Here is a 144,179-nt window from a genome sequence, read left to right on the forward strand (position 1 = left end):
CTGCACAGAGACGCCAGCTTTTGGTGCCTCCGCTCTCGCTCACACGCGTTCACACCCCCGAGGGCCGGGGGAGAGGCGTCCGCGCGCTATCGGTATTGAGATTAATAAGAAGGTGCAGAGAGTGCGAGAAGGAGGAGGGTTGATTGACGTGGAGGGGCTGGCGAGAGTCAGTCACTCCCAGGCGCGGAGGGGTGGGGTGAGGGGGAGAAGGCGGAGCTCCAGCGCCGCGCCTTGGCCCCACCTCCGGGGCGCCGCGTTGTGTCGTGGTGCGCGTGCGCGCGCGGCTGCCAGCTCTCTTACCCATTTTCTCCTTTACCCTTGCTGTTTCCTTACTCGCTTTTCTTGGCTTGACTGACGAGTAGAGCCGGAGAGGCTGGTAGGTTATCAAAAAGCCACAGCCGCAAAGCTATGGGGGTGGCGGGAAGACACTGGTGATCCCGCCTCCCCCGGTGTTCGTGCCCGGACTTGGCGCTGTTTACTGCCCGCTCGCCGGAGGCGGCCTGACCGCGAAGCCCAGCGCTGGTCTGAGTGGCGAATGGGACGCCAGGTGAGGTGACCGAAGTGACCTGAAGGAAGAAAATGTTTCCTGACACCTTCAGTGGTTTAATTTTTTTTTTTTTAGCGTATAACGCCTGTAAGTTACATAGCGAGGGGTACATAAAAGAACCTGTGACGCTCTACGATAATCCCGTCCTGTTTATTTTCTGAGACTCCCCTCTCACGGTAGAAGTACATTTGTTTGGCCGTGCCAGTTACAGAATGAAAACGGCAAAATGTAAACTAGGAATAGTAATGTTTACTTGGCGAATGTGGCCTTGACATCTGAAGTTTATGGGGTTTAATTTTGTTTTCGTGGGTCAGCTTCGGCTTTTACCACGAGCAGTCCAAAAACAAATTATACCAGCTCTAGAGGCAGAATACTGCTGTTGCAGTTTTGCATAATCTCTTTCCCAACGCATGCCCCGGGCTTGCGTACTTACCAGTGTTGGTCAAGGGTATATTAGCAGTGTTCAGGATTTCCCCCCCCTCCCCACAGGGGTGTTGTTTAGCACACCAAGCACGTGGTGTTGGTTGCAGTTAATCTTAGGCCCTATTATTGAACGTGAAAGGCCTTCATCTCTTGGGGGGGAAAGTTGCGGTAAAAATGCAAATCATCATTTAGCTAGAACGGATAAGTTATTGAAAGAGTCCACCAGAAGAACAGTTGCATCATTTTCATCTTTGTCACCCGGAAGTGTGAGTGAGTAATTGGAGAAGCCCCTCAAGACATGGAAGACCACAGGCTACTTTGTTTCCCCGCCCCCCCCTCCGTTAAGTTTCCATTTCCCTCCCTAGCAATATCACCCCCTTACCAGCTTCTGCAATGGATCTGAAAATGGCCATAATCCTAGAAGAAGTCCCACTTATTCCTAACTATCTTGATTCTAGGCTCACGTATAATGAATAATCACCTTTGGCTTTGTAAGCAACAAAGCCAAACAAGTCACTGCAGGAGCCCAGAATAGGAAACCTGCCCCAGTGGCATCTTGCCACGGCATTTCTCCTTGGCGCAGAAACACTTGCCCCACGGAGAAATACTACCAAATGTTGAAGAAAAGAGGAAAATAAACACCTGAAATATATAAATCAGATGATGGGATATCCTCACACATTTAAGCTTCTTCAAATACCTGTAAGTATATAGATTCCTAGCTATTCATCCATATACCATAAACAAACATCTCTGGAGGGTGTATTATATTCCAGACATTGTATTTAGCATCAGAGACACAAAAATAAGCATATGTAGTCCCTATTCTTAAGTAGCTCACAGCCGTTGTAGGGGAAACAGACCCATAAACAGGATATTCTCAGAGAACAAACCAGAAACGAAAGTATGAAAGGTAACAAAATTAATAGTCACAATGATGCCCAGGAGGATAAAGCTGATGGCACTAGCAATTTCACTTGAGCCACGTGATACCTGCCAATCTCACAGGCCGAGTAGCTGTAGTGACTGGGGTGAGGAAGGAGGAGAGAGCCTCTGTGGATGTTAAAGAAGCACAAATGAACGGTGCGGTTTGCTGGTCCTGAAGCTCATGTTTATATAGGCCATGTTCATTGTTGGCCTTTAAATTTTAAGTACTAAATGCGTCACAATCCATTGAATAATTATAATTGTGACATTCAGAGTTAAGAATAGTGGATTTTATTATAAAAAGTCAGTTGAATGCAGGTTAAGTTTAAATAATCTCTACTCTCTGGGTTGTTCTCTTTACACCATAGAAAATAGATTGACTCACTAAAAACAGGAAAGGAATATTTTCATATATTAATGAGTATAACCGTATCATCAAAAAATAGCTTGTTATTTTTCTCATTTGCAAGGAGATTGACGTTAAAGAAATAATAATTTTTAAATAGTTGGCCCTGTACAAATGCTGAGAAATTAAGTCTTTGCTGATATTTTTTAAACTCCCTCATAAGACTCCAATTCAAAGACATTCCAACAACAAAAGAGTAGCACTTAAGTAGTTTTTAAAAAGTAGTTTTATAGTAGATCAAAGTTTGCAACAGAATAGTAACTTGATTTTGATAGCTTATTTCATGGGACTTTTTCATGTTTGACAGATATTGCAATGTTTAAATTAAGAGTAAAAAAGAAAACAATTCTATGAAAGAGAAAGTATAGAAAAAAAGTAAAGAGCTGATTTTGAACATTGCATTTTTAGGGAACTGAAAGAGAAAGAGGCATATACTGAAAAAAATTTTTTAAATAAAATAACTCAATAAGAAAATATCTCTTTAAAGAAGCGATTTATCCAAGTAAAAACTTCTGGGTTACGTAAGGTCTTTTTGAACAAAATGGTTTAATAGCAGCACTGTGTAGGTACAACTTGTTCTGAAAACACTTATGTTTATTTGCATCATTACAGAATTGTTTCATTACTTCTCAAAAAAAAAAAAGTACTTGATGTTCTAGTGACCACCTGCGTCTTTTTCAAATTAGCAATTAATATTTTATCTGAGTAAATCTGATCTCTCCATGTTTTTTCTGTTGGTAGCACAGGTAGCTAGACTTATAAGATCCCTTGTAACTATGTTCCTTTGTCTGTTTTCTGAAATTCTGTTGAGCAGCTTGCTCAAAAGGCAAAGATTTAAATTTTGTAATTTAAGAACTTTATTACTATTTTATAGAGAAACAAATTTGATTTTACTGATTTTAGTACACACTTTTATACTAATAGCTACAAAGCTTTTCAAAAAAAGTGTTACATTTAAATTATTTAGTAATGTATAATTAATAAAATAATTAAGGGCTTCTCTGGTGGCGCAGTGGTTGAGAGTCCACCTGCCAATGCAGGGGACACGAGTTCGTGCCCCGGTCCGGGAGGATCCCACATACCGCAGAGCGGCTGGGCCCGTGAGCCATGGCCGCTGAGCCTGCGCGTCCGGAGCCTGTGCTCCACAACGGGAGAGGCCGCAACAGTGAGAGGCCCACGTACCGCAAAAAGTAATAATAATAATAATTAAGTGTAATTTACCTGATATTCATTAGTACAACTTTTAAATAGGTATTAATCAATATGATCTTGAATTTTTACTTCCCAGACCTCCTGACAGGGTCTCCAAACTATATTCCAATGACATATTCTACCTTTTACTGAAGTACATTCCTCTCCAACTTCCCATCTTTACTCATCTTATTCCTCTTCCTCTCTGCCCCTCTATCCCCATTTCTAATATTTTTTGAGGTACCAATATACCATGGGTATATTCATCCTAGAAAGGTGCCTTTACTCATTGCCTCCACCCCTCTTCCGGTCCATCAACTCTCTGTTTCCATCAACGTCCCATTTGTTCCTTTCTCTAGAATGACTGTGGATGACACCAAGGACAATTCCACTCTCTTGGCCAAAGATAAACATTTTCCACCATTTTTAATAGTGTGCCATATGATATGCTTATCCTAGATAAAATGACAAAGTAGGCAAAGTTCATTTTGGTGTCCTCCTCTCTGTTCTTTCTACACTCCCAGTCTCCAGTCCCTTGAGAACATTCAGAATCTCCACTCCAACCCCATCTACATCAGCACCATTCTTTCTAGTACTTCCCTACATTCCAAAAATGTTCTAGAAGGTAAGTACCACCACCACAAATAAATATCTAGCGCTACAATTTTTCAAGGATTTGGAGGCACCTGGCATACTAGCCAATAATAAAATCAATTATTTTAATGTTGTACTCCAGTGATCTTCATGGGGCCTTCAGAGTTATGCTTCAGAAGCCATCTAGGGTACACAGAGAGGACCAGATAGGTGGATCTCAACTAGAAAGCCTCTGTTTTACATATTGACCATCTAAATTGACTGCATTAGAATTTTCCTTTTTTCATTTTCGTGGTTCCATGAACCATACTCCTTTTCTTTGGGGAAACTATTCCTTTCTGTACTATAAACAGGTGAGTCTAGTGGCAGTTGCAGCTCAAGAGAGTCCCCCAACTTCTTGACTACAGGGTGGACATATGACTCAAGCAAAAGCAAGCAGACTTCTTCCCCAGAATGTTTTCAGATAGAACTAAGGGAAGAAGGGCTAGTTCACCATAGTGGTAGTCTGAGGCAAGAAAGAAGGAAAGAAAAAGGAAGCCTTGAGAGTAGCCAGCAGCTACATTCTGCCTTGTGTAGAGTGAATCCATCACACAGAGATGAGAAGTGTAGAGAGTGAGTCCTGGTGGTGCACCAGTGTCCGGTTCCAGTCGTCCTTGGGGTCCAACTGCACATAGTGTAGTTAAATTAACTAGTAAATTCTCTTCAGATAAGTAACTTGAGTTAGACCTCTGCAACCAAACATCCTGACTAATACGTTGTGTTTCTGCATGAAAGGTCTTTCAAAGAAGGCTAACTGCTGCTAAATAAGTCTGAAAATTACTGAACTACAACAGGACAGTATTATTGTTTGAATTGTAGTCTTCAAGCGTTGAAGGTCACCTGGTCTTACTTCCTCATCTTCCACATGAGGAACCTAAAGCAAAGTGACTTGCTGAATATCACCCAGGCAGTCAATGGCAAGTCATTGGGTGATATTTCTAGATATCTAGTTCAGTTCTCTTCATTATACTACCCTGTCATCTTAGTCTAATTCTCCCCAGTGGTATTTTTAAGAGGCAGTTACTCAGAGATACAACTGTAACTTAAAAGTATAAATCACAACAATGGCAATTTCAGACACTGCTTAGTGAGAAGATAGTTGGTGGCATAAGATGAGGCCATAATAGACCCGTTTTCCTCTTTGAGACTTCCATATATTTTTCTTATTGGAGCCAAGCACACTCTTGAAGTCTTAGATAGTCATATTTCCAGGTTTTAACTACCATCTTTATGCTTGTAACTCCCAGATCTACATCTCCAACTTAGGGTTCTTGCCACACATTCATATCTATATTGTCAATTTCCTCCTAGGTATTTCCATTTGGGCAGTCTTCATATGTCAAGATTAGTATGTCTAAAACTGAGCTCATTGTCTTTCCTCCAAAATCTTTTCCTGGCCTTGTGTGACCCTCTCTCATTAAAAATGGTACCACCATGCTAATGGCCCTGTAATCATGTACATAGTCACCCAATGCAGAATCCTAGAAAGCATCCTTAACTTTTCTTCCCATCCTCCCCATGATCTACCAATGGACCTACTAAATATTTTCATTACTCTAGTCCCTCCATCCCAATGCACTGCTAATGTCTTAAGTTAGCCTGTCATCTCTTACCTGAGCTTTTGCATTTTGTCTATTAATGTACCCCTACTAAGTATAATCCCAGCATCCTCCAAGAATATATGCTATTCATGTGACTCTGCTCTTTAAAATCTTTCAGTGACTTCCTGTAATTGATAAACTAAAACCTAATTTCACAAGCATATCGGTCCCTTAATGATGTGCCTCTCACTTACCATCACCATCTGCAGCCACTTGACCATCTCTCTCACCCCTGGCCTTTAGTGAACTATTGCCATTTCTGAAACAGGACATGCTCTCTTATGTATCTTTTTTTTAATTAATTAATTTTATTTATTTATTTTTGGCTGCATTGCATCTTTGTTGCTGCACGCAGGCTTTCTCTAGTTGCAGCGAGCAGGGGCTACTCTTCGTTGCGGTCCGTGGGCTCCTCATTGCAGTGGCTTCTCTTGTTGCAGAGCACGGGCTCTAGGCACGCAGGCTTCAGTAGTTGCAGCACGCACGCTCAGTAGTTGTGGCTTACGGGGCTCTAGAGCGCAGGCTCAGTAGTTGTGGTGCACAGGCCTAGCTGCTCTGGGCATGTGGGATCTTCCCAGACCAGGGCTCAAACCTGTGTCCCCTGCATTGGCAGGTGGACTCCCAACCACTGTGCCACCAGGGAAGCCCTCTCTTAGGTATCTTTGCACATGATATTTCCTCAGTGTGGTGTGCTCTTTCCTATTTTGTCCTCCTCTTGAAATCACCCTTCATGATTTAGCTCAAGCATCCCTTCCTTTGTCAAGCCTTCTCTAAAAGCCCCAGTGTGTACTTCCTTAGCACACTATGCTCACCTCTATTACAATAAATGTGATTAAATTAAGTAGTAAATTCTCTTCTACATCTAAACTAATTTGAGTTAGACCTCTACAACCAAAACATCTGAACGAATACATGGCGTTTCTGCATGAAAGTTCTTTCAAAGAAGGCTAACTACTGTTAAAATAAAATTGGAAATCACTGAACTAAACGACAATAAGGCATTATTATTGGTTGAATTGTAATCTTTTAAAAAAAGCATCCCATTTGTGGAGGTCAACTAGAAAACCTCCCCCCTCTGGGTGAATGCAGTCTGTCAGAGCACAGCCCCCACTCGACTCTTGGCCAGATGTTTTATGCAATATGCAAACTGAACAACACTATCACAGTGTACTGCAATTATCCATGTAAGTACACGTCTGTCGTTCACGTCCTAGACTGCAAGCTCTGTCTTTACCCCTAGTACATCACAGCATCACAGAGTGTCTGACATATAATGCTCAAGGAACATTTGTTTAATTCATTAATTAATAGTAGCACTTCTCAAATCATACCATGTGTCTTAATTTACTAGCAATTAGCTGCTAGTAAAAGAAATCAGAAATAATAGTCACAAACAAAATAAATTTCATTTTTCTCTCACATAAAAGAAGTCTGGAAATAGTCAATTCAGGGCTGATATGGCACATCCATTGTCAGCAGGAACCCATCTCCTTCTCTCTTTGGCTTTGCTGTCTTTAGAACATGCCTTTCTTTCCTGCCTAATCGTCCAATATGGCTGCCAGGGCCACCTGATATGGTTGTGCAGTTTGTTTACTGCAAAGGCACCCAACCAAGAAGTGAGTGGTGCATCTATGCAGAGGAGGAACTTTTTCTAATTCATCTGCTAGGATGGGTGCTTCTTTCTATCAGAGAGATTATGGCCGTTGGGATCCCAACTATCCTATCCATTTTCCTGGCAGGGCAAAAATTATCCCCACTCCTAAGCATTGTCCTGGAAGGCCCACCCAAAAAATATTTGGTTCGACTTCATTGGCCAAAACTTAATGAGAGGACACAAATAGCTGAAAGGGAAGCTGGGAAATAGTGTTTTAGTTAAACACACTGACACCAGAAATAAACTACTGGGCAGCCTCAGTATAGGTACAGCATATATACAATCCATCACCTCAACATTGACTGGATTGTGGATGAGTGCAAAGAAATAGAGTTAAAGCATTGTATTGAGTTTCATAACTAGTTTTAACTCTAGCAAACTTCTAATTATGTTTACCTAAATTAAAGCAAGATACTTTCACCAAAACTTTCATGCTCTGTTTTTAGAAACCAATAATTAATCTCTCTCTCTCTCTCTCTCTCAAAGGTCAGTAAACACGATCTATATTTAAATTCTCAGTCGTCAAGTAGAAGGACGCCATTACTCTTTGCAAACCAAACAAACAAAAAACTCCTCTTAAGAGGGTCATTCTCCTAACCCAGATACCATTGAAATTTTAGGACTCTGTTTTATATTCATACCCATATTTGTAAGCCACTGGTAGTAAAGACTCTCTACTGCCTTTTTTTCAAGGATCTTTATAACCTCAAACACCGTTCCAAATTTAGCACATTTACACTTCACTCACTTTAGGTTCCATCCAAACTTGTTCTCTACATACGCTCTGACTTTCCCACTATATCTTTGTTCACATTGTTCTTGGCCTACACTTCTCAACCTTTCATTTGCACACGATCAAAAGAATCACTTCTTTCAAGCACCATCTCCAATGCTCCTTCATTCATAAAGCCTTCTGGATCCCTCTCCACCTCTACCCTCGCCCAACCAGATATACCTTCCTCCCCATCTGAACACCCACAGCACTTTGAGAGAGGAGACTCTGGCATGTTAACTTGGTGTAGTAGAAGTCTTGCAGCTTTTGGAGTAATACCATTCTGGGTACAAATTCTGGCTCTGCCATTTACTATATGATTCCAGGCAAATTGCTCAACTTCATCTGAAACATAAGTATAATATGTACTTGCAGGGTTGGCATGAAAACAAGTAAAATAGTAAATGTTAATCTTGACAAGAGTAGACAATATTTCTTGACGAAATTAATAAATATAGTATACAGGTTTGTGCTGACTTGTGTTAACACTGAATTTTTCAAAGGTATTTTCAAGGAGCAACTACTGTGCTTTCTTTCATAAGATTTTATCTAAAGTAAAAAAAGAAAAAAAAACATAAAAACAAAACACTGACATAATTAAAAGACATAACCACAAGTTGAAAATACTTAAAGCATGTGTTTAATTCATAAATCTCTTCACAAATAATCTCTAGGTAACCATAGCCTGAAAACTTGTAGAAATACACATGTCTGTTTGCACTGGGTTGGGAGGCAGGCATGATGTGTTCTGCTTCCAATTCTGTCATTACATAGTTTTACTACCTTTGGCAATTTGCCAGGATTTTCATTTCACAGCTTCTTTGTCTATCAAAAACAGGGGAACAAAAACAGGATATTACATACCCTAAACAACTTGAAGATGAAGATAGCCAAGTGAAAATATTATGAGAAATAAAAATAACAAAAAATGCTATATATTAAGTCTTGTAATTATGTTATTATAATAAGACAAATACATGGTTTTTAAAAGTATGTCTCTTTTGGCTCTCTTCCTGCGATGAATTTCTTTATTATCAGCTAAAATGACTTGCTTGCTGACAGCACACCCTAAGCAGTTCCCCAGAACCAACCTACCCACCTACCTTACTTTTTTCTTCCTCCTTCCTTCCTTCCTTTAATAGCACAGGATTTACAATTGCCTGATAAATTAATGTTTTTACCTGACCAACCCTTCTGGTGGATGGAAGAAGATTACATGCTAATGCCTGGGTTGACCCACATAACTGCTTTACCAAAAATACCAAATGTCACCGTGTTCTCTGGCTAAAAGCACTGAGGAAGGACATGCTTTTCTGTTTTCCTTGTTCTTGTTTTTCAGGGCAACCTGCAGTTCTGTGTGGCAAGCATGAGTTAGGGATTGAAATCCGAGAATGATTATATGACATCAACTCAGGCTTTACACTGTTACGTGAATCTGTTGATAAAGTTATGGTCAGTTGCTATAGGGATGATTTTTCAGATGAGAAATTTCCATGAAATTTCAAATTTCCAAAAGAATAAAGATGTTCAACCTTTGGATTTATTTTCGTTGGTATTTTTATTGTGTACTTTTAAATTAAAATATCAGCCCATTCAATAGAGAAGTAGAAGTGCCTAAAGAAACCAAGAAGTGGGAAGACAGTGTACGTTTATCAAGATTTCACTGTCTGCCACATTACTCTGAAAGCATGCATGGTACCATAATTTCCCTGAAGGATTGTTAAGAATTGATATTTCGTGTTCTCTAAACATTCCATTTGAAGCTTTTTTTTTTTTGACTGCACTCCAAGGCTTGTGGGATCTTGGGATCGAACAGGGTGCCCTCTGCAATGAAAGCAGGGAGTCTTAACCACTGGGCAGCCGGGGAATTCTGTGAAGCATTTTTGTATTTCTTTCAGAAACCAAGGACATTTTGGGGGGATTTTTCCCTGTCAACGAAGGACATTTATCATATAGCCTCTAAATATATGTCCCATACTGTGCTACAGAGACTGTTGAACTAGCTACACTATTTGGGCTGAGGCCCAAGTCAGGGATTCTTTCCCACAGAAATGAAAATGGCCAGTTGGCTGACTTACCCTGCGGCACGTGAGAAGCTGGATCAGCAAGATAGAGAACGGTGGACAGGCAGGGACAGGTGGGACAGAGAGAGGATGGCAGTCCACGTCCTCACGATGAGAGGCACTGAGGAAGCTCTGCCCAGATGTCCAGCTAACATCTCGGAGCTAGAAATACAGTCTTCTCCATCTGATGTGAGAAAGAACGTGCGGAGCTGCTCTTTAGATCCCAGCAGCCCTTCGCATCTTGTTAATATGGCTAAGTTCTCTCCTTATTTAACACTGTCAATTTTTTATGACCCTGACTTGTTGAAGGAGCCAGGACAATTGTTCTGGTTTGTCTAAAGCTTCCTTGTGTTCTCATTGAGTTTGTTCCACTATCCCCTGTGTTTTTTGTAAACCGAATGTTACATCCAAAAGTTTATTGGATTGAAATTAAACATTTTTGGCTCGACTACAGCACAGGTACATTCAGTGTGTCTTGTTACCTCCCATCGGGAGACACATACTACCTGGTTGACTCACAAGAAATGACAATGAATCTGGACCCTGGACTAGAGTGATTACAGTTGTCTCCCCCAGAAATCTAGCTCAATGACATTTTGCCTGTAGAGACCTAATAACTATTTGGTAAAATATAGACTTCTGTATTGTTTTTGCCCTTAAGGACTTTCTACGTTAGTTAAGCCTTAAGTTGGTTTTAGAACCCATTATCTGAGTGTTTTGTTTTGTTTTTATTTTGATGGTAGACTTACCTTCACGATTAAGTTTTACTTGGTATGTTATTAAGATTGGTTTTCATAAACCATCTTGTGCAGTAAACTGTGGCCCAGAAGCACACTGTATGGCAGGGCCAATAAACTAGATGTTAAAATTTTTCAACAGATATTCCACTCATTAAATAATTTGCAGTTTGAAATTTAAAACATGTAATCTAAAATAACTCTTGAAATGTCAAACACTGGGTTTTTTTTAACTGCTGATATACCTACACAAAACAAATTCAATGAACTTCCACCAGCTGACCTTTAAAATAATCATCAGTTAAAGGAATAATGCTCTTTTCTGCGTCAGGGATAATCTTGTTATTTGTGTTTTTTCTAGAATTATTCTCCACTTTTGAATTTAGGTTGTCTATATTGGTGGCCTAATCCCCCAAAATAACCAAGAAAGCACAATATTTCTAATATTTCAAATAATCTAATTTCTTCCTATCGACTTTCCATATATAATATTACATTCCTTCTGTATCTACACTGTGCAGTTTTTCTATAAACAACTTTCAGATTTAACTATTTTGACTGAATGGACACACCAAATCTGGTTTGTTTTGTTTTTTTCTTGGACAGATTTTTGTTTTTGAAATAGATCAATCTTTTTTTTTTTTTTTTTTTGCGGTACGCGGGCCTCTCACTGCTGTGGCCTCTCCCGTTGCAGAGCACAGGCTCTGGACGCGCAGGCTCAGCGGCCATGGCTCACGGGCCCAGCCGCTCCGCGGCATGTGGGATCTTCCCGGACCGGGCACGAACCCGCGTCCCCTGCATCGGCAGGCGGACTCTCAACCACTGTGCCACCAGGTAAGCCCTAGATCAATCGTTTGATGTGTAGAGAGCCTCTATGTCACCTTTCAGCTCTAAAATGACTCATGCTCATCTCACATTACAATTTGTGTTCTTTTGTTAACCTTTTCGGTTCCTTCCTTCTATTAACCTGAACTTAAAAGTTCTAATTTCGACATCTTTAAGACAATCACTACACAAAACTTTTTCCTATTGCTTGTTATAATTTCTGAAAATTAACCATGGGGAGTCAGTCTTTTGAAAATAAAAACTTCTGTAAAATATATTAAAATATATATCATCCTAAATTAGTGTGTCCCAACACCTGCTATGCAGAACACTATTTCCTTGAGATTCTCAGGGTATAGGGACCAAGGAGATTCTGTGGTCAAATATATACAGGAAATGCTACACACTGTACTTCTCTTGAAAACTCACAATATTCTTAAGTTTAACAAAAAAATTGAAAAGTCCTACCTACAGAAACATGTTTTACTTCATTTACCCCAGTGTTTTCTCTGATATATTGACCACAGAACTCTATTTACTTAACATCCATAAATGTCTCCAAGTAGAGCATAGCTGGGGAAACACTACCTGAACCTATAATCAGCAAACATTTGCTTAAGAATCATTGAACTAGAAAGCTGGAAATCTTGTGTTATTGATCATGTATCTTAAAGTTTTTCAGATTAAAAAATAGACCTTTAAGAGTTAAATGACTTGGCTTAAAAAATAAAGCCAAGATCAGAATCCATATTTCGTTCCCATCTGATTCCTGGGAACTCAAAACAATACAATTCTATAATTCCCTAATTGAAATTAAAAAATTATTTGGTCAAAGTTCTGTAGAACTATAGAGCACATAGAAGAGACCTCTTCAGTTGGGTTGCTGTGATCCCATAAGATGTTACGGGAAAGGGAGTGTGAGTTTTTGTAAATTTTGTTTGTTTTTTGTTTATAAAAATGGGGTCAATCCATAAGTAATGCTTTGAATCTACTTTTTTCACTTGATTCTATATTGTTAATATATTTTCATGACATTAAATATAATCCTAGAGTACAGTTCTCAACCCCATCAAACCCAACACTCCCCTTTCATAGCAAATATTTTGTAATACTTTATTATCCTTAGATGACATGCATAGATAATATATTGTATATACATAAACAATTTATAAGAAAGATAATGCCTTAGCTGTGATGTATAGGATAATTAAAAGCAAAGCAATTTATAATGAAATAATATATGAGATGCTCAGGCATGACTTCATTGGAAGGCAGAGTGAAAAAGTTAGATGTTTGTACCTATAAGTAGCTTTGTTTTTTTTAATTTATTTTTTATTTCGGTAACACTAGTTTATAATACTGTATAAGTTTCATGTATACAAAGTTATATTTCTGCTTGTGTATACACTACAGTGTACTCACCACCAAAAATATAGTTTCTGTCTGTCACCATACGGTTGATCCCTTTTACCCATTTCGCCTTCCCTTCCCCCCCCTTCCCCTCTCGTATCCATTACTCTGTTCTCTGTATCTGCATGTTTGTTGTTGTTTGGTTTTGACTTGTTTCATTTTTGGTTTTGTTTATTTGTTTGTTTTCTATTCCACATAGGAGTGAAATCATATGATATTTGTCTTTCTCCTGTAGTTTGAATGCAAATGTCGTGACTACAAAAGCAGACTGATAGACAGACGTGGTGATTTGTCATAGGAGTGACACTGGCAGGAGTCACATGATTTTACCAAGATGATGAACTGCTCTGGGTAAAATTCCAAGCAAAACAAAATACGTTCTTTCTGTTATTTACATAATAACTGCAGTCCTAGAAAAGTTATATTAAAAACCATGAAAAAAACAATTTATGCTTTAGGTAAAATGGAGTTGAGGTCTCGGTTCAGATCATATACATGGATTTTTTACCTACATGAATGTCTAGAGGGACATACGAAAATCACATAGGATGCAAGGGCATGCATCCTTTTAAGTGCAGAACTTTCCTGAGGATTTCAGAACATCTAGCATCTCCAGCCCCTGTCCACTAATCCAAAGTATCACTTCCCACTGCTACTCATGTGATTATGATGTCCAAAATCCTTCCCTACAAATTCTCAAAATGCCCTCACCCATGAGGGGGTACATACTAATTAAGGATTGCTATTGTAGAATGTGTTTTAAAGATTGCTTAACATTCTATTGAGTGGATTACCAACTCTTCACTAAATTCAAGGACACAGTCTGCTTAAATTACCAAATAATCACAATTATTATTCTACCAACTGAGAGCACACGATGTCCCAGACATTTTATTTGCATTTGGTTATTTAACCTTTACAATTGCCATATTAAGAGGTATTATTTTCCCCATTTTACAGATGAGAAACCTGAGGCTCAAAGATATCAAGTAACTTTCTTCAAGGGAGCCAGGATCCAAATCCAGGTCTTTTTGATGTATAAGTGCATATACTTAGCCACAACAATATACTGTCAGATGTAGTTTGTATTACTTCTTAGAGTAGCCATTCTCTTTCTGTTCAATTCTTTTCTTACCTTCTGATTCAGCTTCTCTTCATAATTGCCTTTCCTTTCTGATCTTTCTGGAACAATTCTTTTCTGGAAACAAGAGGCTGTTCTGCAGTCCCTCCTTCCCCTGCCTTTTAAAGTGGAGATCTGTGTTAGATTTGGATCCACTACAATTGGTTCTAATTAATGTCCCTACCTTCAGGCTGTCTCTGAATAAATGACTCAATGTAACTGAGCAAATTCAATTTTTAAAGGAACTTGAGGATTTTTAACCTGAACTAACACATCCAGGGAGTATTCTATTACATGTTCATTGCTTATTTTTCCTCACCAGCCATTCATTTTTTAAATGACTAGATGGTTGCTTTCACTCCCCGACTATTGTCATATGAAATACTATTTCAGTGGCTATGAATGACCTCCTCATTAGTGGAGTGTTTTTTTCCTCCATTACTAGAGTGGAAGTAATTTGAGGACAGAGAACGTATGCAACTATGTTTCTACTATGTTATATTGTAATGCTTGTACCTAATAAATTCACAGTAAATATCTATTGAGTGATGACATGAAGCTCAATTCAGTCTAATTTAGCACAATAATTATAAGCTGAGCATGAATAGACTTCCTCACTTAGATCCTTGGTATTTTGTTTTCCACACCTATAAAATGAGCTGAATTCCTAGAACTGTTACTAAGACACATGAGGTATTTGTGTGTTGCTGGAACTATACTAGCACTAGGGGGAATTTGAGAAGAGTAGCTTCCTTTCCCCCTCTATCTTTTCCCTACAGTCCCCTTCCCTTCACAGAGTACTTTGAGCCAAAGTGTTCAGGATTCAAATTTTGGACTTGTGTACATACAGAGTATTTTTTCTTTGTGTGTGACATGCGTATGGAATTTGGTGGGATATATGGACACAATTAACAAACTTTTAGCTTTCTATTGTTATTATTTTAAAAGATATAGAGCACATTTCCCTAATTAGGAATGAAAGAAGACTCTAGAGCATATAGTACCCTCACTGTATGGACTAACTTTCTCATTATACTGCACTGTATGTATCTCTTGAGAGAATATTCAGCTTATTATGTTGTGGTACAGTCTGAAGGGCCAGGCTTTTCTTGTTGATAATTGTCAAGGCAAGAAGCTAGGTCTCAGACAGGAAAGTTTGATTGAGTGGGTGCGCCCAAAACAGATATGAAATGAAATTTGATCTCCAAAGATCAGGGAGTCAGAATGTTTGGAAATGTACTCTTCATAATTAATATTAAAGATGGCACCCTGGGCTTCCCTGGTGGCGCAGTGGTTGAGAGTCCGCCTGCCGATGCAGGGGACACGGGTTCGTGCTCCGGTCCGGGAAGATCCCACATGCCACGGAGCGGCTGGGCCCGTGAGCCATGGCCGCTGAGCCTGCGCGTCCGGAGCCTGTGCTCCACAACGGGAGAGGCCGCAATAGTGAGAGGCCCGCGTACCGCAAAAAAAAAAAAAAAATGGCTCCCTGATCCCCCATATGGGAAACAAGAAGGACGGACACAGATAAGACCTGTTTGTGTTTTTTGTCTTTTTTCCACTCCAGGTTAACACATGAGCTTTGGAGGCAAGGTATAACTTCAACCCAGATTTTCCAAATTCATGCTGTTATTTAGCTTTATTTACCTTTTGTTATCCTCCAATCTTTAATAAACTATTTTAGCTGGATTACAGAAAATGAAGGGGTCATTTGTCCTTGCTTGGACCAGACTGCCAAAAGGAGACTCTTCACCCCATCCTCCACCCTCAGCATGGCTGTCTCAATGGCAATCAGTTTAAAGACTCCAATGGCCATGGAAAGGCAGGGGAAACAGGCAGGGCCATGCGGTCTAACCGTCTCCTGATCATCTGGAAATTCTTCTAATGCTGAACTTGGAAGATCGAGGTTATATTTTTGTAAAGCAAAACAGAATCCAAGTACATATGACTCATTGCTCTATCCTCAGAGCCTTCCTAGTACATGGTGCTCACTAAGAATTTGTATAATAAATAATGAGCCAGCATATACTTACTGAGCTTTGTCTTTCTATGTGCCTATCACTGTGTTTCATAGCCAGCATCTAAACGGCAGTGCAGGCAACTTTTACTCCGGTTCAACTCAGTACCCTTTGAGTACCTTCTATGAGCAAGGAACTGAGTCAGCTGCTCTGGGAGACACAAGTATGAATAAAGTATGTCATCTTGCTTTAAGGAGCTAAGAATCTAGTGGTGGAGATAGACACAGACCTAAATAACTCTTTCTTTAACGTGTAACCTCAGGGAGGTCTCAAGTTCCCTAACTCATTACCTTTCTCTCTTTTTGTAAGCATTTTTCAACTTCTTTTTCCCTTAAGAACACTCGTGCTTTTGTGCTTCATCTTCCTTGCCTTTTTCACTCCCTTGGCACCATTCTTATGTTCTTTCCTATCAACAATTCTTATTGTTCTAATAGCTCCCTCCTCCCTTTACTTAAGCAAGCTTTGAGCATATCCTTCTTGACTGGAGAAAAGACTTCCCTGGAGGCTTTCTTTGATTATCTTTCAAGTTTCGTTTCTTTTCATTTTTATTTTTTAAAGTTTTTCTGTACTGCAAGTTGGCAATTCTTAACTTCTGGTAGAATAGCCTTCTGTATATTTTCTTTTTTTTTTTTTTTTTGCGGTACGCGGGCCTCTCACTGTTGTGGCCTCTCCCGTGGTGGAGCACAGGCTCTGGACGCACAGGCTTAGCGGCCATGGCTCATGGGCCCAGCCACTCCACAGCATGTGGGATCTTCCCGGGCCGGGGCACGAACCAGTGTCCCCTGCATCGGCAGGCGGACTCTCAACCACTACAAATATACAGAAGGTATATATACACCTTCTGTATATTTTCTCCAGAAGATCTTTAGGAAATGTTTTATTAGTAAAGTGAAAAATCTGTACCTAGTGTGTTTCTCTCCCCCATCCTCCCTTAACACATAATATATTACAGAAGCTGGTTAAAATTCTTCATGGTGAATGTATGCATGCTGTCTATTATAAACAATGTTGCCTCATTAAAATCGGATGAGACAATAAAAATCATTATCTGAATTGTGTAGCAAAGATCCAACAAGATGAATTAAGGCAAAAAATATAATGCCATTCTAAACCTCACCAGTTTTTTCTAATTTTAGTGAAAGAAGAAAAATGAAATACTACTTTGCATTTTTAAACAAATATTTTATTACTATAGTTCTGATTTTGTAGAGCAGTTTACAATTTACAAAACTGTTTGATGTACTAGCAGCTCATTTGATCTTTAAAACCACATTGTTTTGAAAAAATCAGAGTTATGTCACAACTGTCATTTTTAGTAGATAAGAAAACCCAGAGATGCCAAATGACATCTTTAAACTCACAAGATCTGCTTATATGCGGCAGATCTAGATCTCAAATACAAGCATTCTAACCTTTAGAACATGATTCTTCTACATCTTAATGCTATACATTATTTCATAAGGCTATTTATATTTACGTTTAAATGAGATTTTAATTATGTCGAAATTTCTGAATCACAACCTCTATTGTAGAAATATTTTTCACTAAACACTTGTGTAGCAAATTAATATAGATTGTGTGGTTATCTAGTAGGACAAAACATTTCATCCTTTAGAATCCAGACTTTTTAGCAACTACTAACGCAGAGAGTGCTTCCTGAAGCACAGGAGCTGGAGGAACCCAGGAGACAGACTCTATAGGTCTAAATAATTGCCCTGAATCCAAAGAGAGCTCTCTAATGAACTATATTTTGAAGACTGCATGAGAGTGAGAACACTTACCCAATTGTCTATGTCAATGAATTAGCACCAATTATCAAAATTTTGGAGAGTTAGGGGGCTATTATAGTATTAAATGAATAGAACAATGATCTGACTTTTCATTCAAATGAAGTTTTGTGGAATACGATTTATATCAGTGAAACAAATGGGGCAGGTACAATTACTTGAAATCAAGATAAATGAATAGAAATCATCAGAGAGTTTTTAATTGAGATATAATTGACATAAAACATTAGTTTCAGGTGTACAACATAATGATTTTATATACACACACACACATATATATATAGCTAGATAATCACCACAATAAGTCTAGTTAGCATCCATCATCACACATAGTTACAAATTTTTCTTTTTTCTTGTGATGAGAACTTTTAAGATCTCCTCTTTTAGCACTTTCAAATATACAATACAGTATTATTAACTATAGTCACCATATTACACATTACAAACCCAGGACTTATTTATGTTATAACTGGAAATTTGTACATTTTGACCACCTTCACCCATTTTGCCTCACCCCTTACTCCCCACCTCTGGAAACCAATCTGTTCTTTGTGTCTCTGAATTTGGGGGTTTTATTTTTTCTTCTTAGATTCCACATATAAGTGAGATCTTATGGTGTTTGTCTTTCTCTGTCTAACTTATTTCACTTAACATAATGTTGTCCTAAATGGCTGGATTTCCTTTTTCTTTATGGGTAATAATATTCCATTTTGTGTATATGTATATTCTCACATCTTCCTTAACCATTCATCCATCTATGGACACTTACATTCTTTCCATGTCCTGACTACTCTAAATAATGCTGCAATGAACATGGGTGCAGATATCTTTTTGAGTTTGTATTTTTATTTCCTTCAAATAAATACCCAGAGGTGGAATTGCTGGATCGTATAGTAGTCCTATTTTCAGTTTTTTGGAGGAACTTCCATACTGTTTCCCGCAGTGGCTGCACCAACTTACATTCCTATCAATCGTGCACAAGGGTTCCTTTTTCTCCATATCCTCGCCAACACTTGTCATTTCTTGTCTTTTTGATAGTAGACATTCTAACAAGTATGAAAATGGTTTTGATTTGCATTTTCCTGATGATTAGTGATGTTGAGCACCTTTTCATATACCTGTTGTTCATCTATATGTCTTCTTTGGAAAAATGTCTATTCAGATCCCCTGCCCATTTTTTAATCAGAGGGAGGTTGTTTCTCTATTGAGTTGTACGAGTTCTTTAGATATTTTGGACATTAACCCCTTATATGAGAGAGTTTTTTAATAGAAGGATTAGATGGGAATGACAAACTAAAAGTGAAGTAAATATGAAAGATCTTAAAATGTATTACCTTCAAAAGTCTTCAGTAGTCTTGTATATGTCTAAGTCACATAAGACTAAGTCTTATAAGTCTCACAAGTACATAAGTCTCATGCACTTAGCTGCTTGTCATTCTGAAAGGCAAACTGCAAATCAGCCAATGATAAACACATTTTTAAAATCTCTTTCTTTTCCGTATGTCTCACCTAAGACCAGCTCCCAACTAACAAAAAAATTTCTTTCCAAAAATTTATTTTTAAGATAGTTGTCTGGGACTTCCCTGGTGGCGCAGTGGTTAAAAATCCACCTGCCAATGTAGGGGACACGGGTTCAAGCCCTCGTCTGGGAAGATCCCACATGCCGTGGAGCAACTAAGCCCGTGCGCCACAACTACTGAGTCTGCGAGCCAAAAGTACTGAAACCTGCACACCTAGAGCCTGTGCCGTGCAAGAAAGGGAAACCACCGCAATGAGAAGCCCGCTGGCCGCAACTAGACAAAGCCTGCGTGCATCAATGAAGACCCAACGCAGCCAATAAATAAATAAATAAATAAACTAAAAAGAAAAGAAAAGGAGTGGCAAGAAAGGCACCATATTAAAAAAAAAAAAGATGGTTGTCTAACAGCCTATGTTTACATCCTGAGTGTTTGTGAACTGGATGTGTGTCACTCGGAGTACAACAATATCAAAATCAGGTAAGTAAATTCAGTAAGGTCATTCAAGATGTGTATTAAAATCTCTATCAGCTCTTATTTCTATTATACTTTTATTTCTATGATTATACATTTGCAGACTAAGCTGTGGCATAAAGCAAAGAAAGCATTAGAACAGAAATATATCGGCATCAGTTTTTCATATAATTGAGAAAAGAGCCTGATCCATGACGCTTAAAAAATGCAACAGGCTCTGCATATACTCCTAGAATTTAATACTGGGTTTTGTTCTGGCTGCTGGAAAGTCTTTTGATTGAAAACATCTTATGAGCAGTTCACATGGGGCATATAGAATGTCTTACTCAGAAAGAAGACTAATTTGTTAATCTTGCCTTTGATGTCTATTGTACATTGCTTTGTTTTTCCTGCTCTCAGTAGTAATTTCTTGGAAGTCATAAAGGATTGTTAAGCAACTAATCATGTTGTATTTTGTATATTTATCTTAAAATTTTATCTGTTTTTTCAAATTTCATTTTGCTTTCTTTGGGAGTTAATGTCTCCTGGAAGCTTCTTTCCCTGCTATAGTACCCTAACCTGGGTACAGACCCAGGTCCTGAGTTGACTGCTTAACCAGCCAGATGTGTAATTTTGGAAGAATCTTTTCACCTCTTGGACCTCAATTTTTTACCTATAAAATAAGAAGTTTGGCCTTGATATCCTCTCAGGGTATTCCTTCTTAAATATTCACTGACCTAAAGCAGGTGTTCAAAAAAACGCATTGAAGGAATAAACATTAGCCTGTTTTTCACATGCATGTTTGGCCAGAATTATGAGGGTCTCTCAGATCCAAATGAGAGTATAAACTGGGAAAGGGGATATACTAAAGGCCTCCTTGCTGGAAATATCCAATATGTGGTATCATGAAGTTCAAGTCTAGCAATCACTAACAGGACAAGCTAAAGCCCTGTGAAGAGTGAAGACAAAATTTTGATACTGTGATTGTTTTGAAGTTTTCAACTCTTACTTTTATGGACATCAGTAGGACTGTGGAGGGGTTGGAGAGAGAGATATGTTCCTGTACCCTGCTACTTAAACACTAGAGTGAGAAGGAAATTCAACAGACCACTGATCAACTGGGAGAGGCACACAGTGTTGGCAGTCTTTGGGTAACAAGATTCTCTTGGGCTTTCACCAATTATAGAGGAGGTTTAACTCTCCAATTTCCCAGTACTTTGGAAATTTCTACTCTCTTGGGTCACCTACTATAATTTAGTGCATAGGAAAAAAAGTGCTGGATGAATAAACATGCTAACAGTGGTTATTCCTAGGGAGTGGGATTACTGGAGAGAGCCTTCCATTTTTACTTTACACACCTTAGAATTATTATATTACTTTTGTTATAAAAGTAATCCAGACATCCAGATACTTCAGGCAATGGGTATGATTCTCAGGCTGAAAAAAAACATACTTTCTTTTTTTAATTTTATTTATTTATTTATTTTTGTGGTACGCGGGCCTCTCACTGTTGTGACCTCTCCCATTGCGGAGCACAGGTTCCGGACGCGCAGGCTCAGCGGCCATGGCTCACGGGCACAGCCGCTCCGCGGCAAGTGGGATCTTCGCGGACCAGGGTACGAACCCGTGTCCCCTGCATTGGGAGGCGGACTCTCAACCACTGCGCCACCAGAGAATCCCATTTACTTTCTTTTTTTAAAATAAATTTATTTATTTTTGGCTGCGTTGGTTCTTCGTTGTTGCGCAAGGGCTTTCTCTAGTTGTGGCGAGCCGGGGCTACTCTTCATCGTGGTGGCTTCTCTTGTTGCGGAGCACAGGCTCTAGGCGCCTGGGCTTCAGTAGTTGTGGCTTGCGGGCTCTAGAGCACAGGCTCAGTGGTTGTGGCGCACAGGCTTTGTTACTCCACGGCACGTGGAATCTTCCAGGACCAGGGCTCGAACCTGTGTCCTGTGCATTGACAGGTGGATTCTTAACCACTGCGCCACCAGGGAAGTCCCTCCATTATGGTTTATCACAGGATATTGGATATATTTCCCTGTGCTATACAGTAGGACCTTGTTGTTTATCCATTCTATATATAATGGTTTGCTTCTAGTATTTCAATTTCTAAAAGAATTATTAAATAAGCATTTTATGTTGACAAAACTCTTTGATATTATTTAATTAGGTTTTCCTCATGACTACTCTTCTGGTGCTATTACCTGAGTTTTAAAAAAGTTATTAAATGAATGAATGGATGGCTGAGTAAATACTTTGCTTAAGATCCCGAAGGTAAGAAATGGCAAAGACAGGTTAAAGTTCATTGACTCTGTGTCCCCAGACTACTGTTTGGCCCCCTGAGCCCTGTTGTCTCCCCAGAACAAAGAAGTAGTACTGCAATGCTTCTTTTCCCATGGCAGTAAATAAGTGGGTCTTTTGCTGTAGTAAATGCTTGACAGGAAAAGATGAAAGAGTAAGCCAAATAAGAAATATCTACTTACTGCAGGTACAGCTTAGCATCTTGGTTATAACTTATCTATAAGAAATGTTATGGTCATCATTAGTAAGTCTTTACAGTCTTTAAATATACAAACTCACGTCTTCTCCAGTGCCAAAAAATAATTTCTCTGTGTTCTATGCCTGGGAAGAGAGAGAGAGAGGGATAGAATGAATAAAGTTAAAATGGATCTGAAATACTGAGATTTCTTTGCTATATTTTATTGAATTTCACATTTTAAAATTGAGTTGGAATTGTTCTTACTAAAAAAAATGGTATTGATGGATACACTTTGAAAAAAGAAAGGGAAAATTAAGGTTTTGGCAGTAGGTCAGTTTTTACTAAATCTATTTTCCTTTCTTTTTTTCCCTTATTACATTTTTATTGAGTCTTTTCCTGTAGTTTTTTGGGACTAAGCTAGTAGCTATAGAGGGAAACTTGTTTGTATGCACAAATGAGTTTTTTCCCCTACTTCCTTTGATGTTCATATGAATTTTTATTAAATTTCTTTGGCTTTGGATATTTACCTCTCTAGATCTTTTGTGTTCTGAACAGCATTTTCCTTTCCATCTATTGTTCATGTGAATTAGGCATTCACAGTTGCATTTACAAACCGTTGTGGAAATAAAAATTTTTCTTTGTGGCATGCAACTCTTAGAGCACAGTCCACTCTTGGTGGGTGCCAGTTATGCCTGGTACCTATCCCAGTCTAAGCACTAACACAGGTGGTTGGCTGACACCAATGTTGAATTACAGCCTTCGACTGATACAAAATCCCTATTGTTTCATAGTTCTATTTGGAAAAACAAATGTTCTTAAATGATTTGTTTTTGTTTTTTTTCTATTCCAAACTCTTTTTCTTAGCTTTATCTGCCTCTGAAATATTTGCCAGTGTTATGTCTAAGTATAATCACTGATAAATGTATATTATTATTGTGCTGACTTTACTTCCTTACTAAAATTTAAATATATTTGAGATATTATTAATACCCACTTACAATATTCTTTTGATTCTTAATATGGAACAAATCCTGCTGGATAACATTATACAAAACAGTGATTTGATTTACTAAAAGTAAACCTTAGTAATGAAAATTCCTACCCTTTGGGCTTATGAATTATTTTAAATGTCAAAATCTGCCGAGAAAAACCAACTGTATTCCCCTCCTAGGCAATTAGTTACGACCACAAACGAAGAAAAAATTGAAGTGCTTTTTAAAAAATATTGTTACAGCATTAAAAATTTATCTTGAGTTTCTAATACAGAATGCCTAATAGAAATCCCCCTGTACCAAAGATGCAACCCACTTGTAGACTTTTGTTTGGGAAAAGATCATTTAGAAATAATTGCTCTTTAGTACTGCTACATTAAGTTCTATTCTCATTTTTAATGGAATGTGGCAGATATCACTCACTTTCATGAGTGTCAAAGGAGTTTTGTGATGAAATTATTACAGTTTCTCCTGTCTTTATTAAAATCCTCAATCCCCAAGGATTACAGTGATAAACCAACTCAGTTTAGCAGGCCAGAGCTGCTCTTTCTGGTGGGTCTCCCACAAGTCTTCCCTGGTTTCCAAACTTCCTAAGCCACTTCCTTTCCCAGAATTCTCTCTGACAGTCTCGGCTCCTGGCAATGCCAAACCCCACGCAGAATCCCCTGTTGACCTTCCATTACAAACTCAGCGGTGAAATCCTCCCAAATACCAACCTTCTTTCCAGTTAGTTTGAGATTCCTCTAGGGCGGTGGCTTTCTAGTGTTTTCCCCTACAGGCAGCAGCAGTATCTCATCACCTAGGAACTTGTGAACAATGGAAATTCTCCTGTCACATGCTAGACCTACTGAATTTGAAAGGGGTGGGGCCTATTGTGTATTTTAACCAGCACTTCTGGAGATGCTGACCCACAGCCCTAGGGCAGAGATCCACTAATATCCATCTCACCCTCAGACTCTCACTTGTTTTCAGGGTAAGTGCTCAAGGAGGCTTTCATATGAAACCAATCCATCTAAACAAACAAAAACAAAAACAGTTGCCTAAACTTGGTTAACTGAAATACATTAATCTGAAGCTAATTTTCCCAAAGCTTATTACTTAATGATGACAGCTGTTAATGACCAATTTACCTAAAATTCAGCCTCCTTTGAGTATTTTTTACCACCTTATCAGTTTCCACACCTACACATTCTTCAAGTTAATAATGAAAGTTCTACTTTCATTCCAAACCTGGGATTCTCCCCACCTGGGCTTAGTCTTTTTCTCTTATTTGTTCCCATAGTGAGTTAGCAGTAGGTTTCTCCCTTGTATAATGTTATACGTATTTCTTGTGAGCAAAACGCTCTTAGTTTTCTGGTTATGTCTCATACAATGCATTATGCATATTAGACATTTGACACATGCTTGCAATGGCAGTACAGTATAATAGCTGAGAGTATAGCCTGGAGCCAAACCTTGTGTTCAGTCGCCACCCCCTTTACTTACTAGCTTTGTGACTTTGGGTATGTTTTTAAATACCACTCTATGCCTCAATCTCCTTACCTACAAAATGGGCATAATATACTAGTACTCAACTCATAGGCTGTCATAGAATAAAATGCTTTTATATGTAAAGCACCTAGAACAGGGCCAGCCATGAAGTATTATATAAGGGTTAGTTATTATTTCCTTAGTTTCCAAATTCTATTTCTGTTTTTATTCAACCATCTGTTTATGTCTTCATTTCCTTTTCAATGCCCCTTCTTAATTTACACCCTCTGCCTCATTTGGATTTAATAGAATAATTTTGTCACAAAAAATAAAATGTTACCACTTTTAAAAAGTTAAGATGTATGCTTTAAATAGTTCCTATTCTCTGGTATAGTAATTGTTTTTCTAGAACTCTATTTTTTTTAATAATAAAAATACTTAGCAAAATCTATGGATGAAAATATTCATTTTAGCATTATTAATAATAATAGAGGGCTTCCCTGGTGGCGCAGTGGTTGAGAGTCTGCCTGCCGATGCACGGGACACGGCTTCGTGCCCCGGTCCGGGAAGATCCCACATGCCACGGAGCGGCTGGGCCCGTGAGCCATGGCCGCTGAGCCTGCGCGTCCGGAGCCTGTGCTCCGCAACGGGAGAGGCCGCAACAGTGAGAGACCCGCGGAACACAAAAACAAAAAAACCAAAAAATAAAAAAATTAAAGAGTCGGTCACCAAAGATACACTTAGCAGGGTGGACAGAATAAAGAAAGGATATAGTTGGTAGCAAATAGAGTATAACCAGTACAGTATTCTTTTAAAATAAGAAATTATCAATAATTAGCAGATTATAGCAAGGAGAAACAATGTCAGGAAAAATGAGTATAAGATAATGAAGCATTTTTGTAGCAGGTGGATTTTTGGCAACATGATAAGGGCAGAACGGTTTTGTAAAAATAAAGCTTCCTTCTAATCTACTAAATTATTTGAAAGAGGCAACATAAATGACAAAGGAGGATTAGCCAGTGAGCATAATTTATTCAGATTTTGCCATGAATTGTGATAATGCTTTCTTACTGTAGACTATGAAGGATACTTAATTCTCATAGAATAAGAGATATGATAAATAGTCATAGGTAACTTGATAAGATTTAGGAAATTAGACCAGGATTTCGTATTAATTCAGTTAATAGTAAGTTAAGATACATGGTCCAGTGTGTCATATTTTATTTTGTAAATTTTATTATATACTTTATAGAAAGGTACAAGGGAAAAAACCCTGCTAATCTTTGGCCAAAGAAAATTTAGGAGAATTAAACATTAAATGAAACCTAGTAAATAATTGCGCAAACTTATTGCAAAAAAATATAATCATACTTGCTTGTCTTACTCTCAGAGCATTTTCTGCACGCAGCTGGTGTTTTCCAGACTGAGGGTGAACTAGAATTTCAGTATTTCTCTGCCTTTAGGACATGGCCAATAATTATTGGTTCTATATTTCACCCTAAAATGCTCGCAAGCTCTCCCAAGTTCTGGATGGATGTAAGGATCGTAACAAGGGAGCTTCTCGCTGGGTGTTCCCAAACACATTTGCTACTGCCTGGCATCGGCACTTTTTGTCCTCTTCTGCTGCTTTTGGTTACTGTCTGTAAGAAAGGCGCCAAAGCCACCAAAGCTGTCCTGAGTGTGTCAATGCACATGGCATTGAAGAGTTTCTCTGATGTCCCCCCTGTTACCTGGTTCCCATAGACAAGAAGTTCTGTGCTCACAGGTCCCCCAGAGGTCTCAGTGCAATGTCTTTTATATATTTTTCTTTTGCCTCCCTGCCCAGATTCTAACGCTCGTCCTTGGAAGGCAGCATGTAGAAACAGGGCCCTGAAGAACACATCCAGAATTGCCTTCCCTTCACACTGGTCCTGTGCCCTTCAGATGCTCTCACCTCCCTTAGGATGAACTGCTCCTCAGAGCCATGCAAAACACACTGCAGGTCCTTTGTCCATCCAACACGTGTCTGGATCTTAGGGTGAACACCACTTGGGTTAAGTGGAACCCTCCCGTAACATAGCCACTACTTCCTGAATCCGTTATGTGTGCTGTGTAAATGGTGAATTGTGGTAACCCTGCAGAAATCCCAACCCTCACGGTCAGCCATGGAAGGGGTTGGGCCTTTTCCTATAGTGGAGCCTTGAGCACTAGGGTGTCTTACTCTCCCTAATCTTCTGTAGCCCTGCCCCGGAGAGGGTTCAGGAGAGCGATGCATTCTTGTATCTTCTTGAAGAATCACATGTTTTCTGCCAGTTATAATGGTTCAAACTAATGAAAGATAAGCAATTACCAGTACATATCTTAGAACCTAAATTATGACAGTTGAGAAGAAATTTTATTCAGTATAAAATTTCCATTCTTATCTCTATGCCCAGCCATTATTATTTTCCTTTGATTTTTGGAGAAATCTATTTATTTTTCTAAATACAATCTATTTTCCCTGATGGGTCAGAAATGCTAATTACTCCCACCCCTTGGGTCCCCGCATATCCCTTTGACCTGTTGTGTTTTTGTTTTTGTTTTTTGCTTGGGTTAGAGCTCTGTCATCTGTCCCAGAGGAGCCAGAAAAGCATCTATTATTTATCCATTAAAAATTAACCCTTATCAATTATCCATAGTTATTTAGCATACATTCACAAGGTGTCACTGAAGCTGAGGAACTGCAGTGGAGAATCAAGTGCCACAAAAATGTTGTCATTCCTATTTTCAGATGGAAAAACTGAGGCACTGGGTGGGAACACAGCTTGCTGGGGTTGGCCATGCCACGAAAACCTGAACTGAACCTCTGGCTTCTTGATTGTTAAAGCCCGCTCCACTCTGAGCCTCTTTTCTTCCCATGCCATCCCCTATTCCCTCCAACAACACCACTGTTCTACCTCTTCCACCTGATAACCATGGGAAGAAGAAAAAGGCTAACCCAGTAGCAACAACAGCAAAACTGTTAGACGGAATAAAATAATTTAGACCAAGATGAGATGCTGCTGTACATGGGTGAATACTGGAGTATTTGATTCAATATTTTTCAGATAAAAATAACTAAGAAATAATTACTTAATCTTAATACGAAGATTATTAACTCCTTATTAGTCCCTAATCAGACCTCGGAAAGGAACTCAGCCTCTGTCTGACCTAATTTCAAAGAAAGGACCTGAAAGGAGTGCAACAACAAAATGTCAAGTTCACTTCTAAGTCAACAAAACAATAAAGCCACACAGCACAGAAGGGAGGACGAGAGTCACATCCTTTTAATCCTTACTGCTTCCTCTCATGAGTTTGCACACTCTTCTATAAAAATAAAACCTCTTCCTGAGAATTGCTTTGTTGCTATTGTTACTTTTCTCAGATTTATAACATTAAAAATATGCATTGCCATGTTTTAGATAAATATTTCAAACAAGTTTTACCTCTGCGTGCATTAGAGATAAAGAAAAACTAACTCCAATTAGTGTTTTGTTGGTGCTTGTGATTTCCACCCTTGGCTTTGAAGAAAAAAATAATGTATAGGTGCTTACATGTTATTTACTTTCTTCCACACACTCTGATATTACCTGGCCATTTTCTAATGTAAAACATTGGCATGAAAAATATTGAGTCAGGGCTTCCCTGGTGGCGCAGTGGTTGGGAATCCGCCTGCCAATGCAGGGGACGCGGGTTCGTGCCCCGGTCCGGGAGGATCCCACATGCCGCGGAGCGGCTGGGCCCGTGAGCCATGGCCACTGAGCCTGCGCGTCCAGAGCCTGTGTTCCACAACGGGAGAGGCCGCAACAGTGAGAGGCCCGCGTACCGAAAGAAAAAGAAAACTGAGTCATAGGTGTATGTATGTATAAACACCAGAGTTTCAGGGTGGCAGTGAAGCAGGAGGCAGGCGGTGGTGGTGGGGGGTGATGGTCAAATGCACTGACTGGGTTGTTAGGCTCGAACACTACTTGTGTGGCCTTGGGCAACTCACTAAGTTTTCGGAGCCTCAGTTTCTTTATCTTTAATTAAGCAAGCTACTACATGCTTAGCACAATGTCCGGCAAGAAATATGTGTGTGATACATGTATACTGCTGGTTACAAACATAGACTCTGGAGTCAGGCATCCTGGATTCAAATCCCAACTCAACTATGCACTAATTGGGCAAGTTACTGAACTTCTCAGTACCTCTGTTCCTTCATCTGTAACCAGAAATTTGAGTATCACAGAGAGGGTTTATACATCTAACTTTTCAAACTCTGAGATTCCATGATTAAGGCTTTGCTACTAATTCTGGTAGAGAGCTGCCAATTCATGCATCTTCACTAGAATAACTAGAGTCCCATGATTTTAATTAGGTCTTTGTTGGTTTAGAAAATAAAGACATTCACTGGTGATAGCTCAAGAAAACAGGAGTTGTTGTAGGGATATATATGGTAGATACGGATCTCACAAGAAGGTAGGGAGAGGAACAGTGATACCGCAGGCTTGACAGAAATAGGAACTGAGGCAGCATTTGCTATCTTCCTCTCAGAGGCGGGTAGCTCTCTTTCTTCTTCATGATATTTCTGCTTTCCAAGGCATCCTCACTCCATTCTATTCTTGAAACTGACTGGCTTCATGTGACTCTACTCAGGCATCATTTCTGCTTGCTAATAACCCCAGCTTGCCTTTCAAGGCTTCTCTAGCCTTGAATCTATGCCATGACCTTACAGCTTGAGTTCTCCCACCTAAATGTTTCAGCCCTTCATTTTCCCAATTCCAGTTCTGTGAGAAGGATGACTGGCCCAGCTTCTCTTTTCAAGCCGGATCACTGGCTACAGTATGAACAGATTTTCCTTGAGTCAGATGGTTTCCACTGATCCAAATAGCTGGGGCTTGTGGAATTTTATTTATGTGGGAGAGGAAAGTTTCCAACAGCAGCAGATGTAGGCAGGGCAGGAAGTTAGTGATATTTCTAGTATCTCCACTGAGTGATGGAGGTCATGGAGTTTGTACCTAGAAATTTGGGAATCCACTTAAGTTTATACTCTGTATTAGGAAGAGACCTATTCAGAAGGTTCTGGTTTGGGACTAACGATGGAAATATGAATTTTGCTCCAGGATGTGTTCTAGGGCCTTGCTACTCAAAGTGTGGTCCACGGACTAGCAGCCTCAGTATCACTTAGGAGCCAACAGATTTCTAACAAGAAATCAGAATCTCAGGCTCTACCTCAGACCTACTAAATTAGAATCTACATATTAATAAGATTCTCAGATGATTTGTATTCACATTAAAGTTTGAGAAGTGTGGCTCTAGGATGAATTGGTTTAGTGTAGGCCTTCTAAAAGTAACCAAAGGCTTTTACTAAGAAACTTCCAGTAGTGCTGTAGTCATGTGAGAACCAAGTGCTATGTTGTCAGAATTTTGTGAGTTGGTTGATTTGATGTATGACAGCTTGAAATCACCTATTCTGGGAATGTTTACACCATGGAGATTGGCAAATACTATAAATTTGTGTCTTTTGTACTGGAAGGCTGGTTGTCAAACATTTACCAGCATTCCACTGGACAGTTCTAAACCTCCTAATTCAATCTGGAATTAAAACAATCTCCTAGGGTTTGTTGGACAGAGAAACACCCATATATGGAAAGGACAAGACAAAATGAGTTTCAATTCTTCACCAAACTTTCAATCTTCTAAGAAATTATTATTCTAGATGGTGATTTCTTTATTAAAACAATAATCTGAGTATAAAGTAAGCACAAGGAGGGAAGGGAACCTAGGAGCTGGTAATACTTAAAATCCAGATAGGTAGACAGGCAGACATTGAAAATTCTCCAGCTGACAGCTGGACAGTTTTGGAGCTGAAATCCAGATGTGGAATAGCAGTTTCTGTATAAAGGAGAAAATAAGAGTGGGTAGAGTCTGGTCCTAGAGACATATCCCATGGGGAAATTCATGCTTTTATTGCTTATATTATATCAAGTATAAAATTGTTAAATAAAACGACTCCTCCCCAAGTTAATGATAGGTATGGATGTAAATGTTTCGTGATATTACATAGGAAGTGGATTTTAAAGTGTGGTCTCTAGACTAGTATATAAGCATCACCCAGGAACCTATTATAAATGCAAATTAATGAGCCCTGCCCCAGGCCAACTGGATCAGAAACTCTGGGGGGTAGAGCACAGCAATCTGAGTTTTAACAAGTCTTCTGGGCGATTCTGTTGCACACTAATGAAGTAGGAAATGTCACAGAGTTCCGTTTTTTGTCCAGAGTACTCATTTTCAACTTGAACTACAAATGGGAAGAGACTCTTCTTGCAAAGGAGTTTCCAGCTCAATTGGAAGACAGTTGAGAAAGGCAGAGAACACAGATCAAGAGAACTATAAGGTTGGGCAAATATTGAGAAACTTTTCCCAAGGAAATCAGCCAAGCAGGCAGCTGGCATGATGCCAAGACTCCTGGAGAGTAAAAACCTTCCTAGAAATCAATTGGGAAAAGTTGCTTTAAAGTGAACTTTGAGGAAGTACATAAGCACAGCCTAAAGACTTTCTGAAAATACTAATGAGTTCTCATATAAAGAAGGTGACATCCTAGCACATATAGGAACAAGAATAGCATGTATCATATTAAGAATTAAGCAGATATTGGAAGAAAGGTTACTAGAACAGCGTATTCATTTTACCTCTCTGGTTAAGAGCTCTCCCTGGTTCCTTAGTAATGACAACATTTAACATTTAATGAGTGTTTACTCTGTGCCAGGTATGGTAGTAAGTACCTCAGTAAATTATCTCACAGGTGAGGAAACTAAGGCCCAGAAAGGTATAGTAACTTGCCCCTAGTCACACAACTAGTAAGTGATGATACTGGGATTCAAACCTGGGAAGTTTTGCTCCAGAGCACCACTGTTTAACTAAAACGCTCTACTGCTTCTCTTTAATGAGAACCTCATTGTGTGTTAAATATTTAGAGGCTTGGAGTTCCCATCTCAGAGTGTGCGTTTTTGTGGTTTTTACAAGTTTCAAGCTAAATAACCTCTTTATATATTATTATATATAGATAACTGGACTCTGGACCCCACCTGACTAATGCTATCAAGTTCTGGTGCCCAAAGTGGACAATCAGGTAAGCTGCACCTCTACAGGACATTGCTTCAATAAAGCTACTACTACAAGCACATTAAATGTTACTCTAAATCCTAATATCGGATGTTTAAATTCTCTTACTATAACAGGAGACATAAAGAAGCACACACATGGGGGCCAACTGATCCCAACTACGAAAAGGAAGGGATGTAGAGTCTAAGGACCAGAATCTCTAATCCGAATGTTTGGTTTTTGTCTGAGATAAATTAAGTGAAGTTGCTCTAATTCTGGCATTTACCCTTACATGAAATTCATTTTTAAGTATCATGAGAGCAACGGCTCTTTTATTCACCATATCTGTGCATAGCCAAGCACACTGCTTGACACATGGCAGGCACTCATGTATTTGTGAAAGGAAGGGAGGAAGGGTAAGGAGGGAGACAGGAAAGAAAGTTATAAAGGTAGATTCCGTTTTTTCTAATTTTTTTTTGTATAACAGCCATAAATGGGTGTGGAACTTTTGAAGTAACTGCTTAGGTGTTGGCAAGGCAGGCAAATAAATTAGAAATCTTATACTTCATGTAGATGAGTACAGTATACAAATACAAAATAAAGCATTTATGAAAATCCTACTTTGATCCAGTCCTATGGGCAGCTTCATAGAAGCAAATTTGCAAGCTTGCCATTCTAATCGAGTCAATAATTCATGTGTGCATATAATATTCACTTATTCAACAAATATTTGTTGAGAGCCTCCTATGTGCCAGGCAGGTAGTATGTGCTGAGTTTACAAAAATGAGTAAGACATGATTTCTGTTCCCAAGAGCTCAGATGATTCGTTGAGAAAAACAGATAACGTGGTGATGGTCACACAACTCTATAAATATACTAAAACTCATTGAACTGTACAATTTAGACTGGTGAATTCTATGGTATGTGAATTATAACTCAATAAAATTGTATAAAACAAACAGATAAACAAAAACAGGTGTAAGCCTTGTACAAAACCGGGAAGAGGTGGCCATAAATCAGCCTGGGAAAGGAAGAGGGAGGCTTCATTAGTGAATAAACCCTGAGTTGAAGTCTTAAATTAAAAAAAAAAAAAGTTACCGAGGTGATACGGTACAGGATGTTCCAGAGGGGACAGAGTGAACAAAGGCCTGGAGGTGAGAAACCGTGTGTGTGAATGGGGTTGAATGGGGGTGGGCTGCGGGCAGAGGGTTGAGGCCAGGGAGGTAGGCGGAGGCCAGAAGCGAGCTCGAGGTAGACACGCGAGGGTTTTATATTAAACTGGGAAGTCATATAATTCGTGATCAGATTTGTTTTAGATAAACTACACCGACAGTTGTGACGTAATGGAAAGGATACTGATTTTTTTTCTCTCCCCCCCGCCCCCGCCCCCGCCCCGGTCAGAATAACCTGTGCGTAGGTCTTAGATCTGCCATTTTAAAACTAGAAGTGTTATATAAATTTGTCAAGTTTTATTATTCAGTTGATCCTAATGGCACAGTTTGTCAGCAGCGGGAAAATGTAGAACTGCTTAATGTTCAGATTAACTGAAAACCACGCTGATCTTCCGATGAGTTCAAAAGAGTTTGTTAGTGAGTGGGACACGTCCCTTGGGTGGTAGTGGACAGCCTGGTTAATTTTTAAAAGTCTTTACGAGGCTGGAAACGTGGCGGTGGAAGCTGGTGAGATTATTCAGATTTTCTGTTTTTCATGCTCTCCTGGGTACTCTCACAATTTAAAATGATCGTTCTGAGTACACTTGCAGAATCAAAAAGAAAGAAATAAAAAGGAATAAAATAGTTGGAGCATCGCCAACAGGACCGTACTTTCCAGGAAGGGCACGTTTCCCTGAAGATGGTTGAACTGTCGAACCGGAACCAGGAAACACTGGGCTCTGCACAGCACGCAGGACTAACGGGAACACAGCCACGGGGCACCCGCGCGGCGCGCCCTCCCGCGCCAGCTCGAAGGCTTACTTTGGTCCCACCTCCTTTCCTCTTGCTCCTTCGAATCCCTTCCCCCTCCGCCGTTTCCGGATAGGAACACTTTGTAAATTCTTTCCAAGTTGAAGCGTGGGACCAATTTCGTCAACACAATCCGGAATGGTCAACATGGCGGCGGCTGTAAGATGCCTCGGTAGAGGTAAAGCGAGGGGTCGTCTGGGCTTGCTGGGAAAATAGCTCTGGCGCCGGGTCTTCTGTGGCTGCACAGTGCAAGCCGGACTCTCCTAGGTGCGGGTCTGCACTGGGGGCTCGATAAGCCTCTACTCTTTCTGGACTCTTAAGTTCTCTAGAGGGTCGTTGCTACTTAAAAACGACCTTATCAGAGGTTTCACTCCTTTCTGGAGCTGTCCACCCTAGGACGGGAGTGGGAGGGGGTATACATTGACACCCTTCCAGCCACCCGTAGGGACCGAGGCAGAGACTTGGCTCTGTCTCCGATGCTGGGGATGTGGGCTGCGGGGGGAAAGGAGTTTGATACGTGAAGAGAGATCTGGAATGGAAAAGGTGGTATATTTTAGTGGCTTACAACCATAAACTTAGACTACTTGGTGCTTTCGGAGAACATCGTTGCAGGCAGTTCCAATTCTTAAACTTCCAGATGTTGTCCAGTTTGGATTAACGTTTATCATTTGGAGGCTAGTTCTGTGATATTTCTTGCTAGCAACCCTTCTCAGCAGTTAATAAGGTCTAATTTGTTGGCTAGGATGACAACCCTTTTTGGGTACAATACTTAAAATTTTTTTATTTTGTGTTTTTGAAGTACAGTGATACGTATTGTTATTTAACTATGGTGGATTTTTGGGTGGAGGCAGCAGCCAGGAACACCCCCATTTTACAGAGGAAGAAACTGATTCTCTTAAGTATGTCGCCAAGTTCATATAACCAAGTGGCAGAGGAAGACTGAAGCTTAACTCCTAGACCAGTGATTAATTGATTTTTTTTTTTTTTAACAGCATCATAGTCTTCTCTTTGAGCTTCGTAACAGGAAAGCTCAGTGTAGAGACCAGCATTCCCTATTTGGGATAGTTGTTGCTTAAAAGATAGGGGTGACAAGAGATCACAACAGACCTTGATAACTGCTAAGTGAGCAAACTAAAAAGTATATCTTTACTGAAAAGAGATTAATGGCACTATCTTCATGTATGACAGAAATAACATTATGTTAGACAAACTAAAGGAACCAAAAGGAGAATCAAAGGTTATCATTCTCTCCTTGCCACATTTTCTTCTCATGGCTCTCAGGATGTCTCACTCTCTTAATTTTCTTTTTATCTCACTTGTCACTTCTCACATTACTTTGCTGGTTCCTCCTCTTCTTCTCAATTTCTTACCTTGGAATGTCTCAGAATCAAGGATTCCATCCTTCATCCTCATGTCTGTTATATCTAAATTCACTCTTTTAGTGATCTCATCCAAGTTTTGTGGCTTTGACTGTTGTCTGTATCTTAATGGTTCTCAAAATTATCTACAATCAGGACCTCTCTCCTGAACTTTAGATTCTTAAACTCATCTCTCTATTCTAGATCTCCACTTGTATATCTAATCAGCAACCTAACACTTGTGTAAAATCAAACTGATGGTCATCGCCTGGAGTCTTCCCCATCTCATTTGACGGTTACTGCATCCTTTCAATTGCTCAGACCAGAACCTCAGAATATCTTTGACTCCCTCTCTTTTTCTCACACATCACATTAAATGGTTGACAAATCCTTTCTGCTTTACCCTCAAAATAAATCCAGAATCTGACTTCTTCTCACTACTTCACTGCAACTACCTTCCAAGCCACTACCATCCCTCACCTAGATTTCTCTGCAGTGTACTCTCAACAAGTAGTCTGGTCCTTTAAGAACTTAAATCATGTTACTCCTATGCTCAAAACTCTGCAAAACCTCCCCATTTTTCTAAATCTAAAGTCCTTAGAATGGCCTACAGCTGTGCTGTCTATTTTGTTTTCCACAATTGAACACTTCAAATGTGGCTAATCCAACCTGAGTGTATTAAATACACATTAGATTTTGAGGACTTAGTACCAGAAAAAGTAAAATATCTCAATTTTTTTACATTGATAACACGTTGGAATGATATATTTGGGGGTATTAGCTGTAATAAAATGTTAACTTTTATTATTAATTAATTTCCCTGATTTCTGTTTCACCTTTTTTCTAATGTGGCTATTAGAAAATTTAAAGTTATGCATGTGGCTTATATTATACTTCCATTGGACAGCACTGGCCTAGGGTCTTCCATATCATTTTGTGCCTACCTTCTTCCACCTCCATTCACCCAGCTTACCACTCTGAGTTCTTCTCCAGCTGCCCTCCTTCTCACTCACTGTGCTGTAGCACATTGGCTGCTTTGTTCCTGAAACACACCAAGAACATTCCTTTGTTGGGAGAACTTTTTCTCCCAAGTGGAGTGGGCCTGGAACACTTTCTCTACATATTTGCATGACCGACTTTCTCATTTCTTTCAAGCCTTTGCTCAAATGTCACTTTTTTTTTTTTTCTTTTGCGGTATGCGGGCCTCTCACTGTTGTGGCCTCGCACAGGCTCCGGATGCGCAGGCTCAGCGGCCATGGCTCACGGGCCCAGCTGCTCCGCAGCATGTGGGATCTTCCCAGACCGGGGCACGAACCCGTGTCCCCTGCATCGGCAGGCGGACTCTCAACCACTGCGCCACCAGGGAAGCCCCAAATGTCACCTTTTTAAAAGGGCCTACCTTAACCTTCCTATTTAAAACTGCAACCCACTTTCCCCTTGATTCTCAATTCCTTTTACCCAGTGGGTTTCCTCTTACCAGTACCATTTTATGTTTGTTAGTATTGTCCATCCCTAGTAGGATGTAAGCTCCGTGAGGACAGGGATTTTATTTGTTTTGTTCACTAAATACTTAAAGCAGTGCTAGCACATGTTTCGTTGGCATAATCGTTGTTTAATAAATAAATGAGTGAATGAATACATGGATCTTCAACAAAATGCCACCCCTCTTCCATGTGTTGTAATGAATATTAAAGTAATTTGAATCCAGTTTTTGCTCTCATTAGTTGACATTTCCTTCTTTCATTCAACAGATGTTTATCATGTCTTCATTTGCCAAACACTGTGTTTTGTGTTAGGAACAGAATAGTGAACAAGTTATATACACTCCTTGGCCATGCATGGTACTTATCATCTATTGAAGAGCGGTCATTCATTGTATAATTACTTTTTTAATTACAGTTGTCCTGAGTGCTGTGAAGGAAAAGTACAGGTTGTTATAAGAGTGTATATGAGAGACCTTAATCTATTCTGAGTCTTCAGGGAAGTCTTTTCTGAAGGAGTAGCTTAAGCAGAGTCCCTGAAAGATCATTGGATAGTTACAAATTAACTATTGGACGGGGGAGTGGGAAGTAGTAGGGGAGAATGTCACAGATGGAGGGAAGATTATATTTGAAAATCTGAAGGTTGTAAAAACCACGGTGTGTTCAAGAAACTGAAAGGATGCCAGTGTATTTGAAGTGTGGCAAGCATGAGAGAGAATGGTGTTAGATGAAGCCCGCTAAATAGGTTAGAAGCAGCTCATGGAGGACCTTTTTAAGAATTTACTTTATTCAGAGAGCAAGGTGAAGCCATCCAAGTGTTGTAAGGGTATGACGAGATTTCGTTTTTAAATCATCCCTCTTATTAGTAGGTGGAAAAGAAATGGAAAGGGCCGAGAGTAGAAGAATAGTTTGGAGTCTGTTGCAGCATTCCATGTAGTAGATGATGGTGGCCTGGACTACAGTGCTTATGGTGGGAAGGCAAAGGCTACATAGATAAGATCTCCTGGGGAAAGTGAGGATTATAGAGTTAGGTTGAGAAACCCTGGGGAACTCTAACCTTTCAGTATCATGTTTAAGAGAATCAGCTAGCAAAGGAGATGGAGTTATTTCCATCTCATTGCCACAGGGTGGGGGTGAGGATAACTTTTGAGAATGAGTGCAGATTCAGTTACGTTCCTAAGTAGTGGAGGAAGTTCTGAGGGCTTCTGTTTTCTCTGAAGTAGCAAGTGAGGTTATTTGCTAAGAGTGAGAGGAGAAGAAATATATTAAAGGAATATAATAAAATACTACAGATAGATAAATTGACTACAGAAGGATTGAAAATACAGATATCATGGCCTAGCAGTGCTATTTAAGTAGTGGTATTTTTGTAGTTTATTTTTTCTTAGTCTATAGCAGTTTGATTTCTGTTGAAAATTTTAATTTCTGGTTGTCATGACTGGGGATTCTAAAAGTAGTGGTTGAGTATTTTATAGCAGGTTGCAATTGATGTATTCAAGAGAATTATTATTTTAAGTATCCTGCCAGGGTTGTGGGGTTCTTGTTTAGTACAATTAGAATTATCTTTTGGAAGTGTTTTCCAAATCTTGAGTGGATAATTGCTCTTCCATCATTTACCATATGTGATTTTTCAAGGTAGCTGGCTTCTTTAAAAATGTGGAAATCTCCTCTTAGACTGTTGCATACCAGCATAGCCACTAAATTTGAGACTCTGGAGGTCAGGAACTGGATCTCATTAGTCTATTTCTCTTCTTTTTCCTAGCCCTTAAAGCCCCGGTTGTGGCTTTTGTGCCGCAGTAATAAACAGGTTTCCTATACTGTCCCAAATGTCGGACCCATATGTTCACAGAATTCACAGTCTTGGTGGTTGTCTTGTACTTCAACTTTGTTTTGGAAGATTAGAATTAGAGATGAAATTGAGTTGTTAGGCATGTGGCTTTGATGACGTTTGAGCTGATGATAAGGAGTAGACCAGGGGAAGATAACGGAGCTGGTGCATCCCTGTCAGATGTAACATTAACTGTAAAGGCCCTGAGTGAGGAATTAACTTGAGGGACTCTAGGGATTCAAGGATCTGAAAGAAGGTTCATAGTGAGCAAGTAAGAGAGTGATATGGAGTGACAGGCAGGGGCCGGCTCACATAGGGCCTGTAAACCACAGTGAGGACTCGGTAGCTCTTCTGCGTGCGCAGTGCCCTGCACTTGGAAGCTTAACTCATGAAATGAATTCATTTGATGTGTAGACAAGTCTTACAGCTTACATGCTATTGGTCTATATAATGAGTGGATTTTAAGATATTAGATTTTAATAGTAATTTTACATGAAAACCTAGTTGTAGAGCGCTAATTTAAAAAGTTGAGTTTAGAGAGTTCCCTGGTTGCCTAGTGGTTAGGATTCTGGGCTTTCACTGCCATGGCCCGGGTTCAGTCCCTGGTCGGGGAACTGACGTCCTGCAAACCACATGGCACAGCCAAAAAAAAACAAAATTGAGTTTAAGCCCAATTAAACAGAAAAGAAAATATAGATGACCAAACATGAAAACATATTCAGCCTAATTCATAAGGAAATTTAAATTAAAACAACTCTGCATACCATCTTTCATCTACTAGGTTGACGAATATCAACGTGTTTGGTAACATACTATGTTGGCATGAGTGTATGGAAACAGGCAACCTTTTCATTGCTGGTTGAAATGTATATGGCACTGTTATTGCAGAGAGCAGTATTTATCAAAATTACAAACGTTCATATCCTTTGACCCAGCAAATTCCCTTCTTGAATTTATCCTATGAATATACTTGTATGTGTGCAAAATGATGTTTGTACAAGGTCATTCACTGCAGCACTGTTTATAATAGCAAAATATTATAAATGAACTAATGGCTGGTCACTGATTATGATACAACCACACAGTGTAGTACTTTTGCAGCTCTGAAGAGATGAAGTCTTTATGAACTGATATGAAATTATTGCTGTAATACATATGTATAAACGTACCTTTGTGAAAGGCATACATGAGATTATATATACACATCTCTTATAAACAATGTGTGTACATCTATATCTAATATATGTGTGAAAATGGGCTCTAATACCTTTACATGAAAAATAAAGGTATAGAACAGTGAGTAGAGTGTGCTACCATTTAATAAAAGAGTAGGGAAATAATATTTCTAGAGAGATGCATAAGAAATTACTAACGTGGGAGGGAAGCTGGGTTTTAGGGGTTGGAGGAAGACTTTACTTTTGTATATTCTTTTGTAAACCTTAAATAAAAACATTTTCCTAGTATTTCTACATACAAAAGATATTTATAACATATAAAGAATAATAACTTAAAATTCTGGATACTTACTAGTAAGCTTAAAAAAACAAAGAACATTATCAATACCTTCAAAGGCCTAAGTGCTTTTGTCTTATTTGATCTGTTTCTTCCCCAGAGGTAAGGCACTTTTCCTGAATTTCTATTTTATCACTCCATTGTTTTTCTGTATAGTTTTTTTTTTTTTTTTTGGCGGCATTGGGTCTTCGTTGCTGTGAGCAGGCTTTCTCTAGTTGTGGTGAGCAGGGGCTACTCTTTGTTGCAGTGCGTGGGCTTCTCATTGTGGTGGCTTTCTTGTTGTGGAGCATGGGCTCTAGGTGCATGGGCTTCAGTAGTTGTGGTGCGTGGGCTCAGTAGTTGTGCTTCGGTTCAGTAGTTTTGGTGCATGGGCTTAGTTGCTCCACAGCATGTGGGATCTTCCCAGACCAGGGCTCGAACCCATGTCCCTGTGTTGGCAGGAGGATTCTTAACCACTGTGCCACCAGGGGAGTCCCCTTCTGTATAGTTTTAACACACGCACACACACACGCGCGCGCGCGCACACACACACACACACACACACACACACACACACATACTCCTAAATACAATATTGATTACTTATGCATGTTTTTGAATTGAAATAATCCCAAATGAATTCTTTTGCCAGTGACATTTTTGCTCAAATTATGTTTGAAAGATCCATCTATATATATGGTATATAGTTTATTCATTTTTACAGTCCTGTAGCTTTCCATTATAGGAATATACCACAAATTATTTATCCATCCTACTGTAGATACACACTTGGGTTCTTTTCTTCAGTTTTGCCATTTCAACGATGTGATGATCATTCTTGTCTCTTAGTACACGTGTGCAGGAGTTCCTCTAGGGTACATGCCCAGTAGAATTGCTGCATCATTGAGGTGTGCATGCCCATCCTCTTTGGGTAATGCCTTATTGTTTTCCAAAATGGTATTCCAATTCATACTCTTAACTGCTATGTGTAAAATTTATCCTTATGTGATATTTTCAGCTATACAGGACTTTTAAAAAAGTTTTGCCAATTTGCTACATGTAAAACAGTGCTACTTAAATTATCTCATCTACAAACTGTTACCTGTCCAAAATAAGATCAAAGCACTCTTCATTGAGAAAGTCTTGTGGAAAAAAATTTTGTCAGCTGCACTAAATAATATACTTACTTAGTGATGTGTTTGATTTACATGCTGGGTTAATTTTAATTTGGTAACAGATAGGCTGTAACACGCTCACAGACCACTCTTTAAGTAGCACCGTAAAATGATATGTTACTGTGGTTGAAATTAACATTTACCTGATTACTAATAAGACTGTACTTTTTTTTTTTTTTTTTTTTTGCGGTACGCGGGCCTCTCACTGTTGTGGCCTCTCCCGTTGCAGAGCACAGGCTCCAGACGCGCAGGCTCAGCGGCCATGGCTCACGGGCCCAGCCGCTCCGCAGCATGTGGGATCTTCCTGGACCGGGGCACAAACCCATGTCCCCTGCATCGGCAGGCGGACTCTCAACCACTGTGCCACCAGGGAAGCCCAAGACTGTACTTTTTTTATATGTTTATGCATCATTTGTATTTCATTTTCAGTTAGAAGTCTATTCATCTCTTTTGTTTATTTTTCAATTGGGTTGATCTTATATATTCTGGATATTAATCCTTAGTCCAGTATGTATGTTACTATTATAATCTCCCAGTTTTTGGCTTGTCTTTTCACTTTCTTTAAAGTATCTTGGTGTTCTTAACACTAATGTAGTCACTTTTCGGTTACTGCTTTTGGATTTTGTTTGTGAAATTGTTCCCTTCTCAGAGGTCATAAAGATATTTTCCTACATTCTGAAATCCTTTAAGTTTTGCCATTCACATGTAAGTCCTTAGTCCGTCTAGATTTGATTGATTGCATGTGTGTGTGTGTGTGTGGTGTGAAATAGGGATCTAAATATACTCTTTTCCCTGTTGATAATCACTTGTCTTAGCACCACTTATTGAATTCTTTGCACAGTGATTTGCAATAACATCTCTGTCATATTTCAGTATCCATATGTACATGGGCTTGTTGCTGGGCTGTTTATTGTTTCATTAGTCTATTTTTCTTGTGCCAATACCAAAGTGTCTTAATTACCATAGCTTTATAACAAGTCTTGACCTCTGGTAAGACAGTACCCTCCACTTTCTTATCCTTCAGAAGTACCTTGGGCAACTTGAATGTATTATCTATACAAGAAAAAAAAGACTAAAATTTAAATTAAAAATTCAGGATACGTATTTGTAATCTATAATAATAGAGCTAACATACTTTGAGCCTGAACTAGACTAAGTTAAAAATAAATTAGGACAGAATTCTTCAATTAGATATGTCTACTTGACTTTAGTTTCAAGAAGTACAGTTTCCATTTTTACACTTTTTAAAGATTGTGGTTAACTCACAAATATTGAATATTTTTGTTTTAGAAAACACTGAGAATGTAAAAACTGTGTATGTAGTGATTAATATTTTACATGTTTGTTTTCTTTCAAGTCTTGATACATCAGCAAAGGCATAGTCTTTCCAAGATGGCTTCTCAGACATCTCTTTATCCTTGTTCTGTGTACGTTCTGGTGCCCAACAGACATTTTGCTGCTGCTACAAGGTAAGTTTTTTTGTTTTGTTTTTATTTTTTTAGTTATTTCATCTGCTATCATTTAAATCTTTGATTAAAAAACAATATGCTTGGGGGGCTTTCCTGGTGGCACAGTGTTTGAGGATCTGCCTGCCAGTGCAGGGGACACGGGTTCGAGCCCTGGTCCAGGGAGATCCCACATGCTGCGGAGCAGCTGAGCCCGTGTGTCACAACTACTGAGCCTGAGCTCTAGAGCCCACGTGCCACAACTACTGAAGCCTGCGTGCCTAGAGCCCGTGCGCCGAGGCAGGAGCAGTGGGAGGCCCGCGCACCGCAGCGGGGGGTAGCCCCTGCTCTCTGCAGCTGGAGAGGGCCCGCGAGGCGGCAGGGACCCAACACAGCCAAAAATAAAATAAATAAATTAAAAAAAAAAAGAAATATGCATGTTTTTAAAAAACTGTGAAAATTTATTAGCAGATAATTTTTTCCATGTCTAACAATGAGTTATTCAGTAGCTTGATGAGAATCATAGTATTCGCAATTTTAATTGTGGTTTTAATATTTTAACGTATTGACTTTATGATATACTAAAAAAATAGTTTTTTCATGGCTGATTTTCTGTCAGGATCTGAGACAGGGTAGAGGGGCTTGTGCTTGCTTCTCTCTTCTCTCTTGCCACTCTGAATCTCCTCTCTTCTGCGTGTATGTGCATATACTCATGGTTTGCCAGTGGCATCTCTGACTCTGGTTTTGCTTCTCTCTTGACAATAGGTTCTTTTTCTTGCTTCTTTGTATATCTCAGAATATTTTATTGACTGCTAGATATTTTGTTCGAACAGTTGAGACTAAAGTACATACTATTTATGCCTGGAAATGGGCATGCCTCTTCTGTCACAGTGTTAAGTCAATCCAGTCAAAAGTTGAGCTGGGGTTTGGTTTTGTTACTGCTATGGTTACCACCACCAGCTTCAGATTTCTGTACTGTTACCTTGTGCTTAGGGTGGGGGCTGGGTTGCTGGAAGGTTTTTTTCCTCAGTGTTGCTGTTCCGTGCTCAGTTTTCAACCTTGCCTGTGCAGCTGTGCCTCAGAAGGGGGTCACTCTCCATACTCTTGCTCCTCCCCAAGTAGAAGACTGCTATTGCTTATTACTCAGTGCTTGTCAGGCTGGTGATGGGTGCAGAAGGGATTCTGTGTTTTCCAAGTTCAGCCATTGTCTTAAGTAGGCCCACTGTTGCTGGTCCTTGGGCATGAGGTTTTCTCAGTATTTCTCTCCCTCCCCCCATGGTATGTATCTATTGCAGGTCTTGTGCCGTAGTGCCTGGACCCTTCCATAGCTTTATTGGTAGATGATACTGCACTCAGGACTATTTCCTGCCCCACCCCTGAGGATAAAAGTTTTAGTGTTTTTTCTTCTTTCTAGTGTTTTTTTCTTCTTTTATTTCCGTACATACAGTGGGTGTTTACCTGTGCCCTAGAGGGCTTCAGGGTTACTTGCCTTTCCGGCTGTAGTAGCTGATCTTCTCCATACTGCACCCTTGAAGGAGGCTCCCTAGTCCCCTGGCCTGCTTCCGTCTTTCCCGGGAGCATCTGGTGGAGGTCTGTGGAAAAGGCCCACGCAGTAAGTGTGAACTCCCCTTGTGTCTGGATCTCTCAGGGGGTTTATACGTTAGTGCTAAAAGTTTAGCTGATTTTTTTTCCTTCCTGCTTGCCTTCCTCTTATTCTCTGCTACAGGTGAGACCCTCCTGGCTGTATGCATATGGAGTGGGGTTGTGGGGAGATTTCAGACCTGTTTGGTTGCCCTACGATCTCAGCTCTGTGATGCATTCAAGAAAAGTTGTGATTTTATCTGACTCTGTCATTGTTAATGCTCTTTCCAGCTTTTATTTGTATTGACAGGCTTTATTCTGTCAGTTTTTACATTTTAGGTATAAGCAGAACTTCTGCATTTATTTTATTTTATTTATTTATTTATTTATTTATTTGGTTGCTTGGGGTCTTAGTTGTGGCAGGTGGGCTCATTAGTTGTGGCACTTGAACTTTTAGTTGCAGCATGTGTGTGGGATCTAGTTCCCTGATCAGGGGTTAAACCTGGGCCCCCTGCATTGGGAGCGTGGAGTCCTATTCACTGCGCCACCAGGAAGTCCCTGCATTTAAGTTTAATGAATAAACCAGCATCAAAGGTGGGTGTTTGTGATTTTATTTATGTGATTACACTGAGAAGTAAGAATTCCAAACATTGGCATTCCATTAATAGTTATATGCCCTAGGCATTTTCTCTTTAGTTCTGTTCAGTTCAGTTTAGTTTGACTGAGGTTGTGTACCCTCCTACCTCCACCCCAATTCCTCAAAGTAAAGGCTTCTTCAGCCTTAAAAGGACTTGGATCTCTGGGGTCACAGATCTTCAAGGATCTTGAAGTGAGCTTTATTATAGCACTGATTTTTTTCTTATCTTGTTTTATTTGGGTATGACCGTGGAATTATTTTTTCCTTTCATTCTCTTGGACGTAGGAGACAGGTGAAGCAGGGAGAAAGTTATTACCTGAAAACAGTCTCTTATTACTCATTTAATCTGTGTGGTTTAGTTACCCAGGTAACTACAGCTAAATTCTGTTCTCTCTAATTCAGACTGCCAGGTGTTTCTCCCTCGCCTTCCCCAAAACCTTTCTAATATGATTATTTTATTCTCTGAGAATAATAGTATTTAAGTTCTCCTGATAGGGCCTTACATAATTGCATGAACAACAGAGTTCTTCTGGATGTGATTCTTATGAATAAAGGCAGACAATTTTTGGAGTGTCATGGAAAACAACAGGTGGTGGGTTTATAAAATTAATTATTATTGACAGATTTTATTCAATTGCAGTTTTTTATTAATTTTGGAAGACAGTATTTTCCTTAAAGTCCTATTTGCTCTGTGTTATAATGATGTACTTTATTTTTCTTTTTACTAAAATAGTGTTCTGTTTGTAACTTAATATTTTCACTGAACCGTCTCAAATATTTTGTGAAACAAGGTCTAAAGTATAAATAAGTAAACTGCTGTATATCCCAACCCAGTCTCATTATGTATCAGACTTATATTGGATTTTGCAAATATTTATTACTTTAAAAATCATATTTTAGCCTCTGGGGACTTCATATTACTAATTGCAAATTAAATGGACAGGTTCAGTCATGGTTAAAAATATAGTGGTGAAATCAGCATTTACATAAAGTAAATCTGGAGGTTACAGTTACAATATTTATTCCTTTGTTAATCTTAGAGAGTTTATTACTAAAACAGGCTCTCTAGGCTCCTTCTTCTATTGGCCTCACCGCTCTTTTACTAAATATAAAATGTGATTTCTCCAGTTTGGAAGGTTTCAGGATTTTGTGGTGTACTCCCAAATACCATTGGGGCATGTCGCATCATCCACCCAGGCACCTACTTAGACTTGTCAGCAGTCCAGTGGTAGGACACCTGTGTCCCATTAAAAATGAGCACTGTAATTATCTGCTATTTGGTCAAATTGCTTATTAGTTGGGAGGATACTCTTATTAGCTATGGTAATAAGGATTCATCCAGTGCTATAAGTGACAGTGGAATTATATGTTGGATTGGTTTTTGAGGTTCTTTTTTAAAATATCATTTTACTGTCATCCATTTCTTTTGCATAAATTTTCTAGGACCCCATATTGGTTTTCTGTTGCTGCTGTAACAAATTACCACAAACCTTGTGGCTTAAAACAACTCAAGTTTATTATCTTGCAGTTCTGTAGGTCAGAATTCTGACATGGATCTCACTGGACTAAAATCAAGGAGTCATCAGAGCTTCGTTCCTTTCTGGAGGCTCTAGGGGAGAATCTGTTTCCTTGCATTCCCAGGTCGAGAGGCTACCCATATTCCTTGGCTCATGGCTCCCCCTTCCTCTGTCTTCAAAGCTAGGAATGGCATATTGAGTCCCTTTCATGCTCAGATTTCTCCTGTCTCTTCCCATCTCTATCAGATGCGGATGAGAAAGGGGAAAGTTTCTCTGCTTTCAAGGACTGTGTGATTTGGGCCCACCTGGGTAGTCCAGGATAATCTCCCCATCTCAAGTTCTTTAACCTTAATCCCATCTGCAGAGTCCTTTTTGCCAGGTAGAGACAGACATCTTTGGGAAGCCATTATTGTGTCTACCTTAGAACCCAGACATCTTTCTAAAATATTATTTCACTAATTTAAAACTTTTATGGTTAAAAGATTAAAGGTGTGACTTGAATGAATGCTGAGAAAATATATCATCTCTAGCTCTGACTTCTTAACTTCAAACTCTTACCTGTAATTTTCTGTTGAACATATTTTCTTAGTTTGGAAGCATCTTGTTAGCATTTGCTATGTAACAAACTCCTTTATAATTAATTATCATTGCCCACACATCTCCGGGTGGGCTGAGCTAAGCTAGGTTTGGATGGGTGTCTCTGATGACCTTGGCTGGGCTTGCTGTGCCTCCATGAGTCCGCTGCAGGTCAGCTGAGAATTGTCCAATCTAAGGGCTCTGTGGGGCAGCTGTGTTTCACACTTCTCGCCTCCTCCCACCTTGGGCTACCCCGGTCCTGTTCTTATGAAAATGGCAGAAATACAAACTTACAAGTGGAAACAGATGAAGCCTCTTACGCCTTAAGCTTAGAGCATAGAAACTGTCACTTTTGCTTTATTCTATTGGTCTACTAGTCACATGACCAAATCAAGGCACTGAGAAATATACTCCACCCTTTTAATTGGGAGGAACTGCAGAGTCACTTAGCAGAGGGACTTGAATAGAGAGAGGGGGTAAGGAATTGGGGCCAGTGATGCAACTAACCCCACACTCAAACTCTGTTTACCCAAACTGAACTCATCTCTGTGACTACCTTCCTCATAAGAAACCTGTTTTGCTTTCTTTATTTCTGGTTTTAGTTAATGATACTACTCTAGTCACCCAAGCCAGAACCCTACGAAGTATTCTAGAGTCTTCTCTTTCCCCTTTCCCTCTCTTCAATATTTACCTTGTAAAATATCTCTGTAATCTGTCCAGCCTATTACCATCACTGCTCTGGTTCAGGCTGTCATACCTCCTTAAGAAGAGAGGGAGCGAGTTGTCTCTTAATTGTCTCCAATCTAGCTTCCGTCAAATCCATCCCTTATATTGCAGCCAGAATACTCTACCTGGAATACAGATCCCACTCCTGTTCAGTGGCTTCTCATTGCTTCTAGAGGAGGCTCTCTGTGATCTAGATCTGCCAGCCTCATGTGCTGCTGTTTCCTGACTTTTGCTTTACCTTTAGTTCAGGAGTCAGCAAAATATGGCCAGTGGGCCAAAAAATCTGGCCTGCCATCTATTTTTGTACAGTTCATGAGCTGAGAATGTTTTTCACATTTTTAAGTGATTGGGAAAAAAAGGGAAAAAAGGAACAGTATTTTGTGACACATGAAAATTATAAAATTTAAACCAGTGTTCATAAATAAAGTTTTATTGGAACGGAGATACACTCATTCATTTTTTAATTGGCTGTGGCTGCTTTCACATTACAATGGCAGAGTTGAGTCATTGAGACAAGAGACCGTAAAATACTTGTTCTCTGATCCCTTACAGAAAAAGTTTACCAACCCCTGCTCTAGTCAGCTAGAACTTATAATAGCTCCCCTTATGTACCATTCTGTTTATCATGCCTCAGTACTTTTATTACATTGTTTCTTTGCCTGGATAACTCTATAGCTTTATTGCTATATAATTTACGTACCAAACAATTCACCCATATAAAGTGTACAATTCAGTGGTCTTTGGTATATTCACAGCATTGTGCAACCGTCACCACAGTCAGTTTTAGAACACGTTCATTATCTTCCCGCAAAACCTTATGCCCATTAGCAGTCGCTCCCCATTTCCTTAACCCTCTCCCCTGGCCCTAGACAACCACCAAATCTACTTTCAGTTTCTATAGATGTGCCCATTCTTGATATTTACTATAAATGGAACCATACAACATGTGGTGCTTTTGTGACTGGCTTCTTTCACTTGGCATAATGTGTTTAAGGTTTATACAAATTATAGCATGTATCAGTGCTTCATTTCCTTTCATTGCCTATTAATATTCTGCTGTATGAATATACCACATTTTGTGTATCCATTCATCAGTTGATGGACATCTGGGTTGTTTTACTTTTTGACTCTTTTGAGTAATGCTGCTATGAATATTTGTGTACAAGTGTTTGTGTGGTCATATATTTTCATTTCTCTTGGGTATATATCTGGGCTAATTCTTCCTTATCCTTCAGGAATTGATTTTGGGGTCATCTCTTTCAGAACTCTTCCCTTCCTCCTAGGCAGGGTTAATGTCTTTTCCCTATGGCCCTGATAACATTCTCAAAGTATTTACCACATCATATTGAAATTATCTCTTTGCATGTCTGTCTCCTCTAAGTTTCTGGAGAGCAACATCAATGCCTTATCCAACTTTGTATCAATTGCAAACAGTTCAAAAGTTCACTTAATATTTGTTGCACTAGAAAAACTATAAAATAATCTATGCTTTTGAATTAAAATAAACTTTATCTTTTGTCTTTTTTTGGTCTAATGTACATTGCCTTTTTTTTTTTTTTTTTTTTTTGCGGTATGTGGGGTTCTCACTGTTGTGGCCTCTCCCATTGTGGAGCACAGGCTCCGGATGCGCAGGCTCAGCGGCCATGGCTCACGGGCCCAGCCGCTCCGCGGCATGTGGGATCTTCGCGGACCGGGGTTACGAACCCATGTCCCCTGCATCGGCAGGTGGACTCTCAACCACTGCGCCACCAGGGAAGCCCCATTGCCTTTTTTTTTAAGTCTGTTGGACTACATATTGAGATAACTGATCTTGAATTTTTTTTTTTAAGGCCTGCAAAGAAAACAAAAAAAGGTGCCAAAGAAAAAGCATCGGATGAGAAAAAAGATGAGATAGAAAAAATAAAGTCATATCCCTTTATGGAAGGTGAACCTGAAGATGATGTCTACCTAAAACGCTTATATCCAAGGCAGATATATGAGGTTGAGAAAGCTATTCACTTACTTAAGAAATTTCAAGTTCTGGACTTTACTAATCCAAAGCAAGGTGTCTATCTTGATTTGACACTGGATATGACACTGGGGAAGAAGGTATGTAGACTCAATTAAAATTTATTTGTGAACAGTGGTTGAAAGAATTGCCGTTTCTTCATTTAAGCAATTTTTGTCTCCTGTAATAATTTTTAGAAAATCTTGTGCTCTTTCTGAACTTTAGGTTGAAAAATATGTTTGTTTGTCTTAATTTTCCAAATATAAGATAAAATGTTGAATGTACTCTGCAGAGTTGATGAACATATATCTCCTCTTCATCTGAAAGTCACTGGTATAAATTTCAATAAAAGTAGTGTTAAAATTAATTGAGGTATTGCTGTAACTTTGAAAAATGACTTAGGCTGCCTGGGTATGTTGTTCCTTCTCTGTAAATGAGGACTTTGGATTAGCTTAGTAGCCTTCAGATGTGTTCCTTAGAATCCTAAAGTTGAGAGTAAGTTTGGGTGGAGTTCCAAGCCCCTTACTCTCATCTCAGCCAGAACCTTTCTACTTTGTCTGTTTATATATTGCAGTTCCATGGAAGACTTGTTTATAAAATTCTGAAAGTGGGAAAAACACTAGATTAGATTTGAGGTCCATTACAGCTCTAAATTTTATAAGCTTCTCACTTAAGTCTGAGTTTTTTGGAGATGATATTTTAATTTTTACTCCGAGAATGTCTTTTTTGGGTCCATCTAGAAGGTATATAGTTTTGAATACAATTTAACAACCTCAACGACAACAATTCATTGAGCACGTAGAAGGAGGCAGTACAGCATAGTGCTTAAGAGCATAGGCTCTGGAGTCGGGTTACAGTACAGGCCAGAATCCTGGCATCACCAGTTACCTGCTCTTTAAGCTTCTGGTTTAACCTCTCTAAATCTCAGTTTTTTCCTCTCTTTATAAAGGGGGATAAAATGCTTATTAGTTCATTTGGTTATAGTGAGGATTAAATGAGATGATAGTGAAGGATTTGGTAAGAGTTTAATAATAACGATCAACATTTACTGGAAACTTTCTGTGTACCAGCCACAGTGCTAAATGCTTTGCATGCATTTGCTCATTTAATTCTATAATAATCTCAGAAGAGGAAGCTGAGACACAGAAAGTGAAGTAACTTGCTCAAGGTCACAGAGTAGGGGGTGGAGTTAGGATTTGAACCAAAGTCTGTCTCATTTCTTAGTTCTTATTTATTATAGTTCATACCAGCCCTGTTGTAATTTTATTTTATACCATAGTGTTACTGTTCTTTTATTTTAAATTGTTGTACTGTCCAAGATAATCACTTTCTCAGTCAACCATTAATGTAGTTTATAATGAAGTCTTGTATGACCACAGGTTTCATTTCATAAATGGAAGCCGCTTGTAAACTAATAACATTGGAAGGGTACAGTTGTTTTCCTGAGACATTTTTTGTTATTGATAGAGTGCTTGTAAAACAAGCCAGCATTCCCCCAGGGGATGCTATTGTGATTGCTTGCCATTGAAAAATTTACTGAAGTAAGTTGTGACATGTTAATGGCAAAGGAATGCCAGTCAGTAAAACTGAGTTGCATGTCTGATACAAAGTGTGCTTAAGAGTTTGTGCCTTCTTGTCTGAAAAGAAATTCTCAGGAGGTTATTTCTATGCAAAGCTTTTCTAAAAATATAATCTTTCAATCAGTTTAATTAGGGAGCAACTCCTTTTCTCTTTCTTCCAGACCTTAAGGCCGCACCAAAACTATGGGCCTAGAACTTGTTTCCCTGCGACGTCTTCCTAGGAGATCTGAGCCATAGGCCTAGACAGGTCCTTGACCCAATGACTGAACATATTAGTTCTGAGGCCCTGTAGAAACTCCACCTGTATTAGGGCGCCTCACATGCATTCCATTATTTATTTGGGATTTTCCAACTGGCTTCCCAAATATATCTGAAAGTGGTGGGTGGTCCAGGTAATTTCAAAATAGACCCACTCAGAAGAGCCTTTCAGGTTTGGCAATCAATCTTGGATTTCAAGTTAATATCATCTGATTTACCTGATTGTTTAGAGCCAGTGATGGAAATTAGGGGTGACCTACTGAACAGATCAGCTGGATATTGTTCAATATGCATAGCTATATACATGTCCTGCTTGATGCTATTAAAAAAATTACATGTTCTTTTGAATTTAATTCAGGGCAGCAAACATTTATTGGCATCCATCATGTGGAAAGCATTGTACTAGGTGCTGGGGAAGATATGGATTGTGCAAACTCATCTGTTAATATGTGAGAGACTGTGATGAATGATGAAGAGATAGAAGCCAAGTGCCGTGGAAGTATGGAGCTGGGGAGAGAGATTTAGATTTTTATTAGGATTTCTTACAAAAGAAATATAATCTCTTATGCCTTAAAGTGTAACCAGTGAATATTTCAGATATAGAAAAGCTGAATGAATTTTTCATAATTGATTTTCCATTGTTGTGTATTTAGAAAAAAGTGGAGCCATTTGCCAGTGTTCTTAGTTTGCCATACCCATTTGTTTCAGAGACCAGTAAAGTTGCTGTATTTACAGGGGTGAGTAACCTTTGTCAACTTTTTATATCGTCTAATTTTTTTTACATATCACATTAGTCAATGATTAGAATAACTGAATGAGGGCTTCCCTGGTGGCACAGTGGTTGAGAGTCCACCTGCCGATGCAGGGGACACGGGTTCGTGCCCCGGTCCAGGAAGATCCCACATGCCGCGGAGCGGCTGGGCCCGTGAGCCATGGCCGCTGAGCCTGCGCGTCTGGAGCCTGTGGGAGAGCCGTAATGGGAGAGGCCACAACGTGAGAGGCCCACATACCGCAAAAAAAAAAAAAAAAAAAAAGAATAACTGAATGAGTAGAGTTAGAGGAAACCTTAGCATTCCTCTAGACTTATTTTCCCCACATGACGCTCAAAGCAATTAGATGACTTATTTGAGGTTGGTCCTTCTGATTAGCTTGAGAAAGAGCTAAGCCACAATGTTAACTTCATCATTATTCATCTACCATATTATGTTTCTCACAAGAAACTGAAGAGAAGTATAGAATTTATCCTACTAGCTGCTGCTTCCTACTGAAGCTCTTCAAACAAGAATAACATTGACATTAAAGCAGTTGGCCCATTTAGTGCTATGAAGACATAGAAACCACACTTTTAAAATGGTCTAGTCTGGAAAGTCAAGAAAGTCAAGGCGATAACAAGTGTAGTAATACAGCTCTTTGTCATTCTTTTTGTATTATAAACATTTGTTTATAACATATTCATGAATTTGTTTTATAAGGTGTTTTGATTCCTCTCTGTCTGTCTCACTTTCAATGAAGAAATTCTTTACTCTTTTCCTAGGAAAGTAGAGAATATAGCTCTTGGAATGCCACAAAACTTGAGTAAATAAGGGAGTGATATGTTTTCACAGTAAAACCAAATGGCATGAATGGAACATATAGAAAAAAAACCCCTAATACTGTGCATTTTTCTTTGAATTTTCAGACAATAGGCTTAATTTTGGTTCTCATTTCTTAAATTAAAAAAATTTTACTCTTGTATATTGGTTTGATAAAATGTCTCCATTTAAATTAGCAAAACTAAATATATTTTAATCTTTTACTTTTGGAAGATGATGTATTGATAGCATTGGAGACTAAGGACCACTTGGTGGGTTCCTAATATGCCATTTTGATGTGTTTCCTCATATGTTGAGTCAAGAAACACTTTAATCACCTCTAAACTAAACTTGTTCTGGATGTAATATCTCTGATGCATCTAGTTGAAAATTGATGCACATTCAATTAAAAGTAAAAAAAAAAAACCCAGTTTTTATTTTGAACTGTGGTATTATTTCTGACAAATACTTGAAAGCAGACTGAATTTGCTTAAAGATTGATGTTCATACTATTGTGTTTTGGTAGAATGCATCAGAGATAAAAATAGCAGAAGAAAATGGAGCTGCATTTGCAGGAGGAACTAATCTGATTCAGAAGGTACAGTATTGTTTTCATGTTCATTAGTTATAGAAATTGTTCTGTTATCTTTGCCATCTGTTGATTTATTACATGTGGAACATAACCACTCTGTTCATATCTTTTGATCAATGGTTAGTAGAGCTTTACAGAACAGGGGAAAATTTTCCTACTCTTCTGAGTCTCAAAATAAAGCTAAGAAAAAACTATCCAGACTTTCTTATATTAACTATGCTTGATTTATATTGTGATTTATTTTTCTTTGCTTCCTATATGTTTGTGAGAGTTCTGTGGGTAGACTGGAAAGGGCAGTATGACTCTTTCTGGTTTTGAATGTGAGATTTGAGATGAAGTGCAAAAGGTAGCACACATGGATATCTCTATTCACGTTTTGAAGGTCAGATATTTGTTTTGCTTTCTTGGAGTGAAAAGTGTGATTTGCTTTAGTAGATCACAAAGGATAGTATCTGACCTCTATAGTATGGTACTTTTAGTTACTCTTAACTTTTACCTCCCCAACTTCATCAGTTCAAGTAATGTAGGCTTAGCATGGAGGCAAAAAAATGATTATATAGCCTGCCTTGGGAAAATAACAAAGAATTTGTGGAGCCCATTTGAAACAAAGACAACATTTTTTTTTTTTTAAAGAGGTGGGGAGGGGAATTTTCTGGTGGTCCCGTGGTTAGGACTCCTCACTTTCACTGACGAAGGAACTAAGATCCCATGTGGCCAAAAAAAAAAAAAAAAAAGACGTGGGGAGAAGAGGCACATTTGTTGAATTTTGGGAGTTATTTCTGAAATACAAAAGATTTCCTTAACATTCTCTAAAATCTTCTCTTCTAAATTTAATCCTTTAGACTGTGGAATACTTATTGTTTTGTTTTTAGAACAGGAGAAAGTGATATGAAAATTTATCTTTTGTTCTGTATCCAGATTTTGATTTGGGGGAAGTTTTAACTGGACCATTAACTGGACCAAGCACAACAGTGCTTGTAGTGTGTTTTTTTCTACCCCAGTAGTTCTCTAAATTTGGTGTGGATTCTGGATTTTTAAGGAGAATCTCTAGAATTATTTTGGGGAACAGAACTAATGGAAAATATGAAGAGATTGTACTTTCATACAGCTTCTAGGTCAAAGTTAGAGGGTGGTACCCAATTCTCTCTCATGTATCATAAATTTTAAATTAGTAAGATTATTAAAATTCTTTTAATATTAAAAAATAAACAATACCACATATTCTTTGGAATTTGAGAGTGTAGCTTGGACCCCAGAGTCAGAGAATGAACTATTCTTATTAAACTTGTGTACTGCCTTCCATCTGTTTTCTTCCGCAAGCATAAGAGTATCTTATAGAACAGGCATAGCAACAGTGAAGTTTGAATAGATATCTCCACTTCTTAAATGTTAAGTAAGAAGTTACTTCTCAAGAAAGAAATGGTATGGGAGCAGAAAGTATTCTGTATCATTAAGTTCATTAAATAAAATATTTTGAAAAAAGTAACCCAAATAAGGAAACCAGGTGCATTTTGAAATTATTTGGTAAGTAAAATTTTACAGGTACAGAATTTCTCTTTAGGTGCCCCACTGATGATCTATTATTAGAGGGAAAAATGCCACCTATATAAGGCATAAAAACCAATATATTCTTGCAGATTACCCCCTGGTATCTTTTAAAACTCATCCATTTTATTTTCAAAAGGTATTCAGGTTGTGAAGTAAATTCAGTACAGTTTTGTAAATAGTATCATGGCTGCAATTTTTTTTTTTACACATTCTTGTATTTTTTAATTAAATATCAATACTGTTTTACTTAGTGCTTATAATAGGTAAATGTAGGATGAATTTACTGAACTTTTAGTCATTTCTTAGGTAAGACTTTATTTACTAAATTCATTTTGCTTTAATTACAATACTTGTGAAATATCACAAGTATGCTTGGTTCTGAGGGATTTTTAAATAGTTTCATTTTTACTTGTCTCTAAAGCATGCATGCTTTTCATCCATATAGTTTTATATTATTCAATGATATGATCTTAAGGTTAACTATCGCATAACTTTCAAACATAATTTTAAATTTAATTCAAAGGAACATGTTTTAGAATCAGTATTAGAAGATGTTGGAGTAGAAATGTCACATACAGTTCTTTTACATTTCAAAGTTGCCTCTGCTTTCATGTTTCTAGTGATGAGAGCCCTGGTTCTGGAACCACACTGCCTGTGTTTCAGTTCTGGGTCTGCCTCTTAAAAGTGCACAGATTGACTCGTCCTCCTTAAGCCCTCCATTTCCTTATCTGGAATGTGTGGTCAATAGTACTGTCTTTGTAGATTTATTGTAAAGACTTGATGAACTAAACCATGTATGATGCTTAGCAGAATGCTTGGCATGTTATAAGTTCTCTTTTAAAGTAAGTTGTTATTGTTGAGGGGAGTACAGTATGTTGTTTAGGGAGTAAAGAATTTGTAAAAAGAAGAAATAGTAACAGGAAGATAAAATTCCAGAATCACACTTAATTTTGCCAGGGTCCAGGTTTTTACAGTTCAGTGTGTAACCCCAAACCAAGGCTTTGAATGACATACTGTGATAAGACTTTATGCAAAAAAATCATTGGTAAAATATTTGTTGTCCAGGCAGTATTGTTCTAAAAAGTTGCTTCATTTTATAATCAACTGAATTTTTAAATGGAGTATACTGTAGGAGTAAAACAATTATTTTGGGTGCCTGCCTGAATTAATTTAAAATGTCTTTTAAAAATTGAAATTATTTTCTTTGCTCTTAGAATAGAAATAGAGTATGGATAATAAACTATAAGTAAACTTGTCTTTGACCATTCCACTCCTCTTTCATTTTTTGGAGGCAAAGAGAATTTTGGTTTCAATTCTTTGTGAAAATAATTATAGACTCAGTTCTCCTGATGCTCCAAATTTAGGGAAACAGTGTAGTTGCTAGTGATTTGGCAGCTAGTGGTTATTAATTTTACATGAGATCTATTACAAAATTTTCAACATACTCCTTCAGTTTTGATGGACATATGAATTCAACTTTGTGGGACTGTATGAGCCGTGTACACATCAGTGATATGTTCTAGCTTGTAACACTTTGCCACACATAACGCCATGGAAGAATTAAGCCCATTAAATGTTTGTTTATTTGTTTGTTTTTAATGGATGTAGCTATTTTTAAAAGAAAACATCAAAATGTTTTACTTCTGATGGTTTTCATAATTGATAAATGTGTTCAAATGATCCTTGTGGTTAAAGAATTGTGCTTAATAGCTGTTTTCTAAATTATAAGGGAAATTATTGCTACATTAGACTTTATTTTTAGAAGGATAAAGCTTTTTATACAATCTAAGGATATCTTTTCCCCCCTGATTTTTAGATTTTGGATGATGAAATTCAACCAGACTTTTATGTAGCTGTTCCAGAAATAATGCCGGAGCTTAATCCATTAAGGAAGAAACTGAAAAACAGATTTCCTAAGCTTACTCGAAGTAAGGGAGAATTCTTTTACTATTTCAACATGCTATCAACAACTTTCTATATATATGTTTAGTTAGAAAACAAAATTGCTAATATATGTGTAGAATAAATAATATGTTCTGGTGTTTGAGTTTTGTGTTATATAGGAACATATGGATTTAATATTTTTTTTCCTTTGGCATTAATATTGGTGATTTAATGTAATTTGAAGACCTAGTGACTTTATAATACCAGATCTTTAAATTTAGGCCATATTCTAGTTTTAAATTAGTGGAACATATTACCCACTATGTATGTTATCATCATACTATTTTATACCTCTTTATCAATATAACATGTATTCTCATTTATGTTAACATTCAACATATATGTATGAATGCTTACTGTGTATGGTTCTGCAGTTATTTCCCTTGAGCAACTTTTCCCTTGTGGATATTTCCCCCTTATGAAACCTAGTAAGAGAAGTAAGGGTGCTACATAAATAGCCTCGTTATAAAGTATGAAGTAGTATATGATAAATTCACAAGGTGCTGTAGGTGTTCAGTAGAGGAGGAATTTATACATAGGAGGGGAAATCAGAGAAGGCACCCTGAAGGGGGTGACATTTAAACTGTACCTTGAATAATTTGGTGATCAGATTAAGGGGGATTTTATTTTAAGTGGAAAGAATCTGTTAATCATAGACACTGAAGTAAGTTAGAAATTATAGGCTACATCCCAGAAATATCAATTAGTTCTCTTTGGCTGTAGTGAATGGTACCCCTACGAAATGAAAGAGAATATGTTGGACAGGTAGATTGATGCCATGTTGAGCAGAATCTTGAATAAGATCCTAATAAATTTGGACTTCTATTCTGTATTCAGCAGGAATCTCTTAGAAGTTTTTAAGGTGGGGGATTCTCCAGAGCTTTAATTTAGCAAGAGTTTGTAAGATGTATTGGCATGAATCAAAAGTAGATGCAGGGAGACCAGTTCAGGTGCAATTGCCAGAGACTGATAAAGGTAATGTTTAAACTAAAGTCTTCATAATGAGACTGGAGTGAAGAGGACAGATGTCAAAGATAATAGGACTTTGCACTAAGTAGTTAGGAATGGACATGTTGAGAGAGAGAAAGGGAAGAGTCAAATGATGCTGAGATTTAAACCTTGGAATCTCTCCTAATAAGTTGATGTCATTAATGGAAACAGGGAGTAGATCTGGGAAGAAAAGTAAGTTCATTTGCAGACATTGTTTCTTTTAGATGGTGCTGGATATCTGCTATAGATAGAAGTTATTTCAAATAAAATTTTATGAGGTAAAAGAGCAAGTATTTTAAAATCATTTTAGTAGATTGGTCTTCAAATTTTAACTCTAGTTGAGCTAAAAAAAATTCTTCATACGTGATAACCACTAATGCTCATCTGAATTATAGATCATGTTCTATGCTGTAAGCAAATTCAAATGTACTCTTCAGTTTTGTTGTACTAGTGTTTTGTTTATTCTTGATAGCCTGCATTGAATAACACATCCTTTTGAGATATTGGACTGAGGTTTGACACTTTTTGTTAGGGATTTCCAATACAGTAGTGTGTGTTTTCATGGAAGCACACTTACATTCTTTCCTAAGTAGGACCTGAAATTGAACATTATTTTAAAAATTAAACCAGAGTTGCAGTTGAATTTGAAAATAATTCTCATATTTTTTTCTAATTAAATTCAAGCTCAACAAAGCCAAACAATATTAAATATAGTCAATTAAAACTGAAACTGAATACTGAATATATCTGTATTCAGCTTGCTCCTCGCTTTGCACGGTTAACTGGTTTTTCACAGAAATTAATTTTGTTACCTTTGCTGCTTTATCCATTCTTTGAATAACTCTTTTGGCCTCAATTCTCTTTAGCGTTGAGGTTTCTTATTACCATTTTCATTGCAAAATTTGGGACTGAAAGGTTTTCAGATAACTTATTTCTTTATTTCAAATAAGAAAAGTTTCTTTTGAAAATGTTTATTTTTACTAGTGGGCTTTGTTTCTGCTTTCATAATGAATCATAGCTTGTGTATACCATGGTCAAGTTACCTAGGTATGTTCTCTCCGCCCAGCCTCCCCAATTTGCTTAACAAATCATCTTGGAAAACCAGGCAGACCTTTCTCCTTCCCTAACTTTTTCTTTTCAGCCCCACACGATCTGCTTAACAGCATTGGCAAAACATTTGTGTTCTTTAAACATGAAGACAAATGATTAACCTGTCAAAAATGTGAAAGCAGAATACAGCAGATGTGCATTAGAACAAATGAAGCTTGTATTATGCATTTTTAGAGCTTATTCAGAATCTTGTTTAGGAACATTTGATTCCCCTTACATCCAACAAAAGACATAGGGTAAAATAGAAATTACGTTTTGAGCAAATGGATGGAATTAAAAAACAAACAAACAAGCCCCTGCAGCTGAGCTCATTAGTTTCCCATTTTATCTTACATTTTGTTTTTCTAGTGGGAGTGGGTGTAACCAACTTGGCTGGATTGAATGTGCACATTTTGCAGCATGTTTAATGCTGCAGTTTTATTTGTTTTATTTTAATTGCTTAAGTAACCATAGGCAAGTTCTCTATTTTTCCAGTGCACATTTGGCTTGTTTTCTGAGTATTTCTTTTTTATCTTATTAAAAAAACGACATTTAAAACTTGCTTTTTAAAATTTCTTGGAAGAAATTGGCCTTCATTTTGCATGTCAACTTAGCTTTCTTTTCTCCACAATACAAATGCCCTCTGAAATTCTTTCATATCTAATATAGATACATCTTATTGATATTTTTTGACTTTCTTTATTCCTAATCTTATTTTTTAGCATTTACTAAACAAAAAATACTAGTATGAAAAATATCTTGACTTAATGGAATCAGTTTTCTATTATGCATATTAAGCCATAGTAGGTACTATGGCATGTGTGGAAATAGTTGAATTCTTTTAAAGCATGCTAAGTTGTTGGCAGGTAAGGGATATAATTAGAAAACTGGACCCACTACTGTGTGTTCCTCTTAACACATAGTTCTTAGGATTGAACATCAGTGCTCCAGCTGGAGTCTTGTCAAAAGGATATTCCCGCAGACTTGTCCAAAGAGTATTCACATCTACTGAGTAGGACACTGCTTTCTGTATGGAAGTTGGTATTGTATCATATTTGAGAGTAATGGATATAAAATTATTGAAATCTAATGTAAATTATTTTTAACTCATAGATTGACATGCTGTACTTCAGAGTATTGCTTGCATTATTGAAACAATTTGATTATATAAAGAAAAATGCTAAAACACAGGGAATTTTTGCAGGGTAACCAATTTGAAATTTTTCTAAATTTCCCTCTCTCATGTGCTAGTTTAAAAACTATGTGTAAAAGACTCCAATGATGATTAGGTATGATTATAATTATTATAGATGAATTATTGATATATTACAGCTGGTTCTGTTACTCTCCTTCATTTCCCTTACTCCAGCCATAATGGCCTCTTTGCCCTTCTTTATATGCACTAAGTGTTCTTCCTTCTCAGGTCTTTGGACTCATTGTCCCATCTGTCTGTAATGCTCTTTGCTAATTTGCCTGGCTCACATTCTTATTCAAATATCACATTAAACAGAGAGCCCTTCTGTAACCATCCTATATAAAATATTAATCTCCACTTCCCATTATCATCGGATTTCTCATTATTGTGTTTTTTTTTGGCTGCGTTGGGTCTTCGTTGCTGTGCGCAGGCTTTCTCTAGTTGCGGCGAGCGGGGGCTAGTCTTCATTGAGGTGTGCAGGTTTCTCACTGTGGTGGCTTCTCTTGTTGCAGAGCACGGGCTCTAGGGCGTGCGGGCTTCAGTAGTTGTGGCGCACAGGCTTCGTTGCTCTGCAGCATGTGGGATCTTCCTGGACCAGGGCTTGAACCTGTGTCCCCTGCTTTGGGAGGCAGATTCTTAACCACTGTGCCACCAGGGAAGTCCCCATGTATTTTTTTGAATTATAGTTTTGTCTGGATATATGCCCAGGAGTGGGATTGCTGGATCATATGGTAATTCTATTTTTAGTTTTTTGAGGAACCTCCATACTGTTTTCCATAGTGGCTGTATATAATGAGATTTTCATATTGACTTATCATGGGAAGAGCTGCTGGAGACACACTGAGAGTGGTGTGTCTCTAGTGGTATGTTCCTTATTGTATTTCTTACCCTTCAAATAAATCACATTTTCTAGGTACAAAATTGAAATTTTTTCAGGTTAAGTTTTGGTATTGTGGAATATTAGAAGTATGTGTGCAACTAGAGATTATCATACTAAGTGAGGTAAGTCAGAAAGAGAAAGACAAATACCATATGATATCACTTATTTGTGGAATCTAAAATATGACACAAATGAACCTATCTGTGAAACAGAAACAGAATCAGGGACATAGAGAGTAGACTGGTGGTTGCCAAGGGGGAGAGGGATGGGAGAGGGTTGGATTGGAAGTTTGGAATTAGCAGATGCAAACTGGTATATATATAATGGATAAACAACAAGGTCCTACTGTACAGCACAGGGAACTATATTCAATATCCTGTGATGAACCATAATGGAAAAGAATATATATATGTATAACTGAGTCACTTTGCTGTAAAGCAGTAGTTAACACAACATTGTAATTCAACTATACTTCAATAAAAAACAAATTTAAAAAAAGTTTAAAGTAAAACTAAAAAATATATATTATGTGTTGAATTTGAGTTAAAATGTTAATGATTAACGATTAGGAAGGTATAGTTTATGTTTGGAGTCTCCTCCATGGTCCTTTGAAAATTCTTAGTTTTTACCTTGATTCCATTTTTCTCCTTTCTTTATTCAGTTGCATCTTTTTTTCCACCCTAATGGAGGACAAAGTGACATTCGAATCCAATAAGGTCTCAATTCTTAACTCTTTCTTCCTGCCAGCTTCTGTAACCATTTGTGCAGCAATGAGCTGCTTCCAGATTGTACCACTCACTGAGGTATTATTTCTACTGCTAGATCTTGCTACTTTTCTAGTTCCTTCCCTTCTTTATGGTAAGGCAGGTCAGACAAATTTCACACAAAGGTAAGTAAAAAGTTCTTCAAAGATTTCAAGACTCCACTGTCAGCTTTTATCATGTGTTATTTTATAGGTTTTATTTTAATTTGTCATCAGTGTTTCTAAAGTATAAGCATCATCATTGTATATACTTATTTATTAGTTATTTATTACTGTACAACAATAATATCACAAATTTAGTGGCTTAAAACAACACACATTTACTGTGTCAGCTTCTGTGTGTCAGGAATATGTATACAGCTAAGCTAGGTTCTCTGCTTCAGGGTCTCATAAAGCTACAATCAAGGTGTCAGCTGGGGCTGTGATTTTATCTGAGACTTGACTGGGGAAAGTTCCCTTCCAGATTCATGTGGCTTTTTGGCAGAATCCAGTTCCTTGCAGGTTTCTGGACTGAGGATCTCAGTTTCTTGACCCATGGCTCTCCATATGCCCTCACAACATTGTAGCTTGCTTCTTCAAAGCCAGTAGGAAGAGAGACTCCTCCAAGATAGGCATTGCAGTTTTATGTAATGTAATCAGGTATGCATAATCATACTGTCTCTTGCTTAGAAGCACGTTGCAACTCTCATCCATATGCAAGGGGAAGGGATAACACAAAGGCATGAACACCAGGAAATGGGCCACCCTAAAGGCTCTCTGCCACAAATCATTTTTTATATCTTAACTTGATTGAATGTTTCTCTCTTTTTTTTTTTTTTTTTTTTTTTGGCGGTACGCGGGCCTCTCACTGTTGTGGCCTCTCCCGTTGCGGAGCACAGGCTCCAGACGCGCAGGCTCAGCAGTCATGGCTCACGGGCCATTCTCCCAGACCGGGGCACGAACCCGTGTCCCCCGCATCGGCAGGCGGACTCCCAACCACTGCGCCACCAGGGAAGCCCTGAATGTTTCTCTTACTCAGTAATTTTTGCTACTTGTTTAGATGTAATGGTAACTTTGGATTTTCTCCTTTTCTAACCAGATTCCATTGGCCGAGACATCCCCAAAATGCTTGAATTATTTAAAACTGGACATGAAATTAAGGTAGATGAAGAAAGGGAGAACTTTCTGGAGACCAAAATAGGAACAGTAAGTTATAGTGAAAATTATTCAGTAACCCCTTTTATTTTTTGCTTAAGTGATTCATTAATAATTTATAACATACCAGCCCTTTGAACTTGTCCTTGTCAGTAGCATTAGAAGTGGCACTGAATATATACATAGATAATTTTTTTTATGAGTTGAATTCATAAATTTTAGTGGTGCTTTAGAATTCCTTCTTTTCTAGAGTTATGTGCCACTCTCTGACATTTACTTGTACTTTGCCTTATTAGTCTATTCTATGTTATTTTTGCTAATATTTTAAGCATTTTGGGAGTTGGGTCTAGATCTTACATGTACCTTATAGAGTATTGAATAATGCTGAGTCCATAGTAAGTATTTAATGCTACTTTAATGGAATTGAGTAATTTGCTTTATTTTAATGAATTGTTTCTGATTATCCCTGCTTGTGTTTTAAAAGCTGTTTGCCCACTTATAGAAGATGCTGGAAATTAATTTCCAAAGCCATTTTTGGGACACTAATATAGCTAAATCAGATTTTTATAGGACTGTGTTTCAAAAGATATAGTTTTTTGCCAATATTTCTTAATCCTACAGAATTTCTAACGTGCCTATTTAATGTATGTAATTTTTTCCTGTGCAGTAACTATAGGAATAATAATAATATTGTTAGCCAAATTTAAACAGTGCCTACCAAGTGCTAGGTACTATTCCAGACATTTTTCATATATTCTGTCTTTTAATCCTGAACCCTATAAGAGGTAAATTATCATCTGTAATTTATAGGTGAAGGGATGGAAGCCCAAAGAGGTTAAGTAATTTTTCCAGTGTCTCACAGCTAGTATGAGGCATACTTGGTATTTAAACCTTGGGAGTCTCCTCAAGAGTCCAGGCTCTTCAGCCTGTCTTGCCTCATGACTGGAGTTATTTGAAGAGCTATTATTCCTCCTCCCATCCTACTCCTGAGAGCAATTCTGCATTATAGCCCACCACGGGTAGTCCAAACTCATTGAGCTGTACCTATTGTAAATCATCAGAAATATATAAAAGGAACTTATCCAGTTTTATGGAAGGAAAACTTGCTTTAGAAAGGGGGCAAAGCAAGTTTAATCCAGTCAGGGATTGGGAAACCCCCCTTCGCCTTCATTATCATCAAAGCTTAGCTCTAATTCAGTTGGCATTGAGCTCTGCTTGAATCTGATGTTGGAATTTCCTTGTTCCCAAAAGGCCCTTGGCAGTGTGTCTTGTTTCTCAGGGATGGCAACATTGCAGTGTGAAACACAAACAGAAAACCAAATACAAATTTTAAGAGACTATTCTAGAGCTATAGAGACTTGGGCTTGAATACCTGTTCTGCTACTTAAGGGATGGCAGATTTTAGACAAGTTTCTTTTCTTCTTTTTTTTAAATGTTTCTTTAATTGAAGTATGGTTGATGTACAATATTGTATAAGTTACAGGTGTACAATATAGTGACTCACAATTTTTAGAAGTTATAATCCATTTATAGTTATTATAAAATGTTGTTTATATTCCCCATGTTGTACAATATATCCTGGTAGCTTATTTTATATGTAATAGTTTGTACCTCTTAACCCCTTACTCCTATATTGCCCCTCCTCCCAAACAAGTTTCTTAATGTTGTTGTGTCTCAAATTTCCTCATCTATAAAATTTATATAGTAATATCTATTTCACAATGTGGTATCAAAGATTAAATAAAATTTTAGAATGATAACACCTATTGTTACTGTTTTAGTTGGTCTGTTTAGGTCTGTAAAGTATCTTTATAAGACTCTTTCTTCCTAGATGTATCTTTTTTCTTAAGTAATGTTTTCAGTATATTGAGTAGTGTTAATAGTTTATATAGATCCTAACTCAGTGTATAAGAAACAATGGCATCTCATTCATTCTTTTTAACAAATACCATAGTGATTAAGACATGGGCTCCAGACCAGACTACCTGGATCTTTTAGAGATATAATGCTTTTTCTTAATGAAAAAGAAATTAATCTGTGTGTCTCAAGAGAATCTTTTCTGAGTACTATTTAAATAGTATAGTATAGTAGGAGGTTAAGAGAATGGGTTTTAGATTCATACATGTGGATTCAAATCCTAGTTGCAGATTAGAACTGTGTTACCTTGCTCTCTGAGCCTCAGTTTTCCCCCATTCCCCATTTTCCCTATATGTAAAATGATGTTGATAATGATATATACTTTCTAGATTAGGAAGGAGTAGATGAGATAATGACCTAATAACTATTAAACAGAATTCTACTTCTGGCTAAGATGGAGTAACAGGAACCTGATTTACTCTCCCACCTAAAGCAATTAGCATTACCTTGATACCAAAACCAGACAAAGGAAATGACAGTCCAGCATCATTCATGAATGCAGATATTAAAATTATAAACTAAACTTTAGCAAATAGAATCCAGCAATGTGTAAAAATAATAGCATATCATGATGAGTAGGGCTTATCCTAGGAATTCAAGGTTAGTTTAACATTCAACAATCAATCATTATAATTTACCACATTAACACACTAAAAATCAAAAGTCATGTGATCATCTCAGTAGATACAGAGAAAACATTTGACAGAATCCAACACTTGATCCTGACTAAAATGTCTCAGAAAACTAGGAATAGAAGTTAATGTCCTCAACCAGAAAAAGGGCATCTAAGAAAAAGCAACAGCTGATATCATAGTGATGAAAGGCTGAATGCTTTCCTCCTAAGATCAGGAACAAGATAAGGATATCCACTCTCACCACTTCTGTTCAGCATTAATCTAGGGATTCTAACTGGTGTAGTCAGGCAAAAAAAAGAGACAGCAGATTAGAAAGGAAGAAGTAAAACTCATTTTTCAAAGGATGACATGATCTAGATACTAGAACAAGGAAGTGAGTTAAGTAAGTTGAAGAATACAAGATCAATATACAGAAATCAGTTTGCTTCTATATAACAGCAATGAACATTTACAAATTAAAATTTAAAACTAAGGAATACCATTTATAGTGGTATTAAAACATATGAAATACTTAGGGATAAATCTGACAAAAGATGTGAAAGATCCATACACTGGAAACTTCAAAACATAGTGGAGAGAAATTAAATAAAGAAGATCTAAATAAATGATGGAATGAATCATGTTCAGGGATTAGTAAACTTAATATTGTTAAGGTGTCAATTATCCCCAAAGTAATGTATAGATTCAGTACATTCTCAGTCAAAATCCCATTAAGGTTTTTTGTAGAACTGACATGATTCTAAAATTCATGTGAAAATACAAAGGATCTAGACTAGCCAAAACATCTTTAACAAAGGACAAAGTTGGAGGTCTACTATCTGATTTCAAGATTTATAAAGCTACAGGAATTAAGACAATGTGATGTTGATGTCAAAAGAGACAAAACAATCAATGGAGCAGAATAGAGAGTCCAAAAAAAAAAAAGGACAAAACACATACGGACAACTGATTTAAAACAAGATGCAAAAGCATTTTTAATGGCGAAACAAGTCTTTTCAACAAACGACACTGGAACAATTAGATATCTGTATCTGATAAAATGAACTTTGATCCACACTTCATACCATATATAATTACCTCAAAATGTGTCAAAGACCTAAATGTAAAGCTTAAAATTATAAAACTTCTGGAAGAAAATGTTGGGTCAGGGAATAATTTCTTAGATATGACACCAACAGCATGATCCACAAAAGAACAAATTGATAAATTGTACTTTTTAAAAATTAAAAGCCTTTTCTCTTTAAAAGATACTGTTAAGAAAATGAAAAGGTAAATTGCAGATTGGGATAAAATATTTGTAAATCATCTGTCTGATAAATCCACGATATATAAAGAACTCTTAAAACTCAACAATAAAACAATCCAGTTTTAAAAATCAAAAGATTTGAACACAACTCACTAAGGGGTGACAAACACATGGCAGACAAATGACAAACATATTGAAAGATGCTCAACATTATTGTAGTTAAGGAAATACAAATTAAAATCACAATGAGATATCATTACACATGTATTGGAATGACTAAAATTAAAAAGACTGATCATACCAACGTTGGTGAGGATGTGGAGTGACTGGAATGTTCATATGCTGCTGTGAGAATGTAAAATGATGCAACCTCTTTGGCAAACAGTTTGGTAGATTAAGAAGTTTAATACCCACCTACTATATGATCCTACTACTTCACATTTACATATTTACTCAGGAGAAGTGGAAACATATGGTTATGCAAAGATTTGTAAACAAATGCTTATATCAGATTTATTTGTAATAGCCAAAACCCAGAAACATTTCACGTGTCCATTGACAGGTGAATGTATAAACAAACTTTGTTATGTCTATACAATTGAATATTCTTTAGTACAGTAATAAAAAGAAACAATTGATGCATGCTTTAACATGAATGAATTTTTTAAAAATCATGCTGAATGAAAGAAGCCAGACAAGAAAGAGTACATACTGTGTGATTCCATTTATGTAAAATTCTGGCAAATGCAAAGTAATGTATAGTGACAGAAACTAGACTGATAGTTGCCTTGTGGACAAGGTGACTGGGATGGGGTGGGGGAGGAGGGATTACAAAGGAACACAAGGAATTTGGGGGATGATTGACATGTTTGTTATCCTGACTGGTGATGGTTTGAGTGTATACATATGTCAAAACTTAATAAATTGACACTTTAAAAATGTGCAACATATCCCTTGGAATACTGTTTAGCAATAAGAAGGAACAAACTATGGATACATGCTATGATGTGGACGAACCTCAAAAACATGCTTAGTGAAAGAAAGCAGATGCAGAAACCACATTTATGTGAAATGTCCAAAAAAAGGGTGAAACTGTAGAGACAAAAAGTAGATTAGTGGTTGCCTGGGGCGAGGGGTTGGTAGGAAACAGGCATTAACAGTAAATGTGCCTCAGGGATCATCAGTTTTAAAACTGATTTATGGTGTTGGTTGATAAACGTACTAAAAAATCATTGAATTATAAATTAGAAAATGGTGAATAACGTAATATGCAAAATATGCCTCTATAAAGTTATCAAGTATACCTCAATAAAGTTGTTGAAAAAGGAATAAAAATCTGTCTACAATTGTATCTAATACAATATAACTATTCCATAAAAATATTTATTTTTATAATTATCAGAGGTAACAGATTTTTTAAAAAGATTTCAAAGAAAGTAATATATCTTCCTTAAAAGTTGGCGATTTCCACGAGTGATGTTATTCTTATTACATAGTTGGAAATACTAAAGGTTTATTTTTGTTGTTGCTTTGTTTCTGTTGTTGCCACCTGTATGATACAAGGATTTGATTTAGAATGAGTGTGCAGATGAAGGGGCACTGACAGCATTACATGCCCATTCAGGGTCCGCCTCATTTTGGATAAAAGGGGGCTATCCAGAGCAGGGTCAACAAACGATGTTCGGCCATGGGCCAAATCCAGTTGTGGCCTGTTTTTTTTTTATAACCTGTGAACTAAGAATGTCTTTACAGTTTTAAATGGTTTTAAAAAGCAAGCAAAACAAAGAATTTGCAGAGATTATATGTGGCCTACGAAGCTTAAAATATTTACTGTCTGGATCTTTAGAGAAAAGTTTTGCTGACTCCTAATCTAGAAAGATGTTTTGAGGGAGAGTGAAATGTATTAGTTTTGGGTTTTTATTTGCCTGTATGGGAGAGACTATCTTACTTTAGTTAAATCACCTAGAATTCCCTTGTTATAATTCTGTACTGCCACATTGCTTCAGGATCCAGTTCTAATACTGCTGTAATGTGAAATTGCTCTTGAGTAGTTTAAGCTGGTTTTTCTTCTGTATCAAAGTGATAAATACAATCAGTTGAATGATCTTTCTTAATTATCTGACTTGAGGATTAGCATCTTGGGTATTAGAACTCAACCAATAATGCCTTTGTATATCAGAACTCAACCACTAATGCCTTCGTATATCAGAACTTTACTAATGCTCTTATAGCCAGCCAGTATCTAACATTTGTCCGCATTACTTGCAGGTAAATTAGTTTCCTTCTTAATCTTTCCTACCATTTGTGCCTATAGTTTACATATTCATGAAATTGTTTATGTCTGCACGCACTATCAGATAAAATACTCATATCAGTGAAAATGTCATTCAGATGATATATTGAACATCATGCTGACAGAACGGACTATTGTTGGAATATTTTATTTTTCAGTCTCTTATATTGCTGTTATGTAATCACCATTTATTTTCTCTCTTGGCATGAAGAATAAGTTGGTTGGGATAAAAGTGAGTTGCTAGGTGATCAGATTCAAGGGAAATGTCTTAAAGCATAAAACTAAAAATAAAGTTTACAGGGGAGAAAAAGCACATTTCTTCAACTGGACCTTAAGTTTTTTAAAAATTTAAATTATGACTCTTTCCACGAAATAGAAATGAAACTAAGGCAGATTCTCAAAAAATGAAATTGAGACATAATATGTCTCAGTATATATATTCTAAATGGCAGTTTAATTTCAGGTAGTAATTAGATAATTTACAAATGATTAATCTGAGTTTAATATTTAGAAAACAATATCATAGCAATAATTCTGCTGCCCAGATAAACCTGTTGACATTTTAAAATTTTCAAATTAAAGTATTCACTTGGTTAAATTAAAGCGGTTTACAAAACTGTATAAGGGAACACTAAATCCCATCTGTCTGCAATTGTTTTCTTATGGAACTCCTATTAATAGTTTTATCTTGTGCTTCCAGAAATGTTACAGCCTAAACACCCTTGTAAAAATATATATTATATATGGTGAATCAGTATTTTATTTTATAAAAATTTAATTTACACTAAACTTTTCAAACAGTCCTTAAAAGTAATATTGAAAGAGAAAATTTTCATTCCTGGGATTTCACAAATGAGAGTCAGAGTTAAGAATCTTGTCCTTTATTCATTATAAGAATGTTTAGTCAGGTGTATATTTTGACATTACACAAAAAAACTAAACAGTGTCCAGATATTATAGCAGAAACCTGCCAGAATAAAGACTTTGAAGTAATTTTCAAAGGGTGTCTGTTAGTATTTTATAACATACCACAAATCCATTTTATGTCAGCTATGAGGCTCTCAGAAACATGCTTTGTTTTTTCTCAGTGATAGATTGCTTGTTTGATTTAAGAATCTTGGCCTCCAGCCTACTTTTCCAGATCACTTGTAAGTGTAATTGTAAGCCAGTAAGATTGGTTTTCTTAACTTGTCCTTTATTATAAGGTAAAAGTTCTTTCCAAGTTTCTATTAATGTTGACTTTCCCATTTTACAGAGGCACACATAATATCATTATATTTGTCAAAACGAAAATGTTCTCTCTCTCTCCCTTCTTTTACTTTTGTTAATATTGACTGCTTCACATATTTTTGTTTTGTTTTGTTTTTGTTTTGCGGTACGCGAGCCTCTCACTGTTGTGGCCTCTCCCGTTGCGGAGCGCAGGCTCCGGACGCGCAGGCTCCGGACGCGCAGGCTCAGCGGCCATGGCTCACGGGCCCAGCCGCTCCGCGGCATGTGGGATCTTCCTGGACCGGGGCACGAACTCGTGTCCCCTGCATCGGCAGGCGGACTCTCAACCACTGCGCCACCAGGGAAGCCCTGCTTCACATATTTTAAAATCAAAGGTGATAGTGTTGTTAGGTTTCATTTGCTGAGAGTGGTGGAGATCAAGAGATAGAACTTTTCACTAGGAAAAAAAATTCTACAGCTGTAAAATACGGTACATTAGGACTTGTAGTAGGGAGCATTTATCAAGAAGAAAGGACATGAACTGTAGTTTAAAGGAAGATTTGGAATGTGCCTATTTGATGTATTTAACCTATCATAGTATTTCTTACCATAATAAATTAATGACTCTCATGGCCTGTTATATACACTCCTAAAAGAGCCTGTAAAATTTGACCCATGTTTCTGTATATATGTTTTCAAGTAGCAGCTAACTTTTATGTCTGAATCCAGTTCAATAGAATCTCACATATGTAGAGATAGTTACTGTAGTTTTCATGGGTTTTAGACTTTGATTTTCAAATCAAGTCTAACCTAGAAATCTTCTGGGATTAATAAAGTTAGATAAAGTTTGAGGATAAAATGTAGATTTGTGTTATAATGCACAGTGGACCTTTTAAAGGGTGCAGTGTACTATAAAATCTACTCAGTTTCAGATCATTTTTTGTAGTTTTGGCCCCTTTATAAGTGCTTTGGTGTCAGCACAGAAACTTAGTGGGATTTTCCACACTTTCAAAAGAATGTTTAGTGAGGACCTGCTATATTTCCAATCAACCTTTTTTTTTTATTGAAGCTGATATTTATGCAGATATTTGAGTTAGAATATGATTGAAATCCATATAAAGCCATTTATCTAGGAAACTATTACTTCACATTTCACTTTATAGAACATTAAAAATGAATAAGTACAAAGAAGAATGACTTCTGCATACCAGCTTTTATATTTACACAATTAAAACATCTACATATTTTTATTCTTAAATGCTTACAAAATCTCTATAGGATCATGTCCAATCAACTTTTTCTGTTTAATTTTTCACTTCAAAGTAATTCAAGTATACATGTACATGTATACTTTTAAAGTATACATGTATACTTTATACTTTTTAAAGCTTACATGTAAGCTTTTAAAAATGACTTTTCACTGTAATACTTTCTGAAACACCATAAAATCAGGAATCTTGATGATCTATCTTCATTTTACCTTAGAGCATTGGGGATTCCTTGGTTGATAGCACTTTAGAAAAGATAATCTAAAGAGAAATTAAATCATATTCATAACATTTTAGGTAAGAAAATAATGAAACATTACATATTTTCTTGGAATTTATTGCTTAATAAAGCTTAGTTAAGCTCTTACTTGAAAGAGCTTAAACTCTTATTTTTAAATACCCTCAATGTCAGCATATCTTTTTCCTCAGTTTTTTATTTTGCAAAATTTTAAATGAATGGAAAGGTTGAAAGAATAGTATAACAAACACCTATATACTCATCACCTAGATTCACCAATTTTGTCACATTTGCTTAGAAAAACTAGGATAAGTAGTTTGCTTAGAGAAAATAGTAGATATTCTTTTATATTTTCTAAACCACTTAAAATTAAGTTGCAGGCATCATAACACTTCATTCATCATAACACTTTTATTTGCATATAAAATACACAAATATTTTATATGCATAATTTATATGTATAGCCTAAGAATAGGACATTCTTCTGTATATTTTTTTAAAATTTATTTTATTGAAGAATAGTTGATTTACAATGTGTTAATTTCTACTGTACAGCAAAGTGATTCCGTTATACATATATATACATTCTTTTTCCTATTCTTTTCCATTATGGTTTATTGCAGGTTATTGAATATAGTTCCCTGTGCTATCCTGTGTATGTTTTTTTAAAGTACTTTTGTTTTTTAGTGTAGTTTGTAGAATTTATTGCTATTTTTTCTATTTATAAATTATTGATTTGCTTTTTCTTTATTATATTATCTTGAGATTTGTTTTGTTTTATAATTTTCTAAGTTTTATATGAGGTTTGTGAGTTTTTTTTTCTTAATAAGAGTTTAAATTTGTGAATTTGCCTCTAATTACATGTTTGATATTTAGTTTTCTTGTCATTATTTTCTAAATAATCTGCCATGAGACTTTTTATTCTTATTTGGGAGAGTATTTTAAAATTTTGGAACCTTTTTTGACTTTTAAAATTTTTACTATATTCTAGTTTGACTGCCTTATGGTTGAAGACTGCATCCTTTTTAGTTTCTACTTTTAAAAAATTCCTCGAGACTTTCCTTGTGGCCCATAGTATAAGATTAATATTCTTTTTCCAAGTATCACATGGACACTTGAAAATAACATGTGCTCTGAGGCTTCCAGGTAAAGATGGATTGAATGCATACCACAGTAGTAACTGATTAGAAAATGTCAAATCTTAAGTCAGCAATGGAGAAAGCCAAAATATTAATATAATTTAAATTTCAGGATCTTTAAAAAGGCTAGGATCTGGCTCTAGATATCTCTGTGTTAATGGTATGTGTGGAGATGGGGCAAGAACCTTCTGAAATAGGATTAGTTGAAAACTCTTGAAGAGTTTTACATATTTCATGACTCTGGGTAACTGCCCTTTCCCATGCTAGCAGATGGTGGGAAAGATTAAAACAAAGGTCTCTTACTGGGGGAGATCAGGAGTTGAGAAAATTGAAAACAGGGAGATTAAGTGAATATATGTATATGGAATGTTGAGAAATCCTTCCCTCCTCCCCACCCAGTCCTCTTCCCTTACCTTGCTCTCAGAATTCTGGCCACCAGTCTAGGCAGGAGATTAGATGAGGATTAATTCAAGAATAATTATAATAGGCTTTTGAGCAGCTTTGTAATATTTTCCTTCCCATTTGAACATTCATGGTGGTTTTACTTTTTCAGTCTCTGGATGAAGAAGTAGTTTATTTCTGGTACTTTGATGAAAATTGACATGATTTAAAAATAATTGTTATTATTTGTAGGGGTTTTTTTTAATGTAGTTTTTTTTTTTTTCCCCCGGTACGCGGGCGTCTCACTGTTGTGGCCTCTTCCGTTGCGGAGCACAGGCTCCGGACGCGCAGGCTCAGCGGCCATGGCTCACGGGCCCAGCCGCTCCGCGGCATGTGGGATCTTCCCAGACCCGAACACGAACCCGTGTCCCCTGCATCGGCAGGTGGACTCTCAACCACTGCGCACCAGGGAAGCCCTATTTTTTCCTTCTTTTAATAGCTCTCTGAAGTTTTTCTTTTCTATTTTCTTTTTCCACATCTCTCTTTTTTTTTTCTCTTCTCTACTCTTCCCTACCTCCTGGTTCATCCACCTACATGTTGGAAAGACATGAAAAATAGAATTAAATTTATGGGAAAATTAATGTGAATTAGTTGAAAGTGAATACCACAGACTAGTTTTTCAATGAAATACAACTAACTTTGATAACATAGAGTATCTAATCCAAAAATGTTGCTTGATAGATGCTGCCTCAGTTAATTATGCTATATAATTAACAAATCAGTGGTTTATATTAAACAGTGTTTTTAATGTAAATGTTCTCTAAAGATGTTTAAATATTTTCCTGTAATCTCAATTCACATTCATTATATCACATTCATTACATCATATTCATTACATTCACATTCATTACAGCATAAAACTTTTAAAACATATTTGACAGTCTTTGAATTATTACTAATTCCAAATTAGTGGCGTCAGTAAGTTTATTTGGAAACATTGATTCCTCCTGTGAGTGGAGTCCTACTTTTCCTATTTATTTTCTTATGTCACAAGACAGATTCCTACTAGTATCCTGTGAAATCAACTTAAGTAAATAAAAGAGTAAAGTATTCTAAAGAAACTATACTTTCAAAATATGTATGCCACTTGTTCTGCTTTAATTTAGAAACTATTGCTATTTCTTTTAATTTATTAATATTGAATTAGAACATAAATTCTTAAATAATTTGGATTGAGGAAGACTTCTAAAAACTTCATTAAATATAATTGAAATTTTGAAGAACATCTTTTAAATGTAATATAATAGCCTAGCTTTGACATGAATGGTTATCATAGCATTAAAGGAAAAACAACTGGAACCCTTTTACAATCATGTAAATATCCAGATTTTGAAGACTTGTAAATAATAATGCTATTGGCAAATCAAACCATTTTCTTAAAAGAAATAAAAAAAAACAGGATAGGACATCTCAGATTTCTGTTTATAATAAATCATGCCAAGACCTGATTTAATTAGTGTTTCTTGTCTGGGTTTCAAATATACTTGGATCTTTGACATACTTAATATAAAGGCAGTGTCTTTGATGTGCTTTTCCCCCCTCTTTTTAAAGTTGTAGACATGGTCCATTCATAGGTGTGTATCACTATGTTTTGCTTGTGTAATAGTGAATTGTTTTGTGGCAAGAATATTGTCAACTTGCCAGCTGATAAAAGATGATATATATGGTAACAAAAATAAACAAGTTCAGGGCAAGGGAATATAAACATAGTAAAATCTTTTGTTGAAATCAGAGCCTTCAGTTTTAGCGAACATGTTAGAACAGGAAAAGTGAACGTGTCGGAGTTCAGTTAAACAAGATGTGAGTAGTGTAGAGCGTGGAAAATGAAGCCTTATTTTGAAGCATCTAGATCCACAAGTTGAGAAAGTGGCAAGCAAGGAGTATTGCTTAAATCAATTAGATACAAACAATAGTTGGATACAAGGAGGCAGCTCATTGGTTCATGGCTCATTGCCACTTCCCCTCCTTTTTCCTCCATTTCTTCCAGTTGATGATTAACTTTTCTTTCATTGCATTATTTTTGGTATATTGCAGTGTACTGTGTCATAGATAAGGAAATTTAAAGGTGGAAAATAAACTGTAGAATATAAAAGTCCAATTCTGTACTTTTTAGTTCTTAATAAAAATAAAGGAGGTAGACTGGCAGTAGATCTTAGATTTCTAAAAGTATGGGGCTAAGAAAGAGGAGAAAATAATGTTTATCCTGGACCCAGTATGTGCCAGCATTTTGCTTGATGCTTTATTGTGAGAGATGTATATTTATTTAACTGGGATGAATAGTCTTTGTAGTATTTTAGGGTATATCCATTGTATGGATTTTTATCAGTTGTTCTTACCAGTAGTCATATTAGAATTAAAAATAGTTTATTATCATTTTTAGTTTTCTTATCTATACTGTCATGAAAGCAGATGATAATTTCCCAGAACTTTTGGGATGGGAAGTGTGACTCTCCCCTTCAATCAGATATAAGTAATAGCATAAGAAAAACCATACCATTTGAGAGAAACAGCTAACTTTGCTTTTTAATTCATTGCAGTAACTCAACAATGTAGTGATCATTGATCAATAGAATAACACATGATGAAAAATATGTGACATAACATGCAGTAGGGAAGTAAACTGACTTGCTTTCCTTTGTTTGCCAACCCATTTGTTAATAAGTAATTGTCAGTACACTGCACACACAGCTTTCTTTTGTTAGCTTTATTTCAAAAAGCAGTGAAAAGTATGATAGCTTTTACTGAATTCTGTCTTTATCCAAATCCTTGTAGAAGAAATTGAATGGATCTGAAAGATAATTCCCTGCGATTTTCATTAGTGTTACTTCTAAACAAATAATAGCATTTAGTAATATAGTATTTACAGTAAACAATAAAACATCTATAAGATCCTATTATGAATTATTAAATATATTAAATGTAACACAAAACTACGGATTTTTCAGACAACTTTATCATGAGCAATGATGAAGGCTGCTTTCGCCTTACAGCACCCATAGATTTTGGTAAAGATATTGATTTGTTAAAGTGATGTAAAGCATAAATCATACTACAACTTGTCTTTGCATGAATTTTTGTATACTTGGAGATAAATAATGTATTCTAATACAGGAGTTGGAAAACAATGGCTCTGTGGTCTGTTTTTGTACCACCTGTGAGCTTAGAATGGTCTTTTAAGAGGTTGTATAAAAAAAGAATATGCAGCAGAAATCATATGTGACCCTCCAAGCCTAAAATATTTACTCTTTGGTCCTTTACAGAAAAAGTTTGCCAACCCTAAAATATAAACATATAAAACATAAGCCTGGGAAGTTCTGGTTCCAAGTGAGATGGTGTAATAATCACATGACACCCTATCTCTCTCAGTGAGTGCACCTATTATAAAACCTGGACAGAATGCATGGAGCAGCTATTTGAAGACTCTGAAAAGTCAATAGTAGCAGGTAAATTAGGGAAGACCAGAATTTGAAGTACCACCAAACTGGCAGTGAGTTTGCCATTTTTCCTTTTGTGTTGTCACATGGCCTGGTCTCAACATAGCCTGAAACCGGGAAGCAGACATCAATGCAGGCAGAGAGCCCCAGGAGAGCTCTAGGAGAAGCCCTCTACCTCAGGCTTGGGAAATAGAGATCATGGCTCCTAACAGTGACAGTGGGTGCAGAGGAAGACACAGGTATCTAAAATTGAGAAATGGGGTTGCCTCACTTTCTGATTGGAGGATCTATGGTCTCAAGAGGTAGGGGCATGCACCCTTTTCTTATCTTCTCTGTCTTCCTGCCAGTTGGCCCCCACTGCCAAAACAGTTGGAGGAAGTAAGAGGCAAAATGTAAATAAAACCTCAGCTTTCTGGGCAGAGTGCTGAAAAGGAGAGCCTCAGGGAACCAGAAAGTACTGGGGATATCAAGGGGCGGGGTACTTAGGAAAGGGATCTCATAAAAATTATGTGTTAACTTCTGGAGCTGAAATTAATGGAGGTGACAGAGGAAAGAGTCAAAGAACTTGAAGGTAGATCATAAATCTAAAAAACAGAGATGAAAGATAGGAAAAAAAAAAAAGACCATCAAGGCCCTATGGGACGATAACAAAGATCTAACTTTCATATCCGTGTCTCAAAAGGAAAGGAGGAAATATTGTGCAGAAAATTACTTTTTTAAAAAATGGCAAGATTATGGAGAAACTCTCATACATTGATGGTTGGAATACAAAATAATACAGCCACTCTAGAAAACAGTTTGATAGTGTCTTGTAAAGCTAAATATACGTTTACTGTAAGGTCCACCAGTTCCATTCCCATAGAGTTGAAACATTTGTGGTGAAATCAAAACTTAACGTTCACACAAGTATCTGAACACAAATATTTATAGGAACTGTAGTGATAATCATCAAAAGATGGAAAAATCTCAGTTATCCTTCTATGTGTGAATGGATTAAAAAAAAAACATGTGGTACATCCGTATAATGGAGTATGACTCAGTGATAAGAAAAGGTATGAACTATTGATAGACACAACAATTTAGGTCAGTCCCAAAAGGTTACATACTGTAACCTGAGTGAAAGTAGTCTCAAAAGGTTACATACTGACACCAAAAGCCCAGGTAACAAAAGAGATAAATTGTATTTTATCAAAACAAGACTTTTGTGCATCAGAGGACACTATCAACAGAATGATATGGCAAGCCACTGAATGGCAGAAAATATCTGCAAACTATATATATACCTGATAAGAGACTTGTATCTAAAATATATAAAGTACTCTTATAACTCAATAATAAAAAGATAAAGTGAGCAAAGTATCTGAACACACATTTCTCCAAATAAGATATACAAATAGCCAATAAACACATGAAAAGATGCTCAGCATCATTAGCCATCAAGAAAACGCAAATTAAAACCAAATGAGATACTGCATTACACCTACTGAAATGGCTGTTACCAAAAGAACACACATTAGTGTTGGCGAGAGTGGGGAGCATTGCTGGTGGGGATGTGAAGTGGTGCAGCTGCTGTGGAAGATGGTGTGGCGGTTCCTCAAAAAGTTAAACAGAATTACCATAAGATCCATCAATTCCACTTATAGATATATACCCCAAAGAATTGAAAGCAGGGACTCAGAGAGGTATATGTATACCCATGTTCATAGCAGCATTGTTCACAATAGCCAAAAGGTGGAAGCAACCCAAGTGTCCATCTCAGGCTGGACGGATAAACAAAATGCATATGTACACACAGTAGAATATTATTCAGCCTTAAAAAGGCAGGAAATTCTGACACTTGCTACAACATGAATGAAACTTACAGACATCATGCTAAATGAAATAAGCCAGTTACAAAAGGACAAATATGTGATTCCATGAAATATTTGTCCCAAAGGACAAATATTATATGATTCCAAATGTGATATGAGGTACCTAGAGCAGTTAAATTCATAGAAACGGAAAGTAGAATGGTAGTTGTCAGGGGCTGGGGGTTGAAGGGAATGGGGAGTTAGTGTTTAATGGGTACAGACTTTTAGATGCAGGAGATAGGGTTCTAGAGATAGATGGTGGTCAGAGTTGTACAACAATGTGAATTATGGAGGAAAGAAAATGAAGGTTACATGTAATTATTCCATCTGTATGACTTTTTTTTTTTTTTTTGCGGTACGCGGGCCTCTCACTGTTGTGGCCTTTCCCGTTGCGGAGCACAGGCTCCACACGCGCAGGCTCAGCGGCCATGGCTCACGGGCCCAGCTGCTCTGCGGCATGTGGGATCTTCCCGGACCGGGGCACGAGCCTGCGTCCTCTGCATGGCAGGTGGACTCTCAACCACTACGCCACCAGGGAAGCCCTGTATGACATTTTTAAAGAGATGAAAAGTTGCCAGGGATTAGGAGTGGCTAAGAGAGGCCACATCAGGGATGAGGAAGGATTTTTTGGGTTCTGTGTCCAGTACTGTGGTAGTAGTTACTCAAATATATGCAGGAGTTAAAATTTATAGAACTGTACACCCCCAAAAAGGTTACTTTTACTGCCTTTCAATTCAAAAAATATAATTAAATATATACATAAGTCTGTAACAACATAATTAGCTGTTAGGACCCATGGTGGTGGGGGGATGTGGAGGTCTGGGTCTATCCCTCCGTACCAAAAGTGAGAATGGTTTTTATTTTGTTTCAGCGAAACGTGAAGAAATAAAGTATACCTTGTCATTTATAGCATCTTTTTTTTTATTTTTTTATTTTTTGCGATACGCGGGCTTTTCACTGCTGTGGCCTCTCCTGTTGCGGAGCACAGGCTCCGGACGCGCAGGCTCAGCGGCCATGGCTCACGGGCCCAGCCGCTCCGCGGCATGTGGGATCTTCCCGGACCGGGGCACGAACCCGTGTCCCCTGTATCGGCAGGCGGACTCTCAACCACTGCGCCACCAGGGAAGCCCCATTTATAGCATCTTAAAGGACTGGTTTTATAGTTTAAAATGCTAAACTAAAACTAGTTTTTTTTTTTTTTAATCAACAGGTGATAACATGCACATAATAATATTTGAAAAATACTGAATAGCATAAATAAGAATATAAACGTTATTTTAAAATTGCAATTGGTAACATTTTAGTGCTTTTCATTACTGCTCTTTCTCTATGCATGCATTTGTGTGTGTGTGTAGCAGAGCAGAAACCTTATTCAGAAACCTTGATGAAGGAATGGAAAAGGGAAGCCTTGAGCCCTAAAAACACCTTCTCCTTTAGGAGAGGGGAGTAAATGAATTTTAAGGGGTAGGAGGCAGGCATATCATCAGGGCTCTAGGAAAGGGGAGGAGATTTCCAAGGCACTATGCATTTATTTTTTATGTAATTGCTGTCATACTATATATTGAGTTTTCTATTCTCTTTTCCTTAAATACTCTATCTTGAATATTCTCCAGAATCATTAAAATTCTTACGGAGTATTATTTTCATAGCTGTATTGTGGATATATCTTAATTTATTCAATTTTACTCCTTTTCTTGGGCATTTAGGTTGTTTCCAGTATCACCCATTATTATAAGCATGATTCCTTTGAACATAAATTCTCATGTGCACAGAATGCAGTCTGTGTGTAAATGTACAGGTCTGTTGAAAAGTCTGAATTTAAAGGAGTACAAACATGAAACAGTCTTCTCCATCCCCCGATTCCAAGTGTGCCATGTACAGGCATGTTAGGTGACAGGCATGATTCTAGTGGCTCTCAGTAATTAAAAGTGCAGTGAGATTCAGTTCAAAAATGTGATCTGCTATCCAGAGATTTTCCTTGTTCAATTTGGAACCAGGCTTTTATAGCTCGTGATCTGAAGCAGGGAGGGCTTAGTAAAATTTCACTCACACCTTCTCCCACTCTAGACTGTAGAGTGCTGCAGTGACTTGATGCAGTTCTAAATACCTCACCCTACTCCCTGTTCCAGGCCTAACTCTTCTGTGGTAGAGGCTTAACAAAGGGAATAAGGGAGAAGTGGCAACTTCCCCGTCTTATCTGCCTGTATTTGTGGTCCCCACTTTGGTTGTTGCCACTTCTCTGGCCAGTGACCAGCTCTTACTTATTTGATGTCCTTCAAGCATATGTTCAGCAAACTAGTATATTCTTCTGGCAATGCCCCCAGTCTCTACACAAGAGCCTCTTGGAGCCTTGCCTCTTGGCCTGCTTCTCCTTAGCGTGGTTGTTGATTATGGTGAGAACTTTTCGGCCTTAATTGTTGACGTCTTTCTTTAAAATATAGGGCACGCAGTACATGCCTTTTTTGCTTTCAGATTTAGGCCCTGGTCATCAGTCCTGAAGAAACTTCCAGAAAGGCCCCATGCAACATCTTGTTTCAAGTGCATATATAGAATATACGGCAGTTGTTGAAACAGTTGCTAAGCATTTTTCCTACTTTTATTTTAAATGGCAATGCAATTCTTAGCTTGACAAAACATTTTTTTGCCTCGTCTGCATAATAGATGCATTGTACGATACCAAAAGTCTGTCAGCACCCAACAAAGCTTTCTGTTAAACACAACAAAACAAAAATCTTTTCTGCTTTAGCAAAAAGTAATGGTTTCTTTTGCCCATTCACTTTCTCAGACATCCTTTGGTCTATCTTCCACAACAGAGGTCTGCAAACTGTGGCCTGTGGGCCACTTCCAGCTCTCCAGCTGTTTTTGTAAGTAAAGTTTTCTTGAAGCACAGCTGTGGTCATTTGTTTATGTATTGTCTGTGATGACTTTTGCACCACAACAGCAGAACTGAGTATTTGCGACAGAAACCGTTAGGCCTGCAAAGCCCAAAATATTTACTGTCTGATCATTTACAGAGAAAGTTTGCCAACTCCTGTTTTACACCCTTCCTCTAAAATTCTTTCCAAAACGTAAACCAGAAATACCATTTGTCTGCTTAAAAACATTAAGTAGCTTCTCACTGTTGACAGAATATATTCTAAAATCTTTAGCTTTACATTCAAATCTTTTTATAATTTAGTGTCAAATCACTATGTCAAGTTCAAATTCAGGATTTCCTGTTATTTTCAGTGATGCAGCTTGAAGTCTAGAGTTACAAATTGGCAGCTTACAGGCTGAGTTTGGCCCCCAGACTTGTTTTGTTTTATTGATTCAGCATTTAAAAACTAGATAATGTCACATAGAAATCCAGATTTCTAGTTGTTCTTCACCAGTCAAGAGTTCTGATAAACCGGCCTCAGAGCCCTCAGTGTAACATTCTGTTAGCACTCAGTGGCTGCTGCCTCTTCCCTATGGAGCAGTGCTCTCCACCTATGCACAGCCTGTGCCCCGTGGGTCCTGTATGCATATGCACTCAAACCCAGTCCTCTTCAATCATGCATGTTACCTGCTGTGGCCACTGTAGCCATTTGAGTTTGCAACCCTGGGCCTAGATATAGTGAGCTGCCTTCTGGTCACCTGATCCACCTGTTCTCACATTACCTCTTGCTGCTCCATCTGCCTAGAAGATTCTCTTTGTCCTTCAGAATTCTTCATCCTTTAAGACTCAATTTAAATATAACCTTTGTGAAGCCTTCTCTGCCAAAGGCAGTCACTTCTTCCTCTCTACCCTTGTGGCACTTTGTTCATTTGATTAGAGTAGCACCTGTCATGTTGTATTTTAGTGACCAGATGGTGAGCTCCTTGACGTTAAGGTTTGTATCTTACTCATCTTTCTGTTCCTAGTCCCCAGCATGTTGCCCAACAAAGAGTGAAGGCCAAGTAAATGTTGCTAAATTGTACGCTGTTAACATCTAAAAACTGGGAAGGTAGGAAAGGATTCATTAGGTGCAAAGAAAAATTCATATTTTTCCCACTTAAATGTATATTCTTTCCCTTTCAGTATTTCACTTAGTTTCCTCTTTTTCTCCCCTTAGTTTATAACCAACTCATTTGTGTTTCCCAGACAACTGACACTTTAATTTTCATTAAGGATTACCAACACTTACTAGCTGTGTCCAGGGTTACAAGCTAATAAATGGTGGAAATGGGGTTCAAAGTCACATTTCTCTGCCTTTAGAGCTCATGCACATAGCTGCTGAGCCACTCCTTATCATGTGCGTGCTTTTGAATAAGTTACAAAGTTTTCTAAGTCTCAGTTTCTAATTGTAAAAGAGGAATGATAGGGCTTCCCTGGTGGCGCAGTGGTTGTGAGTCCGCCTGCCGATGCAGGGGACACGGGTTCGTGCCCTGGTCTGGGAAGATCCCGCATGCTGTGGAGCGGTTAGGCCCGTGAGCCATGGCCGCTGAGCCTGCGCGTCTGGAGCCTGTGCTCCGCAACGGGAGAGGCCACAACAGTGAGAGGCCCGCGTACCGCAAAAAAAAAAAAAAAAAAAAAAAAAGAGGAATGATAATGGTTCCCATCTTTTAGGATACGTGGGAGAAATGAATGAGAATATCTATGTAATGCTTAGAACAGAGTTTGTCTTAGAGTAAGCACCCAATAAATAGAGCTGCTCTAGTATTATTATTACTGCTGCCACTGCTGCTGCTACTACTTCTACTACTACTGTTACTTAATGTTGTATAGGAGATACACAGACTGTCTTGTCTTCCTTTTCTTGGTTTAGACTTTCAGGAGTCAAGGGAATTGAGTATTGGCCCACCTGCAGAAACCATTGCCAGGCTACCCTATTTGTAACCCTAGAACATTGCACTTGGAAGGGGTTTTGGAGGTCAGGTGTTCTAACAAGTGCTTATCCAAAGCAGCAGTCCTCTCTGCAGTTCCCAGCTAGAGATGATCAGTCATCTAGAGGCTGTTACAACATTTACAGTGACAGAAGCTGGCCACTTTAGGTGGAAAATATGACTGTTTAAAAACTGTGCACACACACTTTGCTTTTTCTTTTTCTTTTTGTCCTCTGTAAAATGTAGAAAATTAAGTTGAATCCTCTTTCCATACTGTTGTCCTTAGTCCTTCAAAGTATTTGAGCCAAATTAAACAGTGACACTGGTGGTTCTCAGAGTGTAGCCCTTTTAACTTGAGCCCCTTTGCTCAGGAGCCTTTCTTCTCTCTTCCCCTTTCTTTTATTCAAAGAATCCTCGAAGACCCTAAAAGCATAGGCTAAAATTTTTGTGTGCCTGTGTGCATTTTTCTGGTGCAAGTTTTGATAACCCGAAAAAAGTTTAAGAATCACTGTCTTAGACACTCTCATGACTATAGTTTATCCTGCATATGTCTGCATCTCAAAGGGACAAACAATGGTTAAGGACCACAGTTTTTTAGTTTTCTCATAATGGTAGAGAGCGATTGAAAACAAAGGTTAGGAATTGCATAGAAAGAGGAAAATCTGAGAGTTAAAGCAAAGAGGTATAGTTCAGCTGTATCGATTGAGCCACCTCCCTGACATCTTTGGGAAGTCTTCCGTCTAGTCTGCTTAGGGAATTATTTCTGATATAATAAGGATGTTAAGCAGAAGGGAGGATTCAGTAAATCAGTCTTTTCTTAAAAACATTTATGCTACAGAACAAGGAATAACTATTTTGCCCTGTAGTGGACAATCACTTTAGCTAAACATAGGTACTGTTATGACTATTATATATTCAAATACACACATGTACACACACAAATACAGTGCTTAACATAGTTCAATATCACCTTCAAGGTCAACCTCTTCCACTCCCCCAGCCCCCACTTTTTTCCTGCTTTGCCAAGTCTAATGCTCTGCTATTGAGAATCTAACAGATGATATATCCTCAAAATGGTCCTTCTTACCTTTGTCAGGCCACAGAATGTTACGGTGTGGAAAAGCACTACTGGAAGAACAGAGCAACTGAGATATAGATGGAGAAGCTTGTAAATGTTGCTTTCCTGAGTTATCTCTAGATCATTGTTGGCCCAAATAAATTTCTTATGCAAGTTTTGATAAAATGCATGCATGCATGCATACATTTTTTTTACATAGCTCTTTGTCATCAGTAGTCAATTGTGTAATCCAAGTTATGCCCATAAAATATATCTTTTTCATAATTTTACAAAATATCTAAAAGAAAAAGTAAAGTGAGGTATTATGGCTAAAAATATATTTTAAGATTCAGTAGAGGACATAGTACTGATAATTAGAGGTGCTAAAATTTGGACAAAAGTGTGAACTATATTTTTGGGTTTTTTTGTTTTTGTTTTTGTTTTTTGCGGTACGCGGGCCTCTCACTGTTGTGGCCTCTCCCACTGCGGAGCACAGGCTCCGGACGCGCAGGCTCAGCGGCCATGGCTCACGGGCCCAGCCACTCTGCAGCATGTGGGATCTTCCCAGACCGGGGCACGAACCCGTGTCCCCTGCAACGGCAGGCGGACTCTCAACCACTGCGCCACCAGGGAAGCCCTAAACTATATTTTAAAACAATTTGTATATTTTAAAACTTAATGAAACCATTGAAGTCATCTGTTTTGCATTTCTTTTTTGTTCTTCTTGTTGTTTGGGTTTTTTTGTTTTGCATTTCTAAAGCCTATGTTGTTAGGTTATTGTAAGAATGGCAATATAAGTCTGCAGAAAGTATAGTTACAAAAATCTGAGAAGTTTAGTATATACAGTCCAACAGTATAGCTTGTAACTATCAAGGAAGATATACTAGACCTCTTGCTTTTTCTTGTATCTATTGCTTTCCCAAATCTAAGGTAGGTATAGGTCTTTACAAAGGGTAAAGGAACTCCTTAGAGCTGTGTTGGTTACTTAAGTTGATAATAGAAAGGAGGGAAAATGGAGAATTAAGAGAGGAATGAAAGGACACATGTTGATACTCTTGGTGTTTTGTTTTGTTTTCTTTTTTTTACCATAGCAAATGTAAGGTGCCCTGTCTGTCAGTGAACTACGTACTTCAATACAACTTAAAGTCTGTAAGTTCTATGGATTTAATAAGGAGAACTAAGCATTGCTTGATTTTTTTCCCTCTCCAAACTCCCACTTGTGGATTGGCATAAAGTGAAAATTCCTCCAGTAATGCCAAGCCTTCTCATTTAGGGTTTGGTACTGCATCATGCCTAAGTGAATGTCGAATAAATGTTGTCTGATGATGATGAGAATAATTTGTTTCAGGAGGAATTCTCTTTATGCTTATGTACTGCATTTCTCACAGTGGTCTCAAGAGTCATTGGAAAATAGAATTCTTGTTTGAACTCTTACTGTCTAATTTTTGCCAATTATACTATTATAAGTTTTATATGAATTTTAAAAACTGGATTCATTTGGCAAAGTGCAAAATCCTCTAAACATAGGAATGCAATGGAACTGATTTTAACTGGTATATTTAAGAAGAATAACATGCACTGAATTTGAATGGTAAACTCAAGGACTTTCCAAAGATGTGTGCTGGGTTTAGGTGTTTTATGAATAGGGCTCATTCACTATATATTTACTTACTGTAGCTTTTACTAAGTAGCAGGATAATTGTTATAGCAGAGTTAGAGTGTTAGCATAGCATCTTGAAAATGCCTCTGTGTGGGATACGTTATGTGAATGTGCGTTGTCAAGTAGTTTCATTTTGGACTTTTGAAAGCATTAACTTCTAAATATTTTCTTAGTTTATTTTAAAAAATAAACAACTTGAAAAAAAAATGTCACTAATTCCTTGGTGGTAGGGAAGGGGTGGGGGGAATGGTGTATTCTGCCCCAGGATATGCTTTGGGGAAATTACTTGGAATTCAAGGAATCGCAAGTGGAGCAACTTTAAAACACTTTGCTATAACGTGTTCTAAAAGATAATTAAGTCTTGACATGTAAAGACGTGTTAATGTAGTATTCTGAAAAAAGTTATGGAAGTTTTTTTCTTTCACAGTAGGGTCTCCTAATACATAATTTGCACTAGTTGAATATTTGAAAAAACTGTCTGGAACAACTACTGATACAGTTACCAAAAATTGTATTATCATCTCACTTTCACATCATTAACGTTATATATCCTTTTCTTTCAGCTGGATATGTCAAGTGACCAGATAGCTGCCAATCTGCAAGCAGTTATCAGTGAAGTTTGTAGGCAAAGACCGCTGAATTTGGGTAAGTGGTTCCCTGGGGTAGATTTCCTTGTAGCTCTGTGATACTTTAAAAATGTAAAATATTAAGAAAACAATCCAGTTAATATGCAACTGCAATAGCAATAATATTTCCAGGGATTAAAGAAATACAACTTAATTCTCCAAAGGATTCCTAATGACCTTATTAAGAAGTTGTCGTTGTTTGGAGAGGAGACCTCTTTAACATTAATAAGGAATACATTGTGAAACCTTTATAAATTCCCACATTATTTCTACCGTTAAATGTAATAAAGTTTGAAAGAAAACTGTAACGGATTGCCTTAAACTTACAATAGTGTTTAAGCAGAAACTAAAGTCATTTATGAGATAGATGATATTTTGAAGCCAGACCATTCACTTTGTCACTGGTACTAGCAGTTGGCTTTCTTAATCTTATTTATTTTAGAAAAGAAACAAGGTTTTTAATCATGTCACACGAATCACTATTTATAAATGGGGTGATTCGTGGAGAACAGTGAAACTTGATGTGGAAGCTGTGTCATAGGCTAGGAACACGTGTAGTACCCACTGCATTACCTGCCATTCACAGTCCTTCCTCAGGCAAACGTGTTCTCTTTCTGCTGGTTGAAAGCAAGAGTCTGTAACCCTCATTTAACTATGCACTTACAGGCTTACTATTATAGGAATCTGTCATGTTTCATTTTATAAACCAAGTGTATAATTAAAACACAATCTCACGTTATGTTTAACCTTCTTTGGGAGTTAAACACACTGATGAATAAATACCTCATTTGTTAATTCTATTGTGCTAGATATGACCATAGTAATTAGTCATTGTATGTGTATAGATTCTTCTCTTTCATGGAGAACTTTGTTTTGAGTATAGGAGCCTCTGAACCTATATCAGGAGTAGAATGATGAACAGTAAATCTCTAAAAGCAATGTAGTTACCTTCTCTTTGCCATTTTAACTGAGGGTCCCTTAACATTGTTCTTATGAAACGCTTTTTAATTTTTAAGGAATTTTACTAAATGTTTGGTAACACAGAGTTAGCATCTGTGCTGTTTTAAACAAATATTTAGAATCTTGCCATCAAATGTAAATATCATCACCTGTTCCCTTTACTGTTGACTTTGCAATGAAATAAATTCTAGGTGATCACCTTCTGAAAGAGAGAAATGAATTATTAGTGAATATGTGTAGTTCCATCTGTAAATCTCTAATATACTATGGTACAGCTAGTTTGTCTTCTACTCTAGAAATGAAGCGATCTTCCCTTTGTTATAATTCAAAATAATAGTTCAGTAATATCAGTACTTTTCAAGTGAAAATATAACACGAGTCCTATAAAGTTTCTTGTTGTATGTTTGTATTTGCTCATTAGGTATCTATGGAATAAAATGAAAATTGATTCTTGTCTTTGTTTTCAGGACCCTTTGTGATACGTGCTTTCCTTCGAAGTTCAACAAGTGAAGGTTTGTTACTAAAGATCGAGTCATTATTGCCTAAAGAAGTAGAACCTGAAGAAAGTGACAAAAAAGCTGCCTAAATGTGTTACATTGAGAAATTATTTTCAGTGGATCAAGAAACAACAGAGAAAATTAAAAACTTTAATTTCTAAGTTTGGTGTCTTGTTATTTCTTGATCATCATACTTGAAAGTAAATTTTAACACTGGAAAATCTTATAATACTTTCAAAACTAAGAAAATAAAATTTGCTCTGTGTCTGAACCTAACTTTTAGATCATGTTAAATTTTCTTCCTTAGTATTCAGATTCTACAATCTGATAATTATAGCAGCAATTTCTAGCTTAATAACTTTCCCTTGAGAGTCATACCATCTGAGGGAAAAGTAACATCCTCAGTTCCCATAAGACAGAGAATGGCAGAGTCATGAGCTACATCACAAATATGACTATTTTCTGAAGAAAAAATATGGAAATCTTCATTCTAATAATTCCTTAATGTCTTTTGTGATAGCATGAATATAGAAAATGATTAAGCCCTTAAAACAAGTGGGTGGAAAACTTTTTTTTCTCTTAGGAATCAATTTATAGTATTTGTATTTTTTGTAATAAGAATATTGTATATTTTATTTATTTATTTTTTAAAATATTATATATTTTAATGGTGCTTTGTAATATACAAGGCACTGTGTATGGTGTTTTTATATACTTTATTTGATCCTGAATTCCTCTGCTTAATAGCAAGTTGTTAGTGTTTGTTGAATGAATATCCCATGAGGTAGATAAAACAACTTAATTTATAGTTGAAGGATCAGGCTGCCAGTTTGCATACTGGTGTTGGTCCTTAAGTGTTTACTGGTATGTGACAAAACAAAAAAAATAAGGATAATTTTGTCATGCAGTTGCCAACTGTCCTTTCTTGGGAACGATTTCTTTTACTCTGAGACTGTCTTCCACTTTTTTTAGGGGATGTTCAAGGGCTTTTTCTTATATGAAAAAATAGTCCTGATAAATTTGTTGGTGGGTTTTAATAACACTCACTTTGTAAAGAATATTTTGACGGCTCCATATAGGTCTCCCCAATTGTTTTTGAAATTTTAGTGGTCTGACAAGTCCAAAAGACTGTGAACAACCATTGTACTCCACTAAGCCTTTTTTCCCACAGGAAAATTAAAATTTAAGGGCTGTTTACCAAAAGCAACTGTAGCATTAACTACAAAACAGTAACAGCAGTTACCTTTTATTGAGTGCCTACTACTATCTTATGCTTTTTATGCATTCTCTCATTTCATCCTCGCAGGAGTTTAGTAAGAAGGGCGGTACTCTCACTTTACAGTTAAGGAAATTGAAACTTGTGTGAGGTCCTCTAAGTGGCAAACTAAGATTCAAACCTACATTTGTCTGATTTTGAAGCCTGTTCTCTTAACCATTAGGCTATTTTACCTCCTTTTTATGTGTTCTAAGATAAATTAAACTATTTAACCAATTTTAAATTTTTAAAATATTGAATAATTACACTTCAGTTTCTCGGTATGTCTAGCTATGGGGTTATGGCACAGTGATGAGAAGAAAGTTGAAATAGAAGGGTTGGAGGAGTGGGATGAGAAAAAAGCAGCGCAGGATGGAGAGAAAAAAGATATCTACTTGTTTCCCACATTTATGGTCTTCTGAAAGCATACTGATTGTTATTTAAAGACCCTAGATCACAGAGTAGAAACTCTATTACTGTATTTGTGGGTTTTCTGATTAATAGAGTAAGTATACTCTTATTATAGAGAACTTTAGAAACACTAATAAATATAAAAAAATAAATCACTCAGAGTCCTACTACTCAGATAACCAGTATTAATATTTTGGTGCTTCCCATTATCTTTTTCAATTGACAGAGAATGAGAGACAGAGAAACAGAGGGAACATGTACGCACATGATGTTATATAAAGTAAGCATTTCCCCATATTATTTAAAATCTTATATGAAAAGCATTTTAATGATTGAGCAATATTTCATCCTATTGATGCTCTAATTTGTGGAGTCAGTTCTTAGTTTGGGGGCATTTAACTTGCTTTCAGGTCCCCCTTAACCTTATTATTTACAATACTTTGGAGAAAATCTTTGAGCATAATTTAGTTTCCTCTATATTTCTAGAACTGACCTTCCTGAGTTAAAAGGTATGATATGGCTAAAGGTCTTAATTATGTCTTAGAAAGATACCTTTCTGAGCAGAACAAAGGAACAAGGAAATATGGTTGGAAAACTTGCTCTGGGCAAGAGCATTCCAGGGTCTTATTAACTGGCCTATGACTAAATTATTCCCTAACCTTCCATTAGAGCGTTTTTCCTATTGGCTAACTAGAACTAATGTTGAGTGTTCATAATGGTATATGCTTCTGGAAAAATAGTAGAATTGCACTAGATTACTCTTCACGTAAACCTCTCTCTTTTGTGTTATTAATGTATTTTCTTCTTTCTGAGAAAACAGTAAATTAAAATCTTATATTTAAAAAGAGTAAAAAGTTTTAAATAATTATGGTAAATATCAATACTAGTAATTCTCAAACATTAGCCTGCATCCAAATTACCTGGAGGGCTTGCAGGCACAAATTGCTTGGCACCAGTCAGCATCTGGGGTGGGCCTTGAAAATTTACATTTCTAATAAGTTCCTGTTGCCAAACCCAATTCGTGCACCTGGTGCACAGTGAGGCCAAACAAACCAAAATGTTGGAGTTTGGAGCAGAGAAAGGTTTATTTCACGGGCCGAACAATGAGAATGGGCTGCTGGTGCTCAAAAAGCCTGAACTCTCCCAAGGTTTTTAGGGAAGAGTTTTTATAGGCAAAATGTGGGGGGAGGACTGAAAGGTGAGTGACCTTCCCCTGATTGGTTGGTGATGAGGTAACGGGATGATGTTCCACAAAACTCAGTCATTAGCCTTCAGGTTTCAACGTGTCTGGGATCCAGAGCTTGTGCTCTGACTGAAGTTACCATCCTCTACCTGGGTGGTTTAGTTCCTGGAGAACTATCAGGTTATGTATAGCCCTTGAGGAGGAACCGGGACCCTGCCCCATCGCTGCACTGTTTCTTGACTGCCTTTCCTTTATTTCTGCATTCCTTCACTCTTCTGTTTGCATCTGCCCTCTGGAACTCAGGGAACATCTAGGAGGCTAAACCTTTTTCCTACAAGCAAGGAAGTGGAGGACAAGGAAAGGCTTTTGTCCACAGGGTCCTGCTCAGTTTCATTCGCAGGTGATGATGTTGCTGGTTCAAAGACTGTATTTTGAGAACCACTGATACTAATGGATCTTTAAACCCTGGATAAAAAAAATCTCTAGCTTTGGTATCAAAATTAGTTTATTTTCAAATTTGACAGGTAATTCTTGTGCAGCAAGGTTGAGAATCACTGGTGTATGCAATTAACCAAGTTATAAGAGGTGAAAATTTTTTAATAAAAGTCAAGATTTTAAAAGACTGAGATGAAAAAAAAGATAATGCACTGAATTTAAGAGCCAGGACTAGTTTCTAGCTTCCTGGTCTATCCCTATGTGTAAACAATTTGAATTCCTATGGGAAAACAATTCAAAATCTGGGATCTTCTGTAAAACAAGGACATCATAAGGTGATCATCAATGTACTTTCTAACAAAAATTTTATGACACAGCTTTTGTAGTTGGCATTTCATGTTGTTAGAAATGATGTGATAAAACATTATTAATTAACATTACTAATATAAACACATGTAAACATAAGTTTAATGGTATTACTTATCATCTTGTTAAAGACCAGAGGCTTGCGGTGGGATGGGGAGACCTACTCAATAGTGACTTTTTTTAATAGCAAGCAGTAATCGCAGTGTCCAGTAGGTGGCAATAGTAACCTTTCATACAGCTTTTAAATAGTTGTGTACTTATTGGTAAATATTTGTTTTCTCATTTGACTATACAACTAAAATAGCAAAAATACTTTATAGACCCCTGGAGCTTCTCGTGTTCTACTCTGGCCATTGAGGGCATTTAGGTTCTTTGGATTGTATTTTTCATGTAATAATGGGCAAAACACCTATTTCTAGTTCTTTGAGAACTTAAGAGTACATAGTAACAGAACTAGCCACAAAAGGTTGTATATAAATATCAATACTTTAAAAAATAAGAAGGAAGAAATTGGTATCTTCACTTAAATTTTTGTTTTTGAATCAAAATATGAAATTAGAAATGTAACTATTATAAGGGATAGGTTGAAATAATAGTTTTCATTCTGAAGGTATTCAAAAGAACAGAAAGTTTTACTGTATTGCTTTATTTTTAAAAATAGAAGGACATTAAATAAATTGGGCAAGTAGAGAAAGGAAGAACACAATCAAAAATTTAAAGAAAACAATGACCCATAATTCCTTAAATAACTGCTTAACATTTCGTATACTTCCTTTTTTTCTTCTTCCCATGGGGAGGTCTCCTTTTTCTCCCTGAAATAACATGGTTGTGATCATGTTGGGTATAGGGTAGGAAGGGAGATGTCTTGGCTTTGGCGGTTTCCCACATCTCCAGCTCTTTAGTCACTATTATTTGAAAAAAGCCAACCAAAGGCAATTTTCAAGTATTTGCTAAATGAAAGGTTTAACACTTCCTATATCTTGTCATATGTTGCATAAATATAGTATTGTTTCCTATGTTGGTAATTACTTTAATGAAAATTAATTTATGTAAATTTTAAGTTGAATAACCCAGTGTCTCCCAAAGGGCAATAAGTGTACCAAGGAAGACAAAGAAATGAATTTTGATGGTAAGTGAGCCACATCTTTAAGGGTTTAGTATGTTTTACTATATTATAGGAAAATATAACTTGCACCTAAATGACCATGATTTCATGGGCATTGTTGCCTAGGATGACATTGCCTAGATGATTATTTGTAAAGTCTATTTAAAAATATTGTGTAAATTATGTAAATATATAAACTATATAAACTGCTTTCCAAAGTGGTTATACAATTTTACATTCCCTCCAGTAGTGCATAAGGGTTCCAGTCTCTCCACATCCTTGTCAACACTTGGAATTGTCTGTCTTTTTTATTATAGCCATTCTAGTGAGTGTGTAGTAGTCATATATGTTTTAATTTGAAAATAGATTATTTTGCTGAGAAAGTGTTTGGGGATAAATGATAGAGTTTTAAATGTGTGCCATTTAGAAGATGGAGTATATTTATACTATGAAGCTCCAGAATTAGAGGTAGGACTAATGTAGACTTTATAGGGAAGCAAATTCTGGCAAAAAGTTAAGCAAAAGTTAAATACTAATGACTTTCTTGCAAAGTTGTAGTAACCTTTTTATTGAATATATTTACATCCAGCTGTCTCAGTGCTTCCTCAGTTACAGTCAACAGAAATTAACCAGAGAAAAAATGTAATGTAAGGATATGTAGTGATTCACAGAATCTAAGGAAAAGTGAAACAACTGGTACTTGGAAAGGATAGGAAGCAGTGCAGCTTAAGGCATCTAAGTAGCAGGAACCAATGGACAGCTTCTTCAGAGAGCTACTGTCAAGGTGAATTTGTTTTCTGACCTTGTGTCACTCTACTCAAGATTTAAATTTTAAGGAGAAAGAGTCTGTTTGGCCTAGTTTAGTTTACACGCCCACTCCTTGGTCAGGAGAAGGCAGAATTGATAATCTCACCAAAACTGCATGCAGTAGGGTAGAAGAAATTGCCCAGGGGGAATATTGAAATGCCTTTAGCAAAAGAAGGGGCTCACTGGGTGCTGGGCAGGCAAGACCAATAGATGCCCACTATACCACATCACTATCTCTGATGAATGACTAGGAGGAATTAATAGCAATGATAGGAGGGTCAACAAATCTCTAAGCGTCTTTCATTCCTTGAATATTTATTAAATGTCTCTTCCTATGATTTCTATGAAATCAATGTATTTCTGTGAACTAAAAACATTTACTTTGTTACTCAAAGTATTTTTACATACATAGCAAATATTCTTTGAATGCAAAAAAAATGTTGCCCATTTATTTTTTGGAGGGGAGAAATGTCAATTTCATTTTATTAAACATAAATAGGAACACATGAACAGATTCCCATGGTAAAAAGTTTAAATCAGATATAGCAAAACTTCTATGATTCTCCCAATCAGCCTCCCTTGTGGTGTGGATCTTCTATACTTGTACAAATTATGTTCCTACATTTACAGTTAATTGCCTGTTGACATATGTAGGTTTTTCATATTTAAAAATAGATAGTATTAGCAAGTACTTCTTTAAGGTAGATTGCTAAAATAGTATAGTGGTTAAGAGCACAGACCCTAGGGGCAAACTATAAGGATTCAAGTTCTAGCTCTCCTATGTAGCTGTATATTGTTGGTATAGCCCAGTAATTTTAAGGAAACTTTTTATTGACTTACAGCACAAATTCATAACTATGAACAACTTGATGAATTTTCCTAAAGTGAACATGTACCTAGCATATAGGTCAAGAAGTAGATAATACCAGTACCCTAGAAACCCCTTTGTTCCCTCCTTGAAAAATACTCCTCTTCAAGGTAACCACTCTCATGACCTCTAAGAACATGTATTTGTTATTCCTCTTTTTGAACTTTATGTAAATGGAATAACAATTACCATATGCATTTTTTGGGGGAGGCCCAGGTTCACTCAGTATGTTTATGAAACTCATCCATGTTGTATGTATTTATATTTTATTAATTCTCATTGCTGTTTTAATATTCCATTGTATGAATATATCACAATTTATCCATTCTACTGTTGATGGACATGTGGATTCTTTACAGTTTGAGGTTTTACAAATAATGCTATTCTGAACATTCTTATACAGTTTTTTGGGAGGAGGTTTTAGGGATTTTACAAATAATGCTATTTATTAACATTCTTGTTCACTTCTTTTGGTGAACATATGTATGCATTTCCCTTAGCTATATACCTAAGAGCGGAATTGCTGGATCATAAGTTAGGTATATGTTCATTTATAATAGATAATGCTTCACAGTCTTCCAAAGTAGTTGTACCAATATAACTTCCAACAGTGTGTGAGAGTTCCCACTGATCTATATCCTTGCTGATAATCAGTTTATCTTTTTCATTTTAACCATTTTGCTGAACGTGACGTGGTCCAGTAATTTTTGAAGAATGTAAAAATCCCATTAGTGGGGAAGACAGAATGTAGGGTGTCACTCCCCAGTGACTGAAGTTGGCTCTGAGGTTGGGCAAGGCCCGGGCTGGGCAGACCTGCCCTAGGGGTGAGGGGTTGCTGGCATGTCAGCACTCCTGCCCTTCTTCATTACCCTCTCTCTGTATTGGGGCCCACATGCCCTTTGGAAAAAGGGATCACCTGAGAAGCACAATACAAGGGGTTGTCCCTTGCATCTGGGCTGGTGATCTGGGCAGAGGCTGGGACAGGAGCCACAAGAGTCAGATAGTTTTCCCAGGAGAGGCCCAGTGTCTCCCTCCTTCCAAGGGTCACCACCTTCCTGGCTCCTCCTGCCTTGTGCCCCCTCAGGCCTTCCAGCCCCTTGTACCTTTACTGCTGTTTGGTTAAAGCCTCTAATTTGTTAAAAAAAAAAAAAATTATCAGGTGATCTAGAGTTTTATGGGATTTATAAAATAACTTTTTCTTTAAAATTTAAAAGAGATGGAAGAAATCCGTTATTCTCTGACTCCAACAAGTTCCTATCTTCTGGGGAAAGGATTAATTTGGTTTGGATTATCCTATGTAATAAAGGGCCCTCCATCAGACTCTAGAACCTGGTTTTGAGCATTACCCCTTCTTTATATCTAAATCCCATGTTTGGTAAAATTAGGTGTTTAAGGTTTTAAAATTATTGTTCCTGGTATATTATGCAATTTCAAATATTACTACTCTTACCCTAGACTGGAGACTGCAAATACCTGGCTCACATTCTGTCATCCCTTGTTTCCAACCAGGCAGACTGTGACAGATGACGTGACTCACAGAATGTTCTCCCACTGATTTCTATGTGGTCTCAGATTTTTTTTCTCAGTACAGTGCTCCACGTAGTCACACTGTTGAATAGAAGTGTGATGGAAGATTAAAACACTCTTTTCATCCTGTACCTCAAGGTACAAGGTGATCAGCTGAGTCTTAAAATTTTCTTAAGTATTGCCATTGTTGGTTGGCCCTATATTATACTGAGAGAAATGGGACTCATTCTTAGAAAGCTGTCATTTAAATCTATTACTTAGTCATGCTAACTGAGGAGCTGGCTTACTTTTATTTTATTCTTGTTTAAAATTTTTTGTTTTCCTTTCTATTTTAATATTTAATTGATTTTTTTTTTCTTTTGGACTAGGAAAAATTCTGAGAAGTTTGCTGCAGCTTCATAGGTCAAAGTAAGTTAGGGGAAATGACTTGAAAGAGGAAGAAAGATGATGCAGATACAGGGTTACATGTGAATACTGACAGTTTGGGGGTTAGGGAGACCTTTAGAGGCCTCTATGGTTTGGGAGTATATTGGTTATGGTATGATATATATTGATTATAGCTTGTCACTTGAAATTAAAATTAAAAATAATTTATGGTAGTGAATTACAAAGTAGCATTTTTCAGAGTGACATGTTAGAGAATAAGTTGCTTCTTTACAAATTTTGACTATGCTAAACTGATAAAGCTGATGATTAAAACCTAAGATGAAAGATAATTAAAACCTGAAGGGAATCAAGACAGTATGGTACTGGCACAAAAACAGAAAGATAGATCAATGGAACAGGATAGAAAGCCCAGAGATAAACCCACGCACATATGGTCACCTTATCTTTGATAAAGGAGGCAGGAATGTACAGTGGAGAAAGGACAGCCTCTTCAATAAGTGGTGCTGGGAAAACTGGACAGCTACATGTAAAAGTATGAGATTAGATCACTCCCTAACACCATACACAAAAATAAGCTCAAAATAGATTAAAGACCTACATGTAAGGCCAGAAACTATCAAACTCTTAGAGGAAAACATAGGCAGAACACTCTATGACATAAATCACAGCAAGATCCTTTTTGACCCACCTCCTAGAGAAATGGAAATAAAAACAAAAATAAACAAATGGGACCTAATGAAACTTCAAAGCTTTTGCACAGCAAAGGAAACCATAAACAAGACCAAAAGACAACCCTCAGAATGGGAGAAAATATTTGCAAATGAAGCAACTGACAAAGGATTAATTTACAAGCAGCTCATGCAGCTCAATAACAAAAAAACCAACAACCCAATCCAAAAATGGGCAGAAGACCTAAATAGACATTTCTCCAAAGAAGATATACAGACTGCCAACAAACATATGAAAGAATGCTCAACATCATTAATCATTAGAGAAATGCAAATCAAAACTACAATGAGATATCATCTCACACCGGTCAGAATGGCCATCATCAAAAAATCTAGAAACAATAAATGCTGGAGAGGGTGTGGAGAAAAGGGAACACTATTGCACTGCTGGTGGGAATGTGAATTGGTACAGCCACTATGGAGAACAGTATGGAGGTTCCTTAAAAAACTACAAATAGAACTACCATATGACCCAGCAATCCCACTACTGGGCATATACCCTGAGAAAACCAAAATTCACAAAGAGTCATGTACCAAAATATTCATTGCAGCTCTATTTACAATAGCCCGGAGATGGAAACAACCTAAGAGCCCATCATCGAATGAATGGATAAAGAAGATGTGGCACATATATACAATGGAATATTACTGAGCCATAAAAAGAAACGAAATTGAGCTATTTGTAATGAGGTGGATAGACCTAGAGTCTGTCATACAGAGTGAAGTAAGTCAGAAAGAGAAAGACAAATACCGTATGCTAACACATATATATGGAATTTAAGGGAAAAAAATGTCATGAAGAACCTAGGGGTAAGACAGGAATAAAGACACAGACCTACTGGAGAACGGACTTGAGGATCTGGGGAGGGGGAAGGGTAAGCTGTGACAAAGTGAGAGAGAGGCATGGACATATATACACTACCAAACGTAAGGTAGATAGCTAGTGGGAAGTAGCCGCATAGCACAGGGAGATCAGCTCGGTGCTTTGTGACCGCCTGGAGGGGTGGCATAGGGAGGGTGGGAGGGAGACGCAAGAGGGAAGAGATAATGGGGACATATGTATATGTATAACTGATTCACTTTGTTATAAAGCAGAAACTAACACACCATTGTAAAGCAATTATACCCCAATAAAGATGTTTAAAAAAAAAACCTGAAGGGTATGAAGGAAGGAAGGATGGATGAAAAATAAAAGAGTTTGGTGATATAGATGAAACCAGGAGATAAGTTTTAGCAGTAGTAGTTTATGCTAATGTCATATTCCCGGCTCCAACCCTTACTAAGTATGTTACCTTGAGCATTCACTTGCCTTGTGAGCCTCAATCGTTTTGACTGTAACACAATCATAAGAAAGGTCACCTTTATTAACTCAAAGTGTTGTGAAAACTACTCAGGTAATGTAAATGAAATTATTTTATAAAATGAAGGTACAATCAACTGCTGTTATCATAAATACTAGGATAATATGTGAGCCTCAACATGTAAATAGCTCAAACTAGGTTAAAAAAAAAATTCTAGGTTTCCTTTTCTGCCCATAATGGAATAACGTATACCAGACTTGCCCTCTACCTGTGAACAGCTAGAAAACTGGACAAAAATATTTGAAGCTACTGTTTGCTGACCTTGGAAAACATGCAGTACGGCTGTGTGTTCTCTGAATGGATGGAAACAAGTTGTACAAAAGCCTCAGCATTCTGCCTGATGTCACTTTCCAGACCCTGCACAGGAAGAGGGAAACCAAGGAAAGCATGGCGATCTCTTTATAGAAGTCACTGAGATCAGATTTGGGGGAGGCTGTGGCAGCTTCAGTTTGTGAGGCATGACACCAGAGATGTAGGCGCTATGCAGGGAAGCTCCAGGACTCTGCAGGGGGGTTCATTGAGACTTCTGCTCTGTGCTAAGATGGGCCTGCATAGATTGAAATGCCACAAGACTAGACTAAATGCAATTATTGGGGAGCTTTAAGTTGAACAATTCCCAGAACTTATATGTGGCTGAGAGACATTTGAGTTTTGACCACCAGAGTGGCAAGACATTGTTGAAAATCCTGGGCATTCTGTAGATACCCCAGAATTGTGCCTTCAAATAGGGCTAAAAGAGCTCTAGAGTAGAGGCTACTCTGGACCACCAATAACACTTTAAAAACAACCTCAAAAGGATCAAATTGACTGGCAAGGAAGTTAACTGCCTGCCAAATTCAACACTCTCTAAATGCAGAAAACAAAATCCAAAATTTTAAGAACATAACTTTTATGGTGTCTGGTACTCAATAAAAATTATGACATGCAAAAAGGAAGGAATATGTAAGGAAGAAAATCAGTCAATAGAAACTCAGAAATTATGGAGATGAATGAAGTAGCTGACAAGGGCTTTAAAACAACTATAGTAAATATGTACACATATATAATGAAAAACACGAGCATAATGAGGAGAGAAATGGAAGACATTAAAGAAGGCAAAGGGAGCTTTAGAGCTGCAATGCAATTTGGAAATGCAGTATCTGAACGGAAAAGTCACCAATGGATTAACACCTATAGCCACTGCAGAAGAAGCATGACTTAAAGATACTGCAATAGGAACTATACAAATTGAGGTACAGAATGAAAATAGTAATAAAAGGCCAGATCCTCAGTGATCTGAGGAATATTCAAAGTGATCTAATGTACGTGTAATTGGAGTATCTGAAAAGGGCAGAGGAGAGGAGCCAGAAAATATATATTTGAAGTAATAATGGTTTAATTTTTAACAAACAGGATGAAAACTATGATTTCTAAATCTAAGTAGACGAACTTCAAGCAGGATAATTGAAAGGAAAATCATTCTAAGGCATATCATATTCAATTTGTTGAGAACCAGTGGTAACACAAAACTCAAAAGCAGCCAGAGAGAAAAAGAAACATTAAATACAGGGGTACCAAGATAAGAATTACTGATTTCTTGTCAGAAATAATGCAAGCCAAATAGGGAATGGAATGATAACTTTAACATGCTTAAAAAAAAGTTAATGTAGGGCTTCCCTGGTGGCGCAGTGGTTGAGAGTCCGCCTGCTGATGCAGGGGACATGGGTTCGTGCCCTGGTCCGGGAAGATCCCACACGCCGCGGAGCGGCTAGGCCTGTGAGCCATGACCACTGAGCCTGCGCGTCTGGAGCCTGTGCTCCGCAACAGGAGAGGCCAGAACAGTGAGAGGCCCATGTACCGCCAAAAAAAAAAAAAAAAAGTTAATGTAGAATTCTATGTCAAGTGAAAATATCCTTCAAAAATGAGAGAAGCATAAAGACTTTTTTGACAAATAAAACACAGAAAATTTATTTCCAGCAGACCTGAATTACAAGAAGTGTTAAAGGAAGTCCTTCCAGAGGAAGAAAACTGTTACCAGTATAAACCCAGTTCCATACAAATGAATGAAGAATGCCAGAAATGGAAAATTTGTGGGAAACTATGAAAAATGCTTTTCTGATTTTTATCCTTTCTTTAAAAAAAATTACCTTTTAAAAGCAAATGTAATAACAGTGTATGGTGGGGTTTATAACAGTTTGAAGTAAAATGAAGGAAAATAGCACAAAGGTTGGCATGGTATATACTTATACTTGGCTTATTTCAGTTGTGTGCAGCTTTCTGTGTTCATCTTGTATTTTTAGTGGATGAAATCACATGTAAAATCAAAAGTCAAGTTAATACTAAAAATTTTTGTTATCGTGTTAAAACAAGTTTGCATTTTTGAAAACATTGTAGTAGAACTGATTGTATAGTTCACCTAGTATGACAAAAGTTTGCATCCATGTTACCATGGTGAAAATCAAGATACAGAAAATTTCCATCACCCCCAAAAGTTTACTTATACACTTTGTACTGATTCTTGCCTTCAGCTCCAAGCAACAGTAGATTTGTGTTCTGTCACTATAGTTTCGCTTGCTGTAGAATTTCATATGGATGGATCATACACTGTTATGTATATGTTTTAATATTTTAAAATTCATCCACATTGCTGCATGTATCAAATAGATCATTCTTTTCTATTGCTGAAATATATTCCATTGTATAGATACGCCAAATGTATTTATCCATTCATTCACCTGTTGATGGGTATTTGTGTTGTTTCCAGTTTGTGGTTATTATGAATAAAACTTCTCTGAACATTAAAGTACAAGCTTTTTTTTGGTGGACATTTGCCTTCTTCTCCCTTGGATTAATAATGGAACTGCTAGGTCATATGGTGACAGCTTTCATAAGAAACAACCAAATAGGTCTCCAAAGTGTTTGTACTATTTTATACCCCCAACAGCAATGTCTGAAAGTTGAAATTGCTTCATATCCTTGGGAAAAGTTGCATTTTTAATGTTTAGTTCTAGCTATTCTAGTGGGTGTGTAGTGATATCTCATTGTGATTTTAACTTGCATTTCCCTAGTGACTAATGATGCTAAGCATCTTTTTATGTGCTAATTAACTGTTCTTCTGTCTCCTTTGGTAATTAGTACAAAGTGTCTATTCAAATCTTCCGATCTTTTGAAAAGTTGGATTGTTTGTCTTCTTATTGAATTGTAAGGTTACTTTATATTATCTGGTTTCAAGCCCTTTGTCAAATACATGTATTGCAAATATCTTCTTCCAGCTGAGGACTGACTTCATTTTCTTAGTTGTGTCTTTCAAAGAGCAGAATTTTATAATTTTCATAAAGACTATTTAATTAATATTTATTGTATGGTTAGAGCTTTCTGTGTCCTAATATATCTTTTCCCTCACAAAAGTTGCAAAATTTTTCTTCTGTATTTTCCTCTATTACATGTCTTTTATAAGGTTAATAAGTATTAGCCTTTACTTTTAGATTTATTTCAAATAAATTTTTTGCATGATGTCATGAAGGGAGTATATTTGTTCCATACTGATATCCAGTTGCCCCAGCACCATTTGTTGAAAAGACTGTTTCCCTAGACTTTGCACCTTGGTCAAAAATTTATTAACCATATATGTGTAGGTTTATTTTTGAACTCTCTATTTTGTTCCACTGGTCTATTTGTCTATCATCATACTACTACCACATTGTCCTAGTAATTTATGGTAAGTCTTGAAGTCAGAAAATATAAGCACGCCAACTTTGTTCTTTTTTTAAAATATTTGTTCTGGCTGTTTTATATCATTTGTATTTCTACCTACATTTTAGAATCAGGGAATTCCCTGGCGGTCCAATGGTTAGGATTTGGCGCTTTCACTGCAGTGGCCCATGTTCAGTCCCTAGTTGGGGAACTAAGATCCCGCAAGCTGTGCAGCACGGCCAAGAAAAGAAAAATTTTTTTAGAATCAACTTGTCAATTTCTACCACAAGGTCTTCTGGGATTTTGATTGAGATTTCATTGAATCTACTATATTCTAATTTAGAAAGAACTGGTACCTTAACCATACTGAGTCTTCTAATCCATGACTGGTATATCTCTCAACTTATTTAAATCTCCTTCAATGGCTCTCAGCAAGAAAAAGTTTGAGGAAATTCCTTTCTATGCCTAATTTGATGAGAGTTTTTGGTTGTCGTTGTTGTTCCTCAGTAGGTGTTAAATTTTATCAAGTGCTTTTTCTGAATCTATTTAGAGAACCACGTGGATTTCCTTTTCTAGTTTGTTAACATGGTGAATTTCGTTGATTATTTTTAAAAGGTTAGACCAACTTTCTGTTACTGGGGTAAATCCCACTTGGTCATGATGCATTATCCTTTTTATATGTTGCTAAGTTAGATTTGATAATATTTAATAGGAGCTTTTCCAGCTAGGCTCAGGAGAGAGATTGGTTTTCAATTTTCTTTTCTTGTGATAGCTTTACTTTTGGTGTCAGAGTAGTGGTGGACTCACAATAAGTTGAGAAGTATTCCCTCTATTTTCTGAAACTTTCTCTAAGACAACTATTATATCTTCCTCAAATGTTGGATAATATTCACCAGTGAATGCATATGGAATTAGGGTATTTTTTGTTGGAAGATTTTAAGTTATTTCATTTATTCAGATGATATAGGGCTATTCAGGTATTTAATTTTTTTTTTTTTTTGCCAGTTTTGGTTTTGTAAATTTTGGCTATCAAGGACTTGGTCTGTTTCTTATAAGTTGTCAAATTTATTGCAATAAATATGTTTAAAACATTTCTCTTTGACTCTTTTAATATATATGGAATCTATGGTGATATCCCTCTTTCATTTTTATACTGGTAATTCATGTCTTTATTTTTTTCTTGATTCTTCTAAGCTAGTTTATTATTTTATTGATCTTTTTAAAAAACTCAGCTTGAATTTCACTGGTTTTTCTCTGTTGTTTGTGCATTTTATTTTTAATTGGAATTTTCACATACCATGTAATTCACCCATTTAAAGCATACACTCAGGGTTGTTTGTTTTGTTTAATTTAGTATATTCAGAGTTGTACAACCATCACCATAATGAATTTGAGAACAGTTTCATAACCCCAAAAAGGAATCTATCCAGTCACTCTTCATTTTCCCCACATACCCTTCCCTAGTACCAGGCATCAACTAAACTACTTCATATCTCTATAAGTTTGCCAATTCTGGACATTTCATATAAATGGAATCATGTAATTTGTGGTCTTTTGTGACTGGCTTCTTTCACTTAGCATGTTTTCAAGGTTCATCTATGTAGCATGTATCAATGCTTCATTTATTTTTATTGTTGAATAATATTCTATTGTATGGCTACATCACACTTTGTTTATCCATTCATCAATTGGTGGACATTTGGATTATTTCCATTGCTTGGCTATTGTGAACAATGGTGCTATGTTATTTGGGTACAAGTTCTGTGCAGACATATGTTTTCATTTTGCCTAGTATATATACCGAGCAGTGGAATTCTGGGTCAAATGTTAACTCTGTGTTTAGTCTTTGGAGGACATACCAGGTTGTTTTCCAAAGTGGCTGCATCAAATTATATTCCCATCAGCAGTGTGTGAGGGCTCCAATTTCTCCACATCCTTACCAACACTTGTTATTATCTGTCTTCTTGATTGTAGCCATCCTAGTGGATGTGAATTGGTATCTCATTGTGGTTTTGATTTGCATTTCCCTGATGGCTAAAGATGTCCTTTTTCTCCTCAGCTGGAGTTTTGCTAGAGATTGTGTTGAATTTGTAGATCAATTTGAGGAGTATTGCTATCTTGATAATATTAAGTTTTTCTATCCATGAACACAGGATACCTTTCCATTTGTTTAAGTCTTCTTTATTTTCTTCAGTGATATGTTGTAGTTTTAGCATACAAGTCTTTCACTTTTGTTAAATTTATTCATAAGTATTTTCTTCTTTTTGATGTTGTTATAAATGGAATTATTTTCTCAATTTCATTTTTGGATTGTTCATTGGTATTGTATAGACCTTCAGTTGACTTTTGTGTATTGTTCTTGTATCCAGCAACCTTGTTGAACTCAATTATTACTCTTAATTGTGTGTGTGTGTGCGTGTGTGTGTATTCTTCAGGATTTTCTGTATTCAAGATTATGTCATCTGTGAATAGACATAGTTTTGCTTCTTTTTTTCCAATCTGGATGCCTTTTATTTCATTTTTTCCCCATAATCTGTCTGGCTAGAAACTCCAGTGCAATGTTGAATAGAAATGTCAAGAAAGGACATCCTTGCCTTGTTTCTGATATTAAAAGGAAAGCACTCAATTTTTCATCATTAAGTTTGATTACCTGAGGGATTTTGTAGATGCCCTTTATTATGTTGAGGAAGTTTCCTTCTATTCTTAGTTTGTTGAATATTTTTATCATGAAATGTTGAATTTTTAAAAATGTTTGTTTTGCATCTATTTGGAAGATTCTGTGGGAATTGTCCTTTGTCCTATTGACATGATATATTAATTGATTGTTGGACGTTAAATCAACCTTGCATTTTTGAGATAAACCCTTGGTTATATTGTATGATCCTTTTTGTATATTGCTGGATTAAGTTTTTCTAGTATTGTGTTGAGCAATTTTGCTTCTATATTCATAAGAAATATTGCTGTATAGTTTTCTTTCTTGTGAAATCTTTGTGTGGTTTTGGTATTGGGGTAATACTGTCCTCATAGGATGAGTTGGGAAATGCTCACTCTTCTATTTTTACAATAGTTTGTGAAGAGTTGTTTTTTAAAAAAATATTTGAATTAACCAGTGAAGCTATCTGGGTCTCAGCTTTTCTTCTGGGTGATTTTTTATTTCTAATTTAATATCTTCACTTTTTCTAGGTCTATTTGGATTTTCTTTTTCTTCTTAAGTTAGTTTTGGTAGTTTGTGTCCTTCTAGGAAGTTGTCTATCTACGTTACCTAATTTGTTGCCATACATTTGTTCATAGTATTTCCTTACTATCCTTTTCTGTATGGTCAGAAATTATGTCTCCCCCTTCATTCCTGATTTTAGTAATTTGAGTCTTCTCTTTTCTTTGCTTGGAGAATCTAGGTTAAAGTTTGTCAATTTTGTCGACTTTTTTAGAGAACCAATGTTTGGTTTTATTAGTTGTATCTATTGTTTTTCTATTCTCTATTTGATTTATTACTACTCTAATCTATCATTTCCTTCCTTCTGCTTGCTTTAGATTTAATTTACTCTTCTTCTAGTGTCTTAAGGTGTAAGTTTAGGTTATTGATTTGATATCCTTTTTATTTTTTAGTGTAGCCATTTAAAACTATAAAATTTTGCTTTAGCTGCATTCCATAAGTTTTAGTATGCTATGTTTTCATTTTCATTCATCTCAAAGTATTTTTCAATTTCCATTGTGATTTCTTCTTTGACCCATTGGTTATTTAGTAATGTGTTATTTAATTTCTATATCTTTGTTAATTTCCCATATTTGTTTGTTATTAATTTATAATTTCACTCAATTGTGGTAGTTGGAGAACATATTTGGTATGATTTCAATCCTTTTAAATTTATTGAGGTTTGTTTTATGGCCCAGCATACGGTCTATCCTAGAGAATGTTCTACATGCACTTGAGAAGAATGTGTATTCTCCAATTGTTGAATAGAGTGTTCTGTAAATGTCTTTTTTTTTTTTTAAAAAGTATCTATTTATTAGGCTGTGCCAGGTCTTTAGTTGTGACATGTGGGATCTTCGTTGCCATGTACGGGATCTTCCTTGCAGCCTGTGGGATCTTTGGTTGCGGCATGCAGGCTCTTAGATGTGGCATGCGGGGGATCTGGTTCCCTGAACAGGGATCAAACCTGGGCCCCCTGCATTGGGATTGCAGAGTCTTAACTGCTGGACCACCAGGGAAGTCCTTGTAAATGTCTTTCAGTTCTAGTTGGTTTAAAGTTGTTAAAGTGTGCTACATTTTTATTAGGTAATATCTTTGTTTTTCTCCTCCTCCTCCTCCCCCCCTTACCCCTCCCTCTCCCCTCCCCCTTTCTCTCCTCCTCTTCTTGTGTGTGTGTGTGTGTGTGTGTGTGTGTGTGAGTGTGTGTGAATGACATAGTTTTCATTATTCTTCTAACCCCATTTCCCCCCTGGGTCCTTTATTTTTTATTGAGGGGATTTTTATAGCACTATGATTTTTAGGAATACTTGGGCTGAGTTATAGAAGAACTGACTGTATGCTTTAAATGGGTACTTTTTAAAATATAAATTATACCTCAGTAAAGTTGATTTTAAAAGAAATTAATAATTCTGGGTAAAAGTTATTTAAGATTGTAAATTATAGTTTCTTAGAGTAACAAATAATTGTATTGAACAGAAAGATTTTGAAAACTTACTCCCTTAAAAGAGATTTTTAAAAATCTCTCCACCCTTTTTTAGTGGGTATTTAAATCTATTTTTCTACTTCCACTAAACTTGTCATATAAACCCAATTTTTCCCCACAAAGTTTGAATTATTCTTTTGTCTTAAATTGTTTAGTAAAATGCTTCTAACTTTATTATTATTATTTAAAGTTTAAAAAAGTTACTGATGGTTGGCAATATCTGACCTTAAAATTCTAGCTGTGAACCATGTCAGGCTAAGAGAGCATATTTACCAGCAATTGTTCTTTTATTCAAAATACAATGTTCCCTTTATGTTCATTTAAAAAGGAAGAGTTGGTTCCAACTCTTACTCTTCTCCCAATATTGCCTGCAAAGTAGAAAGCAATTTTGCATAGATTAAAAGCCTAAGTTAACCATTTACAAAAGCATGTGGACTTGTCAAGTCATCTCAATGGATTCATTGAGAATTCAAAGGAATAAGAAACAGAGCCTTCATTACATGTCTTTAGCTTGGCTAATCATTTAGCTTTAGCTAATCATTTAACAAACATTTGTTCCCATGGGAAAATGATGTTTCGGTATACTAATGATAACCTTCAACATTCTAAAAGAATAAAATGCAACACAGCAAAACCTGTAGAGTGCTTACTAAAAGTAAGGTATGTTATGAATTTGGTTTAATGATAGTTTATAATTTTGAAAGCATGTTTTGAGACTCATAGCCAAGTTTTAATATTAAGGTCAATAGACATCATTGGGCTTCTAGTTGTGAGAACTAAAGTGATAGAGGTAAGTGAATAATGCTGTCATTGTTTTCTCCAAGTGTTTATTTTCATAGATCTGTCTCGGTTGGTTAATTCTTGATGATATTGATAAACTTCTGACTTGGTGATAGTTTGAAATAATGATATGTGTAAAAATGAATGAACATTCTCTAAAAATACACATCTTCTCAAAAGAGTGACCTGGTTTTGTTAATAAATTTTAGCTTAAACATATAGTCTAGCTGTAAATTAGGGAACCTTCCCTCCGTGTTGTTTTCTCATTAGATGCTGTTCTTCCTTTATAGTGCTTACTACAATTTATTTGTGTGTTCATTTATTCAGTCTATGTCCCGTGTCTGACTTTCATGTATATATTTTTTACCACTATATATCCAGTACCTAGAACCATGCCTGGCATGTAGTATACACTCTAAAAAAACTGTTGAATAGCCAAATAAATAAAATGTCAGGAGACCTACCTTGAATCCAGTCTTAACTCCATTCTGACTTAAGAAATAACTTGAGCAAGTGACTTGCTCTTACACTCTTTGTGCCTTTTTTCCTTTCTGTAGTTTAGTGATAATAGTACCTTACATATAATACATTATATCTCTATAATATTCAAAACATTTTCACGACATTCACTGAATGATTACTATGTGCCAGGTATACTTCTAGGTATTAAGGATACAGCAGTAAACCAAAAAAGACAAAAATCTGAGCTTCATTGAGCTTATATTCTGTTGTTTTGTTTTGGTCCTCACAACACCCCTGTGAGGTTATCGACAGGGGTGTTGATACTGATACTGATACTATTAATTTACTGATGTGGAAGTAGAGACTTGAGGTTAAGCATTTACTCCAGATCAATCAGCTGGTGAGTTCAAGAACCAGATATTTTATATCCAGTGCTTTTCCTTCCTCCCCTAACTCCCCATCTATCGTATAGGAATTTTTTGAGGAAAAGTAAGATCCAATTTATATATCTTCTGTAAATATGTTGCATAAATACAAAGTGATGGCATGATTCAGGTTTTAAAGTAGCTTTAAAAACTATGGCATTTCAAGATACCTTAAATCCAAAGGAAATTTAAAATTTAAGTATGAACTTCTTTGTTTGGATATGGCCTGCTGTTATTTATGTAGCACCTCTTATACCTAGACCCTTGGCTGTCAGAGTTGGGGCTTCCTATTGTTAAATGATCTAATACTGTACATTAGTACGGAAATCTAGACAGTGCCCATAGTGGATAACATATTAGTTGCTAAGCAAGGGAAATTATTATGCCATCTGCTGCCTCTTATAAGGTGTGTTATTACCCGACTCATTTTCTGAATCAACACACCAAAGACACCATAAGTAATGTAAATTATAGTGGCTTGCACATTTTTTAACTAAATAAGCAGGTTATAAGAAAAAAAATTTGTGCCTCTTCTCAATTTTAATGGATGCCGTGGAAAATTATTTTTGTCCTTCAAACTCTGTTTTTATGGGATAATCTTTTATTAGACCATCAGATATCCCATATTCAAACCTAAGCAAGAATTTTTCTTTGTAATGAACTTACAGCAGTTCTTTAGCATTGATAGTATGCTACTCATGGAAAATCTGGTATTTATTTTAATTTGATCACTTTAAATTTTAAAAAGCATAAAATTCTCCCACATATGCTTAGGCTTGCATAGAGGAACCTGGAAAAAATATATGTATTTGGCAGAAGTGATAAAGTAACTTCTTTATAAATATGCCCTAAAAGCCATACATTTGATATAATTCTCTTTGACCTTTTATCCTACTAAAGGATTAGATTTCCATAGAAAAACACTTCTCAAAGTGTGTTCCTTGAGTGTGTTTCTTAAGATGTTAACAAGTATTATTGGGAGAGAAGGAAGGTTTCTGTAGTCAAATATGATGAAAATGCTAAGTTAAATAGTTTTCTTCACTATCAGTCTTCTCAGAGCCTTTAGTATGTTAATACATTAGTGTGTATAATAATTTCTAGTGAGCAGTACTTTTCCCAACATTTTGCCACAGGATGTTCTTTTTCTTAGGAGTATCTTATGGGACTAATGTTCTGCAAAACACAGTTTGGGGAACACTGCCTTAGAGTATATGTTGGCATTTGCGTAATAGCCTATGAAGTCTATACTTGTTACAGGTTGCTCATTAGTCCTCTTCTTGCTCTGGGCACTCTCAATGGCACCAAACACTTTAAATGCCACATGTAATCAAGGATCCTCAAATATGTAAATTCACCAGCTCTGTTTTTTGAGCTCTACATCCATATATCTGTCTGCATAACCAACTTACACAACTGGGTATTGAGGCTTTCAAATTTAACTATCCAAAACTGAACTCAGTATCTTCCTCTTAAATCTGCTTCTGTCCTATCTCATTGAAGATCACTAGTATCCATCTAGCTTGTATCCAAGCTAGATGCATGGGAGCCATCCTTAACTCTTGCCACTCATTGTCCTTTCTCATCCGGCCATCAGCATGACCTAACTATCCTAATTCTTTATATCTCTTAAGTAAGTCCACTTCACTTAAATTGTATCTAACTTAGTTTAAGCCTTCATCATCTTATACAGATTGCTAAAGTAACCCTTTAACTCAGCATTGTTCAATAGAAATACAATGCAAGCCACAAACCCAAGTCACATACATAATTTTAAATTTTCTAATAGCCACATTAAAAAATGTAAGACCAAACAGGAGAAATTAATTTTTATAATACATTTTATTTAGCTCAGTGTATCCATATTATTATCATTTCAACATATAATCACTTCAAAATTACTGCTATACATATATATATAGACATATTTTAAATTATTATTTGTTGCACTGTTTGAAGTCCAGTGTGTATTTTATACTTTCAGCCATCTCAATTTGTGCTAGCTGTATTGAAGAGCTCAGTAGCCATATGTGGCTATAATAATAGGGCAGTACATCTTTAAGTGGTTTTCCTTTCTGCAGCTTCTCCCCTTCCTATCCATTCTTCCCATTCAGCCAACATGGTATGTCTATATCTGATGGTATCATTCCATTGTTTAAGATCCTTGGTTGATTTCTTGTTGCTTCAGGCCTCAAGATACATGATAATCTGTATTTAGCTCTCCAGCCTCATCTCAACCCCACTTTAAATTCCTTACATACTGATCTATTTGTGGTTGTTTTCCAAAGATATCATGCCTTTCTCCTCTAGCCTTTGTACACATGACTCCTGTTTGGAATAATCCTTCCCAACCACTTTGCCAGGTAAACTCCTGTTCAGGTCTCAGCCTAGATTTCACTTCTTCAAGGAAATCTTTCCTAAATGCACAAGTCTGAATTAGGTGCTACTCCTATGAACTCTCACTATACCATCTGCTTACCTAATATTAGTTGTTATTGCACTGTATTTTATTGTACTGTAATAACTTACCTCTAAGAGCTTGGGATTATGTTTGCTCTTAATTCCATGATTTAACTAACTAGACTGGAAGCTTCTTGAAAATCTTGTATATGCTTACTAAATAATTTTTAAATGAAAGAATGGGAGAAATAGAATAATGTAACAGCCAAAAGACCTCTGCCCCGCCTCTAATGATGACATTTTCAGTCTCTAATTCCCCACACCTGGAAGTATACATTCAGCAAGAATGTATCGATGTGTTGTATGTCAGGCAGTGAGTTAGGTATTTCCTGGCATAGTGGGAAATAGCCTGACTTATTGATCAACAATAATACATATTCCTTTTATGTTACTTTATAGTATGAAAGCCCTAAACTATCATGCATCGAAAAAGCACCATCAGTTAAAATTCTGTGACTACAAGAAACAGAACCAATTCTTTTTTAACAACAAAAGGATATTTATTGGAAGGACACTGGAGGTAGGCCACAGAATAGAAGTACAGAACCAAACTTTAGAAAGTTTGGGGAAGGACAAGAACCAAGATAGCTTCAGATTTCTCAGCCTTAGAAATTCACAGGTATGTTTATCAAGTACGTTTCCGTCAGCTGACTCAGGTAAGTCCTAGAGGTGTCTGCTCAAGAGTCAAATTCTTGGAAGAGAAAAACTGGCCCACAAGGAAAAAAAAAAAGAAAACAAAAGCTGGTCCAGGATCACATATTTGCCTCACTGGTCAAGATCAGGAAGTAATTCTAGAAGAAGGACAGGTAGTAGGAAAGCATTCCAGGAAGACAAAAACAATATCTGCTACAGTTATGAAAATATCTCTCAGGGACTAAGGCTCTGGAGAAGGCATCTGAATGGCCTAGTCAATGTATTAATGGTTATTATTTTCATTAGCTATCATGTAGAAGAACCAATAATCCAAGTAAGATTTCAGTCTTTGCATTTGATTCCTTCGTTTATGATTTGCATTTATTCAAACATAGAGGACCTATCATGTCAGATACTGCTAAGAAACAGGGTTATAAAAATGAACTAAACATAGTCCCTGTCTTCAAAGAACTTGGTCTTGTATGAAAAAAGTCATTTATAGATACTATGGAGAAATTGGAGTAAGCTTTATAGCTTTGGGCTAGGATGAACATTAATTTACCCATTGGACAAGCAGTGGGAAAGAGGTCTACAGTTCCAACAGAGGGAGTTGCAGATGAGCAATCACCAAAACAGAAGAGAGGTACATATGTTTGAGAACTACATGTAATTCAGAATTTCAAGAATGTAATGTATCCCTATATTGTGTGTTGGAAGAGATGGGGGCAGAGAGAACGGTTAGTGATGAGACTGGATAGGCAAGTAGGAGTGAGATCTTGAAGGACTTTGCATACCAGGATCAAGGATCTAGATTTCATCTTGTGCACAGTGGGAATGCATGGGAAGAGTCCTGGGGAAGGAACTGTGATGATCGGATTTCTGTATTGAAATGAGTATCCGATGGCTATGTAATCAACAGAGTGAATGGAAGAGAAATTAAAGTCAAAGAAACTTGCTAAGTATTATATGGTAAAATTAAGGAGAAAGGTGATAAGGCTTAAACATAGGCAATGACAATTGAGGAAGGAGAGAAGGCGGTAGATAAAGAACATATTTAGGTTGTACTATAAAAACCCCTTATGATGTGGAGTTTTTCCTTTAAAATTTTTTTGGTGTCCAGTAACAGAAAATTGAATTCAAATAATGAAGAAGTTCATTGCCTCACATACCTGGAAAATTCAGAGGAGGGCAGGTGTTAGGCTTAATAGTGTCACTTAAAAAGTTTATTATCAGGAATTCCCTGGTGGTCCAGTGGTTAGGACTCTGTGCTTCTACTGCAGGGGGCATGGGTTTGATCCCTGGTAAGGGAACTAAGATCCTACAAGCTGTGGGGTGCAGCAAATTTAGTAAAGTACATGGAAATTTGTTTAAAATAAAGTTTATTATCATCTTGTATTTCTGCTTTCCATAGTGTCAGATTATTTCAGGTCTGGTTTTCTTTCTGGTGACAAAATGACTGCAGCAGTTTCATGCCTCTCCTCAGAAAAACACAAGATCCAGAAAGAGAAAGTGTGGGTAACCTTTTGGAGGCTTTCCTAGAAGAGAAAGAAAACCAAGTTATTTTGGCCAATTCATGACCTAATCCCCATGGCCAGGAAAATTTCAAATTTGCCTAAACCAGTTTATCTGAACCAATTACTTTAGCAAGGAGGATGAGTCCATGTCTGGGAATAGGGTCAACTTCCCACAAGCAGAGGACTCTCAGGAAAGGAGTGGATCCCAAACTTAGCTTAGCTTAGGAAGCTTAGGCAGGAGGAGATGAATGCTGGGTAAGTCTACTCAGGGAGGATGTCTACTCTTTCCAGAATATTGACGGAGAGAAGAGGAAGATATATATAAAGAGACACAGGATGAAGGGAAGAATATTTTCTTTTTTTTTCTATTTTCTTCCATTCTCTCTTTCTTCCTTTCTTTCTTTCATTGAAGATAATTAAGCATGTTAATGGTTCACACTTCCATTTGGATCTCATTGGCCAGCATTGTGTCACATGGCCACATTCAGCTTCAAGCGAGGCTGAAGAAGTAGTGGCTATGTAGTAGAAAGCAGCAAGGGAAAAAGGAAATGGGAGCAGCTGGTGAGTGAGCAAAACATAAAAATTTGCTTTAAGGACTTCTTTTGAAGTCTTTCTCTCCCCAACCCCCAAGATTTTGGGAGTGCTTTTTTGTTTGTGTGTTTGAGACATTGGAATCATATGACAATGCTGTAGGTCTGTTATGAAGTCTGAGTTCGACAATGTGGGGGGAAAGGAAATGTGTTCCTTTCCTTTCTAAGATTACAAAGTGAATGAAGTGGGAACTGTAGGCATACACTCCAGATTTACTTCGCAAGACAATGCTGAGGCAGGAATTTAGTTTTCTTGGGTGGACCTCCAACTCACATGACGTGAATGGCTCCATGGGGTAGAGATGAACCTTTGAGTCATAGTACATTAAGTTCTAGCAATGAATGTGTGAGACACAGTAACTCGCTCTTTGATTAAGCACAATAAGAACGATTCCCTTGAAGAAGTAAAGTGTCAGCTTATATATATGAAACTCTCACACCTGTATTGTGACAGCTGATTCAAATGGCTAGGTGATCCCAAATTGCTGAGCCTTGTTTCTTCAACCAGAGATAGCATCAGAAATGAAGATGAATAAAAATTGATCTATAATATAAAATAGATGATCCATCCAGAGCAGACTGCCTTCTCACTGGCAGGAGTGCTGCTGTCACCGTGGTTCCGCTTTATAAGCCAGCCTTCTTGATAGCAGCCATCCAGTAAGAGTATGATGCAAAAGCATCTGTGGGTCCTGCCAGCATCTATTGACCTAACAGGATTCTTTCTTTATCACTCATTTCCTGATACATAGAAACAAAGTCAGAATGATTGAGTGCTTTGAAAGGGTCAGTATTTCTAGTGCTGTAAATTCACACTGCTTTGCTTCCCCATTTATTTCTCATCAGTGGATTTGCTTCAGCAGTTATCCAGCAGCCGGGAGACCATTATTGCACGAAAATGTTCCATGACAGTGACATTCACTCAATTTTATTTTTTTTAATTTGGTAATATTTTATTTGGAAAATTATATACAAATGCAGTATTTAATATGTTCTTTAATTACTTTATATTTTATTTTTATAATTCTTTAATATAAAGAAAACATAATTACTTTTTCTATCAAGCCCCATACAGATGTCCTCAAATCCCCTCCAGTTTACTTGAGCATGCCATAAAAATGTGAATGGTTCTTGTGGGTGTGATGACATGAAATAATTTAAGAGAAGGTATTTTTGAGCATCTTTCAGGTTCGGAAAAGGCATTTTGAGCATCTCACCATGCCCGGAGCCGTGCTGGATTCTTACACAGAGCTGTACATATGGTATATTTTATAGTATACACAGGGACAGTTATTCACGGGAAATCTTTGTTGTTCCACTAAGGAAAGAACACCTGGCAAGAAGTTCTCAGCAATTTGCTCTGTTGGCCACAGAATTCATGAGCATCTTATTGAGGACAGGACCAGCCACAGAGCAGCGGGCCAGGAGGACTCAGTCTGAACAGAGTGATAAGGAGTCACTCAATTTTTTAAAGCTTAGCATGGGCCCTGGACTTGTGAATCCCTCTAAAAATATGACAAGCAACTTACATTTGAATAGTGATTAGACACTTAAAAAATTTGGAAAACTCAAGCTTATTCATATTTTGTGACAGCAATAGCTTATTTTCCATTCTGCAGGTAAAAAGGCCTGGAAGTGTCAAAGATAATTAAAATTCTCTGATAATTTCTAAACTTTATTTAATACTATTGTGTATACTTCCGTATTATCTTCTATCAAACTCTTTCATTAGAACTTATATGGAGTTGCAACACTGATGTTTGACCTCACCTTTCTGCCGCTCTACAAGCCCAGTTGAAAGTAGTAAATAGCAAATGGGAAAGGTCAAGCAGCCTGAGGGAGAGAACAGGGAAGAGGAAAACAAAAGTGCCTAGATAATACATAACCTCTAGTCTATCATTGAATTAGCTAGAACTGACTGTTTCCCTAAGGCATTTGTATATACAGATCTGCCCATTTCAATCTGTCCTTCTCGTACCAGCATGTTATACGATGGCATTATCCTGTTACATGAACAAAGGCACTGATTTTAATTACATGGAAATTGATGTTTACTGCGAGCTTTTATGAAGAGTAATTATTACATTGAAAAAGGATCCAAAAAGTAGTTATCTTTACAGACTTTGATTTGGGTGTAAATGCATCTGATTTCCAGGGTACAATAGTGAGACTGAATTTGTGTGTTAGATCCACATTTATTTATTTATTTTTTCGGGTATTATATTCCTGGTGCATTTGTAGTTTTTGCCTACCCACAAATGTTGACGCCAAGGCTTTGTTTAACTTACTTCCTTCTCAACATATTGCTGCTTCTATTTTTCCCTAAGTACGCTTGGACGCGTTATCAGAATTTTTGCTTTCATGACTAGACTTTGCCTTCCTCAAGTCAGAGATCCTGTGTTAATCAGCTTTGCAAATCTCCCAACAAGGCTCATAGGAGGTATTCATATAAAAGTTGAAGGAAATGAATCTAGGTCAGATAGGTGATGTGGGACAAATGAAATAATCTGTTTGCATGCATTGCCTTATCTGAAAGAGGTAAATAGTCTGATTTACATTGCAGCGTATGTATTTTGAGAATCAATATATGGTGGTAATCACTCAGAAGATGATTGTCATACAAAATTCAAGGGAGAAAAATCACTGGTTGTTCTCTGGTTCTCTGCTTTGATGTGTCTGCATAAAATCCTACTCTCCTTGTTTTGCTGATGTGGCAAGTACTTGAGCAGTTTGCTGTTTGCACCCATCCCTGGATCTATATGGTATTAATGCTTTACAGGTTTCTCGTTGCTATTGAATAGCTGCTCTTCAGAATTAGTATAATCTCAGGATTTAATTAGGAATCAGAACAAAGGTGAATTGGTGTCTCGCTTTGTGGGCTGAGAGAGGGGGGTTCAAAGACGATTACCGTTTTGCCTGATGCCCATTGCTCACTTTAAAGGAGAACTTGAAGCCAGCAATGGTGTGAGGCGAGGTGTGTTTATCCATCTGCTATCCCTGAGAGCTGAAGCTACTTCATCAACTTTGATTAATATGCTCTAGCAGGTGCAGGTCTTCAGAAATCAGTTTAAATAATTAAAAGCTTTACTTACCTAGGGGTTCCTAGAATGCCCCCCAAACTTCACTTCCTGCCCAAGGTCAAGGGACTCTGAGGGGATTGGACAATGCTCTGTGACTCTGTTCACTCGCATTTGAATTTGGAGTCTTCATTTAGAGAGTCTCAGCCTGCCTTAAATATTCTTTTAGCCCGTGACTCAGTGATGTAACAGAATGAAATTGTCAGCGAACCATTCAGATATTTATATATAGATCACTTGTTTTAGCATGTTTATAACATCAAAAGCTTGGAAACAATCAGAATGCTTAAGTAGGAAATTGACTAAATAATGATACAATCACAGAGTGGAATCCAATGCAGCCACTAAAAATTATTTCTTTAAATGGATGAGGAACTGCTTATTATATAACTTGAAGCGAACAAAACAGAATACAAATATTGATATACATAACATATTGTAATTTTGTAAAACAAACCATATATATATAACATTTTGGAAAACGTATTTATACTTGGTTAGTGGGATTATAGATGTTTGCAAGTATTTTTCCCATTTAAGCCTATCTGTATTTTCCAGGTTTTCTACAATTTTATCAAAAAGAGTTAATTTTTTAAAAATATTTTTATTGGAGTATAATTGCTTTACAATGTTGGGTTAGTTTCTGCTGTATAACAAAGTGAATCAGCTGTATGTATACATATATCGCCATATCCCCTGCCTCTTGCGTCTCACTCCCACCCTCCCTATCCCACCCCTCTAGGTGGTCACAAAGCACCTAGCTGATCTCCCGGTGCTATGTGGCTGCTTTCCACTAGCTATCTATTTTATATTTGGTAGTGTATATATGTCCATGCCACTCTCACTTCGTCCCAGCTTAGCCTTCCCCTTCCCTCTTTCCTCAAGTCCATTCTGTACGTCTGTGTCTTTATTCCTGTCCTGCCCCTAGGTTCGTCAGAAGCCTTTTTTCTTTATTTTTAGTTTCCATATATATTTGTTAGCATACGGTATTTGTTTTTCTCTTTCTGATGTACTTCACTCTGTATGACAGACTCTAGGTCCGTCCACCTCACTACAAATAACTCAATTTCATTTCTTTTTATGGCCGAGTAATATTCCATTGTATACATGTGCCACATCTTCTTTATCCATTCATCTGTTGATGGACACTTAGGTTGCTTCCATGTCCTGGCAATTGTAAATAGAGCTGCAATGAACATTGTGGTGCATGACTCTTTTTGAATTATGGTTTTCTCAGGGTATATGCCCAGTAGTGGGATTGCAGGGTCGTATGGTAGTTCTATTTTTAGTATTTTAAGAAACCTCCATACTGTTCTCCATAGTGGCTATATCAATTTACATTCCCACCAACAGTGCAAGAGGGTACCTTTTTCTCCACACCCTCTCCAGCATTTATTGTTTGTAGATTTTTTTATGATGGCAATTCTGACTGGTGTGAGGTGATACCTCATTGTAGTTTTGATTTGGATTTCTCTAATGATTAGTGATGTTGAGCATCCTTTCATATGTTTGTTGGCAATCTGTATATCTTCCTTGAAAAAATGTCTGTTTAGGTCTTCTGCCCATTTTTGGATTGGGTTGTTTGTTTTTTGGATATTGAGCTGCGTGAGCTGCTTGCATATTTTGGAGATTAATCCTTTGTCAGTTGCTTCATTTGCAAACATTTTCTCCCATTCTGAGGGTTGTCTTTTCGTCTTGTTTATGGTTTCCTTTGCTGTGCAAAAGCTTTGAAGTTTCATTAGGTCCCATTTGTTTATTTTTCTTTTTATTTCCATTTCTCTAGGAGGTGGGTCAAAAAGGATCTTGCTGTGCTTTATGTCATAGAGTGTTCTGCCTATGTTTTCCTCTAAGAGTTTGATAGTATCAGGCCTTACATTTAGGTCTTTAATCCATTTTGAGTTTATTTTTGTGTATGGTGTTAGGGAGTGTTCTAATTTCATGCTTTTACAGGGAGTTGTCCAGTTTTCCCAGCACCACTTATTGAAGAGGCTGTCTTTTCTCCATTGTATATTCTTGCCTCCTTTATCAAAGATAAGGGGACCATATGTGCATGGGTTTATCTCTGGGCCTTCTACCCTGTTCCATTGATCTATATTCTGTTTTTGTGCCAGTACCATACTGTCTTGATTACTGTAGCTTTGTAGTATAGTCTGAAGTCAGGGAGCCTGATTCCTCCAGCTCTGTTTTTCTTTCTCAAGATTGCTTTGGCTCTTCGGGGTCTTTTGTGTTTCCATACAAATTGTGAAATTTTTTGTCCTAGTTCTGTGAAAAATGCCAGTGGTAGTTTGGTAGGGATTGCATTGAATCTGTAGGTTGCTTTCAGTAGTATAGTCATTTTCACAATGTTGATTTTTCCAATCCAAGAACATGGTATATCTCTCTGTCTGTTTGTATCATCTTTAATTTCTTTCATCAGTGTCCTATAGTTTTCTGCGTACAGGTCTTTTGTCTCCATAGGTTGGTATATTCCTAGGTATTTTTTTCTTTTTGTTGCAATGGTAAATGGGAGTTTTTCCATAATTTCTCTTTCAGATTTTTCATCATTAGTGTATAGGAATGCAAGAGATTTCTGTGCATTAATTTTGTATCCTGCTACTTTGCCAAATTCATTGGTTAGCTCTAGCAGTTTCCTGGTAGCATCTGTAGGATTCTCCATGTATAGTATCATGTCATCTGCAAACAGTGACAGCTTTACTTCTTTTCCGATTTGGATTCTTTTTATTTCTTTTTCTTCTCTGATTGCTGTGGCTAAAACTTCCAAAACTTTTTTGAATAATAGTGGTGAGAGTGGGCAACCTTGTCTTGTTCCTGGTCTTAGAGGAAATGCTTTCAGTTTTTCACCATTGCAAACTATGTTGGCTGTGGGTTTGTCATATATGGCTTTTATTATGTTGAGGTAGATTCCCTCTATGCCTACTTTCTGGAGAATTTTTATCATAAATGAGTGTTGAATTTTGTTGAAAGTTTTTCTGCATCTATTGAGATGACCATATGGTTTTTCTCCTTCAATTTGTTAATACGGTGGATCACCTTGATTAATTTGCATATATTGGAGAATCCTTGCATTCCTGGGATAAACCGCACTTGATCATGGTGTATGATCCTTTTAATGTGCTGTTGGAATCTGTTTGCTAGTATTTTGTTGAGGATTTTTGCATCTGTGTTCATCAGTGATACTGGCCTGTAGTTTTCTTTCTTTGTGACATCTTTGTCTGGTTTTGGTATCAGGGTGATGGTGTCCTTGTAGAATGAGTTTGGGAGGGTTCCTCCCTCTACTACATTTTGGAAGAGTTTGAGAAGGATAGTTGTTAGCTCTTCTCGAAAAGTTTCATAGAATTTGCCTGTGAAGCCATCTGGTCCTGGGCTTATGTTTGTTGGAAGATTTAAAATCACAGCTTCAATTTCAGTGCTTGTGATTGGTCTGTTCATATCTTCTATTTCTTCCTGGTTCAGTCTCAGAAGGTTGTGCTTGTCTAAGAATTTGTCCTTTTCTTCCAGGTTGTCCAGTTTATTGATGTATAGTTGCTTGTAGTATCTCTCGTGATCCTTTGTATTTCTGCATTGTCGGTTGTTACTTTTCCTTTTTCATTTCTAATTCTGTTGATTTGAGTCTTCTCCCTTTTTTTCTTGATGAGTCTGGATAATGGTTTATCAATTTTGTTTATCTTCTCAAGGAACCAGCTTTTAGTTTTATTGATCTTTGCTATCATTTCCTTCATTTCTTTTTCATTTACTTCTGATCTGATCTTTATGATTTCTTTCCTTCTGCTAACTTTGGGGTTTTTTGTTCCTCTTTCTCTAATTGCTTTAGGTGTAAGGTTAGGTTGTTTATTTGAGATGTTTCTTGTTTCTTCAGGTAGGATTGTACTGCTATAAACTTCCCTCCTAGAACTGCTTTTGCTGCATCCCATAGGTTTTAGGTCATCGTGTTTTCATTGTCATTTGTTTGTAGGTATTTTTTGATTTCCTCTCTGATTTCTTCAGTGATCTCTTGGTTATTTGTAGCATATTATTTAGCCTCCATGTGTTTGTATTTTTTACAGTTTTTTTTTCTGTAATTGATATCTAGTCCCATAGCGCTGTGGTCGGAAACGGTTTCAGTTTTCTTAAATTTACCAGGGCTTGATTTGTGACCCAAGTTATGATCTATCCTGGAGAATGTTCCATGAGCACTTGAGAAGAATGTGTATTCTGTTGTTTTTGGATGGAATGTCCTATAAATATCAGTTAAGTCCGTCTTGTTTAATGTGTCATTTAAAGCTTGTGTTTCCTTATTTATTTTCATTTTGGATGATCTGTCCGTTGGTGAAAGTGGGATGTTAAAGTTGCCTACTATTACTGTGTTACTGTCGATTTCCCCTTTTATGGCTGTTAGCATTTGCCTTATGTTTGAGGTGCTCCTATGTTAGGTGCATAAATATTTACAATTGTTATATCTTCTTCATGGATCGATCCCTTGATCATTATGTAGTGTCCTTCTTTTTCTCTTGTAATAGTCTTTATTTTAAAGTCTATTTTGTCTGATATGAGAATTGCTACTCCAGCTTTCTTTTGAGTTCCATTTGCATGGAATATCTTTTCCCATCTCCTCACTTTCAGTCTCTATGTGTCCTTAGGTCTGAAGTGGGTCTCTTGTAGACAGCATATATACAGGTCTTGTTTTTGTATCCATTCAGCCAGTGTATATCTTTTGGTTCGAGTATTTAATCCATTTACACTTAAGGTAATTATCGATATGTATGTTCCTGTTACCATTTTCTTAATTGTTTTGGGTTTGTTTTTGTACGTCTTTTCCTACTCTTGTGTTTCCTGCCAAGAGAAGTTCCTTTAGCATTTGTTGTAAACCTGGTTTGGTGGTGCTGAACTCTCTTAACTTTTGCTTGTCTGTAAAGGTTTTAATGTCTCCATCAAATCTGAATGAGATCCTTGCTGGGTAGAGTAATCTTGGTTGTAGGTTTTTCCCTTTCATCACTTTAAATATGTCCTGTCACTTCCTTCTGGCTTGCAGAGTTTCTGCTGAAAGATCAGCTGTTAACGTTATGGGGATTCCCTTGTATGTTATTTGTTGCTCTTCCCTTGCTACTTTTAATATTTTTTCTTTGTATTTAATTTTTGATAGTTTGATTAATATGTGTCTTGGTGTGTTTCTTCTTAGATTTATCCTGTATGGGACTCTCCGTGCTTCCTGGACTTGATTGACTCTCTCTTTTCCCATGTTAGGGAACTTTTCAACTATAACCTCTTCAAATATTTTCTCAGACCCTTACTTTTTCTCTTCTTTTTCTGGGACCCCTGTAGTTCGAATGTTGGTGCATTTAATGTTTTCCCAGAGGTCCCTGAAACTGTCCTCAATTCTTTTCATTCTTTTTTCTTTATTCTGCTCTGTGGTAGTTATTTCCACTATTTTATCTTCCAGGTCACTTATCTGTTCTTCTGCCTCAGTTATTTTGCTATTCCTTCTCTCTAGAGAATTTTTTATTTCGTTTATTGTGTTGTTTATCATTGTTTCTGGTATTTTCTCCATTCTGTTTCCAAGATTTTGAATCATCTTTACTATCATTACTCTGAATTCTTTTTCAGGCAGACTGCCTATTTCCTCTTCATTTGTTTGTTCTGGTGGGTTTTTACCTTGCTCTTTCATCTGCTGCGTCTTTCTCCATCTTCTCATTTTGCTTAACTTACAGTGTTTGGGGTCTCCTTTTCGTAGGCTGCATGTTTGTAGTTCCCATCGTTTTTGGTGTCTGCCACCAGTGGGTGAGGTTGGTTCAGTAGCTTGTGTAGGCTTCCTGGTGGAGGGGACTGGTGCCTGCGTTCTGGTGGGTGGGGCTGGATCTTTTCTTTCTGGTGGGCAGGGCTGTGTCCAGTGGTGTGTTTTGCGGTGTCTGTGAACTTAGTACGATTTTAGGCAGCCTCTATGCTAATGGGTGGGGTTGTGTTCCTGTCTTCTTAGTGTTTGGCATGGGGCATCCAGCAGTGGAGCTTGCTGGCTGTTGGGTGGAGCTGCGTCTTAGCATTGAGACGGAGATCTCTCGGAGAGCTCTCGCCGACTGATACTATGTGGGGTCGGGAGGTCTCTGGTGGACCAATGTCCTGAACTTGACTCTCCCCACTCCAGCACACCAGGCCGGAGCACCAAGACCCTGTCAGCCACATGGCTTATCCTGGTGTGGTTCTTTGAACTTTTACTCCTGGATACTCCAAGAAAAACAACATGACAGCCAACCCCAAGAAAAAGTTTCCCTATGGGGCATTTCAGCGTTTTACTGCACGAAACCTGCGTGATGCATTCAAATCCCTCAGCCTTTGGGATGAAACACTCAGAATAAGAATGCCAAAATGACCAAGATGAAAAACCAGGTGATGCTGATCTGCTGACTCGAGGAGAGCCACCCTTGGAGTACACAAGGGACTCGAGGTCTTCAACTCCACCGCCAGGTGTGTGTATGCCCAGCCTCGAGCTAAATGTTTCTAATTGATAACCAAAAGGCAGTGATTCACATACAGTAAAGTGTCGGCCTGTCCTTATGAAGCAGACTGTAAAGGTGAGGAGCGGGGCAACAAGCTGAGCAGAGTCAAGGTACCCACGTGGGAGGGGGACCACTGACAGATGTGGGTCACCCTGACCTGGGGCATCTCTGAGAAAATAGTGAAACTTCTATGCAAAGTCAAACACATACAGAAGGCAATACTGCTTTCAGATGATAAACTCTTACATTGTTGATGTTAGTAAGGAGACAGCCTGGCTCTGTTGGCTGCCACGGAGGGGCCAAGAAAAGAGAAACTGGTCAGCGGGGAGAGAGCCCACCTGGCTGAGGAAAAGTCTGGGAGCAGAGCTGGATGGACAGAGCTTGTTGTAAATGGTGAGGGAGAGGAAGCGAACCCAGCAGGCAGAGCAAGAATAAGGTTACCCCTCAGACTGGCAGAACACAGCAGTGGGAAATACAGGGATGAGTAACATTTGGAGACCCAAATCCAGCAGAAGAAGCCTGGGAAAGTTCAGTCTCCTTTACCATTCCTCTGCTCAGAACCCTACAGTAGCCACTCAGGTCACTCAGAGTAAAAGTCATCATCGTAAAAATCTAAATTTTAAAAGCATCCCCTTGGATATTGGCTTGAAGTTTCATGTTACCCTCTTCTCCATGGTTCTTGAATTGCATAAGGATGACAGGCTCTCCTGAGCCCTCAAAGTGCCACAACTACTAAACCTGGAACCTTAGAACCTACAGCAGATTTAATCCAGAAGATGGCCCGGAAGGGGAAACCTTGATAAAGAGATGCAAATTGGCATCTAAGTCAGGGGGTGCTGTAGGAAATGCAATGAAACTGAGAATTTGAGTCTGGAGCATAAGGTATCCTCATGCTTTGGGGATAATTGCCTCTGTGCAGAAATTGAGTCCTCTGGTTCAAACAAAGAATATCACCAACGTGCTCAGCTGCTTCAAGCAGGTTTAAGTAATGAGACTGTGTATTTGAGACTTACCTGCTTGAATTTCATTAATTTGTATCCCCAAGATCTGAAATTATACCACAGTCATCCTTGCTATTAACCGGTTGGCTGAGTGGGTATGTAATAAGCAACCATTGTGGGAAATTAGGGTGGGGAGAGAAAGGGATGCAGAGGAGAAGAAAAGAGGAAAAGGTGAGTCTCTTGGGTAGTGATGTCAGAAAGTGGTCCCTAGAAAGCCTAGGGGATGGGTCAGGATGGTAGGTGGCTGTACCCTGCCCTGTTTCATCAAATCAGAATCAAAAAGTGCTGCTATTAGAGTTTTGAGTGAACATTCTGATGTGCACCCTGGAGCCCTTAGCCTAAATCTACATCAGCTTTTCTGAGATCGGAGACTGAGGCAGTGAGAGGGCTGAGAATAGAACCTCTGAGCATCTCCTGCCCACTGTGACCTCTGTTAACCACACAGAGCAAGGTGTATGCACACAAAGTGTTTTTTTTATTATTAGTGATGGGAAACAGGCCTTGCCAAGTTTAGAAACTTCTTTGAAACCAGAGGTTCGGTCTTTGCAACCTGAACACTGACACCTACACAAAATATAGATTCTTTTTTCTTCTTAGGAAAAAGGAATTTTTTCTAATAATAAAGGATTCAAAGATGTTTTCCTAGACATGAATGGTTGTTTTAAAGCAGCACTGTTTTCTTATTTAACTGTAAATGCATTTGAAAGGGCTGGATTTAAACTGCCACATTCGTTTCTTAGTCACATCCTCCTCTACCTGTCTAAGCCAACACAAAGAATTCCAGCAGGAAGGTCTGTGCTCAAAGCTCATCATAAGCACAAGCAAGGTAACCACACAAGCGTCTTGCTTCCACCTGCCTGTTTTTGCTGGGTTTTGACTTTGAGTCAAGTAAACGAAAAACCTTGTACAGTGCCTGGCATGGAGCTGACTCAAGCCATGTGGGTTTCCCAAAGTGACTAATAATTTTGTGCATCCACGAACCGTTACTAAATAAATACTTCCTCGGTTGAGTGTGGCAAGGAGTAAGAGGACTTTTGTGGCTATACGTGACATTTCCTGTCCTGTGCTTTCCAATAGGGTAGCTATTGGACACATATAGCTATTTAAATTTAAATGAAAATTCATTTAAATTAAATAACTAAAGTTAATAATGCTGTATTGCATATTTGAAAGCTGCTAAAAGAGTAAATCTTAAGAGCCCTCATCACAAGAAAAAACTTTTTTATAGCTATATATGGTGATGGAGAGTAACTAGATTTAGTGTGGTGATCACTTTGCAATGTATACAAAGTGAATCATTATGTTGTACACCTGAAAATACTGTAATGTTATATGTCAAGTATACCTCAATAAAATAAGATTAAATTAAAATGTAAAATTTAGCTATTTACTCACACTAGCCACTTTTCAAGTGCTCGATAGCTTCATGTGGGTAGTAGCTATTGTATTGGACAGCACTGATGTAGACTTTCCATCACTGCAGAACGTTCTACTGTTATGTCCCATGTAGCTCAGGTTCTAAACAGGTATGCCCCTCGTGGCATGGCAAGAGCCTTGCAGTTTGTCCACTGACAAGGCAGTTTAATAGCAATCTATTATACTCATTCAACATTTACTCCTTCAACAAATATTTATTGAGTAACCCTTACATTTCCTGGCTTTGCTTGGCTATGGGCCAACTAGGTGCTGTAGTGTAAGATTTCAGAGAAGGCCCTGAGATATAAAATGGAAAGACGTGGTGGGATTTGAGGTGAGACTGTCAATTGCCACTGGAGATCAGAAGTGGGCTTAGGAGGGGTGACCAGGGACACCATATGTGTCTGCTGGTGTCTGCTCCAAATACGTGGTAACTGTAACTATTTTGCCTCTATTTTAACGTTCACTGTTGTTATGATTTAAAGTATTTTTAGTATCCGATAGCTATGACTTCTAAGCATTCATTTGAATGTGGTCCAAATAATAGTGCTGAAAAAGTGAGCCTGAAAGTCAATATCTTTGGAATAGAAGTTAGATGTGCTAATATAAGGCCAAACACACTGTGCTGTTACTTTAGGAGAAAGCATGCTATGAAATATTAGAGATAACCTTGAGGGAAAAAAAAAAAGACAAAATTAGGCAACAATTTGTAGTAGATGGATATGTTGTTAGAATTCATCTCTTCCTAGTTTCCATGTTTTCCTATGGGAAAATTAGCCTGGCATTATGTGAGGCTTAATGACCCTCACATGGGAAGGCCCTGAACAACTTTCTCCGTCTAGGTACATTTCCTGTGAGGGCTTCAAGTACGTTGGTACCCTATGCAACTGCCCAGATAGCCCATCCTGTTGGTTAGCTTCAATCTGGCACATGGTAGTAAAAAACATAATTGTTGCCTCCATAATGTCCATTTCACACTGTTGCTTTGGGCAGAAATCATGTGGCTTGGTGGGTTCAACTTCTTCCTAGCTCTGAAGTTGGGTTCTCATTAGTCTAGCCCTGTCTGTGTTACTGGTTCAGGTATAGGCTCATTTTCCAGGTCTGAAATTACTATAGTGATAACTTATCTGGCCACAGTAATTTTTTTCAGCAGTGGGAAAATCCCATTGTGAATTTGGTTTTATGCTGGGAAGGAAGGGAAGCCCCTTTTGCCACCAGGGTAAGTGAGAAAGCATTTGGTCCTGGGAGCTGCTGGTAGTCACTTTGCTACCATAAGGAAAGCCAGCCTAACTAAAAACTCAATAAAAGAAGGATGGTACAGTCAAGGGAATTGCCAAAAAATGGGAAGCAATGGTCCTGATGGTATTACAAACCGTTTGCTCAAACTGACCCTAAAGTTTGCTCTCTAGTATTTCTGGTTATGTGAGTCAATAGATTCCCTTATTCTCTAAGCCATTTTAAATTGTGTTTGTGCTACAGAAAGCTTCCTAACTGACAACAGACATTTAGAAATAAATATTCCTTTCCCTTACCTTCCATTAGTGGTATCTTCAGAGCATTCAGGGCTTAAGACAGAAAGTCATAAATGAATCCATAGAAGACTATGACTTTTTTTCATGGCCCAAATCAAATGTTCTGGTCTTTTTCCACTCAAACTTTTTTGTATAACCTTATTATTCTGCCATTAGTCTCTAGTCATTGGCAATTCACTTCTAAATTGATTTACATTGCTTATAAAGTGAAACCTCATCTACTACTCAGTTTAATTACTGGATTTGGATTGCTTACATAAATAAACAACTCTCTGCATGTGACAGTCTGAGCATTGCTGACCTCAGATCGGTCAGATTTACTTGTGGTCCCAGTGGGTGGTCAATGATATGCCTGTGCAGGAGTTCTGATTGTAATAATGCTCTGGTGCAACAAAGTAATGTTGCATAATTTCGTATTTTACAAAGTACATAATTGCTTCCATTTGTCCTAGATATATATCCAACAATGTCTATTTCAACAGATTCTGCAAATTATCTCCCAGTAGAAATGGCTGAAATTATGAATGCATTTATATGTTATAGTTTACACAAGGACATTTGTGTAAATGAAACGTATATCAGTTTGGACTCTTTCTGTTGCTGGTGATGAAGGACCTAACTTAAACTGGTTTAACAGAGAAGGGGAGTTTATCAGTCTGTGTAACTGAGAAATTCAGGGGCGTTAGGTAGGGCAGGATCTGAAGTTCAAACAATGCCATGGGAACTCAGCTTCTGTCTGTTTCCATGTCTGTCTGAGCTCTACTCTGCTGCCTTGATTCCATCCTCAGGCTCCACAAGGGTCCACTTCGCAGCTCCAGTTTCCCTCACATCTCTTAGTCCAACAGAAGGGATAGTCTCCCCAAAAAAGATCTCAAAGAGAGGTCCCAGAATTTAGGGTAGTTGGCACAGATTGGCCTGAACCAATTATTGTGACCAGGAAATAGAACACAGATCAGCTCAGAAAAGGTTATATTCCCAACCGCTACATTTGGTGGAAGGGGTAGTTCCCTGGAACCATATCCACACCTACTGAAAGTAAGGAGAATCCTAAATATGCATGCATTGTACATTCTTCTCTCAAAAAAGGGGGCATGGGTGATGGGAAGTGAAACGACTACAAACTATCAGAAAGCGAGGCCATATACCATTCTTATCTTTGGGCTCCAGGGAACTCATGGTGGTCTAGCTGAGCAAAGCCTTTACCACTTACTATGTGTTTTCACATTCAGGTTCCTAGGAAGTAACCAAGTTCCTTTTGGTGGGGCTTCTTTCCCTTTTCTTCTGGCCATATTTGGGTCCTATCTGAGTGCTGACTTCTCTATGAGCTCAATGCTTGTCAGCCAAAGTTCATGGTTGCAAAAGGAACTGTTAAATCTATTGGCTGTTTGCTTTTTTTTTTTTTTAAGCCAGTTTCATTAGCCTCACAGTATGATTTATGAAAACCAACAGAGACTAGAAGAGAAGGAATATTCTGCTTGACAGGTTCTGAGGCAGCTGGCTGAGTAATTTGATAAACAGAAAATAACTAACCTAAGAGAGCAGGAAGAATGCGTCGGAGCCAGGCACTATGCTGCTTTCCCCACCTCCGCCCCCTCCCCGGAATATGGTTGAATTGGTTCTGATATATTTAGAGGTCTTAGGGTTGATCTGTCTTGGGACCAGTGTCCTGAAAAGGGGTTGGTTTCATTTTTAAAGGTGGTAGTGAACATGCCAGAGCATTTCCAATTCCGGAAGGTTAAAATTGCCTGCTGAGAAATTTGTTGATCTAATTTGGCTGTTAATCAAACAACCTAAAAATAAGGGCTGCTTTAAATAAAAGACTAAAATAAATCACTCAAGAGAAAGTCCCATGTCTGTTCCTGTCCAGCAGTCCAAATACACCATCTAATCACTTATTTGTTCCCCTTTGAAGTTGACATGGTTGCGTTTGTTCTTTTCACCTAACCAATATGAACCCCCTTTTTAAAGTTATGTGAAGTAATATATGTCCTTTTTGCCTAAGAGAGCATGTTTTATTATGATTTTTTTTTTTTTTTTTTGGCGAAGGGAGGTGTTACTTAGAGTGAATTCAAGAAGTCTCAAAGAAGAAGCTGAAATAATGTGAGGCAACTAGGAGATGTCAGGAAAAAGTAATGAACTTGGAGTAAAAAAACTGGAGTTTAAATTTAGTCCAGCCATTACAGTGGTGCCTCTGAACTTCAGTTTCTGAAGAAAACAGAGAACAAGCAAGAAGATCCAAAGCAACATAGTTTGACCCTCCTTAGAGCTCAAGAGAGTCTTAGGTGGCCTCTACATCTCTTCTCCAAATACGTAAAGCATTGTGGGTAGATGAATATTTACTCTGTTTGAAACTATAACAATAATACCTTTGATTTATGTAAACTTTGCCCTCAAAGAACTTTTCTAACAAAGGAATAATTTATTCTAAAATCTTTAATATGACTAGAATAAATGACACTCCTTTATATCTGCCAGTGTTTTGTTACCATAACGTTATAATGATAAGCATTAAGTCCTGAGAACAGTAGATAAGCCAAGTACCACTTAGATCATAGGTTCTCATAGGTACAAATCCAAATCTAATTTGGATCATACCCAGGAATTGATGAACCTTTTACCCAGCATTAGCATGAAGATAGAGAAAAGAATGTGATGGGCTTGGGAGGAGAAAGGATTCAAATGCCAAATTGATATGTTTGCCTTCCAGGTCCCAAACTCAGTGTTTTAAAATCATCCTTGTTATTTCAAAGAAAAGCATTGTTTTCCTGGCTCCATTCTATAGTTCTTGCCCCACCTATTTCTTGACATTTTACATATCATACACAGGTACTCATATAAAAGAAGAAAATATTTGATAAATATTATTTTCCCAAAGATAATTTTTTTTACCTATCATATTTAATCTGAGCCATTCTAAACTTCAAATTCAAATAAAAATGAGAAAAACAAGACAAAATAAAACATGAAAAAATTTTAAGTTAGCTTTTGTTTCATTTAAAAAAAGTAAGTTCTCACTTCATTGGAAACCTTTCTATGCCACTTTTTCGAATCTAATCCTATCTTCTGATGATCCAGATTAGAACAATAGTTTCTAAGCCTTTTGGAGCGATTAACAACCAATCATGGTTAATTTGCAACTCTCCCTTCATCCTTGTTTCCTTCTTTATTCTATACATTTTTTTAAAAAATCACACATCACATACATAACATTGTATAACATTTTAGTTTTAAATTTAATAAAATGTATAACAGTTTTATTGAGATATAATTCACATATCATACAATTCACCCTTTTAAAAAAATTTTATTAAACTATAGTTGATTTACAGTGTCGTGTTAGTTTCAGGTATACAGCAAAGTGATTCAATTATATATATTGATATATAAACCTATTCTTTTTTTAGATTCTTTTCCTTTATAGCTTGTTTATGAGATAACAATCCACCATTTTAAAGTGTACAATTCAGAGGTTTTTAATATATTCACGGAGTTGTGTAATCATCACCCCCATCTAATTCCAGAACATTTTTATCTCTCTGAAAAGAAACCCTGTACCTATTAGCAGTCACTCCCCATTTTGCCCTCTCCCTAGGCCCTGGCAATCGCTATGGCCTATGTCTCTATGGATTATGTCTCTATGGATTTGCCTATCCTGACATTTCATATAAATGGAATCATATAATATGTAGCTTTTTGCATCTGGCTTCTTTAATTTAGCTCAAAGTTTTTAAGATTCATCTATGTTTTAACATATATCAGTACTTAATTTCTTTCTATTGCCTAAAAATAATAATCTGTTGTATGCGTATACCACATTTTATTTGTCCATTTATCAGCTTATGGACATTTAGGTTGTTTCCACTATTAGGCTATTACATTGCTATGAACGTTCACGTGCAAGTTTCTGTGGGCACATGTCTTTTCAATTCTCTTGGGTTATACCTAGAGTGGAATTACTGGGTCGCATGGTAACTCTAGGCTTAACTTTTTGAGGAACTGCCAACCTGTTTTCCAAAGTGTCTACATCATTTTACATTCTCACCAACAGTGAATGAGGGTCTAATTTCTCCACATCTTTCCCAAATCTTGTTATTGTCTGTCTTTTCGAGTATAGCCATCCTAGTATGTCTAACGTAGTACTTCATTGTGATTTTAAGTTAAACGTATTTTGATTTGAAAGCATTTTTCAGAATTTTATGGTATCCTTTATGACTAATAGCCATAGCTATCATTTATTGAATATCTTTCTAAACAATATCTTATCTTGTGGGTATACTTGCAGCCAGCCCTTCATCTTCTAGGGATCTACATCCATGGTTCAACCAACCATGGATCAAAAGTATTTGGAAAGGACTTCCCTGGTGGTGCAGTGGTTGAGAGTCCACCTGCCAATGCAGGGGACACGGGTTCGTGCCCCGGTCCGGGAAGATCCCACATGCCGCGGAGCGGCTGGGTCTGTGAGCCATGGCCGCTGAGCCTGCGTGTCCGGAGCCTGTGCTCCACAACAGGAGAGGCCACAACAGTGAGAGGCCCGCGTACCGCAAAAAAAAAAAAAGAATCCGCCTGCCCAGTGCAGGGGACACGGGTTTGAGCCCTGGTCCGGGAAGATCCCACATGCTGCGGAGCAACTAAGCCCATGAGCCACAACTACAGAAGCCCGCGCGCCTAGAGCCCGTGCTCCACAAGAGGAGCCACTGCAATGAGAAGGCCGCGCAACGCAACAAAGAGCAGTCCCCTCTCGCTGCAACTAGAAGAAAGCTCGCACACAGCAACAAAGACCCAGCACAGCCAAAAATAAATAAAATAAAACACTAAGAGAAATATTTGGAAAAAAATTCCAGAAAGTTTCAAAAAGCAAATCCAAATTTGCCATGCTGGCAACCATTTACATAGCATTTACATTGTATTAGGTATTATAAGCAATATTGAGATGATTTAAGGTATACAGGTGGATATGCATAGGTTATATGCAAATACTACATCATTTTATATAAGGTACTTGAGCATCTGCATATTTTGGTATCTGCGGGGGTCCTGGAACCAATCCCCTTCAGATGCAGAGGGATCACTGTATTCCTATGCCACAAAGAGACCAAAGTAAGGAAAGTCAAGTGCTGTGCATGGTTTTCGTTACAGGTAGAGTCGGTTTTTGCAGTCAGGGCTGTCTGACACCCATGTCCTTATTGTTGTGCCAATTCGTTATATGCTATAGACATACACTCCCAATCTGGGAGTCCCCAAACTCACAGCCTTTGAACTTCTAATCTGAGACACAAACTCAATGAACCTATTCATTTTAGTATAGAGACTTTAAGGTCTTTGGGAACACCATGTTCAGGTCCTGGTCCTAGATTCTGGAGAGGGATCTAAAGGAGTCTTACTTGAGGAGCAATTTGACTTACTTTTTTTCCTTGCCCAACCTAGTCAGCTTCATTCTGGTTGTCTGAATATTCAGCTAGATGATGTAGCCCTGACTTTGTCATGGATACTAAAAGTGCTTGTACTGACGTAGATAATTTCCTGCCTCAAAGGAATAATTGCTTACATTATCTGGTCAACAATCCTTTAAATCCAGAAAATCTTGCGTTATGGGCGGAATAAATTCAGTACATTTGTAAAGGAGAGCCGAGATCCTTGTGGCAACTGCTGCCGTCAAGCTATATTACCCTTGTTTGTATGACTTCCTCTCTTTGCAGTCAGTCTTACAAACTCTATGTTGCCTGACTATGCCTTTTATTTTTTAAAAATGAGTCCAGTCTAGTTGTTTGTCTTTCAGTCTATTATTCAACCTACCTATGTATAATTTTTATTCAAGTAATATGAGTACTAGTTCCAAGCCTTATTTATTCTATCTTCACCCATTCTCAAGAGTCAACCACTTATTACATATTTCTGAGATTACTTCCGTATCTCTAAATATGCTTTTTCTATCATGCTTGATTTATCAATTTTAGATATTATCTAAATTTGCTTCCTCTAAAATAAATGAGAAATGAGATATTTATTCAGTGATATTACCCATCACTTCCCTAGTAACTTAAGAGATATTACCACACCTAATTTTTTATTTCACCAACTGTAAGCATTATTATTGATTGATTGTCTTGTCAGATGAGGATAATAATGGCTCTATCCTTCCATTTAGTTCTTCTCCAACTCCTTCCTCTCCTTAACTTGTAACATCTATACTTTTTCATTTGCATTGTAAAAGTTGATAACATTTACGGTCTATCCTGTAACCAAAATTTAGTCTTCCATATGTTGCCTCTAGGGTTGAATCTAAAAGCTGAAAAGCAATAAAATGTTATCATTATTTTGACTTTATAAAAATCCTTTTCCATTAGCACTATAAAAATATTATTGCACTGTTTTCAGGCAACCCCTATTGTCATTGAGAAGCCGTATGCTATCTTAGTACCATTGCTTTGTAGGAAAGCAATTTTGCTTTTAGGGAAGATTTTAGGATCTCTTCTTTATTCTTCATGTGCACAATTACCTCTACTGATATAGGTCTTTTTTCATTCATTGTACTGGGCAATTGGGGACTTCCTTAGTTTTAGGAGACATATATCCTTCATCTCTAGAAATTTTTCTTATTTATTTGTAAGTGTCCTTATTTCTGTTTTTTTTTTTTTTTTTTCCTGTTCTTCCTGCCTGGAACTCCTATTAGTTGATGTTGGGTCTTTTGTATTGGACTCTACAAATTGTTCAAAATAGCTGGAGAGGTGAACTTTTCTGAAAACACACTTTATTTATTTATTTTTTTTGTTTAAACAGCTTTATTGAGATAAAACATATCATAAAAGTCACTCGAAGTGTGCAATTTAATGGTTTTTAAATTTACGTAGAATTATGCAACTATCACCACCACAATCAATTTTAAACATTTTCCAAAGTGGCTGAGCTATTTTACATTCCCACTGGCAGTATATGACGCTTGTTATTATTTGTCTGTCTTTTTTTTTTAACAAAAAGCTAGGAATACTTTTGAATTTTTTAAAAAAATGTTTTCATCTTTCATTTTTATACAATTTTAAAGGTTACACTCCATTTTAATTTTAAAAAATTGAAGTATAGTTGATTTACAATGTTGTGTTAGGTTCAGGTGTACAGCAAAGTGATTCTTTTCCATTATAAGTTATTACAAGGTATTGAATATAGTTCCCTGTGCTACACAGGAGGTCCTTGTTGTTTCTTTTATATATAATAGTGTGTATCTGTTAGTCCCAAACTCCTAATTTATCGCCCCCTTCCCCCTTTGGTAACTGTAAGTTTGTTGAAAACACATTTTAATTAATTCCTCTGTTTTTAGCCCATAGCTCAATGCCACTATTTGTTGTACCTGGTATATCTGTGTCCTGTGCCTCTCCTAGATTCTTCAAATTGTTTTTCTCCTTGATCGTATTCCCTGACCTACTCCCAAAACTTACATGTATGCACACTCCTCCGGCTCTCTCTCTCTCAACTGAAGCTTCTTCCTTGTTCCTTCATCAGTAAACATTTCTCCATCAGCAAAAACTTCTCCATCAGCTCTCAGTTTTCCAGAAATTGATCTAATATATTGTTCATCAATAGAGCCCTTCCTCTTTTTTTTTTTTTTGTATTCTGTTTCTGTCATTTTCATACCATCTCAAGAGGAAGAGAAGATAAATATATATGACTGTTTCACCATACCCTCTGACAAATCAAGCTCTTTATCAGAAACTACCTGCCTTTTCTCTGCACAGATCCTCGTCACTCCTTATCGTTAACTCAGCTTCCTTTAGATCACCTGATTTTGCCCTACATGATCCATTACCTTGACTCAACTGTTCAGGTTTGCCATTATTCTTCTTGGTACAGAGAAATTCCTTGATGTATTACAAAACAGGTCTGAGAATCACTGTCTAGTGTTTCAGATTAGTAATTTTCATACTGTGAATTATAACCCAACTGTAGTAAGATCATTTTCTTTATTTGCTCTCAGAGAAGTGAAAGTAGTAGAGTCATTAGCTGTGCGTTTGGGGTGGGGTCCCTGGGGAGTGAGAAAGGAAGAGGAGGGCCAAGTCATAATTTCCTTAAAGTACAGCATCTACAGTATTGCTAAAGGGGGTGATAAGTTGTTCCCACCCTCAGTAAATATAGCCAAGAAGAAATAGACTCATGTTGCAACATGAGAGGTTTTTAGAAAAACTGGAAAACATTTCTGAGCGAGAAAGAATTCCTATAGGAAATCATGTACTTTCCTTTTTCTTAAATACCCTTAAAAATAGGAGAGGGACTCATTTTGTTTCCTGTAAATATTTAAATGTGATCCAAATTAGAAGCAGAAAGATGGACTAGAAGACTTATCTAGCCCTTTCGCCTACTAGGATGATGATGAGAAGTAACAACAGTAATGCTAATGGTTATAATTTATTGAGTGCTTATAATGTGCCAGCTTCTGGGCTAAGTACTTAACATGTCAATCTCATCTAATTTTTACAACAAGCCCGTGAAGTGAGAAATATTAACTATTCCATTTCACAGATGAAGAAACCCATTGCCCCAGATCCCTAAAGCAACACAGATTCAGATCTGGGTCTGTTTGACCGCAAGATCCATACTTTGAATCGTCACATTAATTTGCCTCTTCTAGGATGCCATGATTCACATTTTCAAAAACAATGCCTTTATCTAGGACCACTGTCCCTTCACTACTCTAAGTAATGTTTGTAGTTGTAGTTGTTTTTAGGTGCTTTGTTCTTTGCTCTGTATTTTATCATCCAGTCAGAGTGAGGTGATGCCTCTTTCTTTCAAGGACTTGAACTAGTTTTCCAGTATTATTAAAAACGTGTCACCTCCAAGCTGTCATTCAAAGTCAGATTAGTTTTCACTGTACAGCAAAAGACCCTTAAAACTTGTCATCCATTGTGGAGCTTAGCCTCTGCCTTGAAGAGACTATTCGGGAAATGGCTTCCTAGCCTAACCCCACAGCTGCCCGCCAGCACTTAACAACCTTCTGGGGTGCTGGCCTAACCCTAGCCAGGGCAGGTGAGCATTCCTTCCTTATAAGGACACTCTTCACATTCACCTTTTAAACTTGTGGCTGCTTCATGTAGAGTGAAAAATTGCTGGTTAAAGAAAAACCTTCATCCCGCAGAATCTTCAGATGAATTCTATTTCACGTTACAAGCCTCAGCGGCATGTTTATTCTTGCTCTTTTTGGCTTTACTGTTCATTAAAGAGTTGTTTGCCCTTTTCCTGTTTATACATCTGAGTGAATTGGAAGATGCATACTTATTTTAAACCCACTTAAAAGGCACAAGAGCAATAGGAAGAGAAATGAAGGAAGGAAGAAAAGAAAAGGTCTTTTCTCTCTTGCCCTGGAGGTAAAGAGAAGTCCAGTTGAACAGATCCCTATTGTAACACAAAGGGTTAAGTGTACCCTAAATGAAATGCTGACAACTAAAACATACTCACACAATTGCAGTTAGCCTACAAGGTGATTGTTGTTACAAAGGAATTTTGCTGTCCTTTCAAGTGTTTATACTTTTTTTTTCCTTTGTAGTATTTATCCTGGGGGTGACCAAGTGGGAGTCTTTCAGATGCTACTGGCTGGCATGCCACTGCCCACTAGCTCCCCTGTCATTTTCTCTCCCTCCCTCCTTCTGAACTCAGATTGACCAGAATTGTTGAAAAGATGGTGGTAGAGGCAACAGAAGTGACTGAACAAGTCTTGTCTATGATCCTCCCTTTGCATTTGCCTTTCTGTCTGTCCATAGTTATTGACCACCTCCTTCATCCAACTATAGTTAATGCTGTTGGTCACACAGTTACTCAGTAAACACATTTCTCTTTTCTTCATGTCACTATAAAAACATGCCACTAGTAGGTCCTGTGATGTTGCTGTCACATTCTGAACTTTAGGCTCTTAGTTTGCTCTGCACTAGAGAATAGGACGAAGCCAACAGGCTCCTACACAAACTGAAGAGAGCAGTCTAGTCACATTTGTACCATGTTTTAAACAATTTTGCTTCACAAATTAGGTTTTCCTCTTTTACGTAGAGGCTTTATGAGAATTTTCTCAGCAATGACAAATTTTCCAATCTGGGGACAGTAGGAGGAAGAGAAAGTGACCCTGTCTTAGATACAATCTGAAGTGCCATAACTGCACTTTGGAAAAAATACAGAAGCCTAGAAAGTTTGATTGAGATTCAACATAGTAGATATTAAAACAGATGATAAAACCACAGCAATTTAGCAAGTATAGTGTACAGAAAGAAGACAAATAAATTTATGTAACAGGAAAAGAATCCAACATGTATACAATTTTAATAAATGATATTGGAAGACATGACCAATCAATCAGAAAGGGTAAGATTGTTCACTAGATGGTCTGGGGAGACATGGCTTTATAGTCAGGGAAAAATCAATCTAAATTTTCACCTCACACAATATGTGAAAATTTATTCCAGATGGACAAATTTAAACTATTCATTAATAGGGAGAAACTGTAAGTGCTGATCTCTAGAATGGAATGTACACTCTGGCATTAGAGCAAAGATAAAAATTACAAAGTAATCTATTATCATTTGACTACATAATGTAGAACTTCTGTACATCAAAAACCAATGACATAAAGGACTAATATCGTTCATATATCAATAATTTATACAAACAGACAATAAAAACACTACGACCCAATAGGAAAAATGGGAAAAGAACATGAGTAGTCAGTTCACAAAAGAGGAAATTTCAGAGCTTAGTAAAGGTAAATATTCAATTGTGTCTGTAGTCAAAGAAATGCAACTAAAATAATGAAATGTCTTTTGTTTCTCGTATCAACTTAGCAAAGTTTCTGTATTTGTTGGGTCCTCTGGAACACGGATCCGGAGGCAGAGTGAGGAATACAAAGGTTTAATTGGGAGTAAGACCTCTGAAAAATAAAAGAGGAAGGAAGCAGCGTCTGACATTCGTGTAGTATGAGCATTCTGTTATAGCACGTGATAATCTATCAGGAAAAACAGAGGTAATTACTGCTGATAACTTTCAAATATAAACCTATTTAGTCCTTACAACAGCCCTATATGCCATGTACTTTCCTGATCCCTGTATTAGAGATGAGGAAACTAAGGCACAGAGAGGATAAGTAAAATGCCCAAGGCAGAGCTGGAACTTGAACTCAGGCAATCTGGCTCCAGAGTCTTTGGTCTTCAGCCTTGTATTACAGTGCCTCTTAAGTATAGTGTCCAATATTAAGCAGTTTTAAAAATGATACTAAGAAGGAATTTTAATGATGTGGGGAAATGCTTATGGCATAAAATTAATTGGAAAGAGCTGAATTCAAAATTATCTGTATAATGAAGTCCCAATTAACTATAATATGCCTAAAGTAATGGATGAAAATAGAGTAGGTTATTAACAGTAACTACTTAGTGAGAGGTGAGGTGGAGTGTCACCAACTCCTGGCTTCTCCTGGACATTGTTGTTTTTTTCCATGTCCTGGAAATCCCCTCAGTTCTTGGACAAACTGGGATGACTGGTCAACCCCAGTGACTTCAATTGTCTTTTTATATGACTTAGGTTTCACCCCCTAATTTTCTAAAATGAGCATGTATTAACTGGTTATCAGGGAAAGAACAATAAACTCTTGGAAGAAGAAATGGAAGCATGCTGGCTGTATTTTGGTTGAGGAGAGACTGGGGATAGAAGAGAGCAACCCAAATAATGGCTCAGATCAAAAGGATTAATCAGTAACAGGAAATTTTCGTTCATTTTCTCATTCATTCAACTCAATGCTAGGCTCTGGGGATACAGAAATGAGGAAGGTGACAATCACTTGCTCTCAGGAGCACACTCTAGTAGCTTAAGGCATTCAATAAACAAATGACAGCACTTACACCTTGTGATGAATGCTGTTCAGGAAAGATGTAGGTGATGTAATAGAGAGTAATGGGATGGGGACACTCTAAAGAGAAGGCTGGGGAAAAGCCTCTGTGGGCTGGTGACATTTGATTTGGGACTGGATGAGAAGTAGCATTATAAACATAATGCAAGTGTAAAACTGAACTGAATGAAAAAATTTCTAGCAACTCATTTCTTCTCAGACTTGGAGATCTGAGATAGAATTCTGAGAATTCACTCATCTCTGGAGGTAGAATTCCTTGGTACCATACTCTCAACTCTAATGAACAATAACTGAAAGAGTATGTTCACAATTTTGGAGCCTGTGAGAGACTGGGTCAGTTTGTAAAAATGGAGCTTTTTGAAGGGGAAAATTCATGAAATATCAATTATCAGAGACTTTTTTCCTAAGTATTATATTTTGGAGTGGTAATAAAACACCTTGACTTTATAATTATTCACCAAAACAAAGGCTCTTAAAAATTAGACTAATGCCTGTGTTTGAATGATCTCATTTTAGCATGAAACTGCTTAGAAGCAATATAAATTTTGAAGGAATAACGAATAGCATAAGGGAAGCTGCAGTCTCCTCTTCATTTAGCAAATGTACAACTGCTTAAAATGAAGGCTGAGCATGCAGTTTACAGAGGAGAATAAAAAAGCACCTAGGCTTGCCAAAGTCAACAGAGCTTTTCTGGAATAAGCAGACTAGCAGAAGTAATGTCTCCTCCAAAACTTTTTTTAAACATCGAGAGGCTGTTTCATAAAGAGAGATAATAGGTTCACAGGACTCCTTGGCTTTTCATCAAGGACAATCGACAGAAGAAATTATTCAGTAAGAACAAGGAAGGGTCACACAGGAGCAGGAAAGGAGATGCTAAGAACAAGAGGGGTTTTGTTTGTTTGTTTGTTTTATTTTGTTTTGCTTTTAAACTAGAAGAGCTTGATATATTCCTAATGTCTACCCAGACAATAAATTAGGACCAGGGTATCAGAGTATATTTTAGATTATAGTGCTTATAATAGAACTGGTCCTAAAAAGACTATTTGTTCTTCCACATTCCTCCCCTGTTTCTTTCTGAAAATACTCTTTAGGAAAAAATTATTAAATTGCTAATTAAACACTTCTTATGCTTTAAGTTGATTACGAATATGGACTTTAAGAAAGGAAATAAGCAGTAGAATGGATTTTTTAAATCCTCGGAAAAATTTCTGTGGAGGGGATGCTTTTTCTGGGTAGCAGTTCAGGTTGGGTATCAGTGTCTGCTGGAAGGCTTATCGTAACTGAGAACACTGAGCTTTTCTTAAAAAATTCCTTAGCTGGAGTGAATAATTGAAAATGCTGAGCCATTAGAACTTCAAAGATTAATTTCTCCATTAATGGCACAAGGTGATAGAGAGAAACAATCAGGCTAAAGAAGAATAATCAAGCTAACCCAACTGGGGCATTTCATCTGATATTCAAAATTACTGGGCCAAAACTTTGATCTTCGGTTTTGTTTGAGGCAGTTTTCAGGCATTTAAAACTGCAGAAACCTTCCGTCTTTGTGTGCCCGAACTGTGTTCTGATATATGGTTTTCTTTTAATTCCTGCAGGTAATAGGATACAAGTGCTATTTCAGGGGACTGTGAGTTGCAGGATGGTTACTTAACGACCAGCGTCAGATATTCCCAGAAGGCTTTGGGTATATTTTTAATGTGCTTCCTTGATAGCCACAAGTGCATTCAGTTATATTAAACTTAGAGGCAGAGCATACTTTTCGATGAAAGAATACTTTGCTAAAGAAAGAACAATGATGCAACAGGAAGTCAGACGGCAAACACAAGACACCTGTGTTCCAAGATAAACCAAATAAAGCAGAACCTGGTTTTGAATAACAGTTGGGGATGGGGTAGATTTAAGTAAAAAGTTTCTTTTTAGTAGCCAATTCTGTTAGTAACAGATGTATTTTCTGGGTTTATAGCTAAGAATACAGAGGTTAGCTTATAATAATACCAGGTAGATTGTTTTCTCTTTGTCAGTGAAATGTTCACTGTATACGTCTAACTTATAAAACATCTTCATGAATTCTCATCAGGATTCTTGTATGGTTGTAGGTACTTTCTCTTGCAGAGACTGTGATTCATATCTTTATAACTATTGTTCTCATCAATATTACTGGGAAAATTGGCACCATATTAGTAAGAGATATAGAGAGTTTCTGCCTATATTTATTTATTCCTGTTCTGTCTGAAGCACTTTTTGGCCTATTTAAAACATCATCTCCGTTCCTTACAGCAGCCCTGCTAAGTATTATTCATGCCATTTAATACTTGAGGAAATAGAGTTTAAGTTACTTATTCAAGGGTTACAAATGATTAAGTGGTAGATTCAAGATTCCAACAGGAGCTTCTTTGACCTTGAAAAACAAATTCCATCATAATCACTGTTTCTCTAGTTTTTTAATACTGCTTTTCCTTGAGAATTAATGGATGGGGTGGTTTTCCTTGCCAATGTCACTTACTCAGGAGAAATGTCCTCTTTCTTTCTTTGCAATCATATTGTATTTATGGAATATTCACAAGTTCTTCAGATCCATGGCTGTCTAACTGGTGGGAGTGAAAGAAGAGACAAATCATGGTGGAGAACCCCAAAGCATCTTGACTATGGTAGAAAACAAATCAAGTACACACCATGCCTTTAGCCCCGGTACTTGGAACTCTAGTGGGATTACATGCTCAAGTCCCGTTTGAGTTTTTCACATCATGGGCTTCCGAAGAACTCTTCACGTCACTAGTGACCTGGATAAGTTCAACAATAGCCAACTCTCACTGAGTGCTTTCCAGGTGTGAGATACTCGCATCGATTATCTCTTTTATCAACACATCAACTCTGTGAGTTGAGTATTATCATCATTATTATCCTCATATTACAGATAAGATCAAGGTCATTCATATACTTATTGGTAGAACAGGAATTAGAACCTATGACTCCTGACATCAAAATACTATAATTGTTTATATGCTATCTGGTCATTCATTAGGTTGGTGTTCTCAAGTGTCTTGAAACTGTGATGTACTATAATTCTCAAACATCCTAAGTAATTTGTAATTAAACTATATAAAATACTGAAATTTGCAATGGTTTACTTTTTTTTGTAATCTAGAAAACATTCAAGGATTTCTCTTAAATACCGTCATCCTCTACTGTTTGCATATTTTGCTTGGTATGAGAGAAATGTTTGTAATAGCAGCCAATATGCAGGAAACTGAACACAACCCTGTCTGTTACCCATTGTGTTACTTTATCTATTTCCTATCTTGGATCTTCAAAAGCCACCTAAAGGGCCTGACACAAGCTTGTCTTTACGTGTAGCAAATGCAGTAAGTTCTTGCTAAAACCATGGGAGTAAGGAACAGAGTGGTTAAAAGCACAGATTGCAGGGTTGAAGCCAGCCTTCCAGCACTTACCAGCTCTGTAATTTCAGGCAGGTTATTTACACTCCCCAAGCCTTGATTTCCTCATTAAAGAAATGGGGGTAATAACAGTATGTAACTCATAGAGTTGCTGTGAGGATTAAATAAGATAATCTAAGTAGAAGTGTTTAGCACAGTGCCTGGCTTAGAGTAAGTGCTCAATAATGTTAGCTCATAGTATCTGCTATTCTAAAGGTTTCTTTTTTTCCCCTGACTTGGTAAAGTCTAATTAGACAGTAATAACACAAAATAATGATTTTGTGGTAGTAACACAAAATATCTTTTATTAAAATATTTTGTGTTAATAACACAAAAGTAATAACAAGGGTAATAACACAATACATCTTTATTTTGGGGTGAGCTAAGAAAGTCTGGGACATAGTACTATAAATGGACATATAATATTTGATTTATGTTATTTGTAATGCCATGTATTATGAGGGGAGGTGGGAAAAGATAGTCAATAAATAACTCAACTCTGGGAGGGTTAATAAAATATTTACTCTTTTCCATCTAATCTTGTAAATTAGTAAGCACCCTTTTTAAGTCTTGTTAATAGCAACATTGCATCCAAGATGATGAAGAATTTGTATTTGGGGGGCTTTAATCATTTCTCGCTAGATATTAATTTTTAAAATGCTAATCATTAATGTAATGGAAATTAGTGCATTTTTAATTCTTCTGGAATTCATTTTTTCCCCTTATGACTTGAAAATAGCATATACTATCTGCACAGAGAGTTAAGAAGAAAAATCCACGTAGACTGACTTGGTGTTAATAGCCAGTAGAAGGAACTGAGCAGGTTGCACACCTGCACAGTAGGAAACACCAGGACTAGGGCAAGGTCCTGATTCAGAGGGGACATTCTCCAAAGTTATTGTGAAACATCACCTGCTGTGATATGGCAGTCGGCACTATTGCTCTCACTCACTTTCTCGATTGGTTGTTCTGTAGTATGATAAAACATTGCTAACATATCTAGGTGAGCTCTATTTTCAACAACTGCCACACAGGTTTCCCATCTTCAATAAT

General features: G+C 37.2%; 1 protein-coding gene across 6 annotated transcripts; it reads left to right on the forward strand.

Moving 5' to 3' along the window:
* The first annotated feature begins 249 nt into the window (after window positions 1-249).
* On the forward strand, window positions 250-93,466 carry MRPL1 (mitochondrial ribosomal protein L1). Of its 6 annotated transcripts, none has more exons than XM_060299522.2 (11): window positions 250-547; window positions 19,673-20,105; window positions 32,059-32,124; window positions 42,748-42,859; window positions 49,702-49,960; window positions 52,351-52,434; window positions 53,795-53,866; window positions 57,225-57,336; window positions 63,348-63,454; window positions 87,178-87,259; window positions 88,668-88,920. In XM_060299522.2, exons 3-11 carry the CDS (start codon window positions 32,088-32,090, stop codon window positions 88,784-88,786), a joined length of 984 nt encoding a protein of 327 aa, XP_060155505.1. In that variant the 5' UTR covers window positions 250-547; window positions 19,673-20,105; window positions 32,059-32,087; the 3' UTR covers window positions 88,787-88,920. The 6 variants fall into 6 exon arrangements, with proteins under 6 accessions (XP_060155505.1, XP_030733804.1, XP_069901685.1 ...); XM_070045584.1 differs by lacking the exons at window positions 250-547; window positions 19,673-20,105; window positions 32,059-32,124 and adding exons at window positions 33,996-34,235; window positions 90,590-90,643; window positions 93,434-93,466 and having other exon boundaries at window positions 88,668-88,712; XM_060299523.2 differs by lacking the exons at window positions 250-547; window positions 19,673-20,105; window positions 32,059-32,124 and adding exons at window positions 33,996-34,235; window positions 90,590-90,643; window positions 91,850-91,921 and having other exon boundaries at window positions 88,668-88,712.
* Window positions 93,467-144,179: the final 50,713 nt, after the last annotated feature.

This window comes from Globicephala melas, chromosome 5, assembly GCF_963455315.2.
Source record: "Globicephala melas chromosome 5, mGloMel1.2, whole genome shotgun sequence".
Lineage (NCBI taxonomy): Eukaryota > Metazoa > Chordata > Mammalia > Artiodactyla > Delphinidae > Globicephala > Globicephala melas.

Excerpts from the sequence above, each read along its gene's own strand:
- MRPL1 (XM_030877941.3), top strand. The coding sequence starts at position 34,196 with ATGGTCAACATGGCGGCGGCTGTAAGATGCCTCGGTAGAG. Across the intron at positions 49,961-52,350 it reads ATATGACACTGGGGAAGAAG|AAAAAAGTGGAGCCATTTGC; the intron begins GTATGTAGACTC and ends TTGTGTATTTAG. Across the intron at positions 87,260-88,667 it reads GCAAAGACCGCTGAATTTGG|GACCCTTTGTGATACGTGCT; the intron begins GTAAGTGGTTCC and ends CTTTGTTTTCAG.